Source organism: Ursus arctos, unplaced genomic scaffold, assembly GCF_023065955.2.
Source record: "Ursus arctos isolate Adak ecotype North America unplaced genomic scaffold, UrsArc2.0 scaffold_13, whole genome shotgun sequence".
NCBI classification, from domain to species: domain Eukaryota; kingdom Metazoa; phylum Chordata; class Mammalia; order Carnivora; family Ursidae; genus Ursus; species Ursus arctos.
Genome location: NW_026622797.1, coordinates 8,063,869 through 8,204,787, shown reverse-complemented (window position 1 = coordinate 8,204,787; position 140,919 = coordinate 8,063,869). Strand labels below are relative to the sequence as shown.

The following is a 140,919-nucleotide window of genomic DNA, read 5'->3' as shown; positions in this document are numbered from 1 at the left end:
CCTTTTAACACATCCCACTTCTCGTTCCTACAAACCCACATGTTGGCCCCATGGTTGACTTAGAACCACTGACTCAGCCAGCGCCCTCCTCCCGCTCCCCCACCGGCAGGAGCAACAGCCGCGTCCTCTCATCTCTTCCCACCTCTTATAATTAGACACGTACGCCTGTGCCCCAACTCTCCAGGGGACACATACTGAGTTCTCCAAGGGTCCTCTTGGAGCCCCCTCTTGTGGGTTGTATTGTGTGCCCCAAAAAGTTACATTGAAGCCCCACCCCGGATGCCCATGAATGTGACCTTGACCAGAAAGGGCGTCTTAATCGAGTTAACACGCGGTCCTCTTGCAGTGGAGCAGGCTCGGAACCCCACGTGTAGGCAGGCACACAGGGAGAGGATGGCACCGGGCGACACAGGCAGACACTGGCGTGGCGCTGCCCCAAGACGAGGAGGCCATGGAGCGCCAGGCGCCACCAGAAGCAGAAGAGACAGAAAAGGATGTTCCCTGAGAGCCTTCAGAGGGAGCCTGGCCCCTCATATCAGCCTGGGAGCCTCCAGGGCTGGAAGACGACACGTACCTGTTGCTTGACACCACCCACTTCGTGCTACTGTGTTAGGGCTCCCCAGGAAACTAGCACACCCCGTTGGGCACCCGGCTGGAGAGGAGGGGCATCCCCCCCAAATCCCCACCCCTGCCCTTTCTGCCGGAGAAGGAGAAACACCACAGCAGGGCCACAGCTCTCTGCAAGACATCCCTCCTCTTCCCCACCTCTTGCCCCTCGTTGCTCTTCTAGGCTGGAGGTAAGTGGTTCACGAACACAGAACTCGCCTGGGGCCGCTCCCTTTGCAAGTCCTACACAACCGAAGTGCTCCCCGCTTCAAAACATGGGCGCACACAGCACTCGGGCTTTGTTTTTGGCTTTGGGGGCCTCGGCTGAAACTGACGTTTTTAAAGTTCCATTTTAACACCCTGCTGCATATCACAGGTGACTCAACGAGTCCTATTAATTGGATTTCTTCTCTGCCTCTTAATTCAATCAGAATATTTGGGCCAGAACGCACCACATATTTCCTGCTGTGTGTCATGCTGCGGCGGGTTCCCTACCTTCTGCAGCTGAAGCCGTATAAGCCCCATCAGTAGCCACAGCCCCAGCTCCAGACCCCACTCCAGGGAAAGGCAGCAAGATCTAAAGAGCTCTGGTGAGATGGCCCATCCACTCCACATTAAGTTGGCTTTCTCGTTCATTCTTGGTACCCTCAGGGTTCTGAAACTGAGATTTAAGACTTCTATGTCCCACTTCCTTCTTTCCCCAGCACCTTCAGAGCCAGATCCGGCCCCTCCCAGCACGCAGGCTCTCCCAGCCGCAATGACTGCCTTCTTGCTCTGAACCCCAGCCCCATGAGATTAGGTTTTAACCATCTCTGCTCAGTCCTTGATTCACCCTTTGAAGACAAAGCCTGGCTATTGGGACAGGTCTGGACCTTCTGCTAAGAAGTAGCACTCAGGCCTCACCTACCTTTCTCCCTTCCCTCCACATCCATTGCGGGTGACTCAGAGAAGCCCAGGACACCAGACCTCCCTCCCACTGGATGCGAACAGACAAGCATGAACCCCTATCTGAGCTGCTGACCAAACCACAACCACTGAGGACACAAGCCTTTGCCTGAAGCTGATGTTGCAGATGTCAGAGCAGCCAGACAGAAAATACCAGAATCCTTGAAGACCACATGAGCCACTGGATCAACCAGCCCTGAAGTCCGCCATGGCCTCAGGCTTCTGTGACATGAGCCATCCAGTGTTCTCATTAGTTAAGCCAGTGTGAGCTGGGATTCTTTTTCTTTGCAACCAAAATACCCTCTCTGATCTACCTTCAATTTGGACCAACGATCAGGCTCATGGCTCCACACGCTTGTCAGCTGATGTTCAACTGAGTGTGCGAGTTTGTCTACACATCTGTATACACACCTTGAAAACCTAAAATGCAACTTGAAACTTCTCACATGATTTTTTTGTATTTGCATACCCTACAGTGTGTCAGTAAATTAAATAGTGGCAGACACAATAAGTACTGCGTAATTGCAAGCACACGCACGCACACAGAAATATAGCTTACTCGGCATAATCTGAACTAGAGGAGGAAAAATCAGTGTTCTATGTCATGAATAATGACACTTTACCAAAATTGCTTTAATGGCATCCCCCTCTGGCAGTAAAACTTAAATGCTTTGGTGTAAAGTTTTAGGATGGGATTTTGAAAGCTATCCTAATAACCATTAGGAGCCTAATAAAAATAATGAGCAAACCTTGTGGTAGGCAGACACAACGCCCAGGCTGTCACAATGGTCAACATTCCACACGAGTAAATATGTCTATTAGCTATGCTATACTAAGGCCCCCTACGTTACACCCAACATCTGATTGCAAACTAAAAATAATCAAATGACCAGGGGTGTCTCCACAGTCACGGATTTAGACTGTGAACTAGAATTTTACATCTTAACATTTTTATTCCAGGGACTGACTGTAACACAGCTTTGCTCTTTATCAAGGTCAGAATTAAATTTTTTTTTAAAGATTTTTATTTATTTATTCGACAGAGATAGAGACAGCCAGCGAGAGAGGGAACACAAGGAGGGGGAGTGGGAGAGGAAGAAGCAGGCTCATAGCGGAGGAGCCTGACGTGGGGCTCGATCCCTTAACGCTGGGATCATGCCCTGAGCTGAAGGCAGACGCTTAACTGCGGTGCCACCCAGGCACCCCCAGAATTAAATTTTAACACTGAATTTTAACATTTGTATATTTCACTAGTTAAAAGCTCAAGTATTTTATTTGTAAGCCATTAGAATTGCTCCCCACATCAACTAGAAAGTAGACCATGAAATTGAATCTGAAGTCGCTACACTTTTCGTTAATCTGGTCATCTCAATATTGCTCTCATGCATTTTCAAGATGGTGATTCCACACTAATGTCGCAATTTGCTTTTTAAACAAGCGTATTTCAAATGGGCACAGACGTTAGAGTTCAAAAACTCAACATTTAAGGCAAATACATTCTTTGGCAGTAGTAAAGTGTATACTGTACTTTTGAAGAATTCACAGAACACTCCAGAAAAAAAAGTAACTTGACATTTTAACTGAAGTCGGCCTCGTGACAATTACAAAAGACTAAAAACAGTTAATTAAGCCATTTATTATAATCTAAATAAACACCAGTAAGTTTTAGGTAAACTATCTAATGAACAGTCTAAAACATAACACAATGGCGAACACCATCTCTAAACAACATTTTAAAATATTTTACTTAAGTGGAAAATAAAAAGCAATAGTCTTGGCATTTGCCCAAGACATGCATTCTCAAATTCTTGTATTTATTTACTAGAACTATACAGTATCTTTCATCTCAAGAATGCCAACTTAATGTTAAGAATCTTGAAAATAACCAGAGGCAAGCATACTGCTTGATTGTCCTCAAAGATCTCAAGAAATTATGTACCCATCCAAATTTAAGGACTAGCCTAAAATAAACAAGTACATTTCAAGAATAACTTCTTTCTCGCTCCTTCTCTAGCTCTCTGTCTCACACACACACAAATACACACACACAGAGAAAGAAAAAAATACCAAATTGATTATTTGGGTCTGAATGAATAGGCAGTAAGTCACTATTTAGCCTGACGTTTTTAAGCCACAGTCCTCTGATCTAGAGTCGGTCACTCTTAATATTTTTTGACACAAATCAGTAAATCGTTGTTTTTCATTTCAGTTGTAATGCATGAAATTTTAATATAAGCACTTTCTGGGCTCTTGGAACATCTGCTTTATGTCTCGGGACAGCAAGGTGACTTCATTGGCAGTTGGGCTGATTGATCAGATAGTCATCGACCAATACCACTTTCAATTTGGTGAACTAAGCAGAAGTGAATTTAGTAGATAAACAAGGCATTTTTAACTCAGTGGAGGTAAAAGGTAAATTGCAATGCAGATGCCAGAAGGAATATGTATTTTGCAATATTTTGAGTAAGAGGAACACCGGGAGAAGCGCATCGCCACGGGGAATGTTGTGCAAGCCCGCCAAGGGGAGCGCAGGCGTGGGGGCAGGCAGGGCAGGGCTCGCGCAGGGGGCACCATTAGGTTCACTGATGCGGTTCCTCTGAATTAGATCACTTTCATAATTGTGTTCACATTAAGTGACATATGTATTTGGTTTTGTAGTTGAATAAGATCCATAAAAGTAGACATTTTTATATCGGTTGGTATTTTTACATATTCATATTAATTTAAGAATCATTTAAGTTAGGGGCTCCTGGGTGTCTCCTTCGGTTGAGTGTCCGACTCCTGGTTTTGGCTCAGGTCATGATCTCAGGGTCGTGGGATCAGCATGGAGTCTGCTTGCCCCTCTCCCTCCGCCTCTGCTCCTCACCCTTTACCGCCCCCCCCCCCGCTTGCACACACTTACATGTGTGCTCTCTCTCTCCTTCTCTCATAAATAAATAAATAATAACATCTTTTTTAAAAAAGAATCATTTAAGTTAAACAAAGAACACCAATCTGAGTCTCCTGCATTCTTTCATTCACACACACACACACACACACACACACACACACACGAATGGGTTTTCTTATCACATCTAACCACTCCTCTGAAATCTTCTTGTCTGACTTCCCAACAAACTGGCAGAGAGGGAACATTTCAGACACTTACCAAATCAGGACAAAAGCTGGGCCCCATGGCCCACATCTTGTTGGCAAAAAGCAAGGTATTCTCAAACAGATAGATTTGATCCAGTAATATAATTGCCTGTGGCTCCATGAACACAGGTTCACGCGTGGTTCTAACATTATGGCCGCAAAGGAAATAGGAGTCATCACACTGATCCAATGTAGCTACTCATTCAACCAATATTTATAAGTGTACAGGGCAGCATCGGATGCTGATTTTTGAACCAGCTCCATGCCCTTTGTCTTCATGGAGCTTATGGTCTAGTGGAGGAAACTACTACTAACCAAACGATCACACCGAGACAGTGAACACCAATGACAGTATGTGTTCTGAAGCCACCTACTCTTGAGAAAGCTGTGCAGATAACCAGGTCAGGTTTCATCAACCTAGCATTCTATTGCCAAAGGGGGCCCTTGCTTTGACCTGAAAGTGGGTGTAGACTAGCTCTCTGGCTCTCAGCAAAAGGACACAGCCTGGGAATTCACGCTAGTCACATTTGTCATAATCTTGTCTGAAAACCATGCAGCTACTCAGGGACAGAGCTGACCTGATACTTCAGTTTGAAGAAAAAATTTCCTGTTGATTTACCTGAAGGAGGAAGAGGGACAGAAGAAGAAAAGGAAGGAGAAGAGGAATGAGAAGAAAGAAAAAAAGATAAAGAAAAGAAGGGAAGGGAAGGGAAGGGAAGGGAAGGGAAGGGAAGGGAAGGGAAGGGAAGGGAAGGGAAGGAAGGGGAAAAGGAAGGGGAGGGACACCCTCCAGTGGCTCCCATCTCATTCAGGGCAAAAACCAACGTCCCTCTGGAGGCCAACAAGCCTAAGTGAATGATGCCCCCACCCCCACCCCAACCTCTATACTTGCTGCTACTTCCTTGCTCTTCAGCCACATTGTTCTCCTGGCCATTCCTGGAACACACCAGAAACTCACTCCCATGCCAAGGCCTTAGTGGGGTGCCCTTCCCCCAGGCATCTGTGCCCCCACCCCTATTTCCTTCAAGTGTTCACTCAAAGGACATCTTCCGAGTGAGGCCCACCATGACTATGTTCTTAAATGCACCCTCTTCTCCCACTTTCTTATTCTGTTTCCATAGCACTCTCGCCTTCTAACATATTAAATAATTTACTTATTTTTTATGTTTAATGCCTCCCACCACTGACCAGCAACTAGAATATAAGCTTCTTGAGGGCAGGAATTATTTAATGTTTTACTCGTCACTCCCTCACCAGCAATAAGAATCATGCCTGGCAATAATAGTCAGTCAACAAATACTTCATAAATAAATGAATGAATGAACGTCTTGGCAAATCCCTACCGCGACATCACAAGGAAACTCTGTCATAATGTTTCTCCCATGAATGCCAATGGTAGTTCACCGATGCGTAATTAGTAATTATGTCAAAAGTTTTAAGTACCTTTAAAATATATACACTGAGCACTTACAATGAGCCAGACATTGTGCCAAATGCTGCAGGCGAATTATTTTAATTGTCGCCACAACCCTGTCGGAAGGTACTCGTACCCTGCGCTACAGATGAGAGAACTGACACATAGGGAGATCAGGTCATTTGCCGGTGGTGACATGGGTGGCAAGAGGAAGAGCCAGGGTTAGAGCAGGATTCAAGTCAGGAACACTGTATTTGGTGCCCAAGCTCCCAACCACTGTTGTACTGCTCACCTGTTCAGCAAAGAAGGTCTACAGAAGAGTAATGCAGTGCACGCGAGCAGCGACCCGATGGTCTGCCGAGTCCAGGAATGATTTTTAGCAGATCTAGCCCAATCTGGAGAACAGGTGGACTCCATCACTTTTGTCATAATTATCATCCTAATAACAGCAAGGAGGAGGAAGCAGGGGATGGTGAGGGATCAGAGCCTATCACTCATGAACGATCTCCACGTGATGTACTAAGCAGTCATGCTTCATGTAAATGTCTAGAAATATTATTCCTTGATTTTTACAAATATTGGTCAGGCGAGAGTTTGGGGTTTTACTCTGAAAACTAAAGTGCAAATTTCCTACTGCAAAATATGGGCGGGTCCACACCCCTTCACTGTCCGCTGGGTTGAGGTAGGATTTGCAGAATAAACTCCAGTGTGTTCCAGTGCGTGAACAAAAGGCGGTTCACTCCACAGGAGGCGGCCCAGGGCCATCCTTTTCCCCACAGGACAGTTTCTGGGGCTGCTTTGAACGCACAGAAAAACAGACCCTTGAAGTCCTAGTTGCAGGCCATTAAGGATACCCACGATAATTCTCACCGAGCAAGTATTTTCAAATGAATAGTACCAAATGCTATTTGTAACCACTGTTTAAAAAAAAAAAAAAAAAAACGAGTAAAGGGCCAGAAATGTCTTGAAACATGTTAACCTTCCAAAAGAAGCTTAAATAAATTGGATGGACTGCTGTAGAGTGGTTAGCAATGAGCCTTTAAAATGACAATTTGGGTTTCCAAAGAGACTCTTAGCTCTGCTCTCTGACAATAATTGGATGTCTATTAAGACAACTTCTAGTTCTTGATAATAAAGCCATGTCATCAACATATGGGACATGCTTCCTATTCCATTTTCCACAACCAAAAACACATGCCAGGTAAACAGAGGAAAATGCCAGACTGAACTCTGAGGAGAAACCAGCTAAAGGAAAAGGCTGTTGAGGGCACTCATTTGTAGATAGGCTGACCATGAGCCAGGGGTCAAGCCCTGTGAGAAGTGTTAGGGATACAAAATGAATAAAGACTAATTCCCACCCTGGAGAAACATGAAGCCTCTTGGAGAACACGGGCCTGGAAGCCAATTATCACCATGTGAACCAGTACACACCAGAACGGAGATGGGAGCAGACAGCATGTAAAGGACAGACCAGTTTGGCCTGGGGCATCAAAAAACGACACGATCACACCGACTCTTAGAGAATAAGTGGATTTTCCCAGGAAGAAAAAGAGGTGGAAGGAACAAATGGAATATTTAAAGAAATAGGGATTGAGAATCATGACCCAGACAAATGTGATCACCTTCTCGAGGGAAGAAACTCCTTGGCAAAACGTGGGGGAAATAGGACCCGTGGGCAACATCATGGCAGACACCCACACACGGGTTCCCTCATCTGCACTTGGGTCCTCCTTAAAATGTCTGAAAACTAAGGATGGCATCTCTGAACCTAAATAAGTCAGAACAAAAGATTTGGAAAAAAGACATGACACAAGAACTTTTGCCTCAAGGAAATTTTTTTTCAAGGGGTGAGAAAGATGTGAACGGAAGCCAGTGAACTCAAATGGCATCCCACAGAAACTCACCGCAGGCGAAGTCGGAAGCTTCCAGATCCGAGCCTTCACAAGACTGTGCATGTAGGCTAACAACCCTGACCAACAGTATCGAAGTACAAAGCAAAGCAAAGGGTGTTTTTCTCACTATGGCCCTCTGCACAGAGTCCAGGATGTGGGGGCCTTCTAACGACACCTGTGGCAGGCTGTAAGGCACGTTCTCTGGATCATCAGATGCCAGAGCCAAGGCCAGCCTTCTGATCTCCTGACCGGTGCAGACCGGTGGGGACCCAAGCCCAGAAGAGCCCCCACGCTTTATTTCATACGCTGCATCACCTTCTCAAAATTCTTAACAGTTTTATTTTTGAACTTGTGTTTTGGAAATGAAGTCTAACAAGACAACAGCGTCTAGAATACACACAGAGGAGATACGACAATACATGTCTGTCATTCCCTGATGTCCCCTACACAGGTGGCATCCGCCATGCCCCATGGGCACAGGTTCCCGTGGACCCACTGGGACTTCAGTGAGACTCAAAGCCAGCGCACGGGAAACTCATTCCATCTGTGACTGACAGCTCTGAGAGTCACACTTTCCATCTGGACTAGAACTTGCTAGAAGACAATGGTGTTCTAAGAAAAACAAAAGATCACATTCTTCTTTGCTCGTGTTCTATGTGAGTCAACTAACTTTGCCGAAATTATGGACCTAGAAGGAAAAGGAAAGATATGGCAATTGTCAGGGAGAAAGAAATATTCTTGTGGCCAAGATTCTTTTCATTGGACTAAGAATTAAATTGACACGAGACGTTAACAGGAGAAAAACAAAGGTTGATCACAAGGGCACGGAGGCCCAGGGATGAAACGGACACTGAAAGAAATGACCCAGACAGACAGTTTTGATACTTTTTAGACAGAGACAATAAATCTGTGAGGAATTGACAGGACAAAGAGAATAACTTCCAGAGCTTCAGCTAGTAACAGAATTTGGGCCAGGGTAGTTAATTAGTAGAAAGTCACAAGAGTATATACAGCCTTCTGGGCTCCAAATTCCCCATCTGTGGTGATGGGATGTCCTGGTTCCGGAAAGGCACCTGTCACATAGGAGATTTATCTCCTGCTGTCAGGGGGACAGGAGGGTCTGAGTGTCCTCGCACCCACCATCTCTCACATCATCTATATGTCACAGTGGCCCCTCTTGGGGAAGCCTGCCCGTGGTCCCCACACAATTCATAGGTCCTTTCCTTACGTCCCTCCTGGCTCATCAGTGAGCCTAAGCTGAGCAGACAGTGTTGGTAGGATGTGCGCATAGCATGAGGGGAAATAAAAGCAGGTAAGTCGGTTTTGCTCAGTGTTACAGCTGTTCTGCTAAGAACAAAATATGTGTGGCTGTGCAAAGTATGTATTATTCTAGGTGATTCCACACACAAAGTAAATGCTTTTATATTTGCACTGAAAACTGGCATTGCACAATACACAGATGAAGAGTAAAATTCATGCTAATAATTTAAATTTTAATTATTCTTTTCTTAGAGTGACATTAAATAGCAAATTAAAGAACATCATGGTAAGTCAAGAGAAGCTGTGGAAAACAGGAAAAAGCTTTATGTTTCAATACCCTAAACAGCACTTTTTTTCTGTTTTCTGGATAAGGGACATCACATTTTCCTTCTGCACTGGGACCCACAAATGACGTAGTCAGCTGTGGTGTGGACTCGTTGTTTCAGGATACACAGATACAGAAGAGTTGTAGATGTAATTGTCTGATATATACGTAGGTATTCTCATATATGTGTGTGCACATGTGCGTATCTATGTGTGTATATATATGTATGTGTGTGCCTATGACTGTGTGTGTCAATGTCTGCGTGTGGGGGGGTGCATGTACACATACTCACACGCATAGTCATATATTCCTTAGCTCTGTCCAACAAAAAGACCTGGGAGCAAGGACACTCCAAAAACAATGAGCTCATCTGGCTCCTCGATCTGGTTTCTAAATACCATTCTCCACTAAAGGAACCCAGAACTCTTAGGAGAAATGGCAGATGCGGGGCAAGGAAAGTACGATATGAACTTTGCACATGTTGTGCCAGAAATTAGTGATGGGGTGTGTCAAAAGGACACAGAAGTCACCTCCAAGAGGCTCTCAGTGACTAAATCTGAAACAATACCCCACTAAATAAAACAGCAATTCATCGGCCCATACTGGTATAAATAAACGAGTGAGTGATTCAAAAATGTGATGATAAACATGCTATTCACATAGTCTCAGATTAGTCCCAAATTACCTCTTCAGCAGTTTTGTTAGTTACAAAGGGAACTAGAATGTCTTCGTGATGGACACGACCGCCAGACACCCCTGTAATCAAGTGGATGGAGGCACAGCAGCTGACCAGCCACGGCTCGGGCTGAGACCCTGTGCCCCCTGATGGGAAGCAGTGAAAAGAACACATATCACTTCTGTGATATTCCTGCCAAAGATGCATAAACCGAATCTCATGTGAGGACACAGATGTATGGAGGGACATTCTACAAAGTGACACCTGTAATCTTAAATGTATCAAGGTTATGGAAAACAAGGGAAGACTGTGGAACATTCCCAGCTTGAAGGATATTAGGAGACACGATAACTAAGTACAGGGGTGATTCTGGACTGGATCCCTGTGCTGTAAAGGGCATAATGGGGACAAGGGGTGAAATGTGGACGGTACCTGAGAATCACAGGATAGTAACGTACGGTGGCTCATTTCCTGACTTCAAAAGCCCTCTAGCAGCTATGTAAAAGAACGTCCTTGACTGCAGGAAATACAGATACACTCTGTGGTGATGGGACATCACAGTAGCAACTTTCAAAAGATTCTGAGAAAAAACAAGGTTCTTGAACTATAATTACAACTTTTATGTAAATTTGAGATTGTTTCAAAAGAAAAAGAAAAGGGTTAAAATGGAAAAAAAAGTAAAAGATTATCTGTTCCCAAATGAACAAAACAAAAAAAGTCTCGTGCCTTTGGAGGCTTCCTCTAATACTGTCTCAACACTCTGAACCCACCGCTAGCGTTTAGCCGAGTGCATGAGAACGGGAAAGTGTGGGAATACTGCCACCTACTGGCAGAGAGCAAGTATATTTAGGGTAACGGGGGCGCCGCAGGGGGGACCATCCTGAGGTATCCTCTGCACTGGGGAGAACAGAGCTTTCTATGGGGACTGACTTTTAAAAACTGTCGGAGAGCAAGGGAAACAGGTCATTTAACCTTTAGGTCTGCCCAAGACTTCGATCTCACACGTGGAGCTGGTGACAGATGGCTCTTCAGGTTTCAGATGAGCCCAGGGCACGCTCTAGAATGAAGAGTTCAAGAGGAAGGGATACATTTACAGGGTAATTTTTCCATTCCCCACCATAGCCCCAGCAGCCTTGGAGAAGATGAATTCTCTGGGAAAGAGAAGAAATGATTATGCCCCAGGATAAGGTGCCAGGCCAGGTCCCAAGAAGAGAGAAGACCGCTCGCAGGATCTAAGCTCGCTCGCAGGGCAGTTTTGTGGGAGTGGAGCAGGTGACGCTTCACAGGAGAAGGCTGGATTCCAGCCCACACTCACCCTCCTGGCCCGATCTTTGTGGGGCACAGCCTGACAATCATTTGCAGAGGCCCTGGCTATTGGTAAGATTCTCCGCACAGTGGGGTGAACATTTAACCATCTAAGTTATTGGTTAATTTTGTGAAATTCCACTTCTACAAAATTAAACAAAGTCTCACTATAGGATCTAGCAATCACTCTCCTTGGTACTTACCCAAGTGAGTTGAAAACCGACATTCACACAAAAGCCTATGCAAAGATGTATATAGTGGCTTTATTCGTGACTGCCAAAACTTACAAGCAACCAAGATAAACTGTGGTTCATCCACACAGTGGAACGTCATTCAGCACTTAGAGAGAAGTGATCTATCAAGATATGAAAAGACATGGAGAGACCTTAAATGCATATTACTAAATGAAAGAAGCCAATGGGAAAAGGCTACATTCTGTATGATGCCAAGTGGATATTCTAGAAAAGGCAAAACTATGGAGACAGTAAAAAAAATTAAAAATCAGCGGTTGCCAGAGGCTTGTGGGGATGGGAATGACGGGTGGAGCATGGAGGACTTTCAGGGCAATGAATCTATATTGTATGATACTATAACGGTGGGAGCTTGTCATCGTATATTTCCCAAAATCAATAGAATACCCAACACTGAAGGCAAACTTAAACAACTGAGGACTTTGGGTGATTATGATTTGTCAACATAAGTTCATTGAATACAGTGCCTGTACTTCTCTGGTGAAGAATGTTGATAGCGGGAGAGGCTATGGGAGGTCCAGGGGATAAATGGGAAATCTCTGTACTTTCTGCTCAGTGTTGCTGTTAACATAAACGGCTCTAAAACATAAAGCCTAGGGGAGCCTGGGTGGCTCAGTCGGTCAAGCATCTGACTCTTGATCTCAGCTCAGATCTTGATGTCAGGGTCGTGAGGTCAAGCTCCGGGTTGGGCTTCATGCTGAGCATGGAGGCTACTTAAAAAATAAAATAAAATATAAAGTCTATTTTTTTTTTAATTCTATCTCTATTTCACCGAAACCATAACGACACCCGAATATAGTCAAAGTGAAGAGAATAACAGATACAATCGCCCACTGTCCTTCCAGCCCTGAAAGTGCCACGAATTCTTGTGTTTGGGTTCAACTTTAACCTTTGAGGGGTTAAAAGGAACCCCTTACAAGTATTCGATTAAAACAAAATGTAAGTATGGATTTTGTCTATTTCCTACCTCTGTAATCAGGAAATAAGCAAGAAATCTTATATGGACGGATGGTAACTACACTATCGTGGTGAGCACTTCGTAACGCATATAATTGTCAAATCATGATGTTGTACAGCTGAAACTAATATAATGTTATATGTCAACTATACTTCAATTAAAATAAATAAAAGCACATATAAATAAGATAAAATATCACTCCAACCCAAGTGAATATTAATCAAGATATTATATTTCATTTGCACTTAGTTCAGGAGGAAGACAAACCAACAGGAACCATAGAGAATTTCTAGTCTGAGGGGTTTCAAACTGCCTTATGAGGACCCCCTGAGGGCCTGTCACATGAAGAGAAGAGCACCAACTACATGCTGGACACAGGGTCCAGAGATTCAGCTATGATTAGCACACAAGACCCTGCCTCCTTCAAGCTTTGGTCTAAAGCAGAGACGCAAGTAACAAACAGGTAAGAGAATAAATAGACAACCAAAGACTCTCCTGAGAAGGAAATACGTTAAATAGGACGGTTGGAGGCCTCTCTGAAGAAGTATAGCCATGTTGGAAAAGAGAGGAATCACTTCCCTGTGGTGGGAACAGCAGGTGCAAAGGCCCAAAGGCTGAGAAGAACTGAGAGGGGTCTGGGAAATGGTGAGGACAGGACCCAAGTGCAGGGAGTGGCAGGAGAGGGATAAGAGGTGAGGTTGAAAACTAGGGAAGAGCCAGACCATGCAAAGCCTTGAAGGTCTCGGGAAGAATTTTGGACTTTATCCTAACAGTAAAGGAATGACATTGCAGTTTTCAGCGGAAAAATGTGCACTTCTGGGATTATTCCAGTCGCTACACGAGAATAAGTTACAGGGATGCAAGTACGGAAGCGGAGAAGTGGGAGGCTCTTGGAGAAAATGCAGGTGGGAAAGTAGAGAAGTGAGAAGAAGAAAGACAAGACTTGCTGATAAACTGGACAATGAGAGACAGAAGACTGAGGGCAACTGAGGTTCTGCATTCAAGCCATCAGGACTCAGAAATGAGTGGACTGGGGAGTGGGCAGAACCCTGAGCTCTTCTTTGGTGGCCCTCATGGAGCAGTGAGGAAGTGAGCGGGGACTGTGTCCCACGAGCCTGGAGAGCAGAGCGGAGCCAGAACTGACAGCAGGCAGTGCGTTGGCTCCCGACAATGGTCCTGCTCAACTTGCCTAGGCAGAAGAAGTAATGAAACGAAGTTACATACAATAATTTCAATGAATTTTCTGCTCACGGAAGCAGTGAACCCAGGCACTGTCTTCAGACCACCAAGTTCAAAGACCTGACAGTGATAGTGGATCTCTGTCTCCGTCTCCATGGTTCAGCTCTTTCTGCCTCACTCACTGTCCTAATTCTGTTCCACCGTAGAGGACAAGATGCCACCATCTTGCAGGTTCTCCCAAACAGAAGTCCAAAGAAGGAAAACTACTTTTCCCACAACCCAGATGCTGAGGCTTAGAAAGATTCTCATTGACCCAGTTTGAGTCATGAGATTATCCCTAAACTGATTATGCGCCCAGACATGGAGAACTTGACCAGCCTGGTTCATACACCCACCCAGTGGGCCAAACTGGGGAGGGACGGGGGCAGAGCACAGGAGTAGACAGCCTTACCAAGCCATGATGGAACGAAAAGAAGTTGTTCCCCAAAGAATACCAGGATACTGTATCAGGCAGAAGGGGGAGACCCCTGCGTTATTAGTGTTAGTTGCTGTACTGAATCACAACATTTCTGCGTCTTTCCACATTAAGACGCTAGTTCTTGCTCCCATCATCTGGGTATTCTTCATCACGCAGCTCTCTTTGAAGCAACAATTCAAGGACACAGATTTTTTTCTCTTCTGCGTCTGTGCCATCTTCAACAAGTGGCTTCCAAGATAGTAGCATTCATGTCCAGCAAGCCAGCAGAAGGGACACAAGATTAGGAAGGCTTACCCAGTTCTTGACCACCTGCAGAAGCAGCCATGTGGCCCCATCATCACATAAGGAAGGCTTTGGAAAGTAGCTTCGGCCGAGGGGCCACTCCCCAGGAACGACCGTACACGACGGGGGGAAAGCCTAGACCTTAGGTGGTCAGAGGCCGTGTCTGCACAGGTGCTGAGGGGCAGAGGCAGCAGAGTCCCACCTCACGCAGCCCTGCAGCGGTCCTGCACAGGGGCGACAGGGTAAGTGTGTACTCCAGTCCACGTTTCACAGTCACAAAGGGGCTCTGTTCATGGCTCTCCAGTCTAGGTGCACACTCAAGTCACCTGAGAAACTTGAAAAACTAAACCCTTGCCCGGACCGTTGGAATCAGAGTCTTCCATGGGTGAAGCCTGGGCATCATTGCTTTTGTAATTGAATGTGCGCTCAGGATTGAGAACCACTTCACGGAAATAAAGGAAAGACATGCAATAATTTTAAGAAATAAAGAGAGGAAACAACTTTGTCTTTTTTTTTTTAAAAATCCAGTCTTAAAAATTTGAGAGAAGAACTCTGATTAGCCCATCTTGAGACAAGTGGCCATCACTAGACCATGGACCATCACCAGAGGGGTGAGGTCATGAAGAACATGTCAAGCAAACCCACAGATGTTCCCCACAGTGTTCAGCACCCATCGGGCATGGTGTTGGATCATCAGAGGGGTGGGGCAGAACCCCGAATATGGCAGTGTGATCGGCAGAGGGGAAGTGGGAAAACACTGCCAGTACTTCCTGTTCAAGGAGTTTGCCTGGGAAGGGAAGATGTGACATAAGAGACCATTCCCAGCAGACCTAAGATGATGCATAAAGGAAAGGGGGTACAACTGAGGGAGAAAGCCCTGGAAAAGAGAGTCACTGTGTGAGAGGAGGTTGGGAATGCCTTGAGTGAGAAAATGGATCAAAGTACATGCTATGCCAGTAACAGTAAGAAGATGGTAGAGTAGAAGGATTCTAAGCTCACTTTGTCCCACAAATACAGCTAGATAACACCCACATCAGTGTAAATAATCCAGAGAATGACCCAAAGACTACCAGAACAGACTCCGCAGCTAAATGTAGAGAAGACGACACATCCAAGAAGGTAGGAAGGGCAGAGACACGACTGGGAACTACATGGACCTGCAGGACTGTGTGCAGGAGGGCAGCACGGGCAGGTGTGGAGGGGACAGCACCAGACCCTCGCACCAGTGCCCCAGGCAGGGGGAACCTGCACAGGGAAGACAGACCCCCGCAATATTTGGCTTTGAAAACCAGAGGGGTTGAATCTCATGAGTTCTTACAATCAGTGGAACTTCACACCTAGAACTTTAAAAATCGGTAGGCTCAGCTTTGGGAGAGCTGGGGGGGGCAAGAGGAAGCCAAGTCCCCACCCTTAATGGGACAGCACAACAAACAGCCGCAAGGAGATACAGCATAAAAGCAGCAGGTTGGAAAATGCCTGGCATATATGGGAAGGATAGTTGTGTGCTGGAGGGGCAGAGATCTTTAAGAGACTTCTCCAGGAACAAAGGAGCTGGCCTGCACTGTTTCCTTCCCCCAGCCCCCAACCCAGATACACAGACACCTGCAGGAACCAGCACACAACGAGAACACTCTTCCCCTAACTTGTTAACAGCATGCCCTGCCCCACGTGCTTCTTCAGATCCACTCCCTGCAACCCGCCAGCCAGGGCAGGAGTTTTGGGCGGCTGTAGGTCCCCTCCCACAGCAGACCCGCGCAAACCTTGCTAATACTGCGCCCTCCACCTCCGCATTCTGCAGACCTGCCTCCTCTAATATGCCCTTGACCAGAGCTCACCCAAACAGTGCCACAGCCTGGCAGTGTGCTGGAGTCAGCACCACTCTAAGTGATTCCTGCCAGCGGGAGAGGGGAAGAGAGCACATCAGTCTGACTTTGGCTCCAGCAATGGACTGGGGGCAGACATCTGATCTGACTGCAAGCTCTGCCCACCAATGAAAGCTTCTCAGGGGACAACGCGGGGAAAGCACCCTGCAGTTTGGTGCTACTGCATCTGTGGTAAATGCCCAGTCCGACTCAATCCAAGCCCAAGTCAGCCCCTGACCAGTCAACTGACACCACAGGGACCAAACACTGCCCGCAACAGGCAGACAGCCATTGCAGATGCCAGACTGAAGGCAAAAGTGGGTCAGCCACAACATCACATATGGGAGACACCCCTGAAGTGCCAGGTTCTCTGATGAAGAGGGGACACTACACTGCAGGGCACTACAGGACCCCTTCTTCGTAAGGCCACTACTTTCCAGAGCAAGAGATGAAGCTAACTTTCCTAACACATAGAAACAGACACAGAATTAGACGAAATGAGACAGAGGAATTTGTCCTAAATGAAAGAACAGGACAAAATCCCAGCAAGAGATAAGAAATGTGCCTGATAGAGAATTTAAATTAATGGTCATAAAGATACTCCCTGGACTTGAGAAAACAGTGGAGGACTTCAGTGAAACCCTTAACAAAGAGATAGAAAACATAAAAAAGAATGAATCAGAGATGAAGAACTCAATAATTGAAATTGAAAATACACTAAGTGGAATAAACAGTAGACTAGAGGAAGCCTCTGGAGGACAGATAATGGAAAGAAATCAAGCTGAAGAGGAAGGAGAAATAATAATAATAATAAATAAAAATAGACTTAAGGAACTCAGTGACATCATCAAGTGTAATAACATCTGCATTACACAAACAGTCCAGGGAAAGATGCACCAGGTGAGCTCATACTTCCCAGTACAAATGGATAAAATACCACCTGCCCAGAACTTTATGGAAAAAAAGAAGTAAACAGCCTTTTATCACAAGATGTGCTGTATATAGTTAAGGCAATTTTTTTTTTTAAGATTTTATTTATTTGAAAGAGAGAGAGAATCTCAAGCAGACTCCCTGCTGAGCACAGAGCCTGACATGGGGCTCAACCTCATGACCCAAAGATCATGACCTGAGCTGAAACCAAGGGCCAGATGCCCAAACGACTGAACAGCCCAAGTGCCCCAAGACAATCTTCTATGTCTGGTTAGTATTGAAAGATGTTCTAACTTTATAATTTAGTATATAAAATACTATGTTATTACATTATCAGATGTTACTACAAATATGAATGAAGACTCCATATGCCTTCTGAGTTTTAAGAGTAAAAGTTCAACTACCTATCATTTGTTATCCCTGTCCCACAGAAAAGCAGTAAAAATGATAAAGCATTACAAGATTATTGTTTTGACACACAGGCATAATGCAGACCTCTTTTGAAAGTTGACAGATTCTTTTATTAACAATCAAAAAACTTCACACTTACAATAGGAAAATAAATGCTTCTCTAATGAATAATTAAATGAGAACTACCCAGGACCTTATAGGATGTTTAATGCATCCCAGGTTTGATATGTACCTTAGAACACAGGACATCAGCTTGCCCAGTCATTAGGTGTAACTGAAAATGAGAAACAGTGATTTATAAAACATTTACCTAAGCAGCTTTCCAAAGCAGTTGCTCCCCTGCAATTAAAACAGGAAATAAAATTTCTATTTAGACCTAGTCTGAGATGACTCATGATACACATCAATCTTAATTTTATCATCTTGATGTTACTTTTTAAAAGGTGTCCACCAGAAACTCAAATCTCATTTTCAGATCATGAATTTGAGGTGTGCAATAAGACTGTAATTTCTCAACATCGAAGTTTAATTATTACACAACAGTTCAAGCAGCAGATTCCACTGCAGACAGTATTTGTCTCGTGCCCTGTTTTCTTACAGCACTAACCACGTCGTGGTGTTTGAAGCACATTTAAGACTAGAGCAGGCACTGCTGGTTCGGTCACAAAAATCCCTCCTGGATGAACAATGAATGCTTGGTTCATCTCAGAAGAAATGGCTTTCACCTTTTCTATTTCTTTTCTATTATGAAAAAGCAGGGCTAAACAAAATCTTGACGTCTCATTTTCTGCTGGATGATTAAAATCTTTATCTGTAAATTATCTTAGTCTCTTAAGATCTGATGGGGAGGAAAAAAACAAAACCTTAGGGAAGAACAGCATGCTTTCCCTTGTTCCCTCAACACAAAATCAGAGCAAAAATAGAGCCCCATAGAAATTTCAACATTGAATTTTTTTGAAATCTTAAAGCTTAATAAAAGTCAAAGAGATTTATATGAGTCGGTAATCTCTGCATATCTGCTAGTTCAGTACAAACCAGGATCTGGCAGACTACTTGTATTCAAAAGCCCATCTTCCAGAAAGGTTCTATTTTTCTAAATGGTCTGTTTAAACAGAGTTCCCTGCCTTGCTTATACATATATGTGTGTATATATACGTACATACGTGCCTCTGTGTGCGTGTAGGTATGCGTGCATAGGTATGTATACATGGAGGCGGTAAGCACATGACTCTCATTTGCACTCCGTGGAAGTCACTTCACTGTGGTAGATGACGGATGGCAATCCTAGTCTCCCGTGTCTTCAATCCACAAGCACATACACAGTTATCACTAGTCTCATCAACACTGCTGACAATTCAGAAAGCCTAAAGACTTTCTAATTGAATTCTAAAGAATTCTAAAAGAAAAGTGCCTTAAATTTTTTTTAAACTTCAGTCTTCAATAATGAAACTGCTAAGTTACTCCATTTTTCCATGCAAAACATAGAATAAACTTAGGGAAAAAATAATATACTAATTTGGGAAAACATCTAGTTACTAAATAGGTTTAAGAAAAAAACCTATATAGAAAAAACATTCCCACAGAAGGTAAAACTATGTGGGTTGCTCATCACAGCATTATTTCAATAAATGATTAAAAAGCAATGAAATATTCAGTAACAGAACTGTAAATTAGGAAGTGTCCAATTGATAAATTATACTGCCACCAAAAATGAGGGAAATGATGGAACATGGAACATATGACAATGTTAAGCCAAATTACAAAAGGCTCCCTGCTACATTTAAAGTCCCACCTGCAGGCACGAAACAGGAACACAATTTGACAGGCTGTCGCTGGATTATGGGTATTGTTTCCTTTATTTAAAGGACTATACAATATAAAGCTTCTATAGTGACCGTGCGTTTTTTAAAAGAAAAGATCAAAAATGATGGAATAACTCAAAACAAGTCTTTGAGAAGCAGTGTTTCTGGGCAGGGACAGGCCACTGCCCACATCCAGAAACCAAGCACTCTGGGAAGGCGGCACCCGGCTCAGGCTGCCGCTCTGCAGAGGGGCACGCGTGAACAGGGAGGAAACGGGGGCCAAGGGCCTGGCCAGACGGTCTGTGGCCTCATTCCCAACATGCATTTTATCAACAAGGCCCGGATTTGTCCGTTTTGAGCAGGTACCTAACACATACTTCTATGTTGGATGACAAAATGTCACACACAAGTCTTTTTATTTCTCCCAACAGAAAAATTCAAACGCACGACGATTTCCTTTTTATAAATTAGAGCAATTCTCAATTTAGCAATCAAGTGACACGTTTTAAAAGACAAAATGGTGTTAACCCTGTGGAACATGTGACCAAAAATAATTAAAGGCCCATGGGTGATATCTACCACTAGGACTACGAGACAGAAGATTACTTACAAAAAGAGCCATTTTCAATAGAAAAACTGAACATTTCCCTTGGGAAACAAATTTAATCTTTTATCATTAAACGTGGGCAAAGGACCAGGTTTTCTACAAGTACAATAGAACAGGGGCAAAAGGCTTCCCCGGAGGCCCTAAGAGGATAGGGATGAGATCTTTCTGACGGCTTTATGGTGGCAATTACAACCTGCTGGCTGTTTCGGCTCTTGGAAGAAGATGTTCGATCAAAAGACTAAATCACACAAAGCACTTACTATTTTCATTGCCCAATAACAAAATTGGAAACCAAGAAGTTCATAGCATTAAATCGTGTTCATCAAACGCCTGAACAAGCCACGTTAAGAAATGCTACAGAAGAGCAGCGACCTGGCATACTACGGTACTCTGCACTACTACAAAAATAGTCGTGAAAAGCTTCTTTTGCTCAGTGTAATGATCATGTTTTACTTTTTGCAAGCCATGTATCTCTCCGTTACATTCTCCCAGTTGATTACATTCCAAATAGCTTTTAGGTAATCTGGTCTGACATTTTTATACTGAAGGTAATAAGCGTGCTCCCACACATCGATCCCCAGTAGTGGAATAAGACCTATTGGAGAGAAGGGGGGGGAAAAGCAAAAAGTATAAATTTTTCAATCTAAAACGTGACTGCATCTTCTCGACTTAAACTTTATCCCATGCACACAAAATTACCCTTCACAACATTCCCATCCATTTTTCAGTTTCTTTTACAAATAGGAAATTTGCTGAAGAATAAATATCCTATAAATTTTTTTTTAAACTTTACTCTTTGGAGGAAAAGGTGATAAATAGTAAAAAATTTAAAACAGTTTGGAAAATTAAGTACGGTATTTTAAGGGCTGTTCTTAAAACACCACCAAATCTATCCATGAGCCAATTTTGGGGGGATCGATAAGGGTACCATGTTTGTGGGGGTGGTTGAGGACCTTCTGAAGCAGTCAGGGGAGTTTAAGGAGAACCCGCTCTGCTCCGAAGGCTAAGAATGTTAGCCTCAGAGAATACAGAGCATTTATGAAACTCTAGCAGAAAGATTAAGTTAACAAAGAGAACTGAACAGGAGCAAAATAAAAGGGACACTCTTCTCAGAAATTAAATAGCATAAAGAAAGAAATACTTACGCAACACTCATTTTCAACAACTCTCAAACTAAAGGACAGCCCTCCTCTAGAAAAACAAGTACCAACCAGCAGGGCTTGAGCAGTGCGGGGGGGGGGGGGGGTCACTAATCATGTGGTACGAATATCAAGGTAACGAAGTTCATAAATGATTCTTTCCCTCTGTAAACTGCCATGACTTTCACGGATTTTCATTCCAATGGGCTTTCCTCAAGTGGAAGAGAAGCAGGTGTGGCCAGGGTTTACCTGGAAATCACAGCCTTGTCTGTCAGGCACCTTCAAAGATAGACCCGACTCTCTACAGCATTCTCCAGCATCTCAAGTTCCCAAAAGAACCGTTTAGATTCTGGCTAAATCTGACTACACCCAGGGAAGTGAGGTGCGTAAGCAAGTCTGCGGACATGTGCAGAGGCAGAAAATGTGGCCGAGAACTACTGGTGATTGACGCTGAGACGTCACTGCAGGTCTGTTACGTTGCAGATCAAAGTCCCAACGAACTGCTGGATGCCTTGTGACTACCTCCTAAAGACATTCTGCTCAATCCGGCTCAATGTGAGAAAGGATTTGGTGAGCCCAGCCTGGAGCTTCTAAACCAAATATTTTCCTATACCAAAACCAAAACCCCCAAAAGGCAGAAGTGTGGACATCTGAGCTCTAGCGCCACTCTGACTACAAGTGCTTGGCAGATGGAGAGTCCAAGGTCTGAGGTCAGACTCTGCTTCCAGGTCTTTTCCTCCTTTGTGGTGTTTATCTAATTTCAGTGTGTGTAATTATGTAAGCTGATACGCATTCTCTGTCAAATGAAGCAGTTTATGTTCAAAAACGTGTTTTGTTAATGTATCTGTAAAATTACATATGCTAATTTTAAAAAACATCAAGGGCTTGTAAAGCATTTTTGCTTACCTAAGACTCAGGGTATTATTAGCTGTTGAGATTTACTCACATTAGGACACACTCACAATAGGTTTAACCACTGTTCGTGTTCCTTATTTCAAGGTAAATACTTTACTGCGAACCATCCCCCACTAATGAATGTCCAACAATTTTCAAACCTAACCTGTTGTTCCTTGCAGCGGATCCTGGTTAGAACAAGCAGCAATCTGCAAGCGTCCCTGTTCCTTATTGAAACCAAGCCAACCCCAACCTGAGCCTTGGACGCCAACAGATACAGTGGTCAACTTCTCCTTAAATTTTTCGAAGGAACCAAAATCACGTTTGATGGCCTCCAGCAATTCCCCTATTTAAAAAAAAATCCAAAAACACCCACAAGTGAACAGATGGCAACAATAAACAATTTTACTACACGTATTAATATGTGCTTGTCATATTGCACAAGATACAACTAGACAACATGCAGAAGACATAACACAACCCAGTGAGCCTAGATGGCACCGCATTACTCCTTCCCCGACACTAGCATCACAAGGTCTCACAATTTTAATTCAGGTGTTTGTTACCGAACCATGTTAGAGGGATTTCTTCCCTCACTGTACTTTTTCCATTAACCTTCTTGTTTCCCTTCAACAGAAAATTTTACTTTGACTTCTACCCTACCTATTCTGTCTCAATTTGGGAATAAAATTTTATGGCTGTTATTTGGTTCTTCCCCAAGGCAGCCTAGATCTTTCCTATCACAATTATGTAATTTTAAAAAGAGTGATTTTTGTCTTTTATTACTGAACAAAGGGTACACTGTAAAAGCTACAGTCCTTTTATTCTGTAGCAATGTGAATATAATTCTAGATTGAGCACATCAACCAAATCAAGTAGGCCAAAAATATCACTGCTTTGATTCCACTGGTTTAAAAGTAGTTATCGATTATAAGCACAAATAATAAAGTGGTACAGATAACCCCAAGTGTCAGAGAACCAAGACGTGCTGGCTGAATACGGGCGTATCTGACGTTCTACTAAATCCCAAAGCCTCAGCTGCAGATCTAACGCAGAAATGCCCAGCTTCTCACATTTACTCTCCCATTTATCTTCCAAATGCAACCGCTTAGTACAAGTACCTAAGATGCCTTTTACAAAACAATTAAAAACAAACAAATAAATAAACCCACAGAAACTTAAGGTACATGCCCAAAGCCCAGAGACAAGAAGAGCTCTACTTATGCCCCAGAGCTTCCCTGGGATGAGGAGGGTAAGTAATTCAAGTCATCTGGGCCTCCACAGGAGACACAGGGAGTCAAGTAAACCAGCCAGAATGAACAACACCATTGGCTCTGTAGTCCCCTCATTTACCCTCCAGGGGTCCTGGAAAACCTAATTTTCTGGGACAACTGACTTTTTTTGTTAGGAAGAGTAGAAAATAATAGCAAAGGCACTATTCTAAGCATTTTACTTCCGGTAACTTATTTAATTTTCAAAACAGCTCTATTATGGTCCCTGTATCATACAGATGAAGAAAGTAGGTACAGAATAATTCAGTATCTTACCCAGCCCCAGATTGCTCAACTTTTCTAAAAACAGTTTACCAGTCTTATTCTAATGTAAAGTACAGTGCATTTCAACCAGAAGCTGACACCATATCTGACACTGTGTGTATATGTTTAAAAGCTGATGACATAACTTCCTGAATGTACTCTTCATTCCTTTGTCCCTTTCAAAATTACAACTTTGTTGTACTCCTTGCTATGAAAAATATACCACTATGATACCTCAGAATTAACATAAGAAAAGCAACTGTCATTCCCAACATGCACAAAAGGTAGCTAAGACTACACCAGTGTCTACCAACCTTTGGGTTCTCCACCACCCTTAGGGCTCAGGTTTGTCCAGAAGATGGAATGATTGATATGGCCTCCGCCATTGAACTTGAGCCCAGGCTGAAGAGCTACCTGAGCTGTAATGTCACCTGTAATAGAAAGAGGCAAACACACTTTTCAAAATTCTTACTTTTCAAACATTCTTTTTTTTTTTTTTTTTTTTTACTTTTCAAACATTCTATACACCATTTTCTTTGTAAAACATCGGATAATTGGACTAGCTTATCTGTAACATCCCTATCGGTCCTAAAATTCCACAATTGCCACACACACACACACACACACAAAGATTTTCTTAAAAAATTATTTGTCCCAGTAGATTTTCAGTTCAATTAATAACATGCTGAACAACTCAGGAGAGGCCCAGCAGGGGGTGCAAAGCATGCAGAAAATTCTTCTCTGAGCTTCAAAGAACTCTAAGTTTTCTTGGATATTAAAGATTTCAGGGGCGCCTGGGTGGCTCAGTCATTATGCATCTGCCTTCGGCTCAGGTCATGATCCCAGGATCCTGGGATCGAGCCCCACATCGGGTTCCTTGCTCAGCGGGGAGTCTGCTTCTCACTCTGCCTGCTGCTCCCTGGTCATGCTTAGGAGAACGTACACATGCGCACGGGCTCTCTCTCCGTCAAATAATAAAACCTTTATAAATAAATAAATAAATAAATAAATAAATAAATAAATAAATATTTCAGCAATAATGAGGAGAACAATGATAGAAAACTGAAATGCTGATACGTGTGGTTCCACATACAGACTAAATGGTAAATTTTCAGGGGCACCTGGCTGGCTCAGTCAGTACAGCATATGACTCTTGGTTTCAAGGTGGTGAGTCTGAGCCTCACAATGTGGGTAGAGATTACTAAAATTAAATAAATAAAAGTTTTTTAAAAATGGCAGATTTTCAGCTCTCATTTTCTAGATAGACAACTATTCATTGGGAAATAGTTCAATGTTACATCAACAAAGAATTCAGCATATTCAAAACTCAACTCCAGATTTTAAATCCCAAACTTACCCTCCAACGGCCTTCCCCATCCCAGCAAGTGTCAGCTGTTTTCTCAGGACATTTTTGATAACTTGGTCATTTCTTACTCCTTTCCCCACACACCACGTTCAACCCACCAACCTACCCACCAGCTCTACCTTTAAAAAAGACCCAGAACCCAATCCCCTCTTCCTACCTCTGGTGCAGACCAGCAGCGTAACCTACCTGCATCTGTGCCACCAGGCCGCACTGGTCCCCTGCTTCCACATGTGCCCCTTACACTCTGTTCTCAACACTGGCCACAGGGCTCCTCTGGACCCCACACTGACTGTGGCACTCCCATAGTCAAACCCTTCCAAAGGCTGCTCCCCTCTCATTCACAGTGAACCCCGAGTCTCTACAATCGGCTTCAGAGATGCATGTCGTCTGACCCTGTGCATTTCCTCGCTGGCCCAGCTCCAACCTTGCACTTACAAGAGCTCAGCCTGCTCCCAGTTTAGGGTTTCCACCGACTGCCGTTGCCTAGACTGGAATAGTCTTCCTGAAGATAACCTCGTGGCTCATTCCCACATTTCTCCTTCATGTCTCCACGGGCATGTCAACCTCATCAGTGAAGTCTTCTCAAGCCACAATATAAAATGGGCAATTCCCCACCACTTCCCCAACTTGTTTTTCTCGATAGGACTTACAGCCCTGGCATTCTACTACATATTTACTTGTCCGTCTCCCCAGTAGAACAAAAGCTCCAATAATAACAAGGACTTCTGTGCACTGCTGTGTCCCAGGGGCCAATATATTGCCTCCTACATACTAGGCACTCAGTGAATGTTGGATTGACTAGGTAACTAAACATATTAAATGGAGTTTTTATGGAAAAAAAATTAATTCTCTGATATCTATACTTAAAAAAGTCACATTTGAAACTTTTCTTCTACCTTGCTAAATAAGTAGGCAAAATAAAATACTCTTTTCCATGCCTTTAAGAAGCTAAGATTAACTATTAGGAAAAATGGCAATTCCCTTGTTCAATTAAGTCCCAAGTGCTTATTATTCACAAGACACTAAAAGACAAAATGGAAGACACAAAGAACCACTGAGAGCTCTGTGCTTAGGGAGTTTACATAATAGAAAAAGTTCTCTAATCTGCTCTCAGGGCATACCTCAGAGAGTAGGCACCGGCCAAGTGATCTCAAAATACACAGATCATACTGGAGAGTTGTTTTAAGATGCCAACTTCTTGTTCTTATTGTGTTCACAAAATAATTTTGTTATAGATCAGGGTCCCTCTTAGAAATTATTCTAGGAAAATCAACCTAAAAATAAATGTAGGTTTTGTATTGTTTTTATAAATCAACAGTAACTAAATTTTTCTAATGTGAAAGAAACATGCTTATTGAAAACCAGTTTAATAATCTCAATCTCTTAAAGTTTACTTCATCATTTTTAAATTTTAATATAGGGGTGCCTGGGTGGCTCAGTCAGTTAAGCACCTGCCTTTGGCTCAGATTGTGATCCCGGGGTCCTGGGATCAAGCTGCTCGGCAAGAGGTCTGCTTCTCCCTTTCCCTCTCCTCCCTGCTTGTGTTCTCTCTCTCTCAAATAAATAAATAAAACCTTTAAAATTAATGAATTAATTTTAATAAATCTGGGGGGGTGCCTGGCTGGCTCAGTCAGTAGAGCATGCGACTTGATATCAGGGTTGTGAGTTCAAGCCCCACAATGGGCATAGAGTTTACATTAAAAATAAATAAATAAAATAAAAAATAAAATAAAATATTAATAATAACAGAAATGTGGAGGCTTTACTATCTGCTTTTAAAAATACTACTCTTAAGTTCAACATATTCTTTGGCTTCAATTCAATTTTTTTCCTGTTAAATACAATAAAAGTTAAATACTTCTGTTTGAAAAGTATTTATTTACCTACTTGTAATGAGACTGATGTTATTTCACTTAATACTTTTGCCCCAAATTTTCAAACATGAAAATTTGATTCTTCAATAGTCTTTAAAATATATAATTTTCTAAATAAAACTGCAGGTACTTGTTAATTTATAGTCAACATAACACAACATCATGTACGGCTTCTTTTTTTTCAGTAACTTTCATGAAAACAAGTAAAGGTGTGATTGCACAAGAAAAGGACTGAGATTAAGTTGTTTTTAAAATATTGAAAAGAAAGGTTCAAGTTGTCAGTTGTTGTCATGCAGGAAATAATTTCACAACTGGGATATTCCCCACCTTGTCATCATTACCACATCTTTCCCGAATCTGTTATTTTTCTGAAACCCTTTTCCCGTACAAATCACCAAACTTTCTCCCCGTACTCAAAGTTCCTGTCACAAACCTTCCAGAATGTGGCAACTTCCTCTGTTTTTGTTTAGCCAATTACCTCATGCAACCAGGCTGAAATACTACATTTTCCCACTAGATGCCCCCAGTCAACAAGATGTCACCGTCTGAAAATTACTCAACAAATTTCAGAGGACCTAAAGTCAATAAAAAGAAAATACATCTTTTAACTGGGCAGCTTATTAAGCAATACATGCCGTCAATTATTTTTCTCGCGCAAGCCACCGATTAATAGGCTGAAAAGTGTAATACGATTTTGTATAGATTCTCGTACACACACGCCCCCAGACACACACAAGTCCACACATTACTGGTTTTGTCAACTGGGCTCTTTAGGGAAAAAAAGTGTAAGTCCATATTATATCCTAATACTGAATTCTAAATATTAGTAGATACACACAAGCCTGTTTCAGTTTCCCATAAAATGATTGCTTTCCTTGTGAATTTTGACCCCATGTCAATTCCAGGACAAGCGCAGCCGCTCTCCTGAACCGAAGGGCACTGGTTCCCGAGGCCACGCCTCGCTGTCCCCTTTCCCCGTCCAGTCTCTCACGGGCAGGCTGCCCGGCACCTACCTTTCTCCAGCGCCTCCAGATACTTCTCCTCGATGGCATTCAGGTTGTTCACGTAGGTCGCGTGGTGCTTGCTGTGGTGCAGCTGCATGATCTGGGCGTTGATGTGAGGCTCCAGGGCGCCATAATCGTACGGCAAGTCGGGGAGGCTGTGCTTCTGCCTGGAACCCAGCGACCCCAGCGCCGGCACCAGCGTCCTGCTCGTGCTGGAAAAAGAGCAGACACAGACCGATTGGCTCACGTGTCTACGCAGACCCAGCGCCATCTGGGCCTTTCTACCGCTTGCTCGCCCGCCCTCCACATTCCCTGAAGCATTAACTAACGCAGCAGCCAGGACGCGCTCAGCCGACACCTGCCCTGAGGCAGGGCCGCCCGCCGCGTCCCCGCGACGCCGGGGCCCCGAAGGTGCCCTGGACCCGCCGCGCCGGCGCGGGCATGCAGGGAGCGGGGCCGGTGGAAGCGGCCGCCCGCGCCCCTTCGCCCTCAGGGCCGTGACCCGTCTCCGCTGCCCCACGCGGCCCGGGCGGCTCACCTGCGCGCTGCCCGGGACAACATGGTGAGCACTGCCGCCAGTCCGCGTCTCAAAGCCGCAGGCTCCGCGCCGACCGCCCGGCGTACACAAATACGCACCCCGCGCCGCGCCGCAAGGACACCGCCGTCCTCCATGGACTCCGCCCCCTGCGCCCGCCGCTCCCACGCCGGGGGGCGTGCGGCCCCAGGTCTGCCCTGCCAGAGCCAGTCCGCCCCTGAGCCCGGCGACGCGAGAAGGAGGGACATGAGGGAGCTGCCCCAGGGGGCTGGGGGAAAGCGGCGCCCACCCGCCCGCCTCTGGGCGTGGGACCAAAGGGAAGGCCGCTCTCTACCTCCCCCATGGTGGAAGATGGTACGGCCCGCAGCCCCGCCCCTTGGGGGCCCGCGGGGGGGCCTCAGCCGAAGGCCGGCGCAGCCCCGCCCCTTTGCTCCCGGCCGTCAGGGCCGCCGCGGGGTTCGGCGACCTCGCGGGTGGGAGGGCTGCGGTTTCCCTGAGTCACCCTGGCGCACCTAGCGGGCTAGGGAGGTTACTCAGGAAGGAGGGTCCTGGGCGCTAGTAAGGTGTAGAGCCAGTGCCCCTCCAACCGCTGCCCGGAGTGACTTTTCTTTCCGAGTGAATTTGACCTTGGGACCGGAGCCAGGACCAGGGCGGCCTGATAATAGTGTTCCTGAACGCCTGCAATGTGCCAGGGACTATGCTGCAGGGTTTATATGCATTTATCTTTATTTCACTCCTAGGGTAGGTATCGTTGACTCCAGACGACATTAATGAGCTCACTGAAGTTAATTAAGCAGGTTGCCCTGATCACATAGTAAGTAAAAGAGTGGATTAGAACCGAAAGTTAGTACTTCTTTATTACCAAGCCTTACCAGCCGGGTCCTGAGTGTTTGTTCAGAGTGACTTCCATGAACCAAAAGCTCAGGAGAATATTTAAAAAAGTACAACAGAAGATTCTTTCCTACTGTGTCTAACAGCCTAACGAGCTGTATCTAATGCTTTCTCAACAATTAAAAAACGATCCTGAATTGTGTGAATCCTCCCTGTGTAGAAGTTAGGAAAGACTTACACTATTATTAGCATAAGTTGGGTCCTTATTGAATAGAATAATTTAAAAGGAAGCAGAGAGTAGGTGCTGAATAGTTTCAGCTACTCTCTTCCACCCCCACCCCCACCCCGCCCCCCTTCCCAAGGATGACTAGGATTTGGGTTGGAGAATGGCTAACCGGAACCACTGAGCTGGCTTCTCAGCAAGACGGCTGGGTTTGTGTTGTTGTTGTTGTTTTTTTTTAAGATTTTATTTATTTATTCGACAGAGATAGAGACAGCCAGCGAGAGAGGGAACACAAGCAGGAGGAGTGGGAGAGGAAGAAGCAGGCTCATAGCAGAGGAGCCTGATGTGGGGCTCGATCCCACAACGCCGGGATCCCGCCCTGAGCCCAAGGCAGACGCTTAACCGCTGTGCCACCCAGGCACCCCAAGAGGGCTGGGTTTTGCTGACAGTTGGGAAACTAACCAAGAATATGTGACTGGGTAACGGAGGAAAATCAGGTTGGGGGCAGGTTACGCATGTGCTTAAAACTCAAACATATGGTTAGTTATGGAAATTAAGAAGCATTTTAGCTGAGCTGAGATATAAAGTAGTTTTTCAGTCAAGGTAGTCTAGCATTGATAACATGAAGGGCAAGCTAGTTAGTAGGTTCTGTGAATCCTAGCTGAGGTCCTAAAAGCCAGTTTAAGGGTACTGGCTCTGAGAACTGGAAGAAAAGGACATTTTGAAGGGTGAAATAACAGAATTCAGTGACAGATCAGTCACTAATAAGAAGGCTTGTTCTAATGAGAACAAAATATCACTGTAAGGTGACTGAGCCCAGTTAGGCTACATGGATGTAATCCTAGTTTGTACAGATGATGATACTTTGATACTTAAATTGACCCCCTCAGGAGATGCCCTTTTGAACAAGTAACAATTGGGGGGTGGGCTAGTGACAGTAACAGTCTGGTTGAAGTGTTTCTAACGTCATATCTATATCAGCTACATCCTTCCAGAAGACAGCCACAACTGTGAGAGTATCTGGATTGAGACCAAGGATTTGGGGGATACTAGAGATTAGGAGAAGTCTTTTTACCTTCTTTGTCTGCCACACCCAATAAACAGGCCTCTTTTTCTTTTTGTTGGCCACTATATGAAGTACTCATTCAGTATTGGCCCGGAGTTAGATTACAGTTGCCTGGGGTCTGTCCCAAATTCCTCCAGACAGGTCAGGATGTCATCTGCCACATCTGGCATCATCATTGTGCACTTCCCTTGCATAAACTCCCCAAGGCTACTCAGACCCACCACATTAGACCAACATATTGGCTGGAGGAGGCAAAATATGGGTTGAGATTAAATCATTTTGAGCCTGTTCCTAATCACATTCGTGTTCTAGTGACTGAGGGTCTCAAACACAGAAGAGCATATCCATTCCCTCATGTAAAAGCAATCTGAAGTAGGCAGTCCAGGGCTGGGATGACAGTGCCATGAAATTATCAAGGACCCAGGCTCCTCCGTCCTCAGAGTTGCTTCATGATCCATTATAGTTTCTAGAGCACCAGCCATCTCACCTCCTTCCCATGAAGAGAGAAGGACAAAAGTTTGGGCCGCAGCTATCTCCCTCTTAAGGATCCTTTGTAGTAGGTTCACCCAACAGATTCCACTCAGAATTTAGGCACAAGGCTACACTTAGCTACAGAGAAGGCTGGGAGATATAGTCATTTAGATGTGCACACTTCCAGCCCGGAAAAAAAAAGGGAAATCGAATCTCCAGACTCATCTCTTGCATATGACCCAGGTCATAATTCTTGGACCTGAACTTGACTGCTCCTCTGTTCTCATGTTGGATTATGCTTTCAATCACATTCGATTCTTAGCCTCAGTGAAACCCCAGCTTCCTAGAACTGCCTTTGGCGCTGGGTCACCTGACTCTTCCCACCCTTGCAGGCCATAAACCTGGGAAGCCAGAATGGAGGAGGGTAAAAAGAAAGGGTGTCCCATAGTTAGAGTCCAGCAGATCCCTCCATAAAGACCATGCAACGTCTGCCCCTTTAGGGGAATGAATAACCCACCATCATAACTACTTCAGGTGTATTACTCAGAGTTCCCCAGGGAAACAGAATTGATATGATTTGTATATATAGAGAGAAAGAGATGTATTAAGAAACAGAATTGAGGAGCACCTGGGTGGCTCAGTTGGTTAAGCACCGGACTCTTGATTTCTGCTGAGGTCACGATCTCAGAGTCATGAGATTGAGCAGGGCGTTGGGCTCCATGCTCAGCACAGAGCCTGCTTTTGGTTCTCTCTCTCCCTCTCCCCCTCCCCCTGGCATGCTCTCTCTCTCCAAAATAAATGAATAAATCTTGTTTAAAAAAGAAACAGAACTGATATGATTTTTATATAGAGAGAAAAAGAGCTGCATTATAAGGAATCGACTCATGGATTATGGAGGCTGAAAAGTCCAAAATTGACAGTGTGAACAGACAGGCTGGAGACCCAGGACAGCCAATGGTGTGGGTCCAGTGCAAAGGCAATCTGAGGGAGAATTCCTCTTGCTTGGGGAGGTCAGTTTTTGTTCTATTCAGGCTTTCAGCTGATTGCATGAGGCCCACCCACATTATGGAAGGCAATCCTCTTTACCCCAAATTCACCCAGTTAAATGTCAATTTCATCCAAAAACACCCTCCAAATTGATAAGTAAAATTAACCATCACACCTGATTAAAAAAAAAAAAAAACATGTCCAATGTATTCTGTGTGCGGAGTGGGTTGATCTATTAATATCCCAGGATTATCATGGAATAAAATTGAATTCATGGGCACAGTTCTAAGAATAATTCCCGTGAGCTACCCAAGATGAATGGACTCACATCCCTGAGGGCAATGACCAAGCATAAGGATTTCAGGCTGGCTACATCTCCTGGCCAGCACATACCAGAGGCTACACCCCACACCGAGGAACCCAAGTAGGTGTGGAGGAAGGAGGCTTAGCCTCATATTTATGACAGAGGTCATGCCAGAACTTGGTCCACTGGGAATAATATGAACTTTGGGTCCCATCTCAGGCATGTCCCAGAACACTAGCCATCCTGGCCTACACCCCCACTCTGGTGCTGGCTTATATCTTCACTGGCCCTTTTGTGGGGAAATAGCATAAAATTGTGTGAAATAAGCCTAGAAGTGTTTTCACCCTAAGAGTATTAATTTAGTTTAAGGAACTAGTCAGCGATATATTGGGACAAGATATTCTGGTTGATTATGAAAGAAGGCTGATCAACTGCTCTTGTACAGGTTTGAAGAATCCTCTCAGAGATGTACAAACTAGAAGCTCTCTTAATCTCAACACTGACCCTGAACATTCAACTCTCCTCTGAGCAGACATCTTAGTTTTGTCCCAGACCAGTTTAGTACTTGATCCAGGTGTTATGGACTGCATTGTGTCCCCTCAAATTTATATGTACCCCCCAAATGTTATATGTTATACGTTATATCCCCCAGTACCTGAGAATGTGACTTTTGGAGACAGGGCCTTTAAGAAAGTATCTAAATTAAAATGAGAGTTTCAAGGTGGGCCCTAAGCCAGTGTGACAGGTGTCCTTATAGGGGGAGATAAAGTCACACACAGGCTGAGAGGTGACCATCTGCAAGCCAAGGAGAGAGACCTAAGGAGAAATCAATCCTGCTGACAGCGTGATCTCAGATTTGCCTCTAGGACCGTGAGAAAATAGATTTCTGTTGTTTCAGCCACCCCGTCTATGGTATTTTGCTTTACAACCCAAGCAAACTAATAGGGCAGTTCACAGCTTTCTGTAATCCAATCTGGTTATCAAACTGTCAACCACTGTTGAGTTTATAATCACAGTCACTGAGTCCCCTCCCCACCAGGGACTCCCTCCACAGCACTCCCCTCCCCTCTCCTCCCTGCCCTGCTCCTTCAGAGGGCTTACTGGCACTCACCTGCAGGGAGGGGAAGGGGAGTCTGTATCCAGGAGGGATGGCCTTTCTTAGCTGGCTCCTGCTTTGGTGATATCTGACCCCAGTACCAGTTCCAGCCACAGTCAGGGGCTGAGAGAGAAGAGGTACATTCTACCTCTGTCTGGTTCAACTTCATTTTAATGGCCCCACATATATACAAGCATTTTTGTACAGGTGGCATATCTGGCTCAGCTCCACCCCAGCTGGCTCTCTGGCAGGTAGACCCCCTACCTCTCCTGCAGCTCAGTCTCTGGAAAGTCAGGAGCAAGGTTAGCACACTAAGAGAGGAAGAGCAGGAGAACAAGGCCTGAGATGGGAAGAGCCCACGGGCTTCCCCCTCTTCCTCCCATGTGGGCTGCGAGCTTGCTAGGGGCCTGCACTAAAGGACAAGTTCAACTTTCAGTCCGTGTCAGAGGTTTGTACATAGGACTGGGCATTTAAGACTGAGCCTGTGCTCCAACTTAAAGTGATTATATGATTTTTTTTTATCACCTACAATTAAAAAAAGAAAGGTCCTGGGACCAGCATTTTGGTCCAGGGGCAAAGAAAAAACCAAGATCAGCAGGCCAATGTAATGACACAGTGAAGTCACTGTACGATCACATCCCACAAGTCATTGCTACCCAGTGTGACAGTGACACATCAAGACTATGTTTACCAGAGGGGCGCCTGGGTGGCTCAGTCGGTTAAGCCTCCAACTCTTGGTTTCCACCCAGATCATGATCTCAGAGTTGTGGGATCAAGCCCCGTGTGGGGCTCCCCGCTCAGCAGGGAGTCTGCTTGAGGATTCTCTCTCTCTCCTTCAGCCCCTACCCTACTCTCAATTAAAAAAAAAAAAAAGACTATGTCTACCAGAAATTCTCCCATATTTCTGGTCTTTGAGTGGCACTTCAGATTTCCAGCAGTAAGGCGATTCTTTCCCCCATGAGTTTGTCTTATGGGTCATTTCGGTGGGGATTTTAGAGGTAAGCCTGCATCCACACCACCACCTTGCCCAAGGGCACCCACCTCTAATCAGCCCAAATGTGACTTTAAATCCAAGAAAGTAGTGTGAAAAGTTACAGTTTAGGATCTTCAAGGTATGTTATGGCATCCTGAGTTGTTTTCAAACGTTTCTTGAAATTCCTTTAAAAAAAGTTGGGGTGGCTGGGTTGCTCAGTCAGTTAAGTGCCTGAATCTTGATTTTGCCTCAGGTCATGATCTCAAGGTCGTGAGATCGATCCTTATGTTGAGGCAGGGAGGTGGGAGACTCTGTGCCCAATGGGAAGTCTGCTTGAGATTCTCTCCCTCTGCCCCTCCCTTTGCCCCTCCTGCCTCCCTCTCTAAAAAAAATTAAAAATAAAAAATAAAATAAAACATTTAGTAGTAGTTTGAATTTAACTTGATTTTTTTATTTTTATTTTTTTTAAGATTTTATTTATTTATTTGAGAGAGAGCATGAGCAGGGGCGGGGGGAGGAGGCAGAGGGAGAGGGAGAAGAAGACTCTCCACTGAGTGTGGAGTCCTACATGGGGCTTGATCCCAGGACCCTGAGATCATGATCAAAGATCATAAGCCATAGTCAGACACTTAACTGACTGAGCCACCCACACACCCCTGTACAAAAGGAGTTATTAAGAACACTTAAAAAGCTAAATACATTTGAAGATAGGTTGAAGTTAATGAGAATGTTAAATATTAGGTAGATAACTTTAGGAAGACCATTATATTCTTTTGAGCCAATAAATGTTTTTAAGAATTTAAATGATATCAAACAGAAGAGAGATGTATTTAGCTCTTCTAAAGTTTTTGTGTAATGAATATATGTTTATACCACTAATAGAACTTCAGTGAACACAGAACCCAAGAAGATGTTCACCCCATGCTACATCTATCTATTGAAAATAATCTGGACAGCATGCCTTGATCCTATGAGTAACGTTGTTACCCCAGTTGAATATGAAGCTGTTACACAATCTCTCGTCTAGCACAAGGCCAGGGATGGTCCAAATGACAACGAAGTGAGCACCTGATTCCAGCTTTCCAAAGGCCAAGGCTGAAGCCACATATATAGTGGGTTTTAGAAAAACACCTAGGTCAAAGGCACACCATGGTTTATCCTTTAAAAACTTATTAAATAGGGGCCCCTGGGGGGCTCAGTCGGTTAAGTGTCTGACTTCAGTTCAGGTCATGATCTCAGGGTCCTGGGATTGAGCCCCACATTGGGCTCCCTGCTCAGCGGAGAGTCTGCTTGTCCCTCTCCCCCTGTTCTCTCTGTCTCAAGTAATTAAATAAAATTCTTAAAAAACTTATCAAATATTTATTACCTTTGCAATGCCTTCTAGATAGATTCGTATACAAAACAAACCCATTTATCTGCTGTGATTTACCCTGTGTATCTTACTCATTCCCTGTTTTCAATGTCTGAGGCACACGAACAATTCTTGGCCCCTGCCAGTCCCTTTCCTAGGGGCTGCCCTTTCTCTGCATCTGGGCCCCCGCTTGGATTATAATTAGCATGGCTGCCACAACTCTGTTCAGCGTCACCTTCCACCCGCAGGACTCCCTCACTGCTGAGCCCTGCTCAGAGAATGGAGCTCTGGAAACATTTGTTTTCCTAAACACACCTCAATTTTCCATGCCTTCTGGACATGGCCTTGGACAGCCTGGTTTCACTTATTAAGTGACCCTGGGGTCACTGCTGCCGCTTTTAGATTGCCTCCTACCCAAATCTGCCCTCGTTATCATTTGTCTATTCCTTTCTTGGGGCAGAAGCACTACTCAAACTTACTGGGTGGTTTGGCTATATTTAGCACTTATTTTCTATGGAACAAGAACAAAATCCCTCTCCACTGTGCCTAAATTTTCTCCTACTGAGAGGGGGACTTGTTCTTCAGCACAGGGGTCTATAGGCATAAAATAAGGACATCTCAAAGAGCAACCCTTACTTTTATCATAGTATCAGGCTGAGGAGATTAAACATACTTTAAGTGACGTTCTCTGCAATAGTTGCACCTTTATTTTGCTGAAGTTTTCTATTTTTGCATATGTTCCCGAGGGAAGCCTGTTGTGTACGTTTAGGGGAGGAGACCCTGAAATCAGCTTAACTGTGTCCAATTTGAGGCTTTACCTCTTCTTATCTGTGCTGTTATTGAACCTCTCTGTGCCTCAGCTGTCCCACCTCACTGCCCTAGAAGTCCGCTTGTGAGAACTAATGAAACAATGTATGTAAAGCATTCAGCAAAGCGTTAAGCATCATTTTCCTTCTCTTTCTTTCTATAACTTTCCCCATCTTCTTTTTCGTCTCCAGAAACCCAGGACCTCAGATATCCACGAGTCCCCCACTGTGTGACACGTCTCATACAGAATGTTCCCTCCTCAGCCCAGCTTTGATCCGGAACGTTGGGCTTCATCAGCCCCTTCTCCTGACAGTACACCACCCCCCGGGGAATCATCCTCTAAGAGTCCACATTGACTTGGCTTTAACCAAAGGCTTAGAAGCACAGCATTTAGAGTGTTTCCTTTTCTTTCATCACCAGGTGGTGCTCTTTCCCAGAGTACTGTAAAGCACTTCCTGTGTTGCCAAAGATCTAACAACTGATTTGGAGCGCTGGGGTTGTGAGATACTCCTGCCCCAGTGTCTCTGGGATTAACCACATCCTGGCTCACCGATCTTTAGCCTGTGCCAGCATGGAAAGAAGTGTTGGCTGGAGAGAGTCGTTGCTGTCTAGAGATTTTCTGTCTTGGGATGACTGGGTGGCTCAGTCGGTTAGGAGTCTGCCTTTGGTTCAGGTCATGATCTCAGGGTTCTGGGATCAAGTCCCACAGCGGGCTCCTTGATCAGTGGGGAGCCTGCTTCTCCCCCTGCTTGTGCTCTCTCTTTCTAACAAATAAATAAAATCTTAAAAAAAAAAAAAAGATTTTCTGTCTTGCTGGGCTGCCTCTTCCCTGGTCCTTTCGTTATAGGGAGCAGGCTTTTTGGGGTGGTGGGGGGAGGATGTTTTGTCTGTGCCTGTTGGTATTTCCAGATTGTCTGCTTCTGAGGTTTATGAAGCAAAAAGAAAGCCCAGGGAACATGGAACAAGCTTTCTGTTGCCCTCCAGTCCTGATGTCCCTAGTCCGTGTGCTTTCTTATGGTCATTTCATAGGTAACATGCAGGACTTTTCATTGTGTTTAGTGAGAGGAACATGGAATAGTATGTCTGTCCATAACCCCCAAAGTGGAAATCTCCCAGAATTGCTGTTGGATGATGGTTCTGATGGGTGGCAGGGGACCAACTAGAAGGCTTTTGGAGTTTTCCATGAGAAAAGATAAAGATCTGGATGTGGACGGTAGCACTGGACACAGATGAGTGGGATAGAGTAAAGAGGTTAAAAAAGGCAGGAAAGAGCAATGAAAATAAGTCTTATGTTGTTCCTGACAGACGTCTGTAGCAAGTGGTCAGCATGGTGACTGGAACAACTGTTCTTCTCTGGAAGAAGTACAGATTTGCAATGATCAGGAGTGAGTCAGGCACATGGTTTTTGGATGGACTGTCTCCCGAGCTACTGGTTCTTTTTTTTTTTTTTTAAGATTTTATTTATTTATTTGAGAGAGAGAGAATGAGAGAGAGAGAGCACCAGAAAGGAGAGGGGCAGAGGGAGAAACAGACTCCCCGCCAAGCAGGGAGCTTGATGTGGGACTCGATCCTCAGACTCCAGGATCATGACCCGAGCTGAAGGCCGTTACTTAACCAACTGAGCCACCCAGGTGCCCCCAGCCAGCGGTTCTTTAATTTGTGGGGAATAAAAGGCTGTCCTTTTTAAAAATTAGAAGAGGTTTCATTGAGTGTTTGACCCAACAGAACTTAACTGTTGTACCCATAGGTTAGCAAGCAGCAAAGGAAAATAGAATGGTAGTTTTGAAAAGTTCTGAAAATAAGATTCTCCAAGCCCTTTACATGTTTAATGTAGCTAGGTCTGTGTCTTATAAGGCTGGGGTTTCTGCAAGTAAATAATGGTACGTAAATTTCTGCTTTATCACACCACTGAACAATGAGGGCCATAATCATAACCTAATGTAAAAACAACAACAAAGCGAAGTGGTACAGGAAGAACAATTATTTTGATGCATGGGTTCAGTAAAGCAAACACAATTCATATATTGAGACTTTTAAGTATTCAACTTTCTGCAGGTGAATTGTTTCATTATATTTTTCCCCCAAGAAAAACCTGGTTTTACTTGGTATCTTTCCATTTTCTATAACTTGTTTATCATGTAAATACTCTTTTTCCCTAACTGCTTAAGTCAGAATGTGTTTGGTGATGTATTAACAGGCACCCTGATGGACAGGGGTTTAAAATATAAGTACATTTCTATTTTACTTCATAAAAAGCCCAACAGTTGGCAGTCCCTGCATTCATTTGGAAGCTTAACAATGTCATCCATGATCCAGGAACTTTTCACTCCCTACTCTGTATTCTCAGCAGGCTGGCTTGTTTTCCCATTTGGTACTTCCTGATCGTGAGATGGTTCCTATAGGTACAAGCATCAGAGCCTCTCCCAGACTGTTAAGAGGAAGGGAGGAGGGAAAACACCTTTTCCTCTCTTATCAGAAAGAAAAACCTTTCTCAGAAGCCCCAGACTTCCTCTGGTCCTGGCCAGAACTGGTCAACTGGCTAATTCTGCCTGCAGGAAGACGGGGTGTCATGATTTGGTAAAGAAGATCCCAATACCCCCCATCAACCAAGGTTCTCATCAGGGAAATCCTCCCCATACAGAGGTACTGGAAATATAGTGGGGGTACTTTCAATTGTCACACAAATAGAGAGATACTATTGGCATTTAGTGGGTTAGTCTTGGGATGCAGAATGTCCTAAAATGCACAGAACACCTTTACACACACACACAGACCCGAAAATTCATCCTACCCCAAATATCAATAACACTCCTGTTAAGAAACATTGGCTCATACCAGCCATAATTCATCCCCTGGGCTGAAGATCTTATGACTCAAACACCATCAGGAAACCATCAGCAAGAAGAGGAACTTGGCTCCCAGCAGTGTGTGCCACGGTCCCCTGGTGGAAGTTGGAAGGAGTACAGTGATGCTTAGTCACGCTGGCACACTGAATCCTTTTCAGAAAGCGCTGTTATTTGCACTGAATGGGTGAAAAGGATAGAGATCATGATAGGGAAATTATTTCCAAGTTCTGCCTTTATTCTTTTTTTTTTTTTAATAAAGGGATTTTCCAGGTACTAGACAAGGCTGTTTCCAAGAACAAGTAATTCTGCATTCCCCACACCTCTATTCGCTCCGCTCCCTGCCCCCATCAAGGATTCAGAATGACTGAAACTCCACTGCGGAGCCACTATTCGGGGCATAAAATTTCCTTTGTACTTAGTACAGTGTGGCAGGTATCTAACGAACATTCCTTGGGTATATAATGAATACACTGATTCAAAATAATACAAGAAGGGGCGCCTGGGTGGCTCAGTCAGTTAGGCGTCTGCCTTTGGTTCAGGTCATGATATCAGGGTCCTAGGATTGAGCCCTGCTTTGGGCTCCCTGCCCAACAGGGATCCTCTTTCTCCCTCTCCCTTTGCCCCTCCCCCTCCTGCTCTCTCTCTCAGATAAATAAATAAAATCTTTTAAAAAAACCCAAAACCAATACTAGGAAACAAAGCCTGGAAAATTGTTCAGTATTATGTTCAAGGAGATAGGTACAGTAAAATAGCAATTTTAAAATAGTACGTAAAAATTATTATATGAATATAATTTATTTATTTTTTTAAAACATGTTTAAAGAGTACCAATGGAGTTCTTTGTGGTCTGTAAAGAAAGACTAAACATCATTAGCTTTATGGTTATAAATGTTAACCAAACCTGAAAGAGTAGACATATTGGGTTAGTATACTGCATTGCTGCTCAAAGAAAAACTTTTGTAAGAAAGTCACTGTAAAACCCACTAGCTTGAAAAGAGAAAACTGGTCTAGAAAGCTTTAGCTCCCATGTGTGAAACTGCAAATCCCTATGATTGACACATAATAGGCTAAATAATGTCTCTAAAGCTAATTGCTAATAAGCAATAGGAGATAACCTGGTAAGGAAGAGTAGAAAGAGCAAGACAGACAGAAAGAATGGACCAAGCAAAAGTACTGACTCGGAAAAACTTGACATGCCCAGGGTCATGGTCATGCCATCTCTGAGCTCATAAGAGCACCTATGAATCACTGCCAACTTCTTTAACTGCCAAATCTGCCCATCTCCAAGCTCCCTGGACTTATGTGACAAGGACAAAGGCCAGACTTACTGTGAGTGCCTTTTTTTCTTCTTTTTTCCCCTTCACATATTATTAGATGGTTCCTAAATCAAAGTAGTAGGAATATAGGTTATAGTCTAACTACTAGGCTGATGGGAAAGAAGTGGCCAGTTTACTTCACATCAATCTAACTCAACATCGTGTGCTATTTAAAACAGTCGGATATAACTTCCAGCATACTCTGGTATCTCTTTTGAAATTGTAGTTTAAAGTTGGGTGGATATCAATACTGAGGACTGGGCTAGACCTAACTCAGGGGTTCAATAAATAGTTATTGCTTACAGTTTCATAAAGTTTTGTGGGGGATAATTTTGCCAGTGCCATTAGATTTGTTATTATTACTCTTCCTCCTGTATCTTCTGTAAATTGGAGGTTGTCCCACTATTACAGATTCTAAATTTGTTCATTTGGTTCAGACGGTGACCACCAGATGACTCCACTATACAAGTGTATTCTCTTCACAATTAGATAATCTGAGAAATGATATTTTAGCTCCAAATGCATATTCTCATTTCCCAGCAATCTGTCATCTAAAGGTTTTAAAGTCCACTGATGATCCTTGCCTGAATCAATTATTTCTTTATATTCGCATAATGGTTATTCACTAATTACATTATTTATTCTACATTTATTTGCTAGCACCCTATTGTGAGGAAAAGGTTTTCCTCATTAACCAGGAGTGAACCACAATTCTACTTTTCTTAAAAAAAAAAAAAAAAAGGCAGGGCAAATCCTATGTTCCCTTTAATTGCTCCTTTTCAGATTGACTTGATATAATAGTCATTTCCAATGATGGAAAATCATCCTCCACCCCCTCTCTCATCAAGTGTTACTCTAGGGTCATAGATTTTTATCTATTCAGTACTTATAATTAATTGTTGCCATTTTCCTTTTGATGTTAAAATTGCTCTGAATACATACATATGAGAGTTAATTTATATGAAGTATATGTATGTAATAAATACATATAACTTATATGAGGTAAAATTGACGTTAAGTGTATCCATTTTAGTGGTGCAGTGTGATGATATATGTGTCTATCTATCTATCTCTATCTCTATCTCTGGGTAAGCACCACCTTAATCGTGATGTAGAATATTTCCATAACCCCCCAAAGTTCCCCATTTTCTTTTCCAGTCGATTAATGCTCCTCCCCACCAGCCAAGCATGGATTTGACTTCTATCCCTATAGATCAGTTTTGCCTCTTCTCCTGAGTCCTGTTGACATATTAGCCTGAGCACTTCCTCTGCATTCAGACACAAAATGTCTGACTCATCCTGTACTTTCTCTGCCCTAGCCTGGAATCAGCCAATTCTTCAGAGTTTTGGATCTATTTAGTGAGAAATGGAATTTAGAAACCACAATCTGGGGGGCAAGTGTGCTCATTGTTCCTGAAGGTGACCAACCATCCTGGTTTGCCTCGGACAGTTCCGGTTTTAACACTGAAAATGCAGCATCCTGGGAAATCCCCCAGGACAGTTTGCCACCCTAGTGCTTCTTGGCCATTTCAGTGCACAGAACTAGGAAATTTATTTTTAGAATCACGTACTCAAATTGATACTTACAATTTAAATGTATTACAGGCTTTTTCTGAACTTCCTTAATTTTATATTTGTACTTCATTTTCTCTTCTGCTTTAAAGTTATACATTATGTTACTTGTGTTCTTATAATAGTTTCAAAACCACAGCAACAATATTGCCATTAATTCAAAACCACTGAGAGAAGCTTAAGATTCCTTTGTAGTTCTTTTTCATCCTTAGAACATATTCCACCACAGATGTTGCCTGAGTACTATGTTCAAAAGCCCTGGGGGAATAATTCTTTTCTCTGGGTAACAACATTATTTATGTTACCAATTTGACTTAAAGTTGTTTGTTTCAATTTGCTTTCAACGTTGGGTTTACTTTTTCTTTTTAATTTACTTTTTGGCTACGTAAAACTTTAGAAGTTCAAAATCAGATGTCTTGCTTCTACTTCTTCCCCTGCACCCTTTCCACAATCCTCTGTAGGTAACCGTTTTTGTTTCTAGGATATCCTTCCAATTTTCTTTTTCTTTTAAAGATTTTATTTTTGCGAGAGAGAGCGAGCAAACACACACACACACACACACACACACACACACACGAGTTGGGGGGGGGCAGAGGAAGAGGCAGTCCCCCCCTGAGCAGGGAGCCCAATGCAGGACTCCATCCTAGGACCCTGGGATCATGACCTGAGCTGAAGGCAGACACTTAATGGACTGTGCTACTCAGGCGCCCTATCCTTCCAATTTTCCATATAACCTGGGACTCATTCCAAAGCAACTCATTCATTTTTTTTTTTTTTTTAATGGCAGCATTGCATCCCATTGTATGGTTTTATCATGTCCAACCAGTTCCCTATTAATGGACATTCGGGTTATTTCCAAACTTTCATTATGACAAATGACAGTGCAACAAATAACCTCGCCTACATGTTGTTTCTATTTGTGGAGGTGCATTTTCAGAATGTAGTTAGGGTTAGAAGTAGAATTGCAAGATACAAGAATAGATGCAAATGGCATTTTGGTACTCCATAGGGCTTGAATCATTTCCCCATTGCCACCAAGAAATTTATGAGCACTGTTTCTCCAGAGCTTTGTAATTTCAATGTTTATTTCCATTATAAGTGAGGACAAACAGCCTTTTATGTTTTAGGACCACTGCTATTCTTTTCTGTGAATTGTCTGTTCACGTTCTTGCCCAAAAATCCTCTTTGGATTTTCGTCTTTTTCCAGTTTTTAAGATTTCTTGTGCTGTAAGTTGCAAATATTTTCTCCATACTGATCTGACTTATTCCCAGTGAGTTTATCCCATGAACCCTTTGACCATCTGGAGAACACTTTAATCTTATCCTAATAAATCACCTCATTTCAGGACAGCTCCTTTAGGGATAGACACTTTTAGTAAAGCCGATAAAGGAAGACCAATCAAAAGAATTACCTGACCCCCTGTGGTAAGTATAAGAGACTGTTTCACGGTTAGCAGGTAACACCACCGTTCTTACGCAATGGTCCGGGTGACACAAAGTCTTGAATAAGGCAGCATGTTCAAATTACAAAACGCATTTTATAAGTTTCATTAGCAACTCACGGGGTTCGCCTTCCCAGCGTTTCTGAGTTTGCAAGGTGCCCCTAGAGCTGCTGACACAGGTACAACCCCCATCTGCTAGAAAACAGCTCCTCCGTTTAGCATCGGGATGTCAAGATGGGAATGAATCAAGCAGCCGGGAGGCTGCGTTTCAGAAGACAGAACACTGGTTTCTAACTTCTCACACAGTACGGCTAAGCGAAGCCTGAACTGACCTTATTCCCCACCCACGGCCTAGATCCTGAGGCTGCACCTGGCCCGCCAGCGCGCGGAAGCATCACCGATGGACGCTGCACCACAAAGCGGCCAATCACGCGCCGCCTGGCCCAGATTCCTCCGCCAGAGGCTGCGCCGCAGCCGCAGGTGGCCCAGCGAGCGCGTCCGCCCCGCGCCGCCAATCGCGACCCCCGCCGCCCTTCCCGTGATGCCCCGCGGCTGACCTCCGACCTTGTCGCCCACCCCTCCTTGCGGCCCGCTTCTCCCCCCGCCCCCGCCGAATTTGCAGGGCTCCGAATCTGCGGGGCGTGGCACCCAAGCGCAACTCCTTCCTCAGCGCCCTGAGGTTCTGGGCAGGCGCCGTCCCTTCGCCTTTTCTCCCTGCGGCAGGGCCCAGTGACGAGCTGGTGGCTGCGGCCGCGTCCAGGAGGCGACTCGGTGAGTGGGCCGGACGCGAACATGGCGGGGCGGTGACGAGGGCGGGCGACGGCTGCGGCGCGTTAGGGCCGGGCGGCGCGGCGGGCGGCGCGGGGCGGGGCGGGGCGGCGCGGCGCGGCGGGAGGAGCGGGAAGGGGGTGGGGCGTCGGGGCCTCGCGTCCTCCCTCAGCGCCATTTTGTGGCAGCGAGACCCGCAAATAAAGGGGAGCGCCGGGGCTGCGGCGGGAGGAGGAGCGCGGGGGCCGGGGACAGTACGGTCTGGAGGCCTGGGCGGCGAGCGGGCAGCGCGGCCTTGGCCTATGTGACTGGGCAGCGCCGGCGCGGCCTCCGTCTGGAGAGGTAGGTGCGGGCCGCCGGCGGGAACGGCCGCGAGGACCTCCGGGTCCCTAGGGCTGAGGCGCGGCCGGCCCGGGAGGGGCGGGCAGAGCTCAGAGGGTGAGTCGGGGCTCCCGGGCCCGCCGGCCTCCCGTTAGCTGCAGCTCCTTCCCGCCTGCGGGGACATTTCCGCCGCCCCGAGGCCATTTTGCCTCCGTCCTCCGTCCCGGGGGCGAGGTGGGCGCTCCCGCGGGCCGGCGATACCGGGAGGCCGCCCCCTCGGTGCGCGTCGTGTCCCCGCCTCTGTGTCGCCCCCTCCCACCTCTCTCCTCTGGATCCCTAGGATTGGCGGCACTAACGAGTTCAGCAAGGGAAGGAAAGCCGTGTTCGTTGACCAATTTTCACATCGCGCAGTAGGTTATTACTGCAGCTGCATCTTCCTGTAGACTTCCATTTTTAAATGATTGCATGCATTCTGAGTAAAGAAAGAATTCTTTATTTATTCAGTAGAGGAGAGGTTTTCGTGTAATTTTTAAATCTCATCTTGGGTCTCTCTCTAAGACTGTTGTTTGATTTTTGAAAACCATATTTCATTGGTCAGTAGAGGACACAGTGGAAAAGTCCAGGTTCTTGTTTTGATGAAGTCAGTTTGATCTCAAAGGACTGTGTTACAATCCTAAATTAATTGTTTCTAAAGTAAAAACACAGATCGTTTGCCATAGGTAGAAGAGTATTTCCATGAGTGTATTTACAGTAGAGCTGTCCATCTAGTTTTGTATCTCTTAGAATTTAGTTAATTCCATTACTGAGGAAGATAAGTGGAAGTCACAGGTTATCACGAGTTCACGTTTTTTAATTTTTAAGTTCTGACCATTAAGTTTTCTTTGATAGGTGCATATATTCGACATTCAAACCACCATTAAGAAAAAGTTATGTGGGAAAATCTTTTCAAGATACCTAAATTTTATTTACTACAGTCGTTCAGTAGCACCTGATGAGGCAAGTCAGAGAAAGAAATTGCAGTCCACCAGGTGGCATGTGATAAGGATGAAGTTAAATTTTAAGGGTTTGGATGGGTGTATTTTGGGAGTTCTTTTAGATCTAACCTTGTCTTCAACAGATAGCTATAGCCAAGTGGTCAGTATTTTCACTTCTCAGTGTCGGAACTTAAGCATAAATTTCTAAGTCCCAGAGGAGGAAAGTAATAATAAAATGTGTCACAAGCACTGCTGATGTTTTCCTTAGCACATCAGAACTTAGTATCTAGTTTTCCTCATTCACTTTTGAGTCATGCCTGCTCAAAATATTTTTGTGTGTTAGAAATGAGTTCGTCTGTATGATACAGAACATCTGTAGTAGCTCTACAATGTGGAGACGAGCTGTAATAATTACATTTGTACAGGATGTTACAGCTTTCAAAGCTCCTTATGTTCTTGTTTGTATGCGGCATAGAATCCCCTTGAAAATATACTTTTCTTGGTGGTCTTCGTTTTTTCATATAATTGTATGTTATCTTGCTCTTGGAAAAACAAGTTTACTCTTTAAATTTTTATGTTGATGGGTCTTTTAGAAAAACAAGATCTAGATAGCGTTTGGTTTTATGCTTATTTTATTTTTAAAATTATTTCCTACTTTTTGCCTCTAAATGTTTTCTGATACTCAGCTTCTCAGAAAAACTTTTCAGTATTCCCGTAACTGTATATCCCATTGGATATTAAGCTGGTCCATCAGGCTAGAACTGGGTGCTATAAATAAATATTCTCCACTCTTGAAAATGTTGTTGGGGAATTTAGTTTAATTTTTTTAAATACACATTAAAATTATCTTTTGATTTTGTTACAAAAAGGATTTTTCAAATAAAATCGCATTTTAATGGCACTTGAGCGTTGAGATTTGCAGCACTTTGTGAGGCATGCAAAACTGGTACCCCCCCTTTGTTTTTTGTTTGTGTGTTTTTTTGTTTTTTTGCTGATTTGGAGACTGCAGCCCAGAGTTAAGTGACTTGCTCAAGATCCATTGATTGATAAGAGTCAGGAAAAGGTGGTCGTCCAGTTCCTAACTATAGTACCCTTTTTACTGCAGAGCCAAGGTTGTATGCTGTCGGATTATTAGTTTCTTGAGTTTAATTACGATTAGTTTCAGTGAGGTACATTGCTTTCTCAAATTGTGTTGGCTGGTGTTCACCTCTAAGAACCGAGTTGCATAACTTAGGATCCTAATGCTAAGAGCGAGGGAAGTACTGGGGTCTGGGATGCTAGACACCTAGCCAACGGAAACTGAACTCGCCATCATAAAGTGTTTTTCATTGTTAGAGGCATCAAGAGTACATGGTGATTCTGAGATCTGAATTTAAGAGATTATCCCTGAATTAATGATGTGAATAACTGAAACCTTTACATAATTTTAAGACCACGTTTTAACCAATCTTAAACCTCCTAAAAGGTAGCCAAATTGGCCAATTTTAAGTTTTTATCTCTTTTGCTTTTCTTTGTTCTTTAGTTAAGCTTATTCATTATTGAGGATGGGAGAGTGGAAGAATAATCCATCTTCATCATTTACCAACTTCAGAGAGGTGCTGCATTTGGGATCCTAAAGGCCAATTTATTAATTAATAGCTGTTTTGACCAGAGTTAATCATTTAGTGACTCATAATTATTTTCATCATCTGGAAAATGGAGGCTAACTTTGACTTTGAAAAGTCGTGATTATTAAGTGTGTGATGTGACTCATAGCATTGAGTATATATTCATTTTTTCCCCTCAAGATTCAGGATTCAACTCCAGATATTTTAGTTATTCCATTTTTCTGATGTAAAAACATAATTCTAAGAACCTGGGATGTACACTGTCTTAATGAATCTAGAATTGATTTTAGATGATATTGTGCTTTCAGTTGTAATTTAAAGATTGCCTTGGGGTATAATTTTCTTAGTATATTCATGCAATGTGAAAGTCAGATTTGGGAACCAAGTTCTGTTTGGAAAATAGTTGAATGTTGGTACTTTTAAATTTAAACCTGTTCTTATCTGCCTTTTGCCAAGCTGCTTCTTTAACTCTTACGGCATATTATGGACTCTGAAGGAAAGATAGACTTTTCAATAGCTAAAAATCAGGGAGGAATTTCTTTCAAAATGCTTAACCTTTGAATTCCCAAGTCACATATTCTATAACATGTGGAATGACATGTGACTCTGAGAGACAACATGAAATGCAAACATTTATACAAAATGCATTTATCTTTGACGTATGTCACAAATTTATAAATTTATTTGTATAAAGAAAATATACATTCTCTGAATGATGTGTAATTAAAGTTTGTCCACTGTCAAACTTTTTAGAAGAGAATATAAACCAGTGTTAAAAATTTTAAAAACTTGCTGTTTTATTGAGTTTTAAAAATTGGAGATTACCAAGAATTCTGCAGTGGGGCTTAAAAACAAAGACAGGAGCAAGCCTGTCATGGTCTGGGGGTCCTGGGATCAAGCCCCACATCCAGCTCCCTGCTCAGCGGGGAGTCTGCTTCTGCCTCTAACTCTCTCAAAAAAGTAAATAAAATCTTTAGGAAAAAAAAAAAAGGGAGCAGGTCTTCATTGTTATCTCTACCTTTGAATTCTCCCTTCAGTTTCTTCAAGAAGTTGTGATTCAGAGTCTTTGTTTTTTTGATGGGGAGAAGGAAACTAATAATTGCATTTTATGCTAGTCACCATGCTATAGATTAATGTTTATCTTTAGAAGTAGCTCAATAATTTTGAGCCTTGGTGAGAATCCTTTTTGGGTTGGGGAAACTGAAGCTCAAGTTCTGCGGCTTTTTTTGTTTCCAAGTTTGCCATCCTCTTATAGAAAGGCAGGGTTACTAGAACTTTCTTTCCTGTGTTTCCTAGTCCTTTCAATGCCCTTTAAAAACAGCAGCTTATTTGTTGTTAATTAAGCTTGCAGTTAATTTTATTTAAATGAAATAATCTGAATATGTACTAAGAAAAGAATGAACAAATAAACCTGGGGAAAATGTCACATTGTAGAAGCATTTACTAGTTTATAACTAGAATTTATATTGAGTAACATCCATAATACTTAAATTTTATAACTAAAATTTTGAGTAGCTATGGTGCCCATTAACTATTAATGGGTAGACTATCTGCGGTGGTAAATATAACTTTTTAAACTGTCACTTACAGCATTCTTATCACAGTATCCGTTATATTAGGTTTCACATCTATTCTCAGAATTTTACAGGTCGTCTTGGTTATTTTGGGGAAAAAATTAGATTGACTTATTTAGCAGTATTATGATTTCAGTAGTAACTGAAGCAAATTCATTTGTCCATATTTCCATTCAGCATATGTTTGAGTGCCTACTGTGTACTGTGACATCAGCAGTGAATGAAACAGTTCTCACGGAGCTTATTTTATAATTGGGAGAAACAGATAAGTATGTAAAATATCAGATCATGATAAGAACTATGAAGAAAAATAAAGTTTGATGTGAGGGAATAGCAGGGGATTGGCATGCACTATTTTGAGATGGGGAGCCTTTAGAAGGATTTAATGAGATCAGTGGCATGTATAGGTACACGTATACTAGTTAAATATGGCTAAAAGTTCAAATGGCTAGAATCGATGTTTACCTGTTGTATTTAGCTCAGACAGATGGGAAATTCCAAGGAAATGCCAGGCTTGATTTCTGAGTTCCAGTAGGTTGTGGTCAAGTAGAGTGAATGTACTTTAAACCTACTAAAATAAAACTAGACATCTGTGGGGATAAACATGGTGAAGGTTTGTTTCCCAAATGATTGGAATCACTGGTCACATTAGGATAGTTACTAACCAGCTGTCCATTACTTCGACAAAGAGTATAAACTGGTCAATAAGAGGTCTAAAGTAAACAGGGACCAATTTAAAGGAAAAAATTAGAAAAATAAACAGACCTTAAGTGGTAGAAATATGGTTATTTCTTTATAGATATTGGTTAGAGACTTGATCAGCTCAGAAAAAAATGACATACTCAGGTTTTTGCTTCATCCAATGATAAGATTATTAAAGAGGGAAGAATTAAGCCAGTAATATATAATCAACTTACAATTTTTTCCCCAAGATGTACTGATTTCTTTAACACAGTGTATCTAGTCTGAAAGTGAGGTTTTAATGGCAGTATATGATTGGAATATCTGGTTTACAGAGTTGGGATTGTATGTAACATAAAAAATGGTATTGGGAAGATTCCTTTTGAGGAATTTCAAATAATATGAAATCCAGTAGCTTTTAAAAATTGAGTTTTACACTGTAAATTCTTTGGTTAATCTTTAAAAAATTGAGGTATAATTAACATGTATGTAACATAAGTTTCAGGTGTACAACATAATGGTTGGATATTTGTATATTCTGTGAAATACCACTGTAAGCCTAGTTACCATCTGTTACCACATAGAAAAATCCTTTTCCTGTTTTCGTTGCGAAGACCTTCAGGATTTATTCTCAGCAACTTTCAGACATGCAATACAGTATTATTAATTATAGTTACCATACTGTACATCTCCATGACTTATTTCTCTTTGGTTAGATGTTAATAGTTTGGGATTTGTAATAAGTATGAGTAAGTAAAATAAATGTAAAGGAAGTGTAAAATATAAGGGGAAGATTCATGACAATGCCATTGGAAATAAAACCTAGGAATAAATTTAAATTAGTTTGTGTCCTTATTTGAATATTGGGAAGAAGAAGTGTTTTCAGTAAGCATAATAAAGGTAATGAGAATTGTTCTATTTTATAACCGATCTTTTGCAATAGTTAAGTAAATCTTGTATAAATTTATATAAAAAGCTAATGTGTGATACAAATTCTGTGGCATGAAATTAGTGTAGGAATATTTTTAAGGTGTAAATATATACTATTTGTGTAAGCATTGTACAGTAGTGAATTATCACGATGATAGATTCTATCAGCCTTACTATAACAACATGTTGCTGTAAAAGGACAGGCTTAGCAACTGGTACTACACTTCATATTCTTCCAGCAAGATGCCTGGGATACTGCCTGAGGTCAGTGTCTGACTTTAGCACAATGATGTCACTTCTGTAAGATTTCTTTCTCATAGGGCGGTTGTAAGAATGCATTGAAAAGTTACATTTCTGTCAGTCCTTTATGGGAATATCAAAATGATCAACTTTTTTACAAAGGAATTTTTTTTTTTTTTAAGATTTTATTTATTTATTTGACAGAGATAGAGACGGCCAGCGAGAGAGGGAACACAAGCAGGGGGAGTGGGAGAGGAAGACGCAGGCTCATAGCAGAGGAGCCTGATGTGGGGCTCGATCCCAGAACGCCAGGATCACGCCCTGAGCCCAAGGCAGACACTTAACCGCTGTGCCACCCAGGCGCCCCACAAAGGAATTTTTTTTTAGTAACTTAAAAACTGTAGTAATGTAAGGTGTTAACAAAGGAGAAGGTGGGTGTGGAGTATACAGGAACCCTGTAATATTTTTGTAACTTTTCTGTAAAACTAAAACTGTTATTAAATAAGTAATGTAATGATTTGGTGAAAACCGAGTTCCCTAATAAATTGATTTGAAAAAGCCAATATTTCTTGTTCCTACCTTAACTGGAAGAACATCAATTGAACCTCTTCTCTCTGCCCCTTTTTCTTAGGATTCAAGATGACCAACGAGGAACCTCTTCCCAAAAAGGTGTGTTTTTTTTCCCCCTGCATTTTTTAAGTCCTTAGGAGGAGGCGAATTAATAGAGTTGAAAGGACTATCTTTATTTGCTTATTTTTCATTCTCTTGCCTTATAACACTGCAGGCATTGTGGATGTATAATGTCCTAGACATTGTATGTTGAATGTATTTTTAGAATATTTTCAGTTTTTGGAAAACTTGTGTTATAATTATGTCTCCGTGGGCTACTCTTAATCTTATGCTGTATGAATATTTCCACCTACATAACTATAAATGTGAAAAAAGATTTCTTCACAAGTTTTTGAAAGTTACTTATTTTCTTTTTTTCATAATTTTTAAACCCCTTTGGTTGTAAGGTAAAACCGCTTATTTATTTTTCAAGAAAAGGTTACAGCTAGTTCTTGGATTCTACCTTTTCCTCTGAAGTTTTTATTTTCTAGTCTCATTTTCTCCCTGTTCTATTTCCCTAAGTTAATTCAGTTTAGTCACTATTACACACATTCACACACGCACAAAGTTGCAAAATAACATAGTTTCTGAAAGTAATTTATAATTCAAATGGGAAAGCAAGGTATGAGCTTAGTAACCAGTGAATATTTAAATGAACAGTTTAGATGATAAGTATTATGGAAATTTGTCTTAAGTTTTGAAGTCAAATTATTTATGAAATAAAGAGTTGTACTGTGGTTTAATAATCAGAATTAACTGTGTGCTTTCTGTTAGACTTTTGATATATTTTGGTACAATGATTTTCCCTTTTTCATAATAATAGTACTATGTTACTGGATAATGTTGCAATTTGAAACAAGTTTCTTACAAAAGAAACTAGTAAAGCATTAATTTTATACTAAAGCAGGAGAGGTGCCTCATCTTTACAATCTTCATTTGGTATATAGAGAAACAATATTTCTCAATTTACAAAGCAGTTTCAGCTAGAATATTGGGCCCATTTTTTAAAACTTTTTATTTTGAAATGATTATTGATACACCAAAAGTTGCAAAGAAATGTACAGGGTGGTTTTGTGCACTCTTCATCCAGCCTCCTTCAGTGTTAATCTTCCTTAACTATCAGACATCTTGCATAACAATATCAAAACCAGGAACTTGACATTGATACAGTCCACAGAGTGTATACGTGCATTGTGTGTGTGTGTGTGTGTGTGTGTGTGTGTTTGTAGCTCTGTGTAGTTTCATCATGTGTTAGTGTAACCACCACCACAACCAAAATAGTTAACTGAAGCATTACCACAAGCTTCCATTTTGCCATTCCTCTATAACCCCATCCATCCCGAATCCTTGGCAACCACTACTCAGTTCTCCATTTCAGTAATTATGCTATTTCACAAATGTACAAACGAAATCATGCAGTATATGTAACTTTTTGAGATTTTTTTTTTCCCCACCCAGTATGATTTCCTGGAGGTTTTTCCAAGTTGATCCATAGGCTGTTTTTATGGTGAATCTAGTATTCCAAGGGCATGGATGTATCATAGTTTAACCATTCACCTGTTGAAGGACATTTGGGTAGTATCCAGTTTGGGGTGTACTACAAATAAAGTTGTGAACATTCATGTACAAATTTCTGTGTGAAAATAATTTTTTTAAATTTCTTTGAGATGTGTGCTTATGAGTGCAACTGGCTGAATTGGTTGTATGGCACATCCATTTTTAGTTTCAAAAGGAATTGCCAAAATATTCTCCAGAGCAGCTGTACCGTTTTACATTCTCACGAGCAATGTGTAAAAGTTTGGTTTCTCTACATCTTCCCCCAGCATTTGGTGTTACCGCTATTTTTTTTTTTTAAGATTTTATTTATTTATTCGACAGAGATAGAGACAGCCAGTGAGAGAGGGAACACAAGCAGGGGGAGTGGGAGAGGAAGAAGCAGGCTCATAGCGGAAGAGCCTGATGTGGGGCTCGATCCCATAATGCTGGGATCACGCCCTGAGCCGAAGGCAGACGCTCAACCGCTGTGCCACTCAGGCGCCCCTTACCGCTATTTTTTTAAGCCATTCTAATAAGTGTGTAGTGATAGCTCATTGGAGTTTTAATTTTCATTTCCCTAAGAATGATGTCTGTATTAAAGATAAATAGCGTACCTTTTGAAAACAATAATACAAGATTTTTAAAAAAGCAATAATATGTACTGAGCCATTTAACTTGGGGTTCTGGAGAGGCTTTGTATGTTTCAGCACAGAGCTCCTTTGGGAGGGACTTTGTGTGTTTTCAGTAATAAGGGTATTCCTAATAACAGAAATGAGCAACTGGGGGACTAAAATGTTAAGATCCTGTCTTTATAAAAATATGAAGAACATAAGAGCCAGTGGTATTTAATATTTTAAAGTTTTAGGAAAAGCAGTCAGTTCATATTTTAATTCTCTTTATATATAGGTTCGGCTGAGTGAAACAGACTTCAAAGTTATGGCACGAGATGAGTTAATTCTAAGGTAAAATGTTCTTTTATCAAAAATACAAAATACTTTCTATAGAACATATTGTGGTTCTAGCCTATAATTATTTTCAAGTTAGATTGTTTTGTTTTTAACATTAATACATCCTCAAATCAGTGTACTTTTCGAACGTATTTTCTGTGGTCTGTTTCTTCATTATGTAAACATTGAGGAAAGCATAACACTTTAAAGAACTAAGTACTAGCTTGGGTAACTTCTAGATTACTAGATAAACTGAGGGAAGATGTTCAGAATTTTAACTTAAAGCATTTGTACTTCATATGTAGAACTTGGAATGGGGAAAGACCCTGCTCTTAGAAAGCCTTCATTTAAACAAATATATAGACTTGTTTTGATGTCATTATTTTTTCCTTTCCTGTTTAATGTGTTAAAAAGTTGTAGTCCTAAAGGATGACATGTTTAGTTATGGAAGAAATACATTATTTAATGATAGGCAAAGTTACTCTTTCTATAACTGTTACCTTGGTCAGTTCATGTAACTATATAAATCCATTTTCTCCTTTGCAAGTTAAGGAGTTGAATTAAATTACTTTCAAAGGTTACTTCAAGCTCTGAATTTCTGTGGTTATCTTATAAATGTCTTTGAAAAGGCGATTGTGAAAAACAGCATTAAGGGTATTTATTTTTTTAATATAAAACAGGATCAACACATGTGTAACTTAAATTTGTTCTTTTTACATTTTATTACTTTGGTAAGTTTTTTAGATGATAATTTTTAGGTACAAAGAAGGTTTTTTTTTGTTTGTTTTTTTTTTAAAGATTTTATTTGTTTATTTGAGAGAGAGAAAGTACGAGCTGGGGGAGGGGTAGAGGAAGAAGCAGGCTCCCCACTGAGCAGGGAGCCAGACTCTGGGCTCAGTTCCAGGACCCTGGGATCATGACCTGAGCCGAAGGCAGATGCTTAACTGACTGAACCACCCAGGTGCCCCAGAAAAGGTGTTTTATAACATAGGCAGATGCAGCTGACATATTCCATTTTTAACTAGAGTCTGATAATTTCCCACCTTCCTTAGCTACTCATATTGTGCACAAGCTCTTTATCTTCTTCATGCAAAGGACAGTTTTTTCATTGCATACATTTATTTTCCCATACATAAAATTTAAATTCTTAGTATTCTAAAACACTCTTGTCCTCTCCTGCTGAGGTAGACCCTTGCTTGTGATATACTGTCACTCACGTGTTGATATTCCCTTTGTATGTCTCGTTAGTATGTGTTGTCTTTCTCTTGATTTAGTTTTAGGGAGAGAAATTAGTGATACAATCTTAATAAAAATTCATAGTAGCAATTTCTTGTATTAAGTTACCTTTAAGGTTTTTAAGTCCTGCAGTTTATATTCTTGAGGTCAGCTTAACTTCTTTTAGGGAATTTTCATATATGACTCTTAAGTGAGTTTTTTTCCCTCTCATTAATTCTCTTGGTGATTTTAAATCAAGTGCTGCTTAATCTAACTATTCTGTGTTTTCTGTCATCTTGATAAGGATGCTCTTGGTTGTGGGATGCCTGGGTGGCTCAGTCAGTTAAGTGTCTACCTTGGGCTCAAGTCATGATCCCAGGGTCCTGGGATCGAGTTCCGCATCAGGTTCTTTGCTCAGCGAGGAGCCTACTTCTTCCTCTGCCTGCCGCTCCCCCTGCTTGTGCTCTCTCGCTCTCTCTGTCTCTGACAAATAAAATCTTTAAAAAAAAATGTTTTTGGTTGAACGTTTATATTTTTTTGTTCCTCTAAACAGATCTTTTTTTTTTTTTTTAAGATTTATTTGTTTTAGAGCAAGAGAACGCACACACGCAAGCACTAGTGGGGGAAGAGGCAGAGGGAGAGAGAGAGAATCTCCAGTGGACTCCCCATTGAGTGGAGCCTGACATGGGGCTCAGCCCCACGATTCATGAGATCATGACCTGAGCTGAACCAAGAGTCAGATGCTTAACCGACTGAGCCATCCAGGCGCCCCTAAAATAGTTCTTGTTTAGCCTCCACAAAAGACCTTTGTTCATCCCCAAGCACTGAGTGAAACTCCTGTTTGTGTCCTAGGTTGTAGGGACCGTAAAGATAAGCATGCCTTTGACTGAACAGTAGTGTTTACGTAAAGTGTTTATGTAAAGTGTTGATGTTGTGGAAATTTTTTTTGTTTACTCTGTTGTAATAATAATATATCTCATAGTAAACTTGTCAAAGTTATTGAGGTTTTGTAGAAAGATTTTCTAAAATCAAACACGTTGACCCTTGAACAACAAAGGTTTGAACTGTGTGGGTCCACTTAATGCAGATTTTGTACGGTGTGGTACCTTAAGTGTATTTTCTTTGTTTTTTTAGTATTTCCTTTTTCTAGCTTTATTGTAAGAATATAGTGTATAATACATATACAAAATATGTGTAATTTAAGTGTTTATATTATCAGTAAGATTTCCTTCTGGTCAACAGTAGGCTATTAGTAGTTAAGCTTTTTGGGGATTCAAAAGTTATACATGGATTTTTGAGTATGCAGGGTTTGTCACCTCTAAACCACCCTATATTGGTCAAGGATCAACTGTAAAATTTTTTTTTTTTAAGATTTTATTTATTTATCAGAGCACGAACAACTTAAAAGCATAGTTCTTCAGTAAACAGGGTAGCAGACATTCTGGGCACGTTACTTTTTGTTAGTTGCTTGAAGAGAAGACTGGAGACCTTGTTTTCAACAGTAATTGCCAAGCTAGTGTAGCCTGTATTAGAGGGTTAGGAATATAATAAGGAAGAAAGGTTCCTTCATACTCTGATAGTATATGTCATTTTTGCAGATTGTTTCTGCCAAGTAGGTGTGGTTTAAAGAATAGTCCTGGGAAATAGTATATTCTCCTTTTTTACAGACAAAAATAAATAACTGCTTTGAACCACTGCTTTGGTTTTACGGTATTTTCACAAAAGAGCTAAGATAAAGAACCTTTAATCTTTTATAATTAGGCACATTTCTTTGGTGCCATAGACAGCATATCTGAAATAAATTTTTTACGTAGATTTTGTAATCCAGGCATTGTGCCAAGCCTCAGTGATACAGAGTCCTTTAAGGCATGTGAACAGGCTCAAAGGAACATACTTGGTATATTCCCAGCAGAGAATACTTTTTTCCTGTATTTTCTTTTATCTAGTTCTGTAAGTTAAGAAGGAATAATGAAGTGACTAATTTTATTATTGGTTGAAAATCATGTAGTGAAATTCTTGGCATTACTTAAATTTATATGTTTATGGGTGTGATTTTCTAGTATATTTAATAAAAAGAGTATCAGCATGACAACTAATATATGTATTTATTTTTGTACTAGATGGAAACAGTATGAAGCATATGTCCAAGCTTTGGAGGGCAAGTACACAGATCTTAATTGTAAGTTTGAGTTTTAGCTTCTTAAAGATTATGTGAATATTTCCTTTTAAAGATTTTTGTTACAGACACAGGATAATTGGTTTTTCTAAGCGATGGTATTTTTTTTTTTTTTTTTTTAGTTTTTATTTAAGTAATCTCTACACCCGTGTGGGTCTCAGACTCATGACCTCAAGATTAAGAGTCGCATGCTCTTCCAACTAAGCCAGCCAGGTGCCCCTATGCAACTGTAATTTTCATTCAAGCATTTTGTTAAATAACCTCCCAAGCACTCACTGTATTGCTGCTACGAAATGGATGAATGAGCCATGATCCCTCTTCTTTAGGAATTCCTACCCAGTCATTTGGGGAAGACCTGATATGTAATAATCGTATAATAGCGTGATTGTTTTAGTAGAATTACATACAGGTGTCTGAGAGTAGAGATGGGGAAATTCACAACTACTTTAAGCTTTCCTTGATGTGTCCCTAATTCCTTCCAGAGAATTGGAAGTGAAGCATGCGTTACTAGTTTTAGAAAGGAGGTACACAGAAGCAACACATAATAAACTTCTAAGAGCTTAATGTGTAACAATAGGATATAGGTACATATTTACAGATCTTTCAAAACCTCCTGAAAAATAATACCAACAAAGTTTATTAATTTCAAACTGTTTTAGTTTTTGTCACTTTTCACTGAGTTAGGAGTAACATACTATTTGTGAATATACAAAGCAATATTGTTTTCCAAGTTCAGAATGCTTAATACCTTGAAATTTTAATTATTATATAACTATATTATAATCCATAGACATTAATATTGTGAAAGCGTTTTTTTTTTTTTTTTTTAAGATTTCATTTGACAGGGAGAGAAGGGGAGGGAGGGAGTGAGCAAGGAGAAGCAGGGGGAGCGGCAGAGGGAGAAGCAGGCTTCCCTGCTGAGCAGGGAGCTCAACACAGGGCCTGATCCCAGGATCCTGGGATCATGACCTGAGCTGATGACAGACACTTAACCACCTGAGCCACCCAGGTGCCCTGAAAGCTTTTCTTTCTTTCTTTTTTTTTTTTTAAAGATCTATTTTAGAGAGTTTGTGCATGCAGGTGCATGAGCAAGGGAGGGACAGCTGGAGAAGGAGAGACTCTCAAGCAGACTCTGCCCAGAGCCCCGAGCCCCATGTGGGGCTGAGTCTCCTGACCTTGAGATCATAACCTGAGTCGAAACCAAGAGTCAGACGCTCAGCTGACTGAGCCACCCAGGTTCCCCAATATTGTGAAGGCTTTAAGTGATAATTGTTTATGCAGTTATTGGCTTGTTTTCATTGGATAGGTTAAAAACAATATAGGCAGGACTTTGGACACGCTGTAGTATAGACAGATACAGATCATGAAGTTCTCCATGTTCTTTTGGAGGTAGATTGGACAATAACTACATAATTCTACGTAGTATTAGGTGGCTGTAGGTCACTCTAACACCACTACCTCCTAAAAGAGCACTCATGATCAAGAACAGATTTCCTTGTTATAAAAGAAGTTAGGATAGAAACTTAAAGACTCAATGAATTTTTTTGCCCTTGTTTTTATTATTCTTGACAAAGGCAATCAGAACTTTATTTTGGGTAGGTCATTTTGATCTTGAAATTATATTTCATTATGTTCTGGAATTTTTTTCTTTCCTTCATCAGCTAATGATGTAACTGGGTTAAGGGAGTCTGAAGAAAAACTAAAGCAGCAACAACAAGAGTCTGCCCGCAGGGAAAACATCCTTGTAATGCGACTAGCAACCAAGGAGCAAGAGATGCAAGAGTGTACTGTAAGTATGTCAAATGTTAAGTCTTTTTGAGGAGTTGGTTTTAGTCTGCGTTATTGTGTATATTAGCATTTAGTTACTTTTACAAACTTAATAATTATAAATGAACATTTTGTTAAGGTAGGTAGGCTTTGAGCTATAAATATGCTAACATTTTGGTAGATCACTCCATTGTTGGATTTAAAAATATATTTTTTGGCCAAGAAGTTAAAAGTTTTAAGTTATGCTCTGAAATTTCCATGATACGAGAATCAGTATATCGATTCAGATATTTTTTTGATACCTGAGGGCATAAGAAGGATTTGCTCCTTGCTGAGCAAACTGTTTCTCCTCTGCTGTCTTTACCTCTCTGTGTATAAAACTTTTGTTAGTATCAGTAACCTCTTCCGTATCTGCTTTTAATGTTACAGCTTTTTATTTGTAGTATTTGCCATGTCTACATAGATCTGAAATCCAGTGGCATATTTGATCATTTAGCTGTGGTTGAATTTAGGTTCAGTTATATGCTGTCTTCAGTAGTCTTACACATTCCTTTTTATTAGTGTTTGTGTATATGTTATATAAAGTAGAGGTAGTTTTGTCTGTGTTCTAATTTTGAAAATCTGAAATTTTTAAAAAAATTATTTATTTAAAATAATCTCTACACCCAATGTGGGGCTGGAACTCACAGCCCTGAAATTGAATTGCATGCTCTTTTTTTTTTTCCTTAAGATTTTATTTATTTATTTGAAAGAGAGATCACAAGCAGTGGGGAAGGGTAGAGGGAGAAGAGGACTTCCTGCTGAGCAGGGAGCCCAATGTGGGACTGGATCCCAGGACTTCATCATGACCTCAGCCGAAGGCAGACATTTAACCGACTGAACCACCCAGGCACCCGAATTGCATTCTCTTCTGCTGAGCCAGCCAGGCGTCCCGAAAATCTGAAATTTTCTTGAATTCTTCTGTGTAATCTCCATTGGTCTGATACCTTGTTTATTAAATCTAATCCAGAAGGCAATATTCTGGCCATTGGAGACTCTGATAATATATGGGGCGCAGTCCTATTCCTAATTCTTTTCTCACCAATATAGTGTTCTTTAGGGCTCATAGTCCTTTTATTTCTTAAAATTTCTTTTCAATAATCACACGCCTTCACTTTCTGTAACTTGAACTCTTGACCATCCCCACCTTTGGTTATTTTTTTAATCTGGACACCTGGTTCCAAGAAGTGTTGCCCAATAGTTTGAATATAATTTTCTTTTCTTTATAACATCCACTCCATCCTTTCAAAAAAAAATTTTTTCCCCCTCTTTAGATTTTCATATCTAATGGAATGGGCACTATATCTCTAGAGTACCCAGTTTCAAAGCTCTTTAATTCTTTTCTTCTTTTTCTGATATTAAGGATTCTAGATTCTACCCACTTTTAGGTCTCTGCATGGCACTCTGCTAGATGCTTGACACATGCAGAGGATGAATCTTATCTTCAAAGTGCTAACTGCTGGTAGAGTGTGAATGGATTGTGCCAACAGTAATATCTCATAGCACTAGTGTGTCTTGAATTCTTTCTTCTTGGGTCCTACACTTGCCATCCTAGTTCATGTTCTTTTTTTTTTTTTTTTTTTTTTTTTTTCCAACGATGGTTAGATGCCACGCAGTGGTTGGCAATGCCTTAACCATATGTGTGTTGTCAGGACCGAGGTCCTCTTCCATCCTTGTCAAGGGGAGTGCTCCTTTCATACAACACGTAATTCTTACACTTCTCAACACTCACCTAGACAATATATGCTATTGACTCACTTCTGTGCTTCTCCAGCTATTTTATATATACACTGGCAGTTTTGATCATATCATGCCTGATCAGAGCCTTTGGTGATGCTCCATCACCCTTTTGTCTTCTCATCTCAGGTTTTTAAGGCTATTTGAACTAGAACGTGACCATTTCCAGTCTTTTTTTTTTTTTTTTTTTTTTAACAGCTTTCCCCTGTGCAGGTCAGCTGAACAACTCATTTTCAGTTAGAGAGTAAGGTTTTGCAGAAAGAGCAGCAGGAGCAAAAACACAAGGAAAGGGCAAGGGTGTATGTGCAGATGAGGGCAGTTTACTTTGTAAACCTAAATAGTAACTGTGTCAGTGTCGGAGGCATGTTTTCTTTAGGGATCCCAGACTGTGGTGTATATACAATATGACATGCTTTATCCCTGTTCAATTGTCTTAGCAACTGATCTTATATTGAATAAACAGTTGTACTTTTTTGTTTAAAATGAGTTACTTAAAAAAAAGATCTCATTAAGCTAAGTAAAAATTACTTCTCTTTGCTCAGTGAAAAAGTAGAGATATTCCCAATCCAGATACTTGTATTTTTTACTGAATCGTTAGAAATTAGCAGTTTATAAATTGTTAACTTTAATCCTATTTAAGCCTTAGTGTGCAGCAGGATCTTGAACCAAATCTACTTTGGGTGTGAAGAAAGTGATGCATTTAATGCTAATAAACTGTATTTCATATTTTAGAAATGTATTTTTAGTGTGCTAGTAAATAGTACAACTGAAGTCGAAATTGAAGGTTTCATATGTAAGTAGAGGGGTTCTGGTGTGGTGGAAAATCTCTAGATTGGGAGTCAGGAGGCTTGAGGACTATTTTCTAGTCTCAGTTCTGGCACTGAACTAACTGTATCCTTGGACAATTAGCTTATTTATTTTCAAAAATAAGCAGTTTGAATTTGGTGAGTCAACTGCCACCTGTACAAATCTGTGATTCAAATCCACTCAAGGAAAAATTGAATATATACTTTATTTTGACTTAAGGTGCTATTTATAATGCTGTAATGCCAATTCATGTAAATAGAAGCATTGTATATTTTTAAATTTAGAAATACAAATATGTATTTTAAGTTATAATCTGGTATTAGGTATATTTTTAGGAGACATATATATATAGAATAATTTCCATAGGGACAAATTGGAAAGGGTAAGCCACTGCACTTTTTTTTTTTTTTTAAGATTTCCTTATTTGAGAGAATGTGAGTGCACAGTGGGGCAGGGCCAAGGGGGAGAGAAACTTCAGTGGGTCTTTATCTCATGACCCTGAAATCACCACCCTGAGCTGAAACCAAGAGTTGGACGCTTAACCAACTGTGCCACGCAGGCGCCCCTCACTGTACTCTTATATAATATTTTACATATGGCTTTTTTCTAGTGGGTGTCAACATTTTTAGTAAATATAACAGTTTTTTTTTTTTTAACGTTTTGGTTGCAAAGTAGGATGTACCCTCTTTAAAGATTCCAAATATGGAAATGCAATCATAGTCTTAATTCCTACATGGATAACCTTAAATAGTTGTTTATAAATTTGTACTTTTCCTAGAGGATGTTAAGATCCTCTTAAAGGGGGAAGGACTTAACAAGTTGGTAAATTCTGTGAACGAAATGGATTTTACCCCACCTTCTATGTATACATTTTTCTTTGATTTGGTAGTAATTGGTTTTTTTGCTTTGTACAGACTCAAATCCAGTACCTCAAGCAAGTCCAGCAGCCTAGCGTTGCCCAGTTGAGATCAACAATGGTAGACCCAGCGATCAACTTGTTTTTCCTAAAAATGAAAGGTGAACTGGAACAGACTAAAGACAAACTGGAACAAGCCCAAAATGAACTGAGTGCCTGGAAGTTTACGCCTGATAGGTAAACAAATCATACTCCCCAGTCAAGACTTCCCTGACAGTCCCACTACGAGAAAGCTGTGGTGGGACAGCCAAGTACTCGTTTCCACACCAAGACTCAGACTTTTTGAGCCAAAAAAAAAGCCACATTCTTATACTATCCAGCTTGTAATGGTTAATGTAAAACTTACCAGATGAACCTTGTGTTTCAGCTTTTTTCTCTTCCCCCTCCCCTTGCTTCAGAGGCCTGATGGCGTCGGACTATTCCGAAGAAGTGGCCACCTCCGAAAAATTCCCCTTCTAGAACCATGTAGACACTTGAGAAATGTTTCTGTTTGAAGAAAATAGAGGGAGAAACAGAAGTCTTAAGTCTGTGGCACACTGTGTCTTCAGACAGTTTGGAGGAATGAAAACCTAGAGATTTAAAATCCTGAATTGAACATGTAAAATTCCAGTAAAATGTAAAAATGGAATACGCATCGCTCTTAACCTTGAGCATAGTGACTTAGAGACACTGTATATCAGTTTTGCCAATAAGACTGTGGACTTCGTGATTGTTGTTGAACTTCTGGGTCAAAACTCAAATGAGGTGAATTTTGCCTTTAAAGAGTTTATTTGCTAAGAACCAATTTAATAGTCATGAGAGAATCAAATAATAGATGTCAGTACAAGTAGTTCATATATTGAACCATTTAGTTTGGGGCTCTATATTACTTGATTGAGCCTTAAATCAATGTGGTTTTAATGAATGGTTTGTTCTTTGAATGGTTGCTAATGCTGTAGATAATCTTGTTGAGGACTGTACAAACAAAAAGGTGTGGTATCAAACTTCAGGTTGAAACTGTTTGAAGCATTATAAACATTCATTTCACTACTAGATTGTATAAGGATATTGGCTGTGATGAGATTCACTGCGTTATTTTTTCCAGTAGTGAAATTAAATCCCCATTCCATTCAACAGGCACATGTTGAAAGAGCATTGTCGTTGGTGTTAATGGGGGAATGTGTTTCCTTCATTGTATTTGGGCCTTTTGTATTGCACTCTTGATATTAAATTAAATGTGCCTTGAAATAGTTGTTTTTTTTTTTTTTTTAAGTTCAAGGAATACTATAATGATTTTGTTGTACTTTTAACATTTTGATTTTGGGGGGCTGTGGAGAGCAGATTGATTTTGGAAAAATTGTTGCTGTGCTCTTCAAAGTGAAGGAAAAGGCTCTGTGACTCATTTTTAAAGACCTACGTTTTTCCAGCTGGTATCATAAAAGACAAGGAGACTTGACACTTGTTACTTTTTGACACCTTGTCCTAGGATATTGCAGTAGAAATTAATGTGGGACAGCCTCACAGGGTGCCTGCCAGAAGATTGGGGAAATAATGTATTGGAACTGTGGGCTGGCCTAAGTGAGACATGTTGTGAATTGAAAAAAAGGTATAGTGATCATTTCTAGCAAATTCATTTGATCATTTAGATGAATGAGGCATTATTTTCTTCATGCTTCCATCCAATCCTGGAGGTGAATTTTTTTCGTCAGATCATTCTATAAGTCACCAATGCGAATTTTCACTTGGTGATAATGGAGTCTAAGATGAGTGGAAGATATATGTTCCAGATTGTCCCAACGTTTAAGTGCAGTTTTAACAAGGGTGACTTAAGTTCTCTCTTAACCATTCAAATCAATTGTAAGTATCTTGTATGTTTGTGCTTTAGGGAACTGATTGTGGGGCAGAGGGTGGGTCGAAGAAGTGGTTTGTGTGACTTTACAACAAGAAATCCGCTTCTAAAATTCTCACTATTTTGTGGGGTTGGAGGGTAAGTAACCAAATCTGTCTGAAATTAGCTTATTGTGCCACATTAAGGCATTTGTATATATCTTATGCCATTTAAGATCACAGTAGAAATGGCCTACATATTTTTAGTAGGTCAAGAAATAATTCATAAAATGTATTATTAACATGTACTCACATTTATTAGCCAGCATCTTTCTTTGCCGCTTAGGTAAGAGTCACTGTGAGGTCTGCAGGCTTTTTTCTTCTTACTGTTAAAAACGTTTTTTAATAAGATAAAACATGCTCATGTGTAAAATTGGAACAGCATGAAGAAAGGTGGAGACAGAAAGTGAGAGTCATTCCTAGATGTGACCTTTCCTTCCCCATTCTGTTCTCCAAGAGCAGTAACCACTGTTCTTGGGTATCATCAAGATAATTTCTATGCATATACAGTCATTTTATATATATCCATTTTAAACAAATGTGTACGTACATAACATAGATGATTGAAGCTTGGCGTCCACGCCTCCCCCAACATACATTTTATCCCTTGCACAGTTTTAAAATTTTTAAGTACATTTAGATTACTTCATTTTTAATGGTTACATAATATTTTCATTGTATTAATAAATCATAATTTATTTTAATCACCTGTAAATGGATTTTTGTTCTGTAAAGAATAGGCTATAAATGGTACTATAAATACATCATTAACTTGAAACAGATAGTGCTCAATCAGTACTGTGTTTGGAATAATTCAAATAGACTGGGTTGTGGCCCCCCCCCTTTCCTATTCTGTTTTAATTTTGAAAGAGAAAGATTGAATTATCTTCTCTGCTTTAGTTAAAAAATTCCATACATGTAACAGTGCATATGTTTTCAGAGTATTTAAGAGCGATCTATTTCAGTTGTTTTGACAGTTCTGTTTTGCATTTAATCGTTTAGGTAATTGTGTGTACACCTCTCAGATATTCTGGCCCCCTTCCTCGTGATCATAAAGCAATGTATAGCATCTGTTCTTTTTTATAAATCTTTCTCTCAAACTGTTTCAGATTTTCTTTGGAATTATTTGATTTTAAGAATGGGTTGGGGGAGTTGTTGATTAAAGAAAATTATTCCAAAGACAGTTACTTGTAATTGAACTCTTCTCATTTTGGGGGATGTGATGAACACAACATAAATCTCACATGACATGGTAAAATGACAAAATGTTTAAAGAACAGTTTTGTTAAGACTTCTTTCAATAATCACTAATTTTAGAAGTGATAGGATTATTTTAGAACAGGCATTTATAAAAAGGTATGACTATGAATGAAACATTTTTTGCATTCAGTTTATGATACACTTTATATGAGATTAAGTCAGGTCACAATTAATACTGGTTTTACAGTATTTCTTTCTAATCTCTATTAAATTCACATAGAAGGATTTTGAGGTTAGTTGGAAAACACTGATCCTGTAGACTTCATAAGAAAAGAAGATTGTGGGAAAATGACCAGTAAGGTGGGATGAGTGCCACTGCCTGATGGTGGTACCTATCTCTGAGCTCCCCGTGGGATTTCTGTCTAAACTCTTGTTCATTGGAGGCCAAAGTCTGCGGGTGCGAATGGGAAATGGTGGGGTGCGGGGGGAGGTGTCCGGAGCTACAGCTGCCGTGAACAAGAGCACCAGCTAGTAAAGTTGCCAGAAAGAGAGAAAACCCTTAGCAAGTGCTTCCACCTGAGGCTGCCTTGAGCAACAGTGACCCAGGTTTTACTGTACTACAGATAAATTTAAATTACAAACTTTTGCTTGAATTACATTAGGATAAATATGTACTATGGGTTTAAAAAAAAAAAAAGAAAAACCAAACAAGAAAGCTTACAACACTGAGTCAAAGAATGAGAATCCTTTACAAAATGCTCTCATTTTAAGTCTGAAGGCCTATGATAGGTCCAGATGCATTCTGAAGGAATATATCAGGCAAGTGAAAGCTCCAGTAAGTGAAGGAAAGAACAAAGTGTCAGCAAAAAAATTTTTTAACCACTTAGGTTAGGTCTTTCTGAACTTAACGCCATTACAAGAATGTCAGACTGTCCCCGGCGGAGCGAGCGACTCTTGATCTCAGGGTCGTGAGTTCAAGCACTATGTTGGCTGTAGAGCCTAACTACTTAAAAAATAAATAAAAAATATCAGGCCGTCTCTATTCAGTATCAGGTAACATCACAAATATGTACTGAGATCCCTTTAAAAGTGATCATTTCTCTTGTTATTGTTGAGGCTAAAGAAAAGATAGTTTCATTGAGGGCCGTTACCAAGGCTTCTGATCGCGTTTTTGCAGTTGCTGTGTATGTATGTGTAGGTTCTATAGACGGTTGCACTAATACTCGGTAACTAATTTGTGGAAAGTTTGGTGCTCCTAACTTGGCAGATACTTAACATTTGCATTATTTGTGATAAGTAACCCCGATCTTATTTTTCTGTTCTAAAGATAACCTTTTATAACATGAATAAAATCTTAACCACATATCAATATTAAATTTTTAAAAACTTGTGTTACAGTTTAAGACAGTTCAAAATATATAAAAGAAGAAGTTAAATGAAGGATTAGTGGATGGAAATACTCTTAAGGCTCTTTTTAAAAAGGCTGTTTAGGGGTGCCTGGCTGGCTCAGTCAGTAGAGCATCCGACTCTTAATCTCAGGGTCATGAGTTCAAGCCCCACATTGGGTGTAAAGATGACTTTTAAAAAAATCTATTAAAAGTCTCTAAAAACAGTTATTGAATATGCCTCACTTATGCAATAAACATTCTATGACAGCTACCTATGAAGAGGCACCCTCAGGAAATGCTACTTTAGCAACAATAAATATACTCTATGTTATTGCATTTACCTTTTTAAGAACTTTTCTGTTCCACAAAGCTAAGTACCTTAGTGTTTTATTAATACTGATACCTCTGAGGTTTGCATTAATTAACTGGCTCGGTTCCATTTCAAATGATATTTGGGATGAAAATAGAAACCCGAATCCATTATTAGTGTAATAGAAAATGTGGCCATTTGGGTACTTTTTGTTTAGGGTTTATTTTTGCTGCTGTATTGGCAAAATACTGAAATGCAGAAGATGGACGTGTTCCAGAAAAGAAGATGGTAATTATAGGGAGGCATCTGCCGTGACAGTTATATTCTGTACGTGTTCCATCTATTGCTGTAATAATTGCAAGCAAACAAGGTTGTGGACACTTGTCTTCATTTTGTGATGGATGGCTCTTTCCTTTGCAGCCAAACAGGCAAAAAGTTAATGGCGAAGTGTCGAATGCTTATCCAGGAGAATCAAGAGCTTGGAAGGCAGCTGTCCCAGGGACGTATTGCACAGCTTGAAGCAGAGTTGGCTTTACAGAAGAAATATAGTGAGGAGCTTAAAAGCAGTCAGGATGGTAAGGGGTTTTTTGAAAAGTTTGGTTAACTTTGCACTGGCTTTAAAACACTTGCCAGGCATGAATATTATAGATTAGATTCTGTATTTGCTAATCTGTGCCAGTGGTTCTATAAAATTACAAATGAAACATTTCTAGTTGAGTCAGCAAAGCCATTTAATTGTAGTGGTTCCCCCCCCCACACACACTCTTGTTTATTGTGCAAATTTAATAAGAAATTTGGTTTTTGGGGGAGGTGGAATTTGGTGAGAGGCTGTTTATTACTAAGGCATTACATATACAAATTTATATTCAATATTTAAAAGGGGGTTATCTCCATTTAACCTGTTTTTCTCTAAGTGTAAATCTTGGAAGTATTTGACTATTTCCAGTGGTCTAAAAATACAGAATTGATTGTACCTTTTAAGGTCCTGTTTAGTGAATAAGCTATTCACTAATATCTTATAAAAGCTAATATTTAAATTTGCTAAAGGTAAACTGAACTAGTTGTCAGCCACTGTCGTCCCCCCTCTCATCCCCCTCCCCCCGCCCTTTTTTGTGGGCAAGTATAGCTGTGTCCCTTCTGTTTCTCCTCTTTTTGAGAAAGATGAATAGTAACTAAAATATCCAAACTCTGGAAGTTAAATTGAAAGTTAAGGGGCACCTGGGTGGCTCAGTTAAGCATCTGTCTTCAGCTCAGGTCATGATCCCGGAGTCCTGGGATTGAGTCCGTGTCCGGCTCCCTGCTCAACGGGGAGCCTGCTTCTCTCTCTCCCGCTCCGCCTGCTTATGATCTCTCTCTGTCAAATAAATAAAAATTTAAAAATAAACTGAAAGTTAATATATTTGACAATTGGAAAGATCAGTAGTCAGTACAATACCTTTTAAAGTACCTTTTCAAAGTAAGTGATAGTTGTTAGCTCTTAATATTTGTAAACATAGTGACTAGGAGATTTTGTATAGTAGTGAAGGACTTTCCCCTCTCCCAAGCGTTTTTAGGACTTAATGGCCATGTGTATTTTATCAATTTTCAGGAGTTATTTTCTCTGATTTTTGTTTTTGTTATAGCATAGACCTCTTTGGAGTGTTAGAGTAGAGGACCCACTGCTCCCTAGGGCTAAACCTGCTGTTGAGCTGAGACAAACACTAGCTAGGGGGAGTAAGGAGGAAGGGGACCAGCCATGTGGGCCCACAGGTGAACAGATAACGGAGTGGATTTGGGGAGCTATAATCAGTTGTATATGGCTAGATGGCTTGAATCTGTTTTAACTTGGTTGCTTTAAGATACTTTAAGCATGTCCTCCCATCCCCCACAAAAAACCCCAAACTCATTCTTAAATGGCTATTTTTAAATTCCGAGCAAAATTTTTAAATATTTTGTGATTTTTTTAGAATTGTATTTTGTGATTTTTTTAGAATTGTATTTGTTCACTATTTATTGACTGGCTTTGTGACAGTAATATTTTAAAATGTTATAAATCTTTTAAAAAATAAAATCTACTTAAGAGATTATTAAAGTAGGTTTGACTCTCCTTTGCACAGAACTGAATGACTTCATCATTCAACTTGACGAAGAAGTAGAGGGTATGCAGAGCACCATTCTAGTTCTTCAGCAGCAACTGAAAGAGACGCGCCAGCAGTTGGCTCAGTACCAACAGCAGCAGTCTCAAGCTCCAGCCCCAAGTACCAGCAGGACTACATCTTCTGAGCCTGTAGGACAGGCAGAGGCCACAGGTAAAGACTGCAGCCGGCTGGCCAACGGACCAAGTAATGGCAGTTCCTCCCGGCAGAGGACGTCTGGGTCTGGATTTCACAGGGAGGGGGACACAGCCGAAGATGACTTTCCTTCTTCTCCAGGGAATGGTAATAAGGCCTCCAACAGCTCAGAGGAGAGAACTGGCAGAGGAGGTAGTAGTTACGTAAATCAACTCAGTGCGGGGTATGAAAGTGTAGACTCTCCCACGGGCAGTGAAAACTCTCTCACACACCACTCAAATGACACAGACTCCAATCATGACCCTCAAGAGGAGAAAACAGTGAGTGGGAAAGGTAACCGAACTGCGGGTTCCCGCCACGTTCAGAATGGCTTGGACTCAAGTGTAAATGTACAGGGTTCAGTTTTGTAATATTTTTTCCAGCAAATTTTTATACAGTGTCATTTAATTTGGGAGAGGATACTGTCCAGAAAATTAACGCATACTTTTGTCACAATTTGCCTTTTTTTTGTGGGTGTGGTTTTTTTTTTTCTTTTCCCTTTTTTTTTTCCCTCCCCTTCTTTGCTTCGATACCTCTGCCACTTTGGAAATTGTAACAGTTAATTACCTTGAATGTTGCTAAAAGGACATTTTGTGTAGGGTCAAGTTATTTTTATATGAGTTAATGTGAAGTTGTAAATGGAAATCTTTCCTTAAAGTATAACACAATGATGTCTGTATAAATCTGTGTCTCTCCTAGAATCTGTGCTGTGTAAGGGCATTCTTACTCATGCTGTTATTATACTTATGCACCATTCAGACTTGTTAGAGTAGATGTGGGTTTATGACTGCCAAGTTTGCCCAGTACAGTAGTTTTATCACTAAAAGTTGGACTTGCTGATGGAGTCCTATAGTAGTTTCAGTGTTAGATACAGTTTTTTCCACCATACATCTGTGCATTTTCTCTTTAGGTGACTGAATGTTTAAGAAATTTGTGTGCATAGTTACTCAGTTTTTATGAACTGTTGTATCCTGTTAATGCATATTGCTCTGTGACTCCAGTATATCTTACCTGTACTGACCAAACTTAAATAAAGATTTTTATTGTAACTGCTTGCATTAGTTCTTTTATTTGTTAATATGTGTGTGTTTAGCATTTGTCATTTATTTTCATTGAATTGCTGAATTTCTACTCATCATCCTTCAACGTACCACAGTGGTGAAGCTTAAGTTCATGCATCAATTTTGACTGTGCTCTTAATTTTTAAAAGTATGCTTTAGGCCATTTGACTGGCTCGGTCGGTGGAGCAGGCAACTCTTGATCACAGGGTTGTGTGTTACAGCCCCACATTGAGTGTGGTAATTACTTAAAAAAATAAAATCTTGAAAAAACAAGTATGCTTTGTTTTGCAAAATGAACGTGGAATTTAGGACTATAAATGTTTTTTCTGACTTGTAAAAATAATTATAAAATACTCAAATATTTTAAGTATAAAGGAAAGTATAAAGAAAATCGTAAGTATTAGTTTTTAGTTGAAAAGTAGACTTTGTTTTTGTGAAATGATTTCAGATAATTAGGGTATCTGTATAGTCTATTTTTATTTTTTTAAGGTACTATTTATTTGACAGAGCACAAGCAGGGGGAGCATCAGCCAGAGGAAGAGGGAAAAGTAGGCTCCCTGCTGAGCAGAAAGCCCGACGTGCTTGATCCTAGGACCCCAAGATCACGACTGGAGCCAAACGCAAGATGCTCAACTGACTGAGCTATCCAGGTGCCCCAGGGATGTTCATTTTAAAACATTGGCTACATTCTGGTCACGATTTCAGGGTCATGAGATCGAGTCCCACACTGGGCTCTGCGCTCACCACAGAATCTGCTTGGAGTTTGTCTCTCCCTCTGTCTCTCCCTATGCCCCTCTCCCTGACACTCGCCTGCTTGCTCGCTCTCTAAAATCTTTAAAAAAAAATAAGCATTGGCAACTGCTATTGATTTATACTAACAACATGTCTGCTGATACTACATGGTACGGCTGTGGGGTGTTAGAATGAAGGAGAAAATGTTTTTAAGATGTTTTTAAGACTCAGAAGTTTGCTTCATTGTCTGCTTTTAAACATTAAGTACCAAAGTCTATGGTATGGAATGGCTTTAGAATCTAGCTTTTCATATATGTGGTTGAGATGAAATGTGATTTCTGCTGAAAGCAAAATATTTTCTTGTTTTAGGTATTGTAACATAATCAAGAAACCTCAGAAGTGGAGTTAACGACACTTGAAACTGAGGTATGGCATATTTGAAAAAAGCTCCTGTGTTTTTGCTTGTTTAACTGGCATACAGGTATATCTTGTCTTCATTGGTGTGTTTAAGATACTGCACTTCCTGGGGCGCCTGGGTGGCTCAGTCGTTAAGTGTCTGCCTTCGGCTCAGGGCGTGATCCCAGGGTCCTGGGATCGAGCACCTCATAGGGCTCCCGGCTCTGCTGGGAGCCTGCTTCTTCCTCTCCCACTCCCCCTGCTTGTGTTCCCTCTCTCGCTGGCTGTCTCTCTCTGTCAAATAAATAAATAAAAATCTTAAAAAAAAAAAAAAATAGATACTGCACTTCCTGACTTTTGACTAGCCTCTTGTGTAGTCTCAAGTAAATAGATCCTACACAACTTTAAATACATTTACTTACGATAATTTAACATTTTGGTATATATTAACATACTAAATATTCCTTCGATTTATGAAGTACTTTCGACTTTGGTTTTTCTTAATGTATGTCCTTTTTTTAACTTGCCCAATTTAAACAAAAATGAAATTTCTCTTTCCTTTGATGTTCAGTAATCTTTGGTGTACAACAGAAATTAACTTTTAAATTAGTGATAGAATTTTATGACTAAATTTAATATAGACCTGTTGTATGTCATTACCAATTTTCAGGTTTCTGATGCGTCTGTGTTAGTTGATGAGTAACTTGGGTAGAGAGAACTTTGGATTGTGCAGAGTCATTCTTCAGTTTTGGAATTGGATGCTTTTTTTTTGCTGGTATGACTGTGATAAGAGAGGTGGTAAGTCATAATCCAGGATGACAGAGTGGCCTCTGGAGCTAATGGATTTGAATCCTGGCTTTACTGCTTAACCTGCTATTCATGGCTTGGGCAAACTCCTTTCTCCCTCTGTGGCTCATTATTTCCCTATAAATTGCATTAAACGAGTTACTACATGTAAAGTGCTTACAACAGTGCCAGGCACACAGCGATTGCTCAGTAGATGTTAGCCAGTACTATCATCTCGAAGTTCCAGTCGTGATGACAGACCATCTCCCTTGATAAACTACTTCAAATATAAATTTGTATTGTTTGGATAGAAAAGATAGTAGCTTACTTTAAATGGATTGTGATGTCTTAGATGCAAAAGTGAAAAGCTGCCTGTTCACTTCCTGTTAAAAGTGTATTCTCTTTAAGTGGGAGAAGCCAGCCATTTGGCAAAAGCTTGGGTGTACTGCCAAAGAAGGTTAATTTTAAGGGTGGTTCACGTGGATAAAACCCAAAAAGTTAGTAAGATAGTTTTGATGTCTCTAGCATCATTCCAGGGATGTTTGTACTATAAAGATAGTAAAAAAAAAAAAGCCTTAACATTTTGATATCTATTGAACGCTTAACATGCAGAAGCTGACACATTTTATATGCAATTTTACTATCACCCCCTTGAGAAGAGGCACTTGTTGGCTGTTTTACAGAACAAGAAATGGGTTTAAAAGGGTTGAGTGATCACCCAAGGGTTGGGAAGTGTCCAGTGGGCCCTCTAGGGCGCTGTCATCAAAGCTTCCTGGACAATACTTGCCTCAGAGCTGGCAGCAGAAGCATGTCTGATTCCAAGAGCCCGGGCGGGGCCCTCTGGCCTCCTGCCTCATCCTCTGGAGTAGGAGGAAGAACTATGCAGGAGCTGAGCGTCCCATCTCACAAGAAGTCTGAATGGTTGTGGTGCCAAAACGTAGGAGCTGGAAACAACCACACGAACCAGCAATGCAGTGATGGGGGAAAATGCAAATTATAAATATTTTGAATATATAGTTAAAGATGCTGGCTAAGAGTAGTCTTAGAAGTGGTTTGACTTTTGAAGGAAAGACCAGTTTGTGGACGAGAGGGATGAGAACATTTCGTGAAGGTCTGGCATGATCGGAGGGTGGTGTACCAGTTGCCATCTCTTCACATAAGCTTCAGTGGATGCTGCTGCCAAAGGTTGTGAAGAGAACAGATGTAGCCATGCTTGGTACAGAGGGCTCACTGGATGCTCATTTTCTTGGCCTCTCAGCTACATTTGATGCAACTGAGCACTGTGGTTTCTGGGACACTTCTGCAAACAACGCAAAGCCATTTTTTCCTCACAATTTTCTCTCAGATATTCCTTATTTCTCATTAGTAGCAGTTTGTCCTCTAGGCCATTGCCCCCTCCTCTGTTGACGCTTTCTTGGGAGTTCATTTATCCCCGGGAGTTATAATGAACACTTCTTACAACCCTGGATGATGTTACCTTTGATCTGGAGCCATCCTGGGGGAGTTGTGCCCGGAAAGAATGGAGCTACCACTACTGTCAGGAGTGCACTGCAAACCAGCTGTGGTCAATCCACAGTGTTGAGTCACTGCTCCCTTCAGACCAACCAGGGAGTTTGCTACACGGGAGGTTGGGGAATTCTACCTTCTGGCTTAAATCTGGCCTGCACTCCTGCAACCCGATTTGTGAAACTTAACCAAGAACGGCTGCAAGGCCCCTTCAGGAGAAACTGGCTCGGTAGCATGGCTGCAGCAGTGGCCCCTCACTTGTGCTTGGAGATCATGGTGGCTACCCACCCAACTCTAACAGCCCAGGTAGCATATGAGCATAGATCTGGAGGCCATTTTTAAAATGATACTCTTCTTTTGCCTATTTGTTATTCTTAGTTCCCATCTCTCTCATACAAAGCTCCGAATGGAGTTTGATGAGCAACTATAATGAGGACTCCCTGGCAGACAGGTGCTGTGTAGCCCCTCCACAGAAGCAGGCAGTTACCCTCAGTTTTTGCTCTTACCTGGGTTCTTGATGGAGGAAACAGTTGAATACATTCCTCGCATCCAGAAGAATATATTCATATTCATTCATATGTGCTCGGCACTGGGCCTAACGTATTAGTATTCATTCATACTTAATGCCTGCAATGTGTTAGGAGCTGTGCATTACAGTATAACAAGGTGATCTTGCGAAGCTTACGTAGTCTACTACAGGAGACAGAAGAAACTAGGAATTTTAACAACTGGTAAGAAAACAAGTTAGGTAGATGATGCCAAGGGGCACCAAATGCAGGAGATAGGAAGGCTTCCTGGAAGAAGTGATGTCTAAGTGGAGTGCTTGCTACCCAGTAGGTTGGTTGACAGAAGATAAGTTGCACTGCTAATCGAGATTTTGAACAGAGATGAAACAATAAAGGCTGGAAGAGGTGGATATAATGAGTTTGGTTTAGATGTGTTAAACTTGATATGCTTATAGGAAATTTTAATGGAGAGGGCATCTGCTCAGGAGACAACTAGATGAGAGAGATTTCAGAGTGGACAGCATATAGGGGTTGCTGAAGCCATGGGAGTGACTGATACTATCCCGAGTACTGGTGCAAAGTAACAACCTCCAGGAATACATTAAAGGGCAGTCACAGCCCACAAAGGAGACTGAGTAGCCCAAGATGTAGGGGGACACTGGGATAGAACAGAGCATGAAGCCGAGGCACAAGTTCCATACAATCCTTGTACTCGCATGTTTTAGGACAGGGAACACATTGCAGACAGAAGAATCTTAGATTTGCTGCTGAACTCTTAGGATTGCTGATTCCATTGCTCTTTCAGACTAAGGATTTCTCCCAAAGAAAACTGTTATCCAAGCTATTCCTACTGCGGGGCCAATGCCCTAGCTGTCTTCTCTGGTTCATTTGGCCCATCCACATACCTCTGCAAAGTCTTAATGTAGATTCCTAAGACCTAATGAGTTTTCAGTCTACTTGAAAGCTCTTCAGGAGGATTCTCCAGGCTTGGCAGCAGTTTCCCTTGCACAACATTGTGACAAAGTTCTCTTGCCCCAGTAAACCCCTTTCCTTCCTACTGTATCCAAAAATCTTCACTTCCTCCCGGGAATTCAGTATGGATAATCAGCATGCTCTCAGTGGCATGTGATACAATAGCTTGTCTAATTTAAGCTGGCTTAACCAAGAAGGAATATTTATCTCACATAGTTGGAAAATCAGAGGTTGAATTCAGACACTGAACTTAGGGTTGACCTCAGAGATGCCCTCAAAGGCTGTACTCTTTCCATCTCTGCTCTGCTGTCCTCAGTGTGTTGGCCTTACCAAGGGTCATGCTGGCTCCCCTCATGCTCAAAAGGGGGAGGCAGCAGTTCCAGGTCTCACACCCAGATACTGTCCAAAGGAAAGAAGGATCCATCCTCCTTTCTATCTCTTAGAAAGGAGAATATTGTTCCCAGAGCCAACCCAGCAAGCTTCCCTTCATCCTTTTGTGGCCAAGACTGGGTCACGTATCTATTCTGAAACCATTGCCCATGGCTAAGATTGATTAATTAGCATAAGACGGATGTTGGGAATCAATCACTATAACTGGATCTATGGAAAGAGGCGAAAAGCATTAAGTCTAAAAGCCGTGATATTCCAGCTACCGCCGATTACACCTCCTCCTGCCCCTCGGTGTTTACCCTTTACTCAAACACACCTTGCCACTATTGATGATGATTGTTCAATGTTAATTATTCAAAAAAATTTTAAGAGCTTTAAATTTTTTCTAAGACTTACTTGAGAGCACGTAGGCACGCGTGAGCAGGGGGAGGGGCAGAGGGAGAATTTCAACAAGACGATCCGCTTTCTTGGATCCCAACTTGAACTCAGTCTCACAACCCTGACATAATGACCTGAGTCGAGACCAAGAGTCAGATGCTTAACCAATTGAACCATTCAGGCACCCCTAAAGATTTTATTTTCAAATACTCTCTACCCTTAATGTAGGGCCCAAACTGATAACCCTGAGACTGAGTTGCACGCTCTGCCAGCAGAGCCGCCCCAATTATTACTCAAATACTTATTTCCATGTCTGTGGCTGACTCTACTCTCTATATGGGGTCTTATGCAGCCCTTGGGGATTGTTAAAGCTTTTGGATAATATCATGAGATTTCATTAATATTTATTAATGCATTAAGTCCCTACTGTGGGTCCAACACTGCCCTGAGGGCTAGAGGGAAGACGAAGCAAGAGCTCTCTCTGGAAACCTAGACTACTCTGTGGGGTGTGTCCAGGAGAAAACACCCAAACCTGAGGCTGAAAAGTGGGTGGGGGGAGGGGGTGGATATTAAGGTCCTAGATAGCTCTGAAAAATTCTGAGCTTTGCCGGGTAAGAGATAGGAAGTCATAAAAGGGTTTGAAACACAAGAGAGGCCCAACTTGTTATATGCACCCGGTTCTTGCAGATTCTCCAAACTGTTACCTGGAGGAAATCCTTTTGGTCTGTAGGATTAAGACACTCCGACTCCTCACACATCAGCGCTGGAGCTGATCTGCCAGCATAATTATAAGGCAAGTGGTGCCAACCCCACAGGAAGGCACGCAGAAGGGTTTGCCCAGAGGAGAACCAAGTTAACCCCTAGTGAACGGATTATCATTGGCACCCAGGCCAAACGGAGAGGAGCTTTGGAAGCCACAAGAGCAGAAGCACACAAAAGAACCGCCCGCAGGCCTGCAGCTGTCAGGATTCGTACCCACATTCTCGCCTTTGGGATTCGAGTCCTGGGCTGAACGTGGGGTACTATTCTGTCACCCCCACTTTTCAATGACTCGAAAAACACAAAGTTCAAAAAAAGCCACCCCTGCCCCCCAAAACAAAAACGTCAAGACAAACTACAACTCGGGTGTTCGAATAAGGGTCTGAGATGGGGGGGGATGTGTCTCGGCCCGGGGCCTGCGGGTACACGGGCCCGCTCCCTGCCTCGGCCCTCTCACGGCCGACCTCACCCCCTCGCGCCCAGCCGTCGCGCCTGCTCACTGGCGCCTGCGGAGACGGAGGCGGGGCAGCCTATGGCTCCGCCCCCCCGGCGCCGCCTGTAAGCGGCTGAGCAAGGCTTTGCCTCACTCGCCCGCAGCGCCCGGCCGGCAGCAGGTGGAGAAGTGCTCGTGCGGCAGGATGAATGCAGGCTCTGATCCCGTGGTCATCGTCTCGGCGGCGCGGACCGCCATAGGTAAGTGGGCGGTGGCGGCTCAGCCGGGGGGACCCCGGAACCCCTGGGATCCCCTGCATCCCGACACCCCGCGCCTTCCGGGACCCCTCGGCCGGCAGCCCCTCCCCGCTCCGCTTCGCCTGCTCTGATTGGATCCCCGGGTAGAACCACCGTGCCGTTGTGCTCCCCCATTGGCTGGCGAAGGTATGCGCTCTCTTTCGAGTCCTCTGGTTGGCCCGCTCCTGGAGGAACCATGTCAGCCCTGTGGCCGCAGGGGCGGGGTCCCTGGGTGGTCCGAGCTGGGCCGCGCTGGTGAATGGAGGATTTCTGCGAATTGCCTGCCGGTGCTTAGCCGTGTAAAGATTTCAAAGCCCGTGGGCGCGCGAGACAGTCGACCCCTTTTGTTAAGGAAGCGTGGGCCGAGCCCATCTGCTGGCGCTTGGGAAATGGATGGGTGGGTTTCTCGCGGGTCCGTCCCGACCCCAGGCAAGCCGCGCTGGGTGCCCTCATCGCCCCCGTCCTCCCTTCTGTCCTAGGCTCCTTCAATGGTGCCTTAGCCACCGTCCCTGTCCATGACCTGGGCTCAGCTGTCATCAAAGAAGTCCTGAAGAGAGCCGCTGTGGCTCCCGAAGAGGTGTCGGAGGTCATATTTGGACACGTTTTGGCAGCAGGTAACTCTTGAGAGATCCCGGCGCAGGTCAGGTTCATCCGAAGCAGCCCATCAACACCCCGTCACACCTCCCGCTCCCGAAACTGAAGTTCTTAACTCCGGAGATCTGCTCACGGAGTCCCCTCTGTTGGGATTCTTCGGGTCGCCCCCCTGCCAAGCTTCACACCCCGCGACTTTCCTGGGCGTTTCCTAGACTAGACCGCCGTCCTCCACTGACTTTTCATTCTTTAGAACCGGGCCCAGCCTCACCCACAGGAGAGTCTACACAGCCCTGCATATGCCCCTGAAGTGTCCCACAGTCAACAAAAATGTATGAATTCCTCCTGTGTGCCCTGCACTGTGCTAAGTGCTGGGGATAGGGCTCCAAAACACTGGTAAGGGCCTTGCCCCGGGCCCCATAAGGCTCACTTCCCGTTCCTCACAGAGCTCTCATTCCCTGGATGGGCGAGTAAGTGACCCCAGTGCTCCAGTCTCACTTCTGGTTCCCACTGAGTTTATAGACCAGTGACCACTGACAATTCCTAGTTAGTTATTAATAACTAGATTCATGCTCAGTCAGCATAAATTCTAATTGTTCCTAGTATTAATTGGTAATGCCCAGTCACAACCAACTTTTGTCCTTACCCTATCTGAGACCTGGCCTGTTTTTTGGTATATTCACTTTATAAGGTTGTAGTTCCAATTCCTGATTCTCCTTTCTCAGATTGTCCTTAGCGGCCATAAAGTTGGAGCCTACCACTTTCTCATGACTCTCAAGGTCTTTAATATATGTAATATTCTCAGACTGGCTGCCTTCAGCCCGCATCCTCCTTCCTTCCCAGACCCACGATTCACACTTACTCGGTTGCCATAGGGTCCGTCATGCTGGTTTCTCTGTTAGCTCTTCCGCATCTGTCCTCTCTAGTGTCTCCACATAATTATAATACAAATACCAGCTACGTTCATTGAGGGCCTGCTGAATGCTGGGCCTTTAAAGCACTGTGCTTAGTGCTTCCACTGCTTCATTGAATCCTGTCAGTAAGTCCATTGCATCATATTATCTCCATTTTGCAAATAAGTAAATGAGATTTTGAGGGGCACAGTTTGAAGTGCAGCTAGTATTTGAGCCCTCATCTGTCCTACTCCTTAAAGCTAGGTACCCTCCACAATCCTGTAAAAATATTGCTCCGGGCACTGTTCTTTCCCCTAGGGATAAGCAGTGTTCATATCAGGTAGAAATCCTCTTTCTCATGGAGCATATTCTGCTAAATGCCAGGCTGTTAGTTAGTTATGTGTAACACTCATTTCTTCATCCTGAAGATGGGGGTTATGGATAAACACATACTATTTTTATGTAGGAGTTATTTACTTTAAATGCATATGTAATTAATTATAGCTTCAAAAGCAGGAGCCTTAATATTGTCCTTTTTATTAACTAGCATGCTGTGAGTTTAATTCAGAGGTATTTTGATTCTTTTTTTTTAAAGATTTATTTATTTGAGAGAGAGAGAGAGAGAGAGAGTCTGTGCATGAGCAGGGGAAGGGGCAGAGGAAGAGAGAATCTTCAAGCAGACTCCTCGCTGAGCTCGGAGCTTGCCCTGGGGTTCAACCCCAGGACCCCGAGATCATGACCTGAGCTGGAATCAAGAGCCGACCACCTACCTGACTGAGCCACTCAGGCGGCCCTCATTCTGTCTTTTTAATAATTTTTCCTGTGTCTGTTTTTGGCCTCAGTCTCAAGGCTATCAGTCTAATCCCAGATAAAGAACATTGTGATGAATATAATCTCTAAATTTTTGTCTGTGACCCATTTGCTAGTTTTTGCTAACAAACTCACTGAGGAAAGGTGGTAGGTATGGGTATATCTGAAATTGGCAACGGAGTGACCACTGTATAAATGTAGATTCCGGGGCGCCTGGGTGGCTCAGTCGTTAAATGTCTGGCTTGGGCTCGCGTCCTGATCCCAGGGTCCTGGGATTGAGCCCCGCATCAGGTTCCCTGCTCAGCGGGAAGCCTGCTTCTCCTTGTCCCACTTCCCCTGCTTGTGTTCCCTCTCTAGCTGTCTCTCTCTGTCAAATAAATAACTAAAATCTTAAAAAAAAAAAAAAAAATAGATCCTTCGATAATAGACAATGGGTACTGAGAATATTTTGAGACTTTCACCTCCATTCCATTCTGTGCTACAGTTATGTGTATGGTGTATTTCTTCCCATTCCCTGAGGGAAGCCCTCACAGTTGAATTACAGAAAGGTATTTGTCAGTTCTGATTTGTACATGTCTTGTTACGTAACCAGTTAACCGTGTGTGATGAATATCAAGGAAGGGAAGAGGTTTTCCTCTTTAAGTAACCCTCTTACCGTGCCAGGTGTCCTAAGCCATGATCATGGAAGCACATAGCCCTAGTTAGAAAAATGAATAATGCCCAAGTTCTGCCCTGTGTTGAGAAGAGAGTGTGCTTATTCAAGCCCTGTTGAAAGATCACCAGAAGAACGTTTCCCTCTTATGAAATTAATAACTTCCCTGTGGAAAAGAAAGCTTATATCCAGAAGCACAGGATAATCTGTATTTAGGGGCTAGACTGGCACGTATAGAGTGGACACAGGCCTTTTTCTGTCTGGTTGGGAGTGTGGCTTGGTTCAGCTTGACTGGGAAGTGACAGGAACCCAGTTGTTGATCTGATTTCTGTGCCCTTTCATCTAAAAGTTTTGTCCTTCTCTTTGATTGCTGATAAGTCTCTGTGTTCCCTCTGCCAGGTTGTGGGCAGAATCCTGTTCGACAAGCCAGTGTGGGTGCAGGGATCCCTTACTCTGTTCCAGCATGGAGCTGCCAGATGGTCTGTGGGTCAGGCCTGAAAGCCGTGTGTCTTGCAGCCCAGTCAATAGGGATAGGAGACTCCAGCATTGTGGTTGCAGGAGGCATGGAAAGTATGAGCAAGGTAAGGCCTCTGGAGAGATGGCTGCCGCTGACCTCTCACTAACACACTCATGTCCGTGCCATAGCGGAGTAAACGAACTCATATCAGAGCCGAAACCAAACACGCACAGAAAAAATGGATTCAACCTTGATCCCTGTCTGGGTGGTTTTATTTATTTATTTTTAAAGATTTTGTTTATTCATTTGAGAGAGAGAGAGTGGGGGGAGGGAGGGACAAAAGGAGAGGGAGAAGCAGGCTCCCCACTGAGCAGGGAGCCTGACACGGGGCTTGATCCTAGGACTTTGGACTTTGGGATCGAGACCTGAACCGAAGGCAGACACTTAACCCACTGAGCCACCCAGGCGCCCCTCTACCTGGTTGTTAATTCGTCTTCCAAGTTGCATGGGAATCCGGGTGCTAGAAAAAGCCTGTCAACCCGTGTGATTGGAACAGAATACATTTTTTTCTAAAATGTTACCAAACCCTAAAATATTTCTTGAATTAAACCTATAACATTAGTCAGTTGGTTTCCTTCATCTCAAATTTTTTTCTCGTTGTGGGGGAAAGTAAATAACAGATGTTTTCACTTACTGTCCTGCACTTGACAAGGAGGACCCCAGGGACCCAATTTGGTTGACCCTTTGGAAGCATAGAATGTGGAAAAGAGGACCAGGCGGGATTTGTTTCACCAAGGTCCATCCCGCAAATTGGCATGGCAGTGAAAAGGAAAAAGTGTATCCCCTGCTTCCTACAGGAAGTTCAGGGTGTGACCCGGGGATCCCTTAGACAGAGGCCGATTCTGCCCAGCAGTTGCTGAGGCCCAGGAGGAGGTAAGTTGAATGTAGCAAACAGGGTTGGAGTGATTCTGATGGGACTATACTAGCGTCTGTGTGGTATTTCACAAGGCGCTTTTATACATCAGTCACAACAGCCCTGAGAGGGTAGGGGGTATCATTCCCAATTTACAGATCAGGACACTGAGGCCCAGAGCTAGAATTCAAATGCAGATCTTCTGACTCCAAGTGTTTCCATTCAATTATAGCTGCTATTGAATTGGTAGGAGTTAAGAAGATCCCCACCCAGAAATCCCTTCCCATTAGTTAATTAGGCAACCTGATTATTCTCACTAGAGGCATTATGTCTTTTCTCAAAATAAGTGACACACTGTTAGTATCATTTATGCCTGTAGATGAGCTCCTCATTTAACAGATAACTAGTTGCCTCTTTGGAAAGAATAAATGAGGTCTTTAAGGAAATAGGACACAGAATGGAGAGATTTGGTGGTAAATGGAAATAGGTAGGAGAGGAACAGCTTCTCAGGAGTAGGCAGGGTAGAGTAGTCTGCTGGTTCCAGGGGTCTTCATGCCCCAGACCCTGGGTGGGGGAGAGGATGGGCCAGAACTGGGGAGAAGGGTCACAGGGGGGTAGGTGAAGGCTGAGGAGCCACTGGGTAGTTTTGAGTGGGATCCTAAGGAGAGGACTGGTGTCCTAAGTCCGTTTGTATTCCTTGTACCAGGCTCCTCACTTCATTCATTTGAGGGCAGGAGTCAAGATTGGGGAAGTGCCCCTGGCCGACAGCATACTCTGTGACGGGCTTACCGACGCGTTCCACAGCTATCACATGGGCATCACAGGTAAGGCTTACACAGGTGAGGCAGACAGACCACATGCAGAAAGGTTCACAAAGATCCTATGGTCATCCGCTTGGCAAGTGCTTTCCTCTTGAATGGCAGGGACCATGTCCTGCTCATTCTGCCTCACTGATGGCAGGGGCTCCTTCCGCTTGGATGAGCCCAGCTGAGGAAATAGCATGTCCCCCCCGTGACTCCTTGACCGGCACAGAAGGTTAGAGGCGGGTGGGGCTTCAGAGCTCTGAGCAATCTCCCGTTTTACCGTCGGAAGAAACCAGGGCCCATGAACTGAGGTTCTGTGGCCGAGGCAGTATCAGAGGCGAACGGGTACTTCTTTTTTTTTTTTTTTTAAAGATTTTATTTATTTATTTGACAGAGATAGAGACAGCCAGCGAGAGAGGGAACACAAGCAGGGGGAGTGGGAGAGGAAGAAGCAGGCTCCCAGCGGAGGAGCCTGATGTGGGGCTCGATCCCATAACGCTGGGATCACGCCCTGAGCCGAAGGCAGACGCTTAACCGCTGTGCCACCCAGGCACCCCCGAACGGGTACTTCTGATGCCCCATGCCGCCTTCTTTGTGCTGTCCGACCCGGTCTGCCTTAGTCGCCTGTGGCTCAGGGCTACCGGCGGAGCAGCCAGAAAGTCAAACGAGCTCCTGTCTTTCCCACGTTGAGAACGTAAAGCTCAAGCACAGAAGGGACATTTCATGTTAGAGTTGAAGAAACAAGCCCTGCAAGGTTACACACGCTTGTTTAAATGTATGTGGCAATGGCTCTGGGTCTAGGAGAAGTAGAAATCAGACAGGAGTCAGATGAGAAAGTAGGGGAAAGAGCAAGATTCTAAGCAGAGAGAATAGTGCGTGTCAAGGCAGAGGCCAAGCGGCATGGAGGCATGGGGAGCAGTGAGAAGCTAAGGCGTCTTGGGCACCGCGGGCACGAGTGGCAGCAGGGACGGCTGGAGAGTGTGGCCACAGCATGGCAGCCTCTGTGTGTGCCCGGCCGGGGTCTTACTGGTCGTCGAGTCCGGGCCAGAGGTTCGTAAAGTGTGATACGACAGCCAACTGTCTCAACATCACCGGAGCCTGTCACTGAAAATCCCAGCTCCCGAGTCCTTTTTGAGGTGTTATGGGCTGAATTAGGACCTTCCAAAGGTCCCATGTTGAAGCCCAAACCCCAGGACCTCAGAACATGACTGTATTTGGAGTTAGGGCCTTTTAAGGAGTGATTACATGAAAACAAGGCCTTTACGGGCGGCCCCTAATGCTGTCTAACTGGCGTCCTTGGAAGAAGAGGACGAAGTATGGGAGATGTGCCCGGGAGAAAGATCACGTGTGGACCCGGCTAGAAGGTGGCTGGGAGCGAGGCCTCAGGAGAAAACAGACCTGCTCACACCCTGCTCAGGGACTTCTATTCTCCACAATAGGAAAAAATAAATTTCTGTTGCTTTAAAAAAAAAAAAATTTAGTCTATGATGTAGTAATTAGTAAAGACTAGACTCCCTAATGTAGACAAATATAAAATTGGTTAAAATGTATCAAGCTACTGTTTTCAAATATCAACCAACAATCATGTAAGACTGAGATTCCCTTTTTTTTTTTTTACCTTGCTGGGGCCCTTATTCATGAGGACCTTCCAGAACCTTCCATATTTCCATTTGAGGCTCAGCCCCCATCACCCCACAGCTCAGCCTCCTGCAGGCTTCTGGTGGGGAATATCTAGAACAATCCAAATTAGCATCCACCCCACACCCCCCTTCTCTCTGGCTCTAGACAAAGGCTGTCACTCTGGGGAAGGTCCTGCGTGTTCTCCACAGTGGCGTAGGATCTCCAGTGGGCTTGGCCTCAGGAGCAGGTTGTGGGGGACAGTTGCCAGGAACTGCCATTTCACTGGCTGCTCTCCCTCTCTTGCTGGTACCTCCTGTGCTCCTGGAGGGCTGGCTCCAACAAGGGCAGATTCATTCCTTCCACACAAGTCAGCACCCGGGCCTTCCCCACGGAGCCTCGTCTGATGCCTAGCAGCTCTTTCCTCCTGTCAGCCTTGGGCAACCCTCCCTTCTAGACTTATATGGAGGAACATGTCCTTCGAGTTCCCCAAGGACAAGGTACTGGCAGTCCACCTGGGCTTGGGCCGGCTCCACCAACTTGGCGCAGACCAGGATCCTGTGCTCTTGGATCTGTGCTGAGTCCCTAGGGTTGCTCAGGATTGAGTCATGTCACAGAGCCCCAGCCTGCCCAATGTTCTCAGTGTGTCCACGTCCGGATCTTGGCTCGGGGAAGTAATAGACCCCAGGTTTGGGCAGCATCCGAAATAGTTGAGAGGGATGTTTGAAGGTTCCTGTCAGGGCACTGGGGCCTCGGGTTCCCTCTTTTCGCAGGATCCCATGATGAGGGAGGGGTGGGTCAGCAGAGCACCTCGCTTTCACCCCCAGGGCAATTTCTTGCCCTTCTGGGGTCCCCTCCCCAGGGCCCACTCTGGGGCTCCCCTGGATGAGAGTGGGGGACTCCCCCACACCAGCCCCAACTCTACCTCAAATGCAGTCAGTCATAAGACTGAGATTCTCTCTCTCTCTCTCTCTTTTTTTTTTAAAGTAGGCTCCATGCCCAGTGTGGAGCCCAGTATGGGGCTTAAACTCTTGACCGTGAGATCAAGACCTGAGCTGAGATTAAGAGTTGGATGTTTAACGACTGAGCTACCCAGGCGCCCCGAGATCCTTGAAAGAAGGGAAAACTCCACTATCCCTGATTTTCTACCTGGGGGGATGGTGGCCATTGAACTAGGGAGGCAGAGGTCAGAGTTTGGAGCTGCTGAGATGCCTGGAGTTTGTGGGGAGAGTACTGGAAAGAAGAGAGCTAGAAAAGGAGCTCCAGAAATCTCCATAAGGGTCCCCTTGACTCTTGGGTCAGCTACTCGGCTATGCATGTGCTGCCGATGTGCCACAGATCTCACTGCAGAGACGGCTCCCAGTGTCCCCTCCAAGAACAACTACAAAGCAAATAAGGGCTTAGAGCACATGGGGACATGTCAAAGGGACCCAGGAGCCAGCTTAAAGGACTCTCACTGCCCGAGTCTTGAACAATTTGAGCCTCACAATAAATAATGACAATAATGGGTTATATGACTTACTAAATGAAGTGAAAATATTTGAGTCCATAGTGATGTCAAGACGATAAATGGGGAGAGGGAAAAGCTCTTTATAGTGGATGCCAGTTACCACGTACAGAGGAAGGTCGGAGTTGGAAAATCATGAATGTGCAAAGTAGCGGGTGAAATTGGATGATGAAGACGATGTGTATTCATAATGTCAAAATAACTTCCCATAACTTCCTGATTACTTATAAATGGAGGGGTGCCTGGGGGGGCTCAGTCGGTGAGACGTCTGCCTTCAGCTCAGGTCATGATCCCAGGGTCCTGGGGTCGAGTCCCCCATCTGCTCGGCGGGGAGTCTGCTTCTCCCTCTGCCGTTCCCCCTGTTTGTGCTCTCTCTCGCTTGCTAGCTCTCAAATAAATAAATAAAATCTTTATAAAAAAATTGTAAATGGAGAAGTACTAACTTCACATTGTAGAGACACTTTCACCAAGTGATCAAAGCTCACACCACCTGAGATAAACTGATACCACAGGTATCCTGATAAGAGTCACAGAGAAGGTCATGTCAGTGGGTACCCGCTTCTCTGCAAAATCTTAATCTAATCTTGAGGAAACCTCAAACCTAAATTGGAGATGTTTGATAAAAAAACTGGCCTCTGCTCTTCAAAAGTATCAAAGTGAAGAAACACAAAGATAGTGTGAGGAACTTCTCTCAATAAAGAGACTAAAGACACCGACAGTGAAGTGCCGGGCGTGATCCTGGACCGAACGTACAAATTAGCCTCAAGGACATCACTGCGGCGCAAGGTGAAACTTGAATATGGGCCAAGAGTGAGATCATGGGATCGTGTCAGTGTTACCGTTCCCGATTTTGGGAGCTGTGCTTATGTACGAAAATGGCCGTTTGGGGGAAATACATAGCGAAATTAAAGTGTAAGGAGAAAGAGGCATGATTATAACTTTCTCAGATGGTTCGGAGAGAGAATGATGAAGTAAGTGGGGGCAAAAATATCAACAGTTGGCGAGTCTGCATAAAGGCCATTTCTGAAAGTTTGCAGTTACATGGAAAGGAGAAGAGAAGGAGGGAAGCAAAGAGAAAGAGAGTGACTTCTTACGAGGCACTGCAGCCTTCCCGAATTCGTGGGCAGCGGGAGGCCGGGCAGCTGCAGAGCTGGCTCAGCCCGACAGCGGGCCTGCTGGTATGGGGGGGCGGGGGGCAGGGCTTGCTTACAGGTGGAAAGCCAGTTCCTGAAAATGTTTGTCTTTTGCTTTATTATTATGATTTTCTTTCACAGCTGAAAATGTAGCCAAAAAATGGCAAGTGAGTAGAGAAGATCAGGACAAGTTTGCGGTTCTGTCCCAGAACAGGACAGAAAGTGCACAGAAAGCTGGCTATTTTGACAAAGAGATTATACCAGTTTTTGTATCTTCTAGAAAAGGTGAGTATATAGATCGTAATGGTTTGATAGGCAAGAGTAGGCAAAAAATAATATACAGGAATGTTTATACATTGTGTCTTGTCTTTCAGGTTGCAAAGGAAAAATTGATCTTGGATATGTCTGAAAATGGCGGGGTGGGGGTCATGTTTATGCGGTGCTGGAGGGTGAAGAACATGGGACACTGTGTGAGCACTGAGCACTCCGGGTCCCAGAGTGTCCACACCGTTCTGTAGATAGAGCAGGTTTTGTGTGAGAAACTGGAACATTGGCTCTTGGTTGTTAGGAGGCAATGGCTGACCTTTTGCCCCTCCAGGCTAAATCTCCTCAGAAGTGAACATCCATAACTTCCTATATGTAGCTGTATACATCTCGTATTTCTTGAGGGTGCACGTTTTTGGGTCCTTTGCTGTTATCTGATATGGAATGCTCTGGTCAAAGAGCTGTTACTGATAACTGTTCCATGACCCATAACTGACATTGCTTACATCCAGCCCTTATGAGATTGGCTTTGACGTTCCCTCATCCCGTCGGTTGTAACCAGCTCAGTCCTACACCCCACGTCTTAGCAACCTTTCGCACGAAGAACTGCCTTCCTCAGAAAGGGCTGTGGATGTGGAAAACACTCAGAGTATCTCACGAGGACAGTGCTTAGATGTTTGAACATGGAACTTTTAATATGTGCACTTTCCTGTTGGAGTGAAAGTATTTTGTAATAAGCCTTCTTTCCAAATCTGAAGCCTCACATATCATGTCTGAGGACTCCCCCATTCCTAGCACTCTCACTGCCATCTCTGTATTAATCTTGGTTAACTCATTTTCCTTTGTTCAGGTCTTACTGAAGTGAAAACAGATGAGTTTCCTCGCCATGGGAGCAACATGGAAGCCGTATCGAAGTTGAAGCCTTACTTTCTTACGGATGGAACAGGAACAGTCACCCCAGCTAATGCTTCAGGTTCGATTTCCTGAAGGGCAGTTGGGGGAATACCGTCTTCTGCTAGGTCTACCAAATTCATGCCTTTTTCATTTCATTAATTACTTATGCACATATTGGGGGATGCTAAGATCTTTAGTATCTTGAAGGGAAGATGTAGTTTCTCTGTATTTGATCGTCACTTAGCATCGCCGTATTTTCGACTTAACCTATATATTAAAGAATGGATTTGACTTCCCGACATCCTAACTAGACATACAGATGAAAAAGCAAATTAGGGAACCACAGAGTTTCATCTTCTACCTCGGTGCTTGTCCAAAACCAGAAACTCCCAATGCCTTATGTGAGAGCAAGGCTATTTCTTCCCTTTGTTTTCATTACTCTTCCCTCCCCCAGTCTTTTAATCTGTCCACTTTTCTCGGTTAGAATGTTCTGTGGTCAATTATGTCATATTACCAAACTTAGCATTTCTAATTACACTGTAAAATAGGAGTTATGGCAAATGACTTTGCCAAGATGTATTAAGAATAATTGAACACGTGTCTTCAGGTGTTAGAGAAAGTAGACACGGGTACAGAACTCAAGTTAATGAGCATTTCAGAATTGAAGACGTTCCTGTTTTACAGGAATAAATGACGGGGCCGCGGCTGTGGTGCTTATGAAGAAGTCCGAGGCTGCTAATCGAGGGCTCACACCGTTAGCACAGATCGTTTCCTGGTCACAAGTAGGTGTGGAGCCTTCCATTATGGGGACAGGACCAATTCCAGCGATAAAGCAAGCTGTGAGTTTCATTCTGAATGTTAGCACCTGTTCTTTGTTGGTAGAACAAACCTCTTTGGGACCAGACCAACACCCTGTAATTCCCTTTGCAGTTCCGCCTTCTGAAGTCTTGGCTCAGATCCTCTCCACTTCCAAATGCCAAGGATGAGCTTGTTTCTTCCTATCAGATTTCAGTTGCTGTTTCCCTTGTACGAGTCTTCCTGTTGGCCTTCAACGAGCTTATGTAGTTGTATCTCGCCTTCCCTACCACAGAGAACAGCCAAGAACATTCGGATCACATGCTTTTTAGCAGAACTGATAAACCACCTAGGTCATCTCACCGACACTTTAAACATGTTACTGCTTCAGAACTTTTAGAATCCAGAGGGATGTTTTATCCATAATGTCTTAGAATTGGTATTACTTGGTTCATGTAGGACCCCTTAAGAGATCCTTCAGTATCATGTAGTATATTGTTCTAGTATCTGTAAGATTCCACCTGGGTTTTTAGACCTCTGTTCCATTAATTTTTCCCTTAGGTTGCAAAAGCAGGTTGGTCCCTGGAGGATGTGGACATATTTGAGATCAACGAAGCCTTTGCAGCCCTCTCTGTTGCAATAACTAAAGAACTTGGATTAAACCCAGAGAAGGTAAACCTGAGCAGGCAGTCCTGAGGACAGCTTGCAAATGAACATTTGCAATGCAAACTTGATTGTAAACAGCAAAACCCAGGTACCCTAGCTCCACAGGGTCGCAGGTTTTGGCTGTCCTGTTACTGGGCAGACACTGGGAAGCTCCTGCTGGGACTCAGGAGTTATTTAATTGCTTCCCAGGGCAAAACCCCTGGACTCTTATTTACTTCTGACACGAACAGAGCATTCTGACTCTTCTAAACTAGTAAGGTAGTCAGGGTGGATGTCACAGGGTATGAAGTTCCTAAGCATTTAAAACGAAAGTAGAATTTGAAAGGGTAGTTTACTGGTGTAACGTTGAAAGGGAAAAGATAGTTTAGGATTTTTATCCTGTGTCCACAGAATAAATGGTATGTATCTTTTGCCCCTTAGGTCAACATTCAAGGAGGGGCCATAGCCTTGGGCCATCCTCTCGGAGCGTCTGGCTGTCGGATTCTTGTTACCCTGTTACACACGATGGAGCGAAAGGGTGGCCGTCGCGGTGTCGCCGCACTGTGCATCGGGGGCGGGATGGGCATAGCGATGTGTGTTCAGAGAGGATGAAATTGCTTAACAATTCATCATGCCTAAACTAAACTGGAACCTAATCTCTTTTTAAACTAATAAGGTACTAAGTTACAGTATGTGAAATCACAGGACCAAAGTGAGTATGGAAACCATCTTTTGTAAGCAGCCAAGGCTTGACAGCTTGTTATTTTTTAATGTGTAATACTCGAACAAGAGAATTGCATCCAACATTGTTATAAATAAAAGAGAAAGCAGATCAGTCATCAAGGGCTCCCGAGTGAACGGCATCTTCGTAACCTCCATGCTTGTCCTCTTTGCTCTCGGGGTGTAATTTGATGAGATCATCAATTCGAAGAATGGTAATTGCAGCTTCTGTTGCAAACTTCAAACTCTTCACTTTCACTATGGTTGGTTCAAACACCCCTGCTTGTTTGTTGTCTCGAGGTTTACCATTAATCAAATCAAGACCAATCCTGCAATTTAGAAAAAAAAAACTATTAAATCACTTCTTATATAATGTAGACCTATCCCATTCCAGCTCTTTAAATCTGGCCACTCCACTCAAATGTTCCCCTTGGGAAATGTTGGGACCTTATGGTAGACCCCTTAAGACGGCAGAAGCTGATTACAGGTAACAAGAAGTACTGAAGGAGTTGTAGAAAGGTTAGAGGACAGTAAAGATACTATTTCTAAACATCATTTAACATCTTAAACAGGGACTTCTTAAGATTCAGATCACCCCAGGGGCGCCTGGGTGGCACAGCGGTTAAACGTCTGCCTTTGGCTCAGGGTGGGATCCCGGCATTATGGGATCGAGCCCCACATCAGGCTCCTCTGCTGTGAGCCTGCTTCTTCCTCTCCCACTCCCCGTCTCTATCTCATAAATAAATAAAAAATCTTAAAAAAAAAAAAAGATTCAGATCACCCCAAACAATCCCCTCGTTGCCTCTTCAGGACCCTTGTATAGGTACAAGGGCTACCCAGAGAAGCATGAAGAGATGTGGGAATCAGAGGTGCTAACTCGAAATACACCCACGCTAATATAATCACTAGCTATCATCTTCCTTGAATTTAAAACAAAGCTGAACTAACACACAGGATAGACAGATGACCATGAAAAACGCAAGGGAACTGTAATGCTTACCATTTTAGATTTTTGCGTTCTGGGTTAACTTGAGCCTCGTTATGGAAAGCTCTTAACTTTGCAACCAGATCCGTGGAGTCTTGGGCAGCATTAACTGCCAGGGTGTTGGGAATAACAAGAAGAGATCTTGCAAACTCCGCGATAGCAAGCTGTTCCCGAGAGCCCTGAGGAGACAGACAATGAGCCGCGCAGGTCTCAGAGAAGGAACGTTAACCAAATGCCAAAGACGGTGTCCCGTGCCCTCTTGCAAACACACGTGATCGGACGTTCTTACCATGCTGGTCGCGTAGTTCTCAAGGTATATGGAAAGGGCTGCTTCCACAGCACCCCCGCCCGGAACCACGGATTTGGATTCCAAAACTCTCTTCACCACACAAAGAGCATCATGTAAAGAGCGCTCCATCTCGTCACACATGAAATCGTTTGCCCCACGTAAGATAATTGAGGCGGATGTACGGGCCTTAGTGCTATTGAAAAGATAAAAGTAGAATTCTTACATCAGTCCTTTTATAAAATAAAACTACACAGAAGTTCACTGTAAGCACCTTCACAGAACGCTGGTGACAGTTCGCTCAGACACAGAAGCAGTGTCCAGGCCGCGGAGGAGCGATGAGACGGTCACTCATCCCCATCTACCGCGGCCTAACGTTGCTCTCTCCCATGCGTATAACCGCTCCTAGCGCCGGAAGGCTAGAGCAGCAAATCAATGGGAAGGTGGGCTACTTGCACTCGTTAATAAAATCTGTACAGCTTCGGAACGGGGACAGCAGCTTACTTTTTGATCAAGATCAGCTCATCGTCGCAAATTCTCTCCTGTACCACCTCTTCTGCTTGTCCCAACATCGAAGCTTCAAAAGTTTCTTCTCCTTCCAAATTGGCCAGGGTTGACAGAACAGTTGCTATTAAAATAACGGCAAAGGTCTATAAACAGTCTTCCCATGAATGTTTTCATATCCTGTCTTAACTTCAGAAACATTTATGATAAAAGCAATGTATAGATGCAAATTTCCGGTTTACAGTTAGGCATCAGACAAACCACTGTCCTTTTATCCTAACATGGAACTATGTCATTCTGAGGTAAAAAAAATTCAGTAGGTTAAGAACCTCTCCAGTAACATGAAAAATGGCTCTGTAAGATGGATCTGTAGCACAGAGCATCAAGGGAGTAAGTAAAAATAAAAACTTTACGTTTTTGAAGCTGCTTAGTGAGGACATTCCAACATCAAGAGACACACTGGTGTACATGCTACGTGACGCGCCGCGGCGGGGAGCCAGCGGAGGCCCTACCTCCAGAAGCTTTAGCGATGCGTTTAAGGTCCCTTTTTAAAACTCTTCGAACTGCCATAGCGCCTGTCTCCACAAAATACTTGAGACACATGTCGTCAATCCCACCAGTGGTTAGAATAACGTTGGCACCAGTAGCCAGGATCTTCTGGATCCGCTCCTTGGTGATATCGGATTCTCTACAGAGATAGGAAAAATTTGGGTAGTAACCCAAAGTTATCGTCTGTGTTGTTAATCTAGTTCTAACTTCCATTAAGTACGGTCCACAAAACACTGCATATTAATTACATCATTCTTTCCCTTCTTTGACCAAAATTTAAATTAATTGACAGAAAAATTCAAAAAATTTAAAATTATCACTTGTCTCCCCCACCCCAATGGGAGTTTCTAACCAAAAAAGAAAGGGGTCTTTCTTTAGGGGTCTGGCAGGGAAACACTGTCAACCATGCTCTGGAAAGGTGTTACTACGACAGGACGCAGAGATGGTGAGAGGCCAGACTCCAGCCTCCCAGGTGAGACAAGGAAAGCCTAAAGGTCTGGAGTTAAGAGGGGTGCAGCGCTGAAATGGCCAGAAGGACCAGAAAACGGAAAACCTTTTCGTAGGGATGCTAGAGTGTGGACCGTTAACAAGTTTAAGATTTTTAAATAAGAGTATTATCAAATCTGTGTCTTCCCCCGACGCGAGGATGGAGACTGCACTGGAAAGATGGAGGAGTGAGGCAAAGAGGTGGTAAGTGGAGAGCCTGATGAGAACAGATGGTCTGAACAGAAGTCTCAGTTTATGGCTGAGCTGATGGGGAGGGTCAGCCAAGGACTCCTGGAGTAAAAGGGTGCAGGATGTGAAAGAGCTCAGTTTCGAAAGGTGCATCTGAAGCCTCAGTGTTACTGAAGTGAGCCTGCCAGGAGGCGGGCAGACACAGGTCGGAAATCATAAGCAAGCTGTGGGGAAGGAAAACAGATGTGAAAAAGGCAAAATATGGATCAATGAAACCATCTCACTTACCATTCAAAGATTTTAAAGTAGAATGAATTAAGGATGAATCTCAAATTACCCTCCCTATGAATACTGAGCTACAAGCCACTGTGGGCAGGAGCTGCAATGCCAAGCACGTCCTTCAGGCTCCGCCTTCAGAGCTTACAGTCAGACAGACACACACACACACACACACGGCGCTAAGGCCCAGGAAGAGCAAGTACAGGGACTCACGGTGGAGCAGAATCTAGACCGAAGGAGAAACAAAAGCTGCTTTTATTTCTGACCAGCTGAAGAATAAGCAAAAAATTAACCCTCAAAACCAGTAGGTAGAGGGAAGAACATTACTAAGGACCACAGGGGTAAGAGTTTGGTGGATGCAAGCTCCAGGTGTGGTCAGACCACAGCAGAAAAAAAACAACAACATGTAAGAAATTAAAAAATCTACCCCAAAGCAATGTGAAACCTACAAAAAGCTCTGCTCTTGGAAGGGATGAGGTCAACATGGCTGCTGTATGGAAAATAGTCTGGGAGAGGGGACAAGAGTGAAACCCAGAGGCAGCCTGGGCAAGAGAATGGAAAGTAGATGAATTTGAGATTTAATGTGATGATAAAATCAAGTGGTTCTGGTGAGAGATTAGAAGAAAGGCATGAGGTAAAAAGAGGAGTTAAAGGTACTTCCTAGCTTTCTCCGAGGTCCTCATCACTAACACGGTGAAAGTGGATTTATGGGTACCACCCTAAGTTCAGTTTTAAACACTGACTTTGAGACGCACAAGAGGTGTTCATATGTGTTTGGACCTCAAAAGAAACAGATTTGGAAGTCTCCAGCACAGAAACCGTTTCGGAAGTCCTAGGAGTGACAAGATTTATCCTGGGGATGGCAGAGCAGACCCCGGGGCTGCCTAGGCAAACGGATACAGATGGGGCAGTCTCACAAAGCCGCTCCCCATCTCTCCAGTGTTTCAGTAAGGGAATAGTCACCAACTCGATAAAGGTCAAATGAAGATTCAAAGCGTCTAGTGAATTTTACACTAAGGACCACTAGTGACCTTAGTAAATGGTCCCCCACTGGAGAACAGAATAGAACTGAGAAGGAGATAAGAAATAAAGTATCAGAGAACAGTTTTTGTGTAAAAAAAACTTGGGACAGCCAGCTGTGAAGAAAGGGGGAAGGACAGGGAGTAAGCGGAGCAGGATGTGAGCAGAAGGTGTTTATTTCTGGTTAAGAGAGCTACAAAGTGACTGCAAGTGGAATTTAGAAAAGGAGTGACGAACAGAAGTAGCAAGTGAAGATGCAGCTTGAGAACGCTTAACACTAGAGGGACTGGCCTTCGGGGAAAGAAAGGACAATTTGTTTATAGGGAAGAAAAAAAAGATCTAAAAGGTGAGAGCATGCCTGGCTCTTGGCAAAGATTTCTTGCAGGTTTGGGTCAGATACTGTTTTTTATTTTGTAACAAACCAACTAACCATTAAAAAAATATGTGAACGATATGGGTCACGTGGAAGCAGGCAGTCAAACCGAACTCTAGCTCTTGAGCGTGCTAACCAATCAATAACCACGTAGTATCCCCCAGCACCTGGTGCACCTCAGCATTCAACCAACACTATACTGCTTATCTGAGGGATTACATTCCTGGATAGATCTTTAATGTTCATCACGCATAAAATCAAAATTTACATAGAAGCTGTATCACCCGAATCTATCTTAAAACACCCAGTCACCACCATTTTCTAACTTTCCAGCAAAAGTCTGACTTAGGTTAAAAATTAATTTTTCGGGGTGCCTGGGTGACTCAGTCGGTTAAGCGTCTGCCTTTGACTCAGGTCGTGATCCCAGGGTCCTGGGATGGAGCCCCACATCGGGCTCCTTGCTCAGCGGGAAGCCTGCTTCTCCCTCTGCCTCTCCCCTATACTCATCCCCCCCATAAAGAAATGAAAATCTTAAAAAAAAAATAAACATGTTTTTAAAAAAATAAATTTTCAAGTCCTCCAAGACACCCACACTTAAATAATCCAGTTACATCATCACCATCCTCTGCTACCTAACAACTGGTTGATTACTTGCTGTTACCTAGGAAGTATAACATTCCTTGTTTTTATTTATTTTTTTTAAAGATCGCAGGAACACGGGGTGGGGGGGGGGCGCAGAGGGACAGGCAGACTCCCTGCTGAGTGCAGAGCCCATCATAGGGCTCCATCTCAGGACTGAGATCACAACCTGAGTCCAAGTCAGATGTTTAACGGACTGAGCCACCCACCCAGGTGCCCCACTCCTTGTTTTTAGTATACTTTTTTACTGTCACCTGCTCTAACAGAAGTATGATTTACAAACACCTCTTTCAAAGGTCAACAATAATCTCTCAACATACCTCTGTCTAATCTGGTCCAGTTTCTCAGGATCTGTAATAACCACCTGTACACCAAGCTTCATTTTTGTTTTCTGCAGGCTGAAGTCAAGGCAAGCTATTTTTGCATTAACTATTCTCTTGGTCATGCCTATAATTGAACATATTAAATTCCTTTGTAAGAACTGTAACAATGTTACATTTTATAAAATACAGCTATTCTTAAAGCATAATAAAAGTAATAAATACTAAATTATACTATCTTTAAACATAGAAATTTACATTTTTATTACATTTAACCCTACAAACAGATTTTTATGGCCTCTACCACATGTACTTTCTTTAACTTGCATTTTTCCTAAGTTTTATGTGATGTTACACAAGCAAAACTGAAAACCTGGATGTACAATTTCCTTTTCCCCTGGGCTTTCCGAAAGCACAGGCAGTGCTCGTCTTGGCTAGCTCACCTAAGGGTGTATATAGTACACAGTCCACAGAAAGCAAATTTCAGCCTCTAGGATCAGACCCTAAGCCTTACCCTGGGATCCCACCACACAGTTGAGCGCGTAGCCATTGACGAGCATACTCTCCGTCTGACTTCTCCCGTGGGCCTTCAGAATATTAACGGAATTGACGGGGTAGCGAGGCTGGCCTCTTACGTCTGTGTATTTTACTGCAAGTACAGCATCTACTACCATATTGGCAAAGAAATCACCATTTCTAAGCCAAGAGTTAAGGAGAACAAGAGACATGGAATGGACAACAGGTGCACACAAAAATCAAGGGAATTCAAAGGCACTTCCTTTTAGCAATCTCATCAAAGAAACAGCATTAATCACGCCATCAAAATGCCGGAGTACTATTTATCATTGCTTGCAGTTCATTGTACTGTGACACTTTATTATTCTCGCTCCCCCTAGAAAAGGAAGGGAGCAAACAATTTCAATACAGTATCACTCAGCACAAAATCTAACCAAGATCTTACTTCTAAAAAAGGCTAAACTTGACTGAACCATCACAAGGATACATTCCAATGATTTTGGAAGACATGGATGTCTTAGCAGCATTGATCAGGCAATCTCTTCCCAGTTCATCTGTGTTAATAATTAGATTTTCACTGATGTATCGCACTGCCTCCCTGTTTGAAGTGTGTGGGAGAAAACATTTTTATAAATTCACTACTCAAACTTTTTTGTTTTATCACAGTGTCAAAATGTCTTAGGCACCAATTTTCTGTTTGGCCATTTCATATAGGAGGAGGACACAAATAAATCCTCCCTCTTCAGATCATGGCAATTTTAATCTATCCCATAAGCATAGCCACCAAAATCTATTATTGGGAGAAAATGTGGTAGTCAAATGGGAAAAAGCACACTAGCGCTTCTTCTTACTTCAAGTATTACTATTAAAACAGCACTTTTTCCAAATAAAATTCAGTCATTAACAACATTTAAACACAAAACTGTTTACAATTATAACATCACATAATGTAAAATTTCCTCTGAATGCAAACAATCTTACTTGCAAGCAAGTCGATAGCCACTAATAACAGATGTGGGATGAATTTTCTGTTTGACTAGTTCATCTGCATTTTTAAGAAGTTCTGCTGCAATAATAACCTGTTGAGAAAACATTCATTGCTCTTAGTCCGAAAACATGTGCGATGCGTATGTGAAAACACTAAAATGACCCACTATTATCGACCACAATGCCGATGGTGAATAACTAGTTATTGGGAATCTGAGAAAAAAATTATTTGTACAGTTTTTCTTTTTTTGAGAGAAGAGAGAGAGAATCTTAAGATCGCCCAGCATGCAGCTGACATGGGGCTCGATCTCACAATCCTGAGATCATGACCTGAATCAATTAACAGACTACACCACCCAGGTACCCCGCACACAGTGTTTTATATGCAAATGGCCAAAGGCTGATTGGAGCCAAAAAACTGTTCTGGCTTACAAACCAGTTCTGTAGAACAACAGTAGAGAACTACACACACAACCGCTACCTTTACAGATTAGGTGCTCGACAGAAACCGGCTGAAGACTCCACCACTCCTATGATCTATACTACTTTAGATTATTACCTGGTTTACTTTAAAAACCATTCTTCTATGTGGTGCGCGCGCGTGTGCGTGCATACACATATATGGATATACATGCGTGTATATACATACAACGGAATATGAGTCATCAAAAAAAGGAAATCTTAGCATGTGCAAGGACATGGATGGAATCAAGAGGGTATTATGTTAAGCCAAATAAATCCATCAGAGAAAGACAATTATCCTATGATTTCACTAGTGGAATTTAAGAAACAATACAGGATCTTTGGGGAACGGAGGTTAAAACAAAGTAAGATGACAAAGAGAGGGAGACAAACCGTAAGAGACTCTTAATCATAGAAACAAACTGAGGGTTGCTGGAGGGGAGGTGGTGGAGGGATGGGGTAACTAGGTGATGGGCATTAAGGGGGGGCATGTGATGTAATGGGCAATGGATATTAGATGCAACTGATGAATCACTGAACTCTACCTCTGAAACTGATAATATGTTAGTTAACTGAATTTAAATAAAACAAAAAAATCATTCTTCGAAAGACATTAAAATACCAAAAGTCTGCTTCTGGGGAAATTATAATACTTTTTAAAATAATATTATAAACAAGTCACACAGACAAAAACCGTTTTTGTTATTTCAGAAAAGGTAGATTCTGTTCTTTGATGGTTTAAAGTTTCATCTAGAAATATAAACATTTTTTCTTTTTTAAAGATTTTATTTATTTGACAGAGAGAGACAGCGAGAGAGGGAACACAAGCAAGGGGAGTGTAAGAGGGAGAAACAGGCTTCCTGCCGAGCAGAGAGCCCGATGAGGGGCTCGACCCCAGGACCCTGGGATCATGAGCCCTGGGATCGTGACATGAGCCGAAGGCAGACACTTAAGGGCTGAGCCACCCAGGTGCCCCTAGAAATATAAACATTTTCTCCACAAACCACTGCCTGTTTCTTTAGAGCAAATTACTTATTCCTTATCAAATAACAGTGTTTCTATACTACAAAGCACACTAACCAGTTTGCTGGATGGTCTCAGAGAAGTTTGTATCATGTTATTGTTCAGGTTTACTTTCTTGCGCTCTCATTTTGAACTCACGAGATTGCCTATTAGCATTTAGTATAAATACATTTTTTTTTTTTTTTTTTAAAGCCAGTAACGTTCTTCCCCTAGCTAGTTATAAAGAGAAGATTTTTAGGAACTTCTAAGTTTCAGGTAGTGAGAGGAGAAAACAAAACTTTTTTTAACGAGGGGCTTGAACTCAGGACCCTGAGATCAAGACCTGACCTGGGATCAAGTCAGATGCTTAACTGACTGAGCCACCCACAGGTGACAAAGAAACAGAACTTAAAACAAAAAACCTCTGTATGTAATGTATAAATATTGTTGTAGCTAAAAAACTCATGAAACTTGTGATAATCCATATTTAAAATGAGTCAACTATATTATCTCTTAAATTTCTCTCCTTTAAATAGTACAAACTAGCAGTAAGTACTGATTTTCAACTTGTTTCTGAATTATTATCCCAGAAACAAATTTTCTCCACCTTAAGTATGTAACTTATTTCTGACTCAGAAACAAATGACTTACTTATGGCTTCACTTTGTCAAAGTTCAATTTTATTTATTTTTTTTATTTATTCATGTGAGAGCACAGGAGGGAAAGAGCAGGAGAGAGCGCATGAGTACTGGAGAGGGGCAGAGGGAGAAGCAGGCTCCCCACTGAACAGGGAGCCCGATGCAGGGCTCAATCCCAGGACCCCGAGATGATTACTTGAGCTGAAGGCAGACGCCCAACTGACTGAGCCACCCAGGTGCCCCTCAAAGTTCACTTTTAGGAAAACTACTAATCTACAGCCATCAATCAGGTGACAAACTACCTACCACTGAGGTGGTTCCATCTCCCACTTCTTTGTCTTGCAGATCAGCTAACTCACAAAGAACTTTAGCTGCAGGATGTTCAACCTCCAATAACTTCAGGATGGTTGCACCGTCATTAGTAATGGTTACATCCTAAGATTTGCGGGGAAGAAAAAAAACAACACAATCACCGGCAAACACAGGGCATCCTTTAAATTAACACAAACCCATTATCACCTTTACTACACCTTCCAATACCCCAGCATTTTGATAAAAACAGAGAATTCGCATAGCTAGATGTTTAAGCACTGTTATTTTCCTTTCAAGTAACAAACAGGTGTACTTACACCAATATCATCCACCAACATTTTATCCAAGCCAACTGGACCAAGAGAGCTCTTTACAATATTGGCAATGGAAGCCGCAGCCATAACTGCAGAAATGAAAAAAAAAAAAAAAATTAAATCCACTGCTCCAAATGGCAGCCATCCCGGCTTATAGTAAATGACATCCAACAGCCTGCAGATTTTCCAAATCTACAAATCTATCCTAATTACTTAAAATAAAATGGACAGACATCGGTAACTTCAACGTGTACACGCCCTCAAAAGAGATTCAACAACAAATGTCTTAATTCGTATCGTTTGCTAGAATAAACTCATTTTAAGTACCACTCAGGCTAACGTTCAACTGAAATTTCCTCAACCAACTGCACCGTAAAAACCTGTCAGCGATGGGTAAGAATCGACCTGGACACGGAGTACCCGGCATCTACTACAGATTCTAACCAGTGGGGTGCAATGAGCAAGTCATCTGGATTGCGGCCATTCACTCATCAGTAACGCGAACAGTTAAGACTAGTCTTTCCTGCGTAATGGACCTAAAACCAGGCGCAAAGCTTGAGATACACGCTCATGCTGGTTAGAATCGGAACCAGGCTCAGGGCATCCGGACCAGAGGGGACTCGAGGCGTGACCGGCACGTGTCACTGGAGGAGCGGACTCTCCAGGCCCAAGAGCGCTTTTCCAGTTCCAGGGCCTGGGCATCCGCTGCCAACCACACGCAGCCGCCCCGCCTCGAAATGGCGAGACCCGCGCGGTCGGACCCCGGGCCCTCTCTCGGGAGAGAAAAGGAAGGAGCTGAGCCCGCAGCCGCGGCCCGAGCCGGGAGGGGGCCCGCACCGCCGTGGGCTCGGCCCAGGTCTCGTTCGCCCTTACCGTTCTGGGAGCGGATCGCCTCCCCAGTGCTGCGGTCTCCGAACACGGACAAAGGCCCTTCCATTTTCGCGGTGGGTTACTCGTCGAGTTTCACTCTCACCGCGGGCAACCAGCGTCTGCGTCCCTAAGCCCGGCGGCGGCCACAGCAGCGGCGACGGCGGTTACGGCGTGGAACGGGCCCAAGCGAGGCCGCGGAGACTGCTGGGAACACCGCTCCCCCGACCCGGCCGCGGGGCAGGGCGGGAAAGAAAGAAGGGATGGGAGGGGGAGCGAAAAGTACTGAAGAGCAGGAAGTGAGGAGCCGGGAGAGGGCGGGCTCAGCATTTTCACCCAATTAGAGAGCGAATAAGAAGGGCGCGACGGCAGGGGAACGGAAGTTAAGATCTTGCGCTGCAGGAGGAAGGCGGTGCTCCGCGGAAGCTTCTTCCTTCTTTCAGGCACCGGTTGCGCGTGCGCCTGTGCACATTCTAGTGCTTTCTAGAAAAAGCGGGCGGTAGGGTGGAGCTTGGAGTTGGGGTGTGACGAGAGAGGGCGGGCCCTTCACGGGAAAGCTGGGCTTCTGAGCGAGTCCCGCGTGTTCGCTTATAACGGTCTTCAGAGAGCACGTGGCGAGTCACAAGCTTGGATCCTAAGTTCACGGGCATAAGCTTGGGGGCCTGAACCTGGGTGGGACAGGCAAGAGCTTTACATGGGCCGTATGGGAAAAATGACAACTACGATTTCTGAAGAGAAACTGCATCTTGCGCTGCACCGGTTTCTCCCATTGCCCAGCGAGGCTGTGTGTGGATCCGACAACGAACGCACGACGCTTTGCGACCACAAGCCCCAAACAAAGCAACGTGCGGTTACGGGGGCCTTACGCCCGCAACTCTGGCGAAAACGCTGCGCCCCGCCCCCAAGCCCGTTGCTTTGATGTGGTTGGCGGGCTCCATCGTCACGTGCACCCCAGCGTAGGCAGTGATTGGAGGAGCCGAAGTAACAGATCGTCCCATCAGCCGCTTGGCAGCGGGGCTTGTTAGTTCCGGGTCGAGGCATAGGTGACCTCCGGAATCCGAAAGCATTTCCATGAGTTATGGCTGCGGCCGGCGAGCGGCTGGGACACCGATGAGGAAAGAACGCGAGGCTTTTCCGAAGCTTTGTCCACGATCCCTCAGCGATGGCGCTCCGGTCGCGGCTCTGGCAGTGGCTGTGGGTTTGCAGGAACCCTGGTAATTCCCTCTTCTCTCAGACGACTCCCCAGGGCCCGCACAGTAAGTGTGCATATGCAAGAAGTGTTTTTATATTCAACCCCACCGAACAGTAAACTGGCCAACAGCATTGTGATGACAGTAGGAAATTAAGAACCAGGGTCTGTGATGGTTGTACCCTGTGACCAGATTTACCTGTGCTCTCCCTTTCGGTGGGTGGATGGGGATAGAGGTTGGGTCATAGTCCTGTTTTGTCCGCGTTTGTCATTTTTTAAGATACATGTGGTGGTTCCCATTCTTAGGGTGTGGGGTCGCAGCGCTCTCAACCAGTTCCAAGCCAGCCGCGAAGCCTGAAGTGGACCCTCTGGAAAATGCAGCTGTTGCCCCAGAGTTCACCAATCGGAACCCCCGCAATCTGGAGCTCTTAGGTGTGGCCAGGAAAGAGCGGGGTTGGGGGACAGCGTGGCCCTCCCGTGAGTTCTGGCACAGGTAGTTAAGTCGGCTAGTTAACTGACCCTACAGAGCAGTGCGCGGTGCCCTACAAATTGTTTTCATCAATTCAGTCAACGGGCCAGATATTTCTGGAGATTTTCTCAGGAAGCTGCTGTTTGGTGGTGGAGGAGGGGTTAGTGGACGGGGGGTGGGAGGTTGTAGGGAGGGGTGACCCTGGGGAGACAGACAATAAATAGGTGTCAGGGAGAAAATTTAAAGAGGCTGATATTAGGATGGAGAGACTAGGTGCCTGCTAACACCTCTTCTGAAAGATAAGACAATCTGTCAAGAAGAGCATTCCCAGCAGAGGAAATGGCTAGGGTGGGAATGGGCTTGTGTGTTTTTGAAGAACTACAAGGCTAGTGTACCTGGAGCTCAGTGTGCAAAGGAGTGAATAGTGTAAGATGAAAATGGAGAGGTAGGTAGGAAACATCATTAACTTTGTAAATTGAAGTAAGCACTTTACAGTTTTTCACAATAGTGGGAAACAGAGAATTTAATAAAGTTTGAGCTTGAATTGAAGATCATTCTAGTTGCTTTGGGGAAAAATTTGTAAGGGGGGAAGGACAGAAGCAGGAAGACAAGTTAGGAGTCTGTTCTTTGTTATAAAGATGGTTATTTATTGAACACGTTGTATTTGCCAGGAACTCTTAGTTGCTTTATGTGCATTTTGTCATTTAGCCCTTAAAATTACTTTATGAAGCAGGTACAGTAATTTCCTCCATTTTATGGGAGCAAGAGAATCAAGGCTTAGGGTAATAAGCTCCAGAGCTAAGATACAAACATGTTTTGTCTGACCTACTAAGAGCCAAGACAGTATAAATTGTTACAGTAATTACAATTATTGTGCTGTGCTGCTTTATGTTGGTGTTTATTTGCTGGCTATTTACTTGTTAAGCATTTGTTGAAAATGGAATATTTCTTAAGGACTGTATAAAATTGTAATTGGAAGTTACATAGGAGTCGTAATTGTGTGATACGTTCATTCAACAAACATTAGGCCTATGACACTTCTTAGGCATCATGCTAGATGGAGGAGATGCAAGGATAAAGTACATGACATCCTTGTTAGCAAAAATTTTAACTTTTGTTGTGGAAGATGGAATAGGGATAATAAAATTTTACAGTTGCTATGATGTATTTTTACTTAGTGTACATAGGAAGGAGTCAAAGGCAGTAGGCAGATCACTTCAATTAATCTAAAATTCTTCTGACACATTCAACCTATTTACTTAATATTTGCATCATGTAAATAATTAGAGAACTATTTTCCCACTTATTTTCCCCTATCTGCTATATTCATAGTATTATCAGTATAGAATTTTGGCGCATTATAATGGGAAGTGACCTTAAAAAGGATGAGTCCTATGCCTTTGTTGAACAAGTGGTTTAAGACAAGGACCATGAGCCAGAGTTGGCTTGCAAGCTAAAAATTCCTTTCTTTAAAACATGAAAAAGAATTCCAAAGAAAAATATTTTGTGATGTGAGGATTATATAAAATTCAAATTTCATTATCCATAAAGAAAGTTTTATTGTAACCCACTACCACTCATTCTCACCTGGCTGTTGTAGTATTACTGGGGCTGAGTCGAGCAGTTGCAGGAGACCCTATGGCTTACAAAGCCTAAAACATTTACTATCTGAGCCTTTATGGAAAAGGGTTGTTGACCTTTGATTAAGAAATTGTGATTTTTACTAGGGCTGCCAGCAAAACCAAGGGTGGAACCCACATTTCTCAGTCTAGTGCTTTTTCTGCTGTTTCACACTAAGAATCCTAGTGTGATTTCTAATTTTGGTGTTTTCTTTAATGTGAGCTTAATTTTTAAATGCGTAATATAAATGTATGCTGTAAAATCCAAAGAGCAAACAGGTTTTCTGTGTATCCTTTTGGAGATAATTTGTGCATGTAAGTATAAACTTGTAGCTTTTAAATTACAAATATTAGGGTACCTGGGTGGCTCAGTCTGTTAAGTATAAGCATCTGCCTTTGGCTTATGTTGGGCTCCCTGCTCAGCTGGGAGCCTGCTTCTCCCTCTGCCAGCCACTCCCCCTACTTGTGCTTTCTCTCCCCGTGTCTCTGTCAAATAAATAAATAAAATATTTTTAAAAAATTACAAATATTAGCATACCACATACCCTGAATTCTCCTTACCTCCTTCAGAATACGCCTTGGAAATCCTTTGTGTTGTTTAGGAACGTTGGCTCTGGAGCCAGACCCCTGGACTGAAGTCCCAGCTCCATTACTTACCATTAGTTGTAATCTTGCTAAAGTTACTAAACCTTTTCGTGTCAGTTTCTGTGGCCTTAAGAAAAGAGAGAAAGAAAAAATAAAGAATGAGAGATCATTTTGAAACATGAGTTCTGCCTGTAAACAAGACAGTGCCCGGCACAGTAGGTGCTCAGTGAATGTCAGCAAAAGCACTGTTCTAAGTGCTACTTCATTCTTTCTGGTAACTACAGAATACCACCGTGTGGGTGGTTTAGTTAGCTAGCTCCGTATTGATGATTACCTTAATGATTCCAAACAGTGTAGCAATGAATTGCCTTGTCCATGCAGCTCATCAGTGAGGGGCATGTTTTCATAGGCCCGAGAGTCTTTAATATTTTGTTTCTGCGAACAGTCTGTTCAAATCCTTTGCCTATTAAGGTATTGGTCTTTTTTTTTTTTGAACTGATTATAGGAGGCTTCTTTACGTATGGAAATTAGCCCTATGAATAATGTGTGTTTAAAGTATTTTTTGTTTCTTGCTGCCTTTTGACTTCAGTTTACTGTTTTTTTGAACTATAGAAAACTTTTATCAATTTTTTCTTTATAAAAGCTGGATGACATGTTTGATGTCTTATTAAAATAGGCTTACTTTAGACTCTTAATCATAGGAAACAAACCGAGGGTTGTTGGAGGGAAAGGAGGTGGGGGAATGGGAGAACTGGGTGATGGACATTAAGAAGGGCATGTGATGTAATGAGCCCTGGATATTATGTAAGACTGATGAATCACTGACCTCTATCTGAAACTAATAATATGTTATATGTTAATTAATTGAATTTAAATAAACTAAATAGACTTACTTTGAGGTTGTAAAAAAAATCTGGCTAGTATTATGATTTCAGTTTTTAATTTCAATCTGACCATTCGTGCATTTATTTTGGTGTTAGCTGGAAAGTAGAAACAGAGTAAGTATATCCTTAGTCATTGGAGGGTCACAGCTTAGCTGTGCCTCCTCAAATCCTTTTTTGAAGTGATGCTGTGTAATAATTATTACATCTCAGAAATACCAAAATTCTCTTGGATATTTGAGGTTAAGTGGAAATGTTTGGTTTATTGTTATTGAGGATATCCTCATGAAGACGGGAAAAACAGCTTTCCCAAGTCATATCCATATTCCCAAGTTCTATCCAGGTTAACTGTGATGAAGTAAATGAAACAGACATTGCATTCTTGAGAAATATGTAGGCATTTATTCACCTGAGTCCATTTATCTTTAGGATTCTTTTATGATTTTATTCTCTTCTCATCTCATGTAGGTTGCGAGTTATAAGGACTCAGCATCACGTAGAAGCGCTGGTTGAGCATCGCAACGGCCAGGTTGTGGTTTCAGCCTCCACTCGGGAATGGGCTATTAAAAAGCACCTTTACAGCACCAAAAATGTGGTGGCCTGTGAGAGTATAGGACGAGTGCTGGCAGAGCGATGCTTAGAGGCAGGAATCAACTTCATGGTCTACCAACCCACTCCTTGGGAGGCAGCCTCAGACTCGGTATTTTGATTTTCATGTACTTATTTTTAAAAGGTATTACTTCTTGGGGCACCTGGGTGGCTCAGTCGTTAAGCGTCTGCCTTCGGCTCAGGGCGTGATCCCGGAGTCCTGGGATCGAGCCCTGCATTGGGCTCCTCCGCTGGCAGCCTGCTTCTCCCTCTCCCACTCCCCCTGCTTGTGTTCGCTCTCTCGCTGGCTGTCTGTCTCTCATATGAATAAATAAAATCTTTAAAAAAAAAAAAAAAAGTATTACTTCTTGACAGCAGGTGCTTATGTAGTAACAATAGTTGCATTTATCACGTTCTTTCCATGTGGCAGATGCTGAGGTGGGTATCCTGACATGCGTGACCTCATTCCGTCCTCAGCAGCCCAGAGGGTCAGGAGTAGTATGCCCAAGTCACCTGAGGCTGGCTTATGCAGACTGAGTCCAGGGTGACTGACTCTACAGCTGCAATGTCTACCACTCTGCTTCCCTGTTCACGTGTTAACATCTCTCTGTATGATGAAACGGTATCTTGTCTGTATGATGAAATGCTACTAATCTTTGGCATCCCTTCAGTCTCTTACCTATGTCATTATTAAGATCACTTTCTGGAAAATCAGTGTAGGCTTGGAAGTTAGCAAAGAGCAAGTCAGCTGTTTTAGTTCTCTTGGGAAGCGAACTGTTTATTGTCAGCTTCTTCGTTGTGCTGACTTAACCTTTTCCTTTTTCCGGATCTTCAAAATCAGATGAAACGGCTACAGAGTGCCATGACAGAAGGTGGTGTGGTGCTGCAGGAACCTCGGAGAATCTATGAATAAAGAGGAGCATTAATCTGAATGTGGGAATATAAAGCCGTGAACTGTCCCGTCCTTCAGAAGAGAGCATTTGGAAGAACAGCCAGCTTGGAAGTTTTGTATAGTCATGTAACAGTGGAATGTTATTACTAGTTAAGGTCATTCCCTCCTCCCCGTGTGTGTGTGTTGGGGGGGCGCAGTGGTTTCATCAAGGGCTAAATTCTTCCCCCCCTGTTGGACAGGAGAGAAGTATCTGAGAAAAGCTGTTGCCAATTACAATTAACTTCCCAAGGGCAAATTAAATGTTGTTTATAAGAATAAACGCAGATTATGAGCAGTTTCTGGTTACATGAAATCTTTGCCTTTGAGCCCTCTGTGGCAAGAAGAGGTTTGTGCAAACTGTTACCATGTCCAGCTCATAGTGGTTGATCTCAATAAATGATAGCTGTTGCTGCTCACAGTGTGGATCTTTTTTTAAAATAGGAAATGTCCGTATCAGTTAATTTACTATAAACAGTCTTAGTGCTGTGAAGATAAAAGGTGCAAATCGTGACCTCAGCTGGGGCTCCTGAACCCTGATGTGCAGAACCAGATGTGAAAGAAGAAAGGAACGCGGTGCAGAACTGAAAGTGGAGGTGGAAAGGAGCAGGGTCGGTGTATGCTCACTTTGCCTTGAAGTGAGAATTTGTTGGATAGGAGATAAAGCTTGAAGTGCCATCACCTTAATCTAAAATGAAGCTGGGCTAGGTGGGAATCACCGCAGCTTTTACAGGTTTTGATTAAATCAAATAACTATTTCCGGCTATTTAAGACCGGTGCGATGAGAAAGAACCTGTCAGCAGTTAAGGTGGCTTCTAGAGCATTTCCCAATTTTTAAATGTGTATCCCAATTATATTTTTATACAGAAGTGAAACATTACTATTTCTAATCTGAGTGCTTAATATTTTAAAAAGGTGGGTATGCACCAATTTTTTTTTTTTAAGATTTTATTTATTTGACAGAGACAGAGATAGCCAGCGAGAGAGGGAACACAAGCAGGGGGAGTGGGAGAGGAAGAAGCAGGCTCACAGCAGAGGAGCCCGATGTGGGGCTTGATCCCATAACGCCGGGATCACGCCCTGAGCCGAAGGCAGACGCTTAACCGCTGTGCCACCCAGGCGCCCCTGCACCAATATTTTTTAAAAGTATGATTTGTTCTGAGAGGCCTTCAGGATGCAGTGACTTAGTGGTCCCCTTGAGATCAATAAATACCCCAGTGGAGACATTGGAAAGTGTTTATGATAGGTCTGATATTTTCTTCCCTCATCTTAAAGATTAGAGCATCTCACTTTGAAGACTGGTTATAGTAGGCTTTTCAAACAAGTGTTCAAGGGAGGATGTAAACATCAAAGACTGAATTAGTGGTTTTGGAAATTGGCAGTGACAAAAGTAGGGTTCACCTGGAAGTGACGCTGTAGGTAGGGGTTTTCTCTGCAAGGAATAGGATGGTTCTAATCTCTGCACCAAAGATTCCCTCAGTCTGATAGGCATTTCCTGAGGGTCTTTGTGGCAAATTTGAGAGATGGTATTACAGAAGATATTACAGACCCCTAAAGTGGAGAAAAAGATGGGGTGTGGGGGAGGGGTCGGGGCCAGCTCCCTAGGGGTGAAGTGCTGATCTCAACGCTCACGAGATGTGGCCCCTCCCCCGCCGCAGCTGCTGTGATTACCTACTTCCTGCAGTTCCTTCAGGTGCTGCTGGCCCGGCTGCACGTACCCTTCCTTCGGCAGTTTTCTCCTCCCACGCCTCTAAATACCCTAGGTCCACGTGAGTGACACCTTCCAGGGACTGTAGAGAGATCGTGCGGCCAGGATACCCGGGCTCTGGCGGCGAAGGCGGGGTCTTCGGCAGCCCGCGGGGGGGGGGGGGGGAGGGCGGGCGAGGTGTGCAAGCGGACGCCTGTGGGCGGGCACGTGGCGGCACGCGGCCAATCGCCTTGCGAGCCCTTAAGGCGGGCGGCGCGGCGGAAGCGGGTGGCAGCACGTGGCCACGGCGGGCGCCCTCGGTCGAGCTGCGTGGCCATGGACGTGGGCGCCGACGAGTTCGAGCAGAGCCTCCCTCTGCTGCAGGAGCTGGTCCTGGGCGCCGACTTCGTGGGTAAGGCGGGGGGGTCCGGGCTGTGTGGCTGCATGACTCTGGCGGGCGCGAGCCTGCGGAGAGAGGGGGAGGGAGGACTGGACGGGGTGGAAAGGTGAGGCCCAGCCTGGACGGGCGCCAGGCCTCGGGAGGCACCGAGAGGGCCCCTCCGGAAGGCGGGAGAGTCCTTCTCCCGGCAGAGCGGTGGGACGTGAAGCAGCACTTAAGGCCTCGGCCCCGCTGTGGCCCAGGTGGAGCCGAGCCGTGGGATGACTGGCCTGGCTTGTCCTTGCTTTGGCTTTCTCCTTTTCGTCTTCTTGATCCCACCTGGCCTTTTGAGCGCCGATGGGCGCTGACGGTGAGCCGAATACGTCTGCCACCTGCAGCGTTGACAGCAAGAAGAGTGTGACAGTGGTCTGCATCTGGGGACTCTTGTATTTTTTTGCCCCGCAGGTTTGGACATAGAGTTCACGGGCCTTCGCTCTAACCTGTCCCGCCGCCAGCAGATCAGGTAAAGCCAAAGCTGGCTTACAGCTGAGCCAGGGAGGTGGCTCACCCGGGCCCTTGTGCCTAGCGTTCTGGCCATGTCCCCATTCTTTCTCAGCAGGCCCCGTGTTGGCATTGAGGGGGCAGGACAGCACTTTGCGTTGGGGGGGGATCTGGGGACGTGGGCTTTGTCCTCTCAATGCTGGTAGTCTTCCCTAGTGGTAGCAAGGTAAAAGGCTTGCCTCTGGTTGAGAGGGGCCCATCCCGCGCCGAGCCTGTGGAGCCTTGTGCCCTCCCCTTGCCTGTGGAACAAGATGCCTGTTTTTTTCACAGTCTTTTTGACTTGCCCTCGGAGTGGTATCTAAAGACCCGCCGTAGTGTTCAGCAGTTCACCATCTGTCAGATTGGTGAGTGTCCTCTCGGCCGTGTGTTACAAGTTCCTGAAGAAGATACTTGTGTTGTCTTTGTGTATCCTGCTGCTACAACAGCCTTGACCCCTTTCCGAGAGACTGGCTGTGGTTTTGGATGCTTGTTTGGTTTTTGCCTGTATCGTGCCCTTGGGCCCAACACTGTGCAAACGTAGTTTAGGAGCGCCGTTCTCCTGCCTCAGTTCATCAATAGGAAGGAGTCTCTACTATCTTTCGAAGGAAAATGCGTATGATTTTTGTTTACAGAAAACTTTTACAGACAAGATCATGTTATAAGCATCTTGCTCTGCAGCCTTTTTCACTAATGGCGCTTAGAGATCTTTATCAGCATAAACAGATCTCCATTTTTAATAGTCACGTAGTATTTCAAATTGAATATATCGATTGCCTCAGTCTCCTGATGATGCACATTTGGGTTACCTTTTGTGTGTAATAAAACAAGTTGCAGTCATTGTCCTGGTACGTACATGTGTATTTGGTATACTTCGGCAGAGTTTGCTGAGCCCTGCTTTTTCCGTGAATGATGACCATCTGTGTGTGTCTGTTGCTCTCTGTCTTTGTCCTTTGCTATTCTGTTGTGGTTTTTTCCTTAAATGTAAGACCTCTGTGAAAACTCTGTGAAACATAGATATGTTTCTGTTGTCCTGCCCTACTTTGAAGGCTTCTTCACTTTGTGTGGGGTCTCTTTAACAATATGGACATTTTAAAGCCATTAAATGTATAAATCTTCATGGTTTTTAGCATTTCCTCTGGTTAGTTTTAAAACTAGAAAAAATGTCAATATTCTGTGTTTGAAGAACCGTTCACCATTCTATTTTAATAATCTCAGTGTGAATTACAATTTGATAGTTCTCCTGTTCCAAGACTGTGTTTTCTTTCTTTCAAGATTTAATTTATTAGAGCATGAGTGGGGGGAGGGGCAGAAGCAGAGGGAGAAGCAGACTCCCCGCTGAGCAGGGAACCCATGTGGGGCTCAATCCCAGGACCCTGGGACCATGACCTGAGCAGAAGGCAGACGCTTAACTGACTGAGCCACTCAGGCGCCCCCTGTTTTCTTTAAGAGATGATTATTCCAAAGGGTATGCAGTATCTTTAGGTGCAAAGTATTGCTCAAAACGTTTCCTTTCCAAAGCTCTCTTCTGGTAGGTTTTCTTTGGTATTCATTTCCTCCTCTTTCTTCTAGGATTGTCTGTGTTCTCTAGTATTGAAGGGGAGTCAAACAAGTACGTATGAAGACCTTTTGCAAAACACCTGGCTCTTGCCCACTGATCTTCTCCACCTGCTCCCCTCCCACTTCTGCCTCAGGGTCCGAACAGCTTTGGCCCTGGACGTTCCATCCTCTCCTCTACTTCTGTGCCCTTCACCCTGCTGCCGCCTGCAGCTTCTGGCTCGTCCAGGTCTCTCCTGGAGCAGCATCTTTTCTGGGGGCCTATCCCAGCACTTAGGTGCTCCCCTCCCGGTTTCTGTGTCCGCGCCCTGAGGGCCGCAGTTAACACAGTGTCGTAATGAGGTGATGTGGCTCCCAGGCACCAGCAGTCAGAATGCGTGGTGCTGAACGGTGGGCTCAGGACAGGGGCTAGACTCTTCCCGGAGGGAAGGCTCTCTGCCTTTTTCCTTCGGGCCCCAGGACCAGTTAGAACTAGAAATAGCCAACATTCAAATACTCCTCAAATGAAAGGAGGAGCCTGCTCTGACGTCTGCTCTGTGACCTAGAATTTTAAAAACCGTTTTGGCTTTTCCTTCTTACGTTTATTTTTTTTATAGGTATGTAGCCCATTCGTGTAACTTCTTTCTCTTCCCGACGACATTTGGGATCTTGGATTCAGAATTCACTTTCCAGGCTTCTAGTGTTCAGTTTTTGAATCAGTATGGCTTCGACTACAACAAGGTATGGCAGCAGAGGAGGGAATTGGGAAGGTTTTAAAGGTTCTCTGGTCCACCCAGGCTGAGTCCCATTTCCTGTCCACGTGAACTGGACAAGAAAGGTTTCTATCCCTCTGCTCCCCTGCCCAGGGGATGCCTCTACTAGTCTCCTTGTTCCCCGTCTAGTTTCTCAAAAATGGGATCCCATATATGAATGAAGAGCAGGAGAAGAAAATTAAACACAACATCCTGACTGGCAACTGGAGAGTTCGCAGGTAAAGCCTGTTTCTCCGGGGGCTTTGTGATTCTCTGTGGCGTGCTGGCTCCCGGGTACAGGTACGGTGACCTCACGCGCTCACCTTTAGCGGGGGTGGCTCTGGCAGCATGCGATCGACCAAACACAACAGCCCAAAGTGCTGGTGGCTCTCTTCCCTCACCTGCGGTGAGAGCCGTCCTACTGCATCGAGTATGATTTTTGCGTTGAAAAGTGAAGGGAATAAAGAAAAGGCACTGACTCTTAACTCAGTTCTCAAATGAAAAAGGAGGAGATTCATTCCAGAACTGCGGTGGGGGGGGGGGGGGCAGGCTCTGTTGGACTCCCTGTGAGATGTTACGCTGGCCTTCGGTGCAATCTCGGGGATGTCTCGGGGTAAATCACAGGTAACCTTGATCATGCCGGTCACATTCCTTGGCCTGGACATATTCCCCCGTGTTCTTGAATCTGTGTGCTCCTGAGGATGGGTCTCTGCGTTTTTTACTTTTCCTTTTTCTTTTTTTTTTAATTCTTTATTTTTAAAGATTTTTATTCATTTATTTGACAGAGCGCACAAGCAGGGGGAGCAGCAGAGGGAGAGGAAGAAGCAGGCTCTGGGGAGCCTGATCTGGGGCTCGATCCAAGGATCCTGGGATCATGACCTGACCCGAAAGCAGATACTTAACTGACTGAGCCAACCGGGCGTCCCTCTGCCTTTTTTCTTTACCCCCCAGTGCCAGTTGTCCTACTCGAAACCAGTACGGCTATAGAGCTGGGGCCAGGAGTGATGGAGTGACAGCATTGTAGGGCCCCCTGGGCCCCAGGCAGGCCGTGCTGGCAGAGTCTGGAGCTGAACTAGTCTTTTCAGCTCTTTGAGCTTTAGATTCTTTGCCTTTATCTGGGGTGGGGAAGTTAAATTAGACCGATATTTAACTCGAATGTTATGACTGAATATTGGGTCCAGATGACTATGTAATATTGGAGGATTTTTTTTTTTTTTTTTTTAAGTAGGCTCTACGACCAATGTGGGGCTTGAACTCACAATCCCAAGATCAAGAGTCTTGTATTCCACTGACTGAGCCAGCAAGGTGCCCCTGGAGGTGGTGTCTTTGTTTTGTTTTGTTTTGTTTTTTTGGTTTCTTTCCTTCCCTGAAATCCTTATTCTTGGTTTTTCACATAAAAATGTAGCTTTTTGTTAAAGAAGATCTATTTGAATTTTTAACCTCCTGTTATTTTCAAATGTTGGAGAAAAGTCTTTCCTCATCTCAAAATAACACCGTGTTCTTATATTTGTAACATAGAAGACGTGCTTACTGAAGTTCCTGTCTTTTCCTTATTTCACCAGATGGTGCTTTCTCATCCCAAAAGCTGAATTAAGCAGATAGGCCTGACCGTAGTGCTTAGTGTTGGCTAGCTCCCAGGCATCCCAGTGAAGCAGGAAGGGATGGAACACGCTCCTGCGATCGGATGGGAGACTATCAGCCGAGTGTTTAGCTCTCTCTTACAGAACAAGACTCAGAAAACAGTCTTTTTGGGATCTGTTTTGTTGCTGAGATCGCAATGTTAAAACTGGAGTCCTCCAAAACTCTTGTCTTGTTAACATTGTCTTAAGGTTCTTGTGGTTTTCTCCAGCATCCCACTTTCATGTGCCCGTTTTCAGTTCTCTGGACAAAGACCAGATCAAGGTGGTGATCGATGAGGTGACACGGTGGCTGGACTTGGCGGAGGAGGGCGACTGGATGACTCTCCCTGGTATTGCTGGTAGGCAGGAGGCTGCTCCCCCAGCCAGGGGGTGTTGGGGCCGGTCACTGTCGGGTGCAGGGGTTGGGGGGCACATACCTCTCCTTCCTGTGGATGCCGGGCGTTGGCTCAGCAGGCGTGTTGTCATTGGGCTTAGATAAAGCTCTGACCTCAACTCAGAAGCTGGAGGCTTTTTGACCTGTTTTGAGTTTTAAGGTTGACGAAGTCCAGTTCCATTCAGAGTCGTCTTTTTTATCCAATCCTGAGAGCCCTGTGTTATGTTTACTTTTGTTCATCTCTGGATTTTGTTTCCCCATGACACTGTGGAATCACAATGAACGTGCCCTCAATTAGTGGTCCTTAGGCCTGGTTTGTGGACCCCCGGGATCTCAAACCTTTTCCAAGGGGTCCACAAGGTCAAAAGTCTTGTCAAAATCGCACTCCGCTGTCACTTGCCGTTGTCACCGGGCATTTGCATGGATAGTACTGGGGGGGGGGAGCAGGGGGTAAAAATGCACCTTGGCGCAGACCCTGCTGACCGCCCTCGTGTTCTTTGTCACCACTTCCAGGTTAGAAACACAAAATCTAGTTTTTATGAACTACCTTCGTGGCAAAGAAGTAGTAATTCTTAATTTTATTACATCTCAACATTTTGCTGATCTTATAATTTCGATGTGTCAAAATACATATGTGTAAAACCTTGCTGTTGCTAACCGAAGTGTAGTGGTTGTTGGGAGGAAAGCGCTTGTGCGTGTTTCTGAGCTGGGAGCTGAATCCGCTCCTTTTCTTTTAATGGAATGTCATTTTTACACGGAAGAACGGACTGTGGTTATTTTGATTTGGGTATTTTCAGTGCTTTTCTCAAGTGAGAAAAATAAACCTGTCACTTGTAGGAAAATAACTCGCAGAATTTGCGAGTGATAAAATTTGAGCTTTCCATCAAAAACTAAAATTTTGGAAAACTCAGGCCTGCCACTGTGAACTTGACAAGCTTCCCAACACTGAGACCGTTCCGATGGTCCGCGGCCACATGTATAAGTGTCTTTTATTGCTAGTGTATCATGAAATGTATGACCATCAGAAGATTTGAGTAACTCCAAAAACTAACTTTTTTCATGTAACTAATACATGACGTTACAAAATTACAGGCAGCAGCGTAATGGGTTTATTATTTTAAAAGAGAACTTTACACTGTTTAACGTACGCTGTTCTAACGCGGTGAATGTCAAAAGCTATAACTCCCACACAAAGGCTCATCAGGGTTGTCCGTGTCAGAGTGGCCCTGGGATAAACTTCGAGAATGGATGTGAATGCTCTCCCTGTCATGGGGGCTCCTGGGCTTAGGTATGCCTAAGAACTGCCTCTCCATTGTCTCCATGCATCTCTCAAACCCTCCTTCTCCTGAGGGGAAGGTGAACTGCTGTCTGGGTGGTTCTGTGCGAGCCTTGTGTTTCCTTGCCACAGGCTTCCAGGCCTTTGAGGTCCAGCTGGTACTGAGGCAGGCCCTCCCCGACATCTGGACAGTCCTGAGAGACCAGGGGGTGAGTTCCCACCTGTGAACAGGTGGTCCGAGCGGCTCCATTCTCACTCATTCCACCCAATCTGGCCTCTGTGAAAGGCTTTCTCTTGTCTTTTCTCCTCTCCTTTTGAGAGGAACCGCTTCTTTGGCTTCGTTCCCAGGAACCCAGGATTCAGAGAGCTTGTCTCTACTTTTGTCTCAGATATTAGTGAAAAAAGTGAGTAAACAACATCGCTGGTATCTTGAGAACACCTCCTGTGATCGAGCGAGCTGTTGGAAGGAGAAAATTCTTCTCTCTGCCAGGGGTTTTTCATTGTTTTTCCAGATGCTGGTGAAAGCCCAGAAGGTTGGAAAAATCTCTTTTCTTGCCCTCTAGTAGTCATTTGTATATCTGACTATAGAAGTATCCTGGGTCCTCCAACAAAAATAAAATTCCTTGAGATAAGTGGTTCTTTCCTGTCAGTAACTGGCTTTCTAGATCTAGCCCGCTTTCCCCAAATGGTGATGGGTAAGCTGGGACAGTGTCCTCATAAAACCCTGCAGTTCCTTTCCCCCTGTTGGGCACAGGGCCGCTTCACTACTAGCTGACCTGGGACTGCTGGGGGAAGTTCTTCAGTTTAAACCCCCAGCATGGACGCCCTGCCCCACAGCCCTCCTGCACCCTTCTCGTCATCCCGGCATTGGAGCCGTCAGGCCACCTCTCATGAGGGTGGGGTGAAGGGGGTGGACTGCTATGTGGTAGGATCGCCGTGGGTTCTCAGGTTACCCCCTCTGTGAGAGCATGTTCACCTTGGATGCCTGTTTTTAAACCTCCTCTCTACCCCCTGTTGATCCCTCCAAGTAGCCCCTGGTGGGCCACAACATGATGATGGATCTGCTGCACCTTCATGAGAAGTTCTTCCGGCCGCTCCCAGGTACGGGCACACCTGCCATCGCCTTGTCTGTCTTCACTTGCCGCCTTGTGAGGGGGTGTGGGCCGGAGTCGTCCTGTCTGTCTCCCCGCAGTCCGCGGGCTTCTGCAGAGTCCTAGGACCTCTGTGCCTGTTCCCATTTTCCCGGAGTGGAAGCCAGGTGCCGTTCTGGCAGAAAACCGTACATCTGAGTGGACGCTCCGGCCCCCATTATGGAAGATGTCCCAGGTCCTCATACAATACCTTGCAAAATCAGAAATGTGAGCAGGAGAGAAGCTTCCTTCGATCTCGGCTATAATCCTAACACTTTGCCTTTTCCTCTGTGGGTTCTCACAAATTAGCTCACACTACCTAGTTGATTTTATGTTTGGCTTTATTTCCACTTACCCAAAGCATTTGTGTCCTTGATCTAATAAATGCCATATCAGTGGCTGTGTGGCCTTGTCTTGTGGCTGGGCCATACTTTTCCATGACTGATGGTGCCCTGGTTGCATGTACAACAGGGTAGTGTAGCCGTTAAAAGTATGGACTCGGGAGCCATGCTTGGGTCCTCATTCCACCCCTTGTTACATGTGTGAGCTCCGGTGGTACCAACATTCTCCTATCGAGGCATTAAATGAAGTAACGTATGCTGTCTAGATGAAGAGGGTGAGACTGTTCTAAGATTTCCCCAAGAATTGAATTGACAACACACCTCAGTTTGAGCGTATTGAGGAAATTGGAGGAGAAGTAGGGGTAAAGCTAATAAGCCATGACCAGAAAAACTAAGACAACAAAACAAAATTGCTGGGAGAACAAGAGCTAGGTAAGAAAGGAAAGGGGGGGGGGGGGAATGTGGCTTGGTCCTGCGAGAGCGAGGAGGTGCAGGCCCAGGGGTGAGTCAGGAGTCAGGCTGTCCTCCAGGTGCCACAAACTGGGGAAATCGCCCACAGCACAGTGCTGCGTTTTGAGCGATCTGGGAGCAAACACCCAGAGGAAAGGCCTGGAAAGTGCTTGTCTGGGGAGTGGGATGAGGAGAGCAAGGCTTGTGTTGGTTGGGTTCACAACAAACCTCTTTCAACTGTATTTAGGCAGGCCTTTGGTAAGGACTTAAGCTATCGATTGGCTTATTTATCAGGGCACTTCACTCAATTTTTAGTTGATTTTTCTTGGATCTTCTCTGAATAGTCCCTTACAAGTGACGATTCAGTATCTGCCTTTTCAATAGCACTTTTTTCTCCTTTTTTCCGTTGGTTAGAACCCTGCAAACTACATTAATGTTGACACATAGACAATATCCTGGATTTAATGGAAAGCATTTGGCTTTCACCACCATGAATGGTGATGGCAGGTCGGTTTGAGATCTGTCAGTTCTTAATAATTTAGTAGAAAGGATGTTTTTAATTCCCATTTTGTTTGCTTTCTTTGTTAATGTTGGTGACAAGCTAGGTTGGAGAGCCTTCCTCTCCATGTTTACCAATAAACTCCCTTCTGTCTGGTCTTTCCCTTCAGAAAGCTATGATCAATTTAAGCTGAATATCCACAACCTATTTCCTGTTCTCATTGACACCAAGAACGTGACCAAGGATATCTGGAAGGTAATGAATGGGACTGCTTTGGGTTAAGGACTGCTTTGTCCCAGTCACACGTCACTTTGTCTCTTTTTAAACATCATTCCTGGAATCCTTCTCTCATATTTTACAACCAGCATTCACTTCCTTTGTGTTTTAGCATTGGGTTATCCTGTTAGCTTCTGAGTGTTTTCCTTGCCTCATTCAAGTTCCCATGTTATGAATGAGTTATATGGAGCTTGTCTGGTCTAAATAAGCATTCTGCAGAACACTCGTGCCAGGACTTGAGGTTTGGGTGAGGAGTATTCGCACCAGCTCAAGGAGCATCCGGGTGGAGGAGGCTCTGAAAAACCTTTACCGAGGCATAAGGTCATGGGTTTTCCACCCTGAGGGTGTTACGATCACCTGGGAGGCCAAAGCCTGACACCTGGGTCCCTCCACCAGCTTCCTGTGGTTTAGAGGGATGGGGAGAGGTATTTCAAAAGCTCCCCGGTGTCTTGTGTAGTTAGGGCGTGAACCACACATGGAGAAGGGAGGCACCCAACTGGCTTAAATGCTTCTTCGAAGTTAAACTGAGGAACAGAGAAAGGGGAATCAGATCAGTGTTTTGAAGCCTGAAGCTGGTTACTTGAGGTCAGTTATTCAGTAAGGGAGCCACAGAAATGGCGCTGGGTTGCTTGGTACGTCCTTGTCCGGAGCACGTTCCTTACTGTAGCTCCCTGGTTTCCAGCTCCTGCACGCTGCTGTGATGCCGCTCGCGTCCATGTGGCGCAGTCCTAGCATGAAGCTGGGAGGACCCATGTGGACTCCTTGCCACACAGGATGAGCTCTAGGGTGACCCTGGTTCTCAGAGCGCCTAGTGTCCTGCGTGTGTCCTTGGCCATGGCCTGGCGCTCTGGAGGCGTGCATTTATGGAACCCCTTAAACACGTGTCTTTGCAGGAAGGTGGTAGGAGTTGTTGCAGTTTTCCAGCTTTGGTTTTTGGGTGCCTTCTAGGAAGCCCAAGATTACTAGGTGCCTGGACATCCTGATCCAGGAATAAGGACACTTGTGTTTGAATAGAAAGGGGGGTTTATAGGGATTATTTTCCAGGTTCTTTTAATGGCCATTTGGTAATACCCAAGGCAGATATTTTCCCTGCTTTGTTTTCCGTAATTTTAGGAACTGAATTTCCCAAGGGTTTCAAATCTTTCAGAAGTTTATGAAGTCCTAAACAGGTAAGGAAGCCTCTAGTGGTTTTGTTTTGTTTTTTTGAGCTGGTAGAGCAGGGGTTCTCAGTGGGGGAGGGGGTGGATTTTATTCCCCAGGACACGTCTGGCAATGGTGAGGCATTTTGGGTTGTTACAAGTGGGGGCTGTACTGGTTTCTGGTGAGTAGAGGCCAGGATGCATGGGAACAGCCCCCGACAGCCGAGACTTCCCCAGCACATGGTGTTCCCGGTGCTGAGGTGGTACCCCGGTCTAGAGGGGCAGGAACCCATAGAATACCTGCAGCTGTTGGATTATGTGGCGGATCTGGTGGGCGGGGTTTCGTTTCTCTTGATTTGTGTCTGATTGCGGGTGCAATAAGCTCCAGCAGAGTGGGCTGTTTTCCTCTCGGACCCTGGTGTTTCTCACGGGCCTGCCGTGGGGCCGAATGGCGCGCCCCAAAAACTTGAGTGAATGAATGACCCCAGTGCTAGGGACAACCCTGACCTTTCTGTAGGAGAAGCAGCTCCCACCTCCCCTCACAGCCCTGAACCCACTGTGGCCTGGGTACGTGCTGGTGCTGGTGGAGACACACAGTGCCTGGGAGCACCGGGGTCTGGGGGCGTCTCTGCTCCCTCCCCACCAGCTGGTAGGACCAGCAAACCCCAGCCATGAAGAGGCATCGTGGCAGCTGAAGGTGACACCTTTCTGAAAGGAGAACGGGTCTGTGGGTCTGTTGGTGACAGTCCTCTGACCACCTGCATGGCCCTGCCCAGTGCAGTGTGTGGTAGTCTCCTCTAGGTCCTTGTGCTTGCTCTTCTCCTTCCTCCAATGTCCCCCCCCTCCCCCCCTCCCCCCAGGTCCCCATTTCCAGGAAGACAATAAGAGGCCAAATGCAGGCAGCCTCACTCCCTGCCCTCCCCTCCAGACATTTGTGGCTTGTCTTTGTCAGGGTCTGTCCAGCAGCAGCACACTTGAGCGCCTCCTGTGCGCGGGGCCCAGGCAGGAAGGGCTGCCCTCCGCCCTCCTTCCAGCCTTCAGCCCCGTGGTCCTCCCTCCGATGGCTGGGCAGTGTCCCTGGCGGGGCCTCCAGCCTGGCCCTCTCCACTCCCTCGCCATCAGCCTTGTTCTCCTGGCTCAGAAACTGCAGAGCCCCCTCCCGACTCCGCGCTCTCTACACGGTCTTCCTTCTCTTGGCGACCTGTCTCTTCAGGGATCTCTGTGAGGCCGTGGCCCACGGAGGTCGGGTTCTCTTCCTCGCGGAACTCGCTCGTGAGCTTGTCCGGTGCAGACTGTCATCTCAGCCGAGGGGCCGACGCATGGGAGGCACGTGGAGCGGGTGTGGGGACTGCTCTCCGGCGCCCGGCACCCTTGGCCTCCCCTCCTGTGCTTTGGTGCTACCCTTCCCTGGATTTCTGAATTTCTGGTGGGTTTTGTTTCTTCAGCCCATTCCTTGTGGGCTCTTGTTCTTCTGCCCAGCCCTTAAGTCCCTCCAGGGTCCCTCCTTGGCCCCCTTCTTGCTCGTCACTGTGTCCCTGGGTGACCGAATCCACTGCCTTAGCCTCAGCTCCGCCTGCCCGTGACCGTTTAGATCTCCAGGACACGCCCTCACTCACTGCCTGGCCACCAGGCCTTCCGGCCCACATGGCCATGAGCACCTTTAACGTGGCATCGTTCTCGGTCCTCAAACCCACCTCTGCCTGGCACCTTGCCAAGTCCTTATGGCCCCAGGGGCTGTGCTGAGAGTCGTGTGCCCACGTGAGGGGTTTGCTGGAAACACACAGGCTCTGAAACGAGACTGCTTGGGTTGGAAGCCCGGCTTTGCCACCCACTGGCTTGTGAGCAACCTTGAGAGGACGCCTGAATCTCTCTGAGCCTCCGTCGTACCGCCTGTGACCTGAGGGGAGCTCGAGGTGGCCGTGGAGATGAGGTGCTCGCACGCGGGAGGGACTTGGACCCAGGCCTGCGTTTGGCCTGGAACCGGATGGGCACACGCACTGGACGGGTGGAGACTGGCGGTGCAGAGGCCTCGGCACAGACGGAGGCTCTAAGAGGTTTTGTCGGAAACAAAGGGAAGGTTTCCTCCTTGAGCGTCACCAGCTGTGTCAGAGCCGGGGCCGGGCCGGCCACACCGTCTCGCCCGCGGACTCCTGTGTGTCGGACGCCCTGAGCGTCTCTGGGGTCTGTCAGGTCTGCCCTCCCCTGCGTGCCCAGCTTCCTTGCCTTCGCCCCGGCCGCTCTCATTGCAGGGATGACAGAGGCCCCAGCGTGTCCCATGGCCTGTCCTGGCTCTTTGCTCACCGCCGCTGCAATGATCTTTTGAACACGTGAACCTGACTGGGCCAGGTTTTGGGTCGTTCTTCCCGGTGTTTCTGAAGCCTCCCCACCACAGATCACCTGAGCTCTTTTAGTGGCCCTTGCCCTTCCCACGGGGGCTTCGGCCACACCGCTCGCCTCGGCAGCGCCCGTCGGGCCTCGCTCCCTTTCCCTCGCTGCCGTTGTACGTTCTTTGGGCTCCAAATGCCAGACACCTCCCCGGGGCTCAAAGCCGAGCGAGTCCCTGTGGTTCGGGACTCCTGTGGTACCGCCTGCTTCAGGAAGCCTTCCCCCCTCCTGCCCGCGGCCTCCCTATCCTCCGGTGCTCCCTGCATGATTGGGCGCTGCAGCAGCGGGGCCGGCCCTGCAGCTGCCCTCTGGGCCGCGGGTCACTCTGCGGGTGGAGCCGGGGTCCAGCGTGTCCCGGTAGCTTGGCTCCGGCTCGGCGTGTGGCAGGTGCTGCAGCCTCCCGCCCGGCTGTGCCCCCTCACCTGCCCTGGGCCTGCCTAGCAAGACCCTACCTGCCTCTTCCTGTTTGTCTTTTTTTTAAAAAGGCACCCCCGTCCCGAGGACCCTTTTACTTGCATTACTGGGGTGAGGAGAGACCAAGAAGGGCTTATTTGCAGGGAATATTCCTTATCCTGTTTTTCTTCTCTACTAGCGACTTGAATCCTACTAAAAATTCTGGGCCAGAGGTCATTCACGCAAGCAAGTGTGAGAAATACGGTATGTTCCTGCGAGCAGAAGCTGCTCCACGGTCGGCAAAGTCCTGAGGTGCCAGAGCAGAGGCCTGGCCTCCCCACGGGCAGGGGCATGGGAGGGCCGTGTGGGGTGCTCCATCGTTTTCCTCTCTGTGCTCCATGTACCCGCCCCCCTTACAAAGGAGCCATCCCAGAAGGCTCACCGGCTCCCCTTGGACATGTGGCTGGCCTGCCGGGAGGCTCTCTCCCTTGGCTTCCTGCCGCTGTGGGGGACCGGGGTGAAGACAGGTGTGGGTGGGGAGAAGGGCACACACATCTCTGGAGGGATGGTGGTTGTCGGTGGTGTGCGCACGGCCAGCACGAGTGTGCAGCTGGCGGGGGGGAAAAGACTCCCTGTCCAGGCCACGTTCTGACGGCCGGTCCACTCTCTCTCCTGCTTCTGGAACGCTGCTTCAGTTGAGACCAAGTACCCCCACGAGGCTGCGTACGATGCCTTCCTCTGTGGATCAGGTGAGAGTTGTTGTCCTCCAAAAAGGGTCTCCTGCTTTATTTGTGGTAAGCCCCCATCATCCCGAGGCGCTGCATTTATTCCGAGGTGGGTTGCATGTAACAGAAATAAAGCAGGAGTGTGCGTACTTTGATGGGGTGATCTGGTTGAGCCTGGACGTGTATTACATCTCTAGCTTTTCCCCCCAGTTCTTCTGAAAGTGGCACACTTGCTCCTGTGGAGAGTACATGGGTGAGTGTTCCTTCCCTCCTGTTCGCAAACAGTGGTCTGATTTCCTGAGCCCTGGCTGTAAGCTAAGACCTCCGGGTTCCTGTGGCTCTCCCAAAGATGGGAGGGTGCAGAATGTTGTGGTGCAGAGACGGTCCCTGACTGAGCAGTTGCCGCTCCTCTGTGGGATGGCCTTTCCTACGGCCCCCTCTGTGCTGGCCCGGGGCCCCTGTGTCAGCACTGGGAAAATTCAAGTGCCAGGAGGCCAAGGCAATAAGGTCAGGTGCAGGGCCTCACACCTGCCTCGGTGCTTCCCAGTGTGGTAGGCTGGCTTTGTCGGTTACCCACCTGCTTCTCGTAACCATGGAAATCACAGTGAGGTGGGAGGGCACATCCTTACGGTCCACACAGTCAGGCTGAGGAGAAGGGTAGTGACTGGAATAAGGCATACAGGGGAGACATTCTTAAAATCCCAAATTGGAATCTTAAATGCATTTCCGCATGGCAACATCTTCCTTGATGCCTACAGCACCAGGCTCCTAGGTCTCAGTGCCACACTCGGAATATGTGTTCTAGACACTGACCTTGGTTAAATAGGATTAGGCCTGGCGGAGGAGCGAGTCAAAATTTTAACAGGGTCTTTGAGGCTGACTTTTCAGACTAATGAAATTAATAATTTTGGACTAATCTATTTGGTATTTTCATTTTAGTAATGGCTGTTATGCATAGAAATACTCTCTGATCTATTGATTTGATGCTTATAACTTAAATAAGAAATGTGTCCCCTCTCCCTCTTCCCTGTGCTTTGACAGCATCTGAGTGCTGACTGGGAGGTACACGTGTGCCAGACGGGGAAGGCCCCTAGTAGCAGGCGAGCCCCCCATGCCGTGCACATGGGTGCCTTCCATCCTTGTGTTCTAATCCTCCTGACCTAAACACCGTCTTAGGTGTAGAGAAGTTCTATAGCGGCCCAGGCCTGCCTGGTCCGAGGCCTTTGCTTCCCCCCGGACCTGGGCTCCAGTGTGTGGTCATGTCTGCATGGAGGCAGGGCACGCTAGAACGAGGGCCGAGGGATGGCCATTTGGGATCGAGGCTGATGTCCTGTCAAGTGGACCTTTGGACCGTGGCCTCTCACTAATTCTCTGAGCCCATGGCTGATGTTTGTCAAGGAATCTTTACCCAGGTGTCACTGGCAGATGGTGACCACTGGCACCTCTGCTCTGGCTGCGGCCCTGGAGAGTGATCTGTGGGATTGGTCGGTGGGGGAAGCCCACCGATTTGGAGGGAGGAAGAGGGAGAGTGCTCTGAGGTGGTGCCCTCCTCTGTTCCGTCCCCAGACCCTTCTCTGTGGCTGAGGACCATGCTTGACCGCTGGTGTGCCTGAATGCTTTGGGGTTTTCTCTGTCCCTGTAGTGCCGGCCCCATGCCTGAGCCCTCCTTCCCTCTGTACCTCGACTTGCTGGCTCCCTATGTGAACCAGGTGAATCTTATCCGAGCCGGGGTCCCTAAGATTGTGAGTAGCCTTTGTTTTGCTCCTTTCCCCTCCTCAGAGGCGTGTGCTGGGAAGCAGCCTGGTTTTCTCGGGAATCTCTCAGAGGTGGTCTGATAACAAGCAAAACCAGAGAGAAGAGGGTGCCCCCGCCCCCGCGAGGCTTGTTCTTTTCCTGTGTCTTCCTGCCCAAACCGACATGTGTGCGCACATTCCTTCTGTCCCCTTCCAGCCCAGAGCCTCTCCTACCCTCCCAGTATTTTCAAACCAGGTAGGTTGTCCGTAGGAATCGCAGAAAATCTCCTCTCTTCTTCTCCCTGCCTTCTAGAATTTTTCGGGTCCAGATTGCCCCAGTATCCGACCTCCCATCCTCCTCCTTCATGTCCGGAGGTGGCCTGAGGTCAGCGAGCAGCAGGTCTATTGGGAGTTTCAGAATCTCTGCAAGTTCGATGTGCGGCGACTCTCGAGGAGCCAGTTCCTGCTCTTGACCAATAAGTTTAAGGAGTAGGTGCCTCGGCTCTCTGCCTGTCCCCATGCCCCACAGCTGCCCCATCTCTTTGCGGCATCTTGGAGCCTGCTTGGAGCAGCAGGTCTGATACTCGAACGCCTGACCTAAGAACGTCTCTTGGCAGTGCTCGGAGCATCCTGAAGGAGTACAGGGGCCACCCCACCCTGCAGGTCTCCCTGTACCGGTACTGGAGGCACTCCCCGAACATCAACTGCCTGTTACAGTAAGTGATCGGAACCACGATGAGGTCCCAGCCGGGGCTGAGTGGAGCAGAGTTCACTAGCTGGTGTGTGGGTGTTTAAAGATGCATTTATTTGAGAGTGAAACGAGTGGAGGGAGGAGCAGGGGGAGAGGGAGAGAGAATCTGAAGCAGATTCCCCACTGAGCGCAGAGCACACATGATGCGGGGCTCCATCTCATGACCCTGAGATCACAGCCCGAGCCAAAACCAAGAGTTGGAAGCTCAACCGACGGAGCCCCCCAGGCGCCCCACTAATGTGTTGTAAAGGGGTCATTGACAAGTATGGCGACCTGAAGCTCCTTCAGTAACGCTGGACGGGCATTTATTGAACGTCCGCTGTGTTGGGTACTGTCGTAGGTTCTAGGCTTCATCAACGAATAAAACAAAATCCCTGCTGTCCTAGAACTCCTGCTCCAGTGGGAGGTAACAGCAAACTAGTGAATTGCAGGATAGATCAGGTGACAAGTGTTTATTAGAAACAAGAACAGGTCAGGAGGTGGGAGTGAGGGGTCAGAAGGGGGGGGTTACTCGTTGACGGAGAAGATGGGGACCCCATTAAAGTCTCCAAGGAGGTAAGGGAATGAGCCAGGGAGAGCACTGGGGCGGACTGTCCTGGCAGTGGAGCAGAGGCCCTTGAGTGGGGAGCCTCTGGTAAATCGAGGGGCCGTGAGCAGACCACGAGGAGAGGCTGGGGAGGAACGTGGGCCCGATGGAGGGGAGGGCTGTGGGGAAGGGCTGTGGGAGAAGCTGTGGGTGGCTGGAAATTTTCAGGAGCGGTGGGACGTTTGGCTCTGTGTGAGGCAGCCTGCAGAGAACACAGAGGGCTGGGGAGCCAGGCGGGCAGACTGTCCAGGTGGGGCTTGGACTGCGTGGTGGCAGAATGGGGCCCTGAAGAGGGATCATGGACCGACTGGAGCAGGGTCGAGTCTGAATCAGGGTTTTTGGCTCTGGATGGAATTGCTCTGAGGATTTTGGCTTGCTGGTTGGGAGCCATATCTATAGAAAACCGCACGCATGAAGAAAAATGTTTGGCTCCTAGGCAGTCTTTTTTCCATCTGTCAACCTCTGATGTAAATCACTAGAAAAATGACTTATCTGCGTGTGTCTCAGAGCCATTCTGCCCTCAAGGCAGAAGTTCACGCTGGGAGAATGATGGGAAGACGGGAACGTCTGGGTGAGCAGGGTGGGGGTCTGCGTGTCTGTGCTTTGGACCTGCCCGTTCTCACACAGCCCACCGCCGTCCAGGACTGCTGACCTCTCTGTCTTGCAGGGTCTGTGGCGTGGTCACCACCTGGGCCCTCCTGGCACTTCTCCTCGGAAGACCTGGCCTCTGAGTGCAGCCAGCAATCTCTGTCCTATCTCTGCACCCCCCTGGGACAGCCATCCGTTCGGGTTTTTCGTGGGTTTTGTTTGCGTAAATCATATTTTACTTGCAGAACAGTCTGTGTGGTCCTTGCGAAGAGCTTTGTTTTGAATGTGAAATTCTGTAGCGATTATCAACGATAAAGAAATCCTTATATGTGGTGCTTTTGTGGCCGGAACTTTTCTTTCTTTAAATGGGGGACAAGTCTCCACCTCTGGGAATTGAGGCTGGACCCCCAGAGGGCCTCATGCACAGACACCTAGCTCCGGAGCTAGATGGCAGATGAACCAAAGGCTCCGTTATTTCTGGGAGAGGAGTTCTTGGCCCCGAGGCCGTTTTCCAGACCTACATCCCTACCAGCCTGAGTTTCGTAAAGGGAAAAAAAATGAAGCTAAGTCTCCATGTGCATTTGTGATGTTTATGGTAACGTTTTATGGTTTATAATATTTAACACTCACTTCAGAAACAAAGATTCCCGTGCCACAGCTGTGTATCTTGCGAGGCCAGGTATAATCCAGTTATTTCGCTTTCCCTGCGGTGGGCCACGCTGGGGGTCCCGCCTCACCCAGCTTTATCATAGCTGTTCTTTATTGGAAGTTGAACTTGGCTGGGCTGTTTACTCAACCGTGAACTTCACTTACCGATTCAGCAAAGCCCCCTTAAATTTGGGGTGAGGGGTGGGGTGCAGGGGAGTTTTTTCTCCATAAAGCAGAGGCCTTAGTGGTGGCAGCTGTCCCAACGGAGGGTGTGGGAGCTGCCATTCCAGAAGCCCCAGGCCTGTCCTGAGGGATGTGAGTGACCGGTGGGCTGCTGTCCCTCGAGATTCAGGGCAGCTCGTGGTCAGACCAGTGAAAGCATGCTCTCAGTGGGGTGGGGGTGAGAAAGTTGTACCCGTTTGTCCAAAAGGCATCCTGGTAGGGTTCCCCCCCCCCCCCGTTGGATGTAACTTTGTATACGCTGAGGAACACTCCCTCTTCTGTCGTGGGCTCTTGGGGCCCGGCTCGTTAGACGAGCTCCACGTGCAGTAAAATGTGAGACGTGAGCACTCGCTTCGTGGACTGTACCGAGTGACCATTTTGACTCTCCAGGGTCGGAGCAGGGCCCGAACCCTAGAAGCTGGATTATGTAGTTCTGGAGTGAGCGCCACCCCATAGGGACTTGATGAGACTTGATTCCTGTGACCGTCTCACCTGTTCAGCCGTCTCTCCCGAGCCGCTGCTGTGGGCGCCTGCAGTGGGGCGTCTGCCGTCGGACTGGGGCGTGCTGGCGGCGCTGCCTGCTGGCGGGGAGTGAGGGCTGGCCGAGCCGCTAAAAGCCTGTGATTGTGAGCAGCTGTTCAGAAGTGCCGAGTGCGGGGAGAGCCCCGTGGTGCCCGGTGGGCTCGGGGTCCTGGTTGTGGGCCTTTTGCTGCCTCACCCTGCTTCCTCCTCCTCTTGTCTAGGTCTTCATCGCCATGCTTTTCATGTAGTTCTTTCCCCATCGTTAAACGAGAAATCCCAAGCAAAACGCAAACCAGATGTTCTACCCTCCCCCCTTCCTCTGCCTCCGGGAGGCTCTGGCCGTCCTCCCCTTTCAGCCATGTTTCCCTTCACCACAGACTGGCTCGCAGGCCGAGCTCGCAGCCTGCCCCCAGCCGCCTGCCCTCCCTGCACCTGTCCTGTTCAGAGTCCTTCCATGGCTCTGCACCCACATTCCTGAGCCCCTCACCTTCCTGCTTGTTCCTGTCCTGTAGGCCATGTTGAGCACCCTTCCCCATCCTTCTGCCTGGCTCATTCCACTCACCCGGTGACTCCACTCAGCTGGCGTCTCCTCTAGGTTCTGGATCTTTGCTGTCCTGGTGGTCCCTCGGGGGTCGGGCTTATCCTGCCTCTAATAGAACACTTGCGCTGTGTGGCCGGGCTCCTGGTCTGTCCCCTCACAGGTGGGCACTCTGCTCTCTAGTCCGCGCAACCTGTGGGGTGCTCCGTGTCCTCGTGAGCCTCTGTTCCCTGTGCCCGGAGCCTCTGTGCTACTTGGAGTCCACTTTGAATTCTTTGGTGCTGCTCCCTGAGGCACATTAAATATGGGGTATCTCCTCATTCTGCATAATTGACGTGGTTCTGCCTCTGCAGTGGAGGAAAAGGACGCACAGCCGTCCCACCTGTCCCAGGCCTAGGATGTCCTTCCGACCCCCTGATCCTACAGAAGTGACGTGACTCCAGTCCTTGCTCTTAGAGTGTTTGAATCTTGTTTATAAGTGATGAGATTTTTAGCATAAGAAAGATCATGAGTAGAAATAGCAGTCTTAAAATGGTCATCTTAAAATTAGCCCTTTTTAGATCTTTGAAGTACCTTTTCTCTGCGAGATAAAAGTTCACGGCATTGGGGTACCTGGGGTGACTCAGTTAAGTGTCCAACTCTTGATCCCAGCTCAGGTCTTGATCTCAGGGTTGTGAGTTCAAGCCCCACACTGGGCTCCACACAATGGAACCAACTTAAAAAAAAAAAATCATGTCATTTGTGATCAACTTTGGAATACTTCCCAAGGAGAAAACAAAGCCTGTTACTTTCTAACCATTAAGCGTCTTTGGTGTAATTTTCCATAAATCTGAAAATCCAGTACAAACTAATTAAAAGGCTAAGTCCCTTTTGCCGCACACGATGCCATAACCCCAGGTTCTGGGATTAGGATGTGGACGTCTCTGGGGGCCAGTGTTCTGCCCACCGCATTTTCTAGCAGCCCTGGCTTGGTTAGCTCACCACAGTCTTGCCAGCTAAGTGTGTGTATCCCCACCTTACGGTGGCGAAGGAGAGGCTGAAGCAGGCTTTGCTGGAGGCCACGCTTGCAGGCGGTGACCCGCAGTCTGTGCTGCGGGCCACGCACTGTCGCCGCGGTCTCTGGAACACTACGGTGCTTCCACAGTGTCAGCCGAGGGTCTACACGTGACAGCTGGCGCACACGGGTTTCCCTCACCCCAACCCCTGCTGTCTGAGCTCTTGCTATCATTTGCTTCGCCCCCCTTTCCCGAAGGAGAAGTACCAGATCCTAACACTTGGGAACGAGAGACTGTGGGGGAGACGTGGGCTCCGCCAGCTTTGTTGTTTATCCTTGAGCCCGTTCCGGCCTGCTCAGAACATGGGGTTACAGAATAATGCCCACGCTGCCACCCCGCCGCCCTCGCCCACTCTGTCCTTGCTTCTCCAGGAGGGTGGCCCAAGCCCCTGGTGTAGACTTGCGTCCCAGTCCTCCCAGGAGATCCCCCCACCAGGGTGTGCCCTCTGAGTGCTGGGAGCCTGGCCACACCTGAGAGCGGAGCCGGAAAATGAAGCGTTCTCAGGACAGCAGGAGCCCAAGGGAGGCCGTTCCCAAGCGAGCTCTGGCCATTCTGTCAGGTGCACTGACACTTTAGTTCATGAACTTTCGAGGATGATTCCTTTAGCCTCCCGTGGACCTGCCCGGCCTCCTGCCCCATCCTCAGCCGTGTGGAGACGCACAGGCCATCACTGCCTGTGCGATCCTGGAGAGACCCACGCTCGTGTGAAACGTGCTCCTGTGAACTCTCTAGAAGTCGCTGTTTATACATTTTTAAAAATAAAAAATAGGTTGCAGAAAACAGAAAAGGCAGGCATTCATTCTCTCTCTCCCTTAATACCGTTTTCGACTTGCTCTTGAAAACATACTTGTTGGAACCCTGTGTGGGTCTCAGAGTGCATGTTCTTTCACCCCCAAGCCCTTGCTCAGCACCCGCTTGGTGGCAGGCCCTGCTCCGGGGCCGGGGCCTGTGGCCAGGAAAGCACAGGCAGACACAACCAAGATGAAGGGGACGTTCGGTAATTCCGAGCTGGCAGTGGAGAAGCTGAAAGACGGGGGTAGCTTGTAACCTTAGCGGAGGAGCTGTGTGAGCAGGGGCGCTGCTGCAAAGGCCCTGGGGCTAGGGAGTGCCTGCCCAGGGGGGTGAGGTAGGAGCTCAGGGCAGGGAAGCAGCAGAGGGCGAATCTGGCGAGGCCCCGGGGATGCTTTTATCGGAGGACTGAAGCTGGGGGAGGTTCTGAGCGGGGATAGGGCACGGCTGGCTCAGGCTTTATTTTTTAAGTTTTTATTTTAATCCCGGTTTCGGTTGTACAGGGTTGGCTCAGGCTGTGTGGGGCAGAGGGCGAGGGGTTAGGAGGCTGTTGCCGTGGCCTGGGGATGGGACGGGGGAGCGGCAGTGGTGGGGAGCGGTGGGGTCTGCATCCAGGTGCCGCTTGCTGGTTGGAGCCCCTGTGCTTCCTGACAGAACGCACGTGGGATAGAAGAGCGAGCGGAGTCGGGGATGCGTGCTTTTGGGCCTGAGCGGCTGGAAGTGTGCGGTCGCCACGTGAGTGTGTTGAAATTGTGTTATTTCAGTGTCTGCGAGGAGGGGACACTTGTATTGTCATCATTGAGATAGTTTGTCAATTATTGGTGGTTAATGACTCAGGTGGGGCGGCAGCGGGTGAGTCTTGCCCCAGGCCCCAGGGTCAGGCCAAGGGCCAGGGCGGTTGGATTCCGCACTGGAAGTCTTCCCGCCCTGCCGTGGGGCCTCGTGCCTGCTGCCCCTTTGCCTGGTCTCCTGGCACGTGGCTCCATTTTTACAGGATGTTATGTGGTCAGTGTGTTGCCCAAGGAATGCTTTGGTTTTATGAAAGGCTTCCAGGGGGAGAAAACGAAGGGGCCACCACCATGTGGGAAAGGAAAGTTCCTCCAGGAGATGCTGCGGATTGCTGATTGGATGGCCGATGGCTCGCTCGGATGCCAACGCCGTGAGGGGGCCTCACGTCCTCAGGGACCAGACGAGTGGCAGCCACCCTGGCTCTGGGCACATTCTACATCAGCATCGTCTTTGCTTCCGCACTGGCATCCATGGGCACAGCCGGGGTCCCCTCATGCCACCCCATGTGGACCTGGCCACCAGCAGGAAGGGGTGGGGGGGGCCTGGAGTCCAGGCGGCACTCTCCTCCCCCAGCCGCGCGCTCTTGAGGAGACGCTGCATCCCTTGGAGGAAGCGGACTGAGTCTGAATCCCCACAGAGCAGCCATCTGGAGTCAGGGAGGCCCTGAGGAGGCCTTTCCTGCTGCAGGGCTCAGCCCTGGGGCCTGGGGCCAAAGCTCAGCTCAGAGAATGCTCCTTCGCCGGTTCTGTGAGGATCCCCTGGCAAACCCAGGGAATGTCACTGGGCAAGGAAGCGTTCCAGCGTTCCCGCTTTCCTTCACTAAATGCTGTCACCCTGCAGTCACTCCCAAAGTTATTTCTAACAGAATTCTGGACACTTGGCTGTTAAGTTGCAGGACAAATGGGGTCCTTCCCATGCGCCTTAAAAAACTCCCTGCATTGGGGACTATGTACCTGGGGGTCAAGCATGTGTTAAAACACAAGACCTACATTGGCATTTGGGAAGGAAATAGGAGAACCTTACTTGTATTTATTTTCCTTATTCTTGGAAGTTTCGTTTTCTCGTGTGCCTATCAGTACAGGTAGGTCAGGACACGCCTAATCAATAAATACGCACATCCGGGTGAATGCTCAGCCTTTCAGTGGTGAGAGTGAATGACTGACATCATTTGGAGACGGATCATTTCCCTTTCAGTGTCAGTGTTGACTTTGACAGGGACAAACACAGCCTAAAAGCAGCCTTGGGAGGCCGGCCCGAAGCGAGCCGTGCCTGTCCCTCTGCTCTGCGCTTGAGGATGCGGACCACCGGTGTGTCTTGGGTGGAGCACAAGAGGCTTCACCGTCTGGCAGGTGCACACACTCTGTGGCAGAGTCCTCTGTACCTCTCTCCAGCTGTACAGGGGTTCAAGACTGTCTGCAGCACGACGCTTGGCGGGCACGATTATAGAGTCTGATTGGGGCCGTCGGGTGGGAGATACCCGGAACCTCCCAGTGGGCAGATTTCTCATAGCATGAGATACCATTCAAAGTGCTGATTATTGAAGCTTTCAGTCACTCTGTCTGAGGAGCCACTGTGAGAACCTGGGGACCTGCGGAGTTCAGTTCCACGCAGCCGGAGCTGCAAGCTCCCGGCTGTCGTCGACCTCACGCCTCCACCGTGTCACCCACCAAATTCATCCCACGAACGCCTTCCCCCGACATCCGCTGGACTATGGTCTGGAGGCCAGGCTGAGAGCCTCCTCAAAGCTTTCCCGACGTGTCTCAAGGGGTTACCACAGGCACAGGCAGGTGGGCTGTGTGCCTCCTCTGCATCTGGACCGCCCCTCAAGTCCCGGCCACAAGCTCCTGCTCAGCCCCGTGCGGAAGGGGACCTCGCGACAGGAGCAGGAAAAGTCTGACACATTCTGTTTCCCTTTTGTCTCCCTTCCTTGCCCCTCAATCCCAAGACAAGCTCGGGGAGGTGGAGGCTGGTAACACGCTAGCCTGTGGCCCTGCCCGTCATCGGGACCCCAGCCAGCTTCTGCAGAGCCGGGCCCTCTCCGTGGGCACCCCTCGGTAGGATGGCTGGGCACGGTGGCTTCTTGGAGTTGCCTGTACGCTCTGACCGGTGCACCTGCGCCCGCGCGCCACGCCGCTCCAGGCGACTTTCCCTGATCCTCTGACTTCCCGCCGCCAGTCCTGGTCCCTCCCTTATTCCAGTGATGCTTTTAGTAGCTCAGTTTATCTGGTTCAATCCTAACCAAACAGACATGCTTCACTCCGCCGCACCATCACCGTGACAACTCATGCCTGTATTTTCCCATCACAGATGAGCAAGAGCCCCTTCCGGTCCTGGGGGCTCTAGTGCAGCTGCAGGGAGCAATTTCCAAGTAACTTGCTTCCCTCCTTCCAGATCCAAGGTCACATGGCTTTCTTCCTCGCCTCACTGGTCTCCATTCAAGGTCGTGTCTACGGGGAGGCCTTTGCCACCACCACGTCTAATATATAACCTCCCCCCCGCCGTCCCTCTACTCTACTTCGCGCTAATCAGCACCTTGCATGCACTTCATTGTTTATTGCTTGTCTCTCCACTAGAACGTGGGCTCCGTGAGGGCGAGGTCGTTGTCTTGCTTGCCATTGTGTCCCCAGTGCCTGACATGTAGGGGCTCAGCGAGTATTTGTTTAACGAAGAATCAAACTCCAGGCCTGGAGCATCTGATGGGCAAGAGGGCTTTTGGCTGCTGGGATAGAGACAAAGGGTCACAGACTGAAATGAAAAATATCCTCTCATATTATTTTATCGTAAGCTAGGAGTGCAAGTAGTAGGTAATTGGCTCTATAACCTGAACACTGTCAGGAAGAATGACTTTAAAATCACTTAAACCAGGGGCGCCTAGGTGGCTCAGTCAATTAAGTGTCTGTCTTCAGCTCAGGTCATGATTCTGAGGTCCTGGAATCGAGCCCCGCATGGGGCTCCCTGCTCGGTGGGGAGTCTGCTCCTCCCTCTGCCCCCCCCCCACTTATGCATGCTCGCACGCTCTTCCTCTCTCTCTCTCTCAAATAAATAAAACCTTTAAAAAATCACTTAAAACCAGAATGATTTTTTAAACCAAAATGATTTTTATTTTGCCAGATAATTTGTCCAAATTTAGTTGGTCTGTATTCAGCAAGTATAGTCAGCAAGGGAACAAGTGTCTTTGCTTAGAGGTTCATTTCGCAGCCTGTTCGTAGTGGATGGTTCTGATGGACGCATGAAGATTTTTCTGGCATGGTGGTGGGTGCTTACTTTGTGCTAGAGGCGTCACAGCCTCCTGAGACGGGCTTTCCGCTGCACAGCCTTGTGGTCTCCATCATTTCTTGTTCACGGGCTGGGGAAGACCCAGAACAGTTGGCTAAGCAAAACTCTCTCCCAGCCTGCAAGCACCTCCCACACAGAAGGAATAGTCCTCTTTCAAAGGAGGAATCTTGGTTAGGGTCCTACATGACCACAGAAGGTCCTTAATCCTGTCATCTGACCGGTCCGTGTTGCAGTCTGCATGTCTGTCCTTAACCAGCCCAGATGTGCTCTGCCCATGCCAGCCTTTCCAGGCAGCGTGCACTTGAGCTGCTCCCCGCTCAGTTTTGATAGAGCGCCCGTCTGGAACAAAGTTGCAGACGTACTTTGAAGGACTCCTGTGCATTTCATTTCTTAGATATTCTGTGAACTCCACGGATCCAGCTGGATTACCAGAAAGCCTCTGACTTGATGCCTCCCCCCTGCCCCCACCCCAGAATGACCCTCTCTGCTTAACTTTACAAGAGACGTAAGATATATGGATACAATGGAATATTATTTGGCAGTAAAAGCGCTGGTCCATGCTGCAACATGGATTGAAAACCTTATGCTAAGTGAAAGAAGTCAGTCACAAAGGACCATATGTCATATTTACATGAAGTGGTCTGAGTAGGCAAATCCATAGGGGCCTTGGAAATTCTGTTCAGACGGGGTTATGTGTGCATCCCCCCTCTCCACACTGTGCCCCCCAGGCAGGAACTAGTCAGCTGACAGAGGACACAAGTCGTGGATGCCGCTGGGTTTTTCTCTTTGCTTGGATGCCCGGGAGCTTAGCGCCCAGTGGCTGGTGTCCGGATGACTCTGGTCTGCGTGTCTGCAGCACTTTCCCCTCGGCCTTCCTCTCCCATGCTACCTGTGCCCTTCTGCTTTGGCTTTTATCCATGTTCACATTTTTACTTAATTTATGTGTCTTAGCTACTTCACATCCTTTGTGGAATACAGGCAAGTGAAAGAAACACACACACACACACACACACACACACACACACACACATCCCTATGGACATTTCCTGAGAGCTGCATGCAGGTAACAACTTCCTCACACCTTCCATGTCCCCTGTAATGCACCTGGCAGGTGAACCACGGGGACTCCTCTTCAACAGCTGGTTTTGGAGAGGCAGTGGCAACTCTCCCCAGAGTGTGGGGGTTAGTCAGGCACTAGGTGACCGGCTGGTAATGGAGGCCCCGGCCCGCCCATCTCCCCCCCGGCCCACCCATCTCCTCCCCAGACAAGGAAAGGAGACTCGGATATAGATGTCCCTCCATATGGAATTGCCAGGGCTCTGGCTTAGAATTAGGCACTCTAATGTTAGTGCTTTCTTCCAGAGAAACAAGTTTTAAAGTGCTGTTAGAAAAATCTAGAAGGTTGACAAATTTGTATCATGTGTAACTAGTATTTCTGGTAGAGCCATTTGGCAACTATACCCCCAAGATAAATTGGCACCTCTTAGAAAAATTCCGTACTTTTAGGAAGGTTATCAAAATTCAGGAAGCGGTCATTTCAGTTACCTCCAAGAGAAAGATGACAGGCAATGGAGTAATGACTGTAATCATTAGACCATTTGTTAAAAGCAGAAAAGCCACATAGTGGCAGCAAAAATCGGAAACCAAAGAGGGGTTTCCGCGGGTCAACTATTTTGTGTGCTCTGCGTGTAGGCCTGTTCTACAGGAACGTCCTTTTAAAAATACTTGACAGGCAAAAACGTTAACGTACCAAACCTCCATTCTTCTATCCTTGCTTCTCGCAGCTACTTTCATAAAGAGGGCAACGGGCCTGTTTTCTTTCTTTGTCCTCTGTCATTTGCTTTGGGCTTTCCTTTGCCTTTGATTATCCTCCTGGACACGGCCCTTCCCTCCTGCCCTTGCACAGTTCCTCCTCCCGGCCCCCACGCGGGTTTGCTCTCTCTGGGCGGGAGCCTGAGGCTCAGGGGAGGAGTGCCGCACGCGGACAGCGGGATGATGCTTTGGTGCCCCAGACGCGGGGCTGTGGTTGGGAGAATCGAATTAGTGAAGGGTTTGAAGACAGCTTCCTGATGTCATCCCTGCGTCTGTGAAAGCAAAAACAAATTTAGTTGAGTAAATTGTCTCTCAGCCTTTTAAAATCCACTCTCGGTGCATCTCTCGCTCTGTATCTGCGTGTCCTCGCCAGCCCAGGACAATGTATTGACCCTCCTGTAGTTTGTATGATGAAAACGAAGGTTCATTCAGAACAGCACTGGTGATTCCTACATGGCCTTGGGATTAAGATTTTATTTTTTTAAAGATCTTTTCTAAAGATTTTATTTATGCATTTATTAGAGAGAGAGAGAGACAGAGCACAAGTGGGGGGAGTAGCAGGGGGAGAGGGAGAAGCAGGCTCCCCACTGAGCAGGGATCCTGACCACGGACCCTGAGATCATGACCTGAGCCAAAGGCAGACACTTAACCATCTGAGCCACCCAGGCGCCCCAGAGATTAAAATTTTTAACACCCACAGCAGGGCCATCAGTCCTGGCGGTCACTTGCAGACTGTCATCTGTGACAGTCACTGTGATAAGCTGTTGTGCAACTGTCCCAGGCAGTCCTCGCGGGCACCCGCAGCGTCCTCTTCCTGTAGACGGGGGAGTCATGCGTTGGGAACTAAAGATGTGTGCTCAGGGCCGCAGAGCCGGGGTGGGGGGTGGGGAGAACCAGACAGGATCTGAACCCCGGACAGCTTGTCAGGTGGAGGGCAGGGTGGTGGTGGTGGTGGTGGCCTCCCCGGGGCAGGGGACGGGCTCCGTGGGAGCCGGCAGTGCTGTGGATGGATCTCGTGTTCTGAAGGCTGTAGAAGCAGCAGCATCTCCCGCCTCATGAACTCAGAGCCACCGGCTCCACCCCTCCTGCTCCCCATTGGCTTTGGTGGGCCCAGAGCTGGGCACAGTCCATGGCCCTCTCTGTAGGCAGAGCTGCTCTGTTGCTCGCGGGCCCCGGGTACCCATCCAAGGAGCCACTGCTCATCCTCTGTGTCTTCATGCCTTCTTTCCTCATTAGAGTGTTTCCTGTTCAATGGGAATGTAGTCACTTTAGAAGAGATAGGAATTAACAGTTCAGTGCATGTGGTTTATTTGTGCCACTGGGTGGAATTTGTGTTCTGTCAAAGCAGTAGAGAATACTTCCTCTGTGCAATATTATTACACACGGGCTGAGTGTCAGGTAGGTTCCTTTAGAAAACCGGGAGTCGCAGGCCGATTGTGATATCAGGGCAGCTGCCGTGGACGTCCTTCAGATCCCGGGAACTCATGTAGCTTTGCTTATTTCCATTCTGATACAGAACAAAATAATCGCCTGCGACTGTGTCCTTGGACAGCCTGATCTACTGTTATCAAGAACCTACCTAGAGAAATCTGAGTTAATGCAAAATATTTCGAAGACTCAGTCTATTTCTAGGTTATGTAGGGTTTTCAGCACTTTTCAAGCTGGACCTCTAAAAATCTGTGTACTTGTTCTAGTGTTTTTATGCTACAAAAGCATTCATTATTCACTGCAAAGAAGACCAGGGGAGAAATCGTATTCAGATCTAAGTGCAAAGAGAGCTAAGAAACAACATCGGTATAGTTTCCTTTTAGAGAATGCTAATCATGTTTCCCTTTCTGCTTTGATCAAAATAGGTGGATAACTATGAATTCACAAATCTGTGGGACCGCAGTCTGGATAGCTACATGTTAATATCTCTTTTGGACTAAATCTTTCATCCTACCTGTGCTTCTAAGATCTTAATTTTATCTACATCATTTATAAGCATTCATTAAAGTCATCTCAAATGTTTTATGTAGTTGAGAAGGGTGAAAACAGAGTAGTAATGTCCATTTATGGATGGACATTTCTTTTTTAAAAATTTGTTTATTTATTATTTGTTTATTATTATTATTATTTACTTTTTTTAGTGAGCTCTGTGTCCAGTGTGGGGCTTAAACTCAGGACCCCAAGATCGAGAGTCAAATGCTCTGCTGGCTGAGCCAGCCCGGCGCCCCTGTAGACGGACATTTCCTACAACTGCGTGTCCGTAGGGCCTTGTTGGCTACCCCTTCTTATTCCTTACAGCAATGTAACTGCTATGGGAACAGGGCTAATATTCCTGTGAGTCGCCTTGACAGTTGGGAAACGGAAGGCAGGGGACTAACGTTCACGCCCATCCAGGAACTCTGTCTTGACTACGTGGGCTCCTGTTTGCCTGAGTGCAACAGGCCTGCCTCCCACTCTTGGGAGAAATGGGGGTGATCTTACATTCAGGATTGCCAGTCTCCAGTCTTGAACCATGTCCTCTGCTTTTGTGTTTTCCACTCGAGAAATGCATTGAGAAAATACAATATAGATAAATGTAAGAAGTTTGCTTTTTGTGTGTGGAACTATAATCAGTTTTGCCTAGTATTTTTTTTTTTAAGATTTTTTATTTATTTATTTGACAGAGACAGAGTCAGCCAGCGAGAGAGGGAACACAAGCAGGGGGAGTGGGAGAGGAAGAAGCAGGTTCATAGCAGAGGAGCCTGATGTGGGGCTCGATCCCACAACGCCGGGATCACGCCCTGAGCCGAAGGCAGACGCTTAACCGCTGTGCCACCCAGGCGCCCCTTGCCTAGTATTTTAAGACATCTGGCACCCACATTCTCAGGACCTGTGGCAGCCCCAAGGATCACTTTGAGTTCTTCAGTTATGACACGTGTTCCAGGGACCCTGGGCAGAGGCAAGCAGGACCCTTGTCAGAACCTCCCCCATCGCTCTGTCCTCCCAGGAGAGCCAGCCCAGCAAGGCCCCGGCGGGCATCCTGGGGAGCTCTAACGGCAAAGCAGAACAAGAACAGAAGCTCCTCTTTGATCTTTGAGCTCTCTTTATGCCATGGTAGCTTTTGCGTGCTTGCCTTTTTCGTCATGGATCTGTTAGCAGTGTAGAACGAGCCCACCTCTCAGTGTCCCCAAAGGGAGAGAGGGACAGCTGTAACTGGCTGTCTTCATTGTCAGTCATCTTGGGGCATAAAAGAGGGAGACAGGTCATCTCATGGGAGGAGAGGAGGGCTGGGCCGGGTCCAGCCTTTGTCTGCTCTTGTAAGGCAGGCAGCCCTCCCATCTCTGCTTGAACATTTGGAACTTCAAGGGGGAAACATCGATGAGAAGCTGTGGGCAACTGGGGCTGATACCGGAATAGCCGGAATAGCATGATGTTATCTTGTGTGGAAAACAAAGGGACTTCATTAAAACCCCTTTTGAGGGCTGCCTCTTAGAAATTCAGAATCTCTCACTTGCTTAAAGAGCCCCTCTCTCACTCATTTAAAAACAGCTGATTTAATTTGGGGTCTGCCAAGGTAAGGGGATCTTCCCTGGTTTGGGGGGGTAAAATTCCCCTAAAAATAGTGAAGAGATAAAAACGCAGCTTCTTATAGAAGCAGGGAAACAGAAGAATACATGTAATTATGAGAATGATTTCCATTTTTTGAAAACCTAAATTACCACTTGAGGGCACCAAAAAATAAGAAATCTGAAAGGGCTTCTCCTTGCCTACAGGTGGAGTCATTTAAAACTCCATTTCTTCCCAAGTGGAGCGAGGGATGCTATTTTTTGAAAAATGGTTTGATGTATTTTTGTTCTCAGGAGAGTTTGTGACCTGTGTCTCTCTTCCTCTGCCTGAGACAGACATCCTTGCACACATTAGGGTTTAAACCAGTTGGAAAAAGCTTTCTGAGACGCTTGAAGGAGCGGCTTCCTAGCGGCTGTTTGGCTGTAGATATCAATAGCTCTGGCCTGGAGGACAGGACACGGAGCGCCTATTTTAAGATAGACTGGACATTCAGGGGCTGATGCTGACCATGAAGTCCCTGTTGGGACCGGCATGGGGCCTGGGGAGGAAGGCCTGAACGTGGGCTGCTTGACATGGCTTAGACCCAGGCAGTGGAGAGCCTAGGGGGTTTGAGAATGCGCAGGAGAGGGGGTCTGCCCTGCTTTGGGCCGGGGACCCTGGGTGGAGGGGCCCTGGGGCATCCTACACGTACCAGCCTGGCGTGACCTCCTGCTTCATTTGTGGGCTGAGAACTTCCTGCAGGGGTAGAGGTGGGGCAGGGCAGGGAGACACGCCAGAGCCAGGCCAGGAGGGTGC

At 45.0% G+C, this 140,919-nt stretch overlaps 6 protein-coding genes, 2 non-coding genes and 1 pseudogene across 14 annotated transcripts; 4 read left to right on the top strand and 5 right to left on the bottom strand.

Annotated features, from left to right (window-relative positions):
* Positions 1-17,996: 17,996 nt before the first annotated feature.
* Positions 17,997-28,879, bottom strand: SOD2 (superoxide dismutase 2). The gene is made up of 5 exons (XM_026505153.4): positions 28,669-28,879; positions 28,140-28,342; positions 24,201-24,317; positions 22,518-22,697; positions 17,997-20,913 (listed from the first exon to the last, which is right to left on the bottom strand). Exons 1-5 carry the CDS (start codon positions 28,800-28,802, stop codon positions 20,768-20,770), a joined length of 780 nt encoding a protein of 259 aa, XP_026360938.2. The 5' UTR covers positions 28,803-28,879; the 3' UTR covers positions 17,997-20,767.
* Positions 28,880-44,394: 15,515 nt separating this feature from the next.
* Positions 44,395-70,916, top strand: WTAP (WT1 associated protein). 4 transcript variants are annotated; one of them, XM_026505155.4, is made up of 8 exons: positions 44,395-44,721; positions 51,677-51,714; positions 54,097-54,152; positions 57,473-57,531; positions 59,190-59,317; positions 62,793-62,971; positions 67,979-68,133; positions 69,655-70,916. In XM_026505155.4, the coding sequence occupies exons 2-8, from the start codon at positions 51,685-51,687 to the stop codon at positions 70,236-70,238; spliced, it is 1,191 nt and encodes a 396-aa protein (XP_026360940.1). In that variant the 5' UTR covers positions 44,395-44,721; positions 51,677-51,684; the 3' UTR covers positions 70,239-70,916. The 4 variants fall into 4 exon arrangements, with proteins under 4 accessions (XP_026360940.1, XP_048082066.1, XP_026360939.1 ...); XM_026505154.4 differs by lacking the exon at positions 44,395-44,721 and adding an exon at positions 44,853-45,060; XM_048226109.2 differs by lacking the exons at positions 67,979-68,133; positions 69,655-70,916 and adding an exon at positions 63,193-65,843 and having other exon boundaries at positions 44,400-44,721.
* Positions 60,924-61,039, bottom strand: LOC113259713 (U6atac minor spliceosomal RNA; annotated as a pseudogene).
* A 6,983-nt stretch (positions 70,917-77,899) lies between the features above and the next one.
* ACAT2 (acetyl-CoA acetyltransferase 2) lies at positions 77,900-90,895 on the top strand. The gene is made up of 9 exons (XM_026505159.4): positions 77,900-78,046; positions 78,562-78,696; positions 81,428-81,609; positions 83,105-83,222; positions 87,600-87,743; positions 88,573-88,695; positions 89,301-89,455; positions 89,973-90,083; positions 90,498-90,895. The coding sequence occupies exons 1-9, from the start codon at positions 77,992-77,994 to the stop codon at positions 90,666-90,668; spliced, it is 1,194 nt and encodes a 397-aa protein (XP_026360944.1). The 5' UTR covers positions 77,900-77,991; the 3' UTR covers positions 90,669-90,895.
* On the bottom strand, positions 90,787-101,972 carry TCP1 (t-complex 1). The gene is made up of 12 exons (XM_026505158.4): positions 101,511-101,972; positions 100,641-100,726; positions 100,318-100,446; positions 97,904-98,001; positions 97,410-97,520; positions 96,921-97,102; positions 96,407-96,533; positions 93,064-93,239; positions 92,552-92,675; positions 92,051-92,243; positions 91,777-91,940; positions 90,787-91,105 (listed from the first exon to the last, which is right to left on the bottom strand). The coding sequence occupies exons 1-12, from the start codon at positions 101,572-101,574 to the stop codon at positions 90,889-90,891; spliced, it is 1,671 nt and encodes a 556-aa protein (XP_026360943.1). The 5' UTR covers positions 101,575-101,972; the 3' UTR covers positions 90,787-90,888.
* On the bottom strand, positions 92,362-92,490 carry LOC113259708 (small nucleolar RNA SNORA20). The gene has a single exon (XR_003317682.1). It is a non-coding gene; the product is annotated as a small nucleolar RNA SNORA20 (small nucleolar RNA).
* LOC113259709 (small nucleolar RNA SNORA29) lies at positions 97,610-97,749 on the bottom strand. Its single transcript, XR_003317683.1, has one exon. It is a non-coding gene; the product is annotated as a small nucleolar RNA SNORA29 (small nucleolar RNA).
* Positions 101,973-102,282: 310 nt separating the features above from the next.
* On the top strand, positions 102,283-108,182 carry MRPL18 (mitochondrial ribosomal protein L18). 4 transcript variants are annotated; one of them, XM_026505164.4, is made up of 4 exons: positions 102,283-102,718; positions 103,000-103,186; positions 106,716-106,798; positions 107,677-108,182. In XM_026505164.4, the coding sequence occupies exons 1-4, from the start codon at positions 102,667-102,669 to the stop codon at positions 107,742-107,744; spliced, it is 390 nt and encodes a 129-aa protein (XP_026360949.1). In that variant the 5' UTR covers positions 102,283-102,666; the 3' UTR covers positions 107,745-108,182. The 4 variants fall into 4 exon arrangements, with proteins under 4 accessions (XP_026360949.1, XP_026360946.1, XP_026360945.1 ...); XM_026505161.4 differs by having other exon boundaries at positions 106,716-106,947; XM_026505160.4 differs by having other exon boundaries at positions 102,283-102,760; positions 106,716-106,947.
* A 1,604-nt stretch (positions 108,183-109,786) lies between these two features.
* PNLDC1 (PARN like ribonuclease domain containing exonuclease 1) lies at positions 109,787-127,254 on the top strand. Its single transcript, XM_026505165.4, has 19 exons — positions 109,787-109,862; positions 110,295-110,352; positions 110,661-110,734; positions 111,939-111,978; positions 112,520-112,643; positions 112,805-112,893; positions 114,532-114,632; positions 116,076-116,152; positions 116,333-116,476; positions 116,975-117,044; positions 118,533-118,618; positions 119,753-119,808; positions 122,756-122,820; positions 123,252-123,305; positions 123,492-123,534; positions 124,924-125,023; positions 125,328-125,503; positions 125,632-125,730; positions 127,019-127,254. Exons 1-19 carry the CDS (start codon positions 109,787-109,789, stop codon positions 127,080-127,082), a joined length of 1,596 nt encoding a protein of 531 aa, XP_026360950.1. The 3' UTR covers positions 127,083-127,254.
* The last annotated feature ends 13,665 nt before the right edge of the window (positions 127,255-140,919 follow it).

Bases quoted from the DNA above. Each gene is read 5' to 3' on its own strand.
- SOD2 (XM_026505153.4), bottom strand. From the start codon at position 28,802: ATGGAGGACGGCGGTGTCCTTGCGGCGCGGCGCGGGGTGCGTATTTGT. The intron at 24,318-28,139 runs GTAGGTGCCGGG...TTTCTATTACAG, and splicing joins TCTGGAGGCGCTGGAGAAAG to GTGACATTACAGCTCAGGTA. The intron at 20,914-22,517 runs GTTAGGTTTGAA...TCTCTCCAATAG, and splicing joins TCCGCTGCAAGGAACAACAG to GTCTTATTCCACTACTGGGG.
- WTAP (XM_026505155.4), top strand. From the start codon at position 51,685: ATGACCAACGAGGAACCTCTTCCCAAAAAG. The intron at 59,318-62,792 runs GTAAGTATGTCA...TGCTTTGTACAG, and splicing joins AAGAGATGCAAGAGTGTACT to ACTCAAATCCAGTACCTCAA. The intron at 68,134-69,654 runs GTAAGGGGTTTT...TCCTTTGCACAG, and splicing joins GCTTAAAAGCAGTCAGGATG to AACTGAATGACTTCATCATT.
- ACAT2 (XM_026505159.4), top strand. From the start codon at position 77,992: ATGAATGCAGGCTCTGATCCCGTGGTCATCGTCTCGGCGGCGCGGACC. The intron at 87,744-88,572 runs GTGAGTATATAG...TCCTTTGTTCAG, and splicing joins TTTTGTATCTTCTAGAAAAG to GTCTTACTGAAGTGAAAACA. The intron at 88,696-89,300 runs GTTCGATTTCCT...CCTGTTTTACAG, and splicing joins CACCCCAGCTAATGCTTCAG to GAATAAATGACGGGGCCGCG.
- TCP1 (XM_026505158.4), bottom strand. From the start codon at position 101,574: ATGGAAGGGCCTTTGTCCGTGTTCGGAGACCGCAGCACTGGGGAGGCG. The intron at 100,447-100,640 runs GTAAGTACACCT...CGCAAATCTTAG, and splicing joins TGTTGGTGGATGATATTGGT to GATGTAACCATTACTAATGA. The intron at 97,103-97,409 runs GTATCCTTGTGA...CTCTTGGCTTAG, and splicing joins TCTTCCAAAATCATTGGAAT to AAATGGTGATTTCTTTGCCA.
- MRPL18 (XM_026505160.4), top strand. From the start codon at position 102,667: ATGGCGCTCCGGTCGCGGCTCTGGCAGTGGCTGTGGGTTTGCAGGAAC. The intron at 102,761-102,999 runs GTAAGTGTGCAT...TCCCATTCTTAG, and splicing joins GACTCCCCAGGGCCCGCACA to GGTGTGGGGTCGCAGCGCTC. The intron at 106,948-107,676 runs GTATTTTGATTT...CTTCAAAATCAG, and splicing joins GGGAGGCAGCCTCAGACTCG to ATGAAACGGCTACAGAGTGC.
- PNLDC1 (XM_026505165.4), top strand. From the start codon at position 109,787: ATGGACGTGGGCGCCGACGAGTTCGAGCAGAGCCTCCCTCTGCTGCAG. The intron at 110,353-110,660 runs GTAAAGCCAAAG...TTTTTTTCACAG, and splicing joins TCCCGCCGCCAGCAGATCAG to TCTTTTTGACTTGCCCTCGG. The intron at 125,731-127,018 runs GTAAGTGATCGG...TCTGTCTTGCAG, and splicing joins AACATCAACTGCCTGTTACA to GGTCTGTGGCGTGGTCACCA.